At 43.3% G+C, this 144,179-nt stretch overlaps 1 protein-coding gene, 1 long non-coding RNA gene and 2 pseudogenes across 2 annotated transcripts; 2 read left to right on the top strand and 2 right to left on the bottom strand.

Annotated features, from left to right (window-relative positions):
* Nucleotides 1-34,137: 34,137 nt before the first annotated feature.
* On the bottom strand, nucleotides 34,138-39,256 carry LOC101019675. The gene is made up of 2 exons (XR_001892006.3): nucleotides 38,819-39,256; nucleotides 34,138-36,569 (listed from the first exon to the last, which is right to left on the bottom strand). It is a non-coding gene; the product is annotated as an uncharacterized LOC101019675 (long non-coding RNA).
* Nucleotides 39,257-61,688: 22,432 nt separating this feature from the next.
* On the top strand, nucleotides 61,689-62,190 carry LOC101020026 (annotated as a pseudogene).
* An 11,239-nt stretch (nucleotides 62,191-73,429) lies between these two features.
* GPCPD1 (glycerophosphocholine phosphodiesterase 1) lies at nucleotides 73,430-136,913 on the bottom strand. Its single transcript, XM_031656573.1, is given in 21 exon segments — nucleotides 73,430-76,824; nucleotides 86,223-86,383; nucleotides 86,938-87,073; nucleotides 88,185-88,321; nucleotides 89,733-89,798; nucleotides 93,325-93,386; nucleotides 95,334-95,373; nucleotides 96,077-96,154; nucleotides 98,703-98,795; nucleotides 102,589-102,643; nucleotides 104,088-104,220; nucleotides 104,508-104,670; nucleotides 107,447-107,644; nucleotides 107,647-107,692; nucleotides 108,004-108,127; nucleotides 112,459-112,500; nucleotides 114,364-114,439; nucleotides 121,212-121,296; nucleotides 127,201-127,297; nucleotides 131,009-131,085; nucleotides 136,798-136,913. Coding segments are annotated over 20 exon segments (2,031 nt in total). The 5' UTR covers nucleotides 131,058-131,085; nucleotides 136,798-136,913; the 3' UTR covers nucleotides 73,430-76,634.
* On the top strand, nucleotides 77,056-78,470 carry LOC103888091 (annotated as a pseudogene).
* Nucleotides 136,914-144,179: the final 7,266 nt, after the last annotated feature.

Genomic DNA, 144,179 nt, shown 5'->3' with positions numbered 1-144,179 from the left:
GCTTGTGATTTTTGCACATTGATTTTGTATCTTGAGACTTCGCTGAAGTTGGTTATCAGCTTAAGGAGTTTTTGAGCTGAGACGATGGGGTTTTCTAAATACACAAACATGTCATCTGCAAACAGAGACAATTTAACTTCCTCTCTTCCTATTTGAATACCCATTATTTCTTTCTCTTGCCTGACTGCCCTTGCCAGAACTTCCAATACTATGTTGAATAGGAGTGGTGAGAGAGGGCATCCTTATCTTGTGCCGGTTTTCAAACAGAATGCTTCCAGCTTTTGCCCATTCAGTATGATATTGACTATGGGTTTGCCATAAATAGCTCTTATTATTTTGAGGTATGTTCCATCAAAATCCTAGTTTATTGAGAGTTTTTAGCATGAAGGGATGATGAATTTTATTGAAGGTCTTTTCTGCATCTATTTAGATAATCACATGGTTTTTTGTCATTGGTTCTGTTTATATGATGAATTATGTTTATTGATTTGTGTGTGTTGAACCAGTCTTGCATCCCAGGGATGAAGCTGACTTGATCATGGTGGATAAGCTTTTTGATGTGCTGCTGGATTCAGTTTGCCAGTATTTTATTGAGGATTTTTGCATCGATGTTCATCAGGAATATTGGCCTAAAATTTTCTTTTTTTGTTGTGTCTCTGCCAGGTTTTGGTATAAGGATGATGCTGGCCTCATAAAGTGAGCTAGGGAGGAGTCCCTCTTTTTCTATTGTTTGGAATAGTTTCAGAAGGAATGGTACCAGCTCCTCTTTATACCTCTGGTAGAATTCAGCTGTGAATCCATCTGGTCCTGGGCTTTTTTTGGTTGGTAGGCTATTAATTACTGCCTCAATTTCAGAACTTGTTATTGGTCTATTCAGGGATTCGAATTCTTGCTGGTTTAGCATTGGGAGGGTGTATGTGTCCAGGAATTTATCCATGTCTTCTAGATTTTCTAGTTTACTGGCTTAGAGGTGTTTATAGTATTCTCTGATGGTAGTTTGTATTTCTGTGGGGTCAGTGGTGATATCCCCTTTATCAATTTTTATTGTGTCTATTTGATTTTCTCTCTTTTCTTCTTTATTAGTCTAGCTAGTGGTTCATCTATTTTGTTAATCTAAAAAAAACAGCTCCTGGATTCATTGATTTTTTGAAGAGTTTTTCGTGTCTCTCTCCTTCAGTTCTGCTCTGATCTGAGTTATTTCTTGTCTTCTGCTAGCTTTTGAATTTGTTTGCTCTTGCTTCTCTAGTTCTTTTAATTGTGATGTTAGGGTGTCAGTTCTAGATCTTTCCAGCTTTCTGATGTGGGCATTTAGGGCTATAATTTTCTCTCTTAACACTGCTTTAGCTATGTCCCAGAGATTCTGGTATGTTGTGTCTTCGTTCTCATTGGTTTCAAATAACTTCTTTATTTTTGCCTTCATTTTGTTATTTACCCAGTATTCATTCAGCAGCCGTTGTTCAATTTCCATGTAGTTGTGCAGTTTTGAATGTATTTCTTAATCCTGAGTTCTAATTTGATTGCACTGTGGTCTGAGAGACCGTTATGATTTCTGTTCTTTTGCATTTGCTGAGGAGTCTTTTACTTCCAATTATGTGGTTGATTTTAGAATAAATGCTATGTGGTGCTGAGAAGAATGTATATTCTGTTGATTTGGGGTGGAGAGAGTTCTGTAGATGTCTATTAGGTCCACTTGGTCCAGAGTTGAGTTCAAGTCCTGAATATCCTTGTCACTTTTCTGTCTTGTTGATCTGTCTAACATATTGGCAGTGGGATGTTAAAGTCTCCCACTATTATTGTGCGGAAGTCTAAGTTTCTTAGTAGGTCTCTGAAAACTTGTTTTATGAATCTGGATGCATATATATTTAGGATAGTTAGCTCTTGTTGCATTGATCCCTTTACCATTATGTAATGCCCTTCTTTGTCTTTTTTGAACTTTGTTGGTTTAAAGTCTGTTCTATCAGAGACTAGGATTGCAACTCCTGCTTTTTTTCTTTTTCTTTCCATTTGCTTGGTAAATATTCTCCATCCCCTTATTTTGAGCTTATGTGTGTCTTTGTATGTGAGACGGGTCTCCTAAATACAGCCCACCAATGGGTCTTGACACTTTATCCAATTTGACAGTCTGTGTCTTTTAATTGGGGCATTTAGCCCATTTACATTTAAGGTTAATATTGTTATGTGTGAATTTGATCCTGTCATCATGACACTAGTTGGTTATTTTGCACATTCGTTGATGCAGTTTCTTCATAGTGTCATTGGTCTTTATATTTTGGTATGTTTTTGCAGTGGCTGGCACTGGTTTTTTCTTTCCGTATTTAGTGCTTCATTCAGGAGCTCTTGTAAGGCAGGCTCCAGGCATGTAACTCTTCAGTACTCTGCTTGTCTGGAAAGGCTCTTTTTTTGAGTCTTGTTTCAGGGCTGGCTGGAGTGTGCAGTGGGGCTGATCTCTCAGCTCACTGCAAGCCTGGGCTCCCAGGCTTCATGCCATTCTCCTGCCTCAGCCCTCCTCCTGGAGTAGCTGGGACTACAGGCACCCACCACCTCAGCTAGTTTTTGTATTTTAGTGTGTGAGACGGGTTTCACCTGCGTTCGCCAGGATGGTCTCTGATCTCCTGACTTGATCCCATTCCCTCGGCCTCCCAAAGTGCTGGGACGGTGCCTTTGCCCGGCCTGGAAAGGGTTTTAGTTCTCCCTTCACTTATAAAGCTTAGTTTGGCTGGATATGAAATTCTGGGTTGAAATTTCTTTTCTTTAAGAATGTTGAATATTGCCTCCCGCCCACTTTCTTCTGGCTTGTAGGGTTTCTGCAGAGAGAACCACTGTTAGTCTGATGGGCTTCCCTTTGTAGGTAACCTGACCTTTCTCTCTGGCTGCCCTTAATATTTTTTCCTTCATTTTAACCTTGGAGAATCTGACGATTATGTGTCTTGGGGTTGCTCTTCTTGAGGAGTGTCTTAGTGGTATTCTTTGTATATCCTGAATTTGAATGCTGGCCTGTCTTGCTAAGTTGGGGAAGTTCTCCTGGATAATATCCTGAAGTGTGTTTTCCAATTTGGTTCCATTCTCCCTGTCACTTTCAGGAACTCCAATCAAGCGTAGGTTTGGTCTTTTCACATAGTCCCATATTTCTTGGAGGCTTTGTTTGTTCATTTTAGTTCCTTTTTCTCTAATCTTGTCTTCATGCCTTATTTGAGTAAGTTGATCTTTAATCTCTGATATCCTTTCTTCTGCTTGATTGATTCGGCTATTGATACTTGTGTATGCTTCACAAAGTTCTCGTGCAGTGTTTTTCAGCTCCATCAGTCATTAATGTTTATCTCTAAAGTAGTTATTACAGTTAGCAGTTCCTTTTACCAAGGTTCTTAGCTTCCTTGCATTGGGTTAGAACATGCTCCTTTAGCTCTGAGGAGTTTGTTATTACCCACCTTCTGAAGCCTGCTTCTGTCAATTTGTCAGTCTCATTCTCTGTCCAGTTTTGTGCCTTTGCTGGAGAGGAGTTGCAATCATTGGAAGGATAAGAGGCATTCTGGTTTTTGGAATTTTCAGCATTTTTCTGCTGGTTTTTCCTCATCTTCATAGATTTATTTACCTTTGATCTTTGAGACTGATGACCTTTTGATGGGGTTTTTGTGTGGGGGTCCTTTATGTTGATGTTGATGTTGATCTTGTAGCTTTCTGTTTGTTAGTTTCTCTTATAGTCAGGCCCCTCTGCTGCAGGTCTGCTGGAGTTTGCTAGAGGTCCACTCCAGACCCTGTTTGCCTGGGTATCACCAGTGGAGGCTGCAGAACAGCAAAGACAGCTGGCTTCTTCTTCTTCTGGAGGCTTTGTCCCAGAGGGGAACCAACCTGATACCAGCCGTAGCTCTTCTGTATGAGTTGTCTGTCAACCTCTGTTGGGAGGTCTCTCCAAGTCAGTAGGCACGGGGGTCAGGGACCCACTTGAGGAGGCAGTCTGTCCCCTAGCAGAGCTGGTGTGCTGTACTGGGAAAATCCCTCTCATCAGGTTCAGCTGCTCTCCTCAGAGCCAGCAGGCAGGAACGATTAAATCTGCTGAAGCTGCACCCACAGTCGCCCGTTCCCTCAGGTGCTGTGTCCCAGGGAGATGGGGGTTTTGTCTGTAACTCCTGGCTGGGGCTGTTACCTTTCCTCCTGAGATGCCCTACCTAGTGAGGAGGAATCTAGAGAAGCAGTCTGGCCACAGCTGCTTTGCTGCACCCAGCCCAGACCTCCCAGCCTCCTTAGCACTGTCAGGGGAAAACCGCCACTAAAGCCTCAGTAATGGCAGATGCCCCTCCCCCCAGCAAGCTCAATCATCCCAGGTCGACTTCAGACTGCTGTGCTGGAGCGAGAATTTCAAGCCAGTGGTTCTTAGCTTGCTGGGCTCCGTGGGAGTAGGACCCACTGAGCGAGACCAGGGGCTCCCTGGCTTCAGACCCCTTTTTAGAGCAGTGAGCAGTTCTGTCTTGCTGGGGTTCCAGGTGCCACTGGGATAGGAAAAAAAAAAAAAAAAAAAAAAAAAAACTCCTGCAGCTAGCTTAGTGTCTGCCCAAACAGCCACTTGGGTTTTCTGCTTGAAACCCAAGGCCCTGGTGGTGTGGGCATACGAAGGAATCTCCTGATATGCAGATTATAAAAACCATGGGAAAAGCATAGTAACTTGGCCGGGTAGCACAGTCCCTCATGGCTTCCCTTGGCTAGGGGAGGGAGGTCCCCCAGTTCCTTGCACTTCCTGGGTGAAGTGACACCCCACCCTGCTTCTGCTCGCCCTCTGTGGGTTGGACCCACTGCCTAACCAGTCCCAGTGAGATGAACTGGGTACCTCAGAGTTGGAAATGCAGAAATCACCCGCCTTCTGCATTGGTCTTTCTGGGAGCTGCAGACTAGAGCTGTTCCTATTGGGCCATCTTGGCCCCCTTCAGAAACTTGTATTTAATAATATTTGTCAGTCTTTTCCATTAATTTCCATATAGAAGCAAATTTTGGTCTATAGCTGGTTATGAACCTCTTTTTGAGAAGAATAAAAAAGTAAAACAATAATTGTCTGTGGATAGCAAAAGTCTTAGATCAGCCATGGTTAAAGAAAATTTGATTATTTCTGTAACACACAAAAATTTGACATAATAATTATAATTATTACTGATAACATGCATTAAGACATCAGAATTATATGTATTTCCTACAATTTTGTAAGACATATTAATAACACTCATAAAATATAATCCAAGGAAAGGTAAACACTGTTTCATATTTGACAAAGCTTTCTCTAGGATTTTAACATACCAAAGAAACCCAGTGTGTCTCTCTTGGACTTTCAGGCACATTGATATCTAAAAGGTTAGTTTAAGGTCAAAAAGACTAAATTTAGAATTTGAAGCTTTGATTTTGAAAAGTTTGTTGAATATCAAAAGTTTAAAACACTTGATATTATAAAATAGGATCACAGTGTAAACTAAGTCATTCACTTAGCCAAAGTGATAATTCACAAATTTATACTTCCCATTGCCCACCCCTCATGCCTTCCACCCTGAGATTTAACAATAGTGATGGTGGCAGGAGGCAGACAGGTTCCTAGGTGGGAAGGGGTGGGTCCCCGGTGAGGCCCAACCTTCAAACCAGGGACGGCCTGAAACCTGGAGGCCAGACTGCCAGTTCCAGGTGGAGTCCATGACCAGGAGTAAAAACTTCCTTGATGCCTTTCAGCCAGTTGATGGTGACTGGTTTTTTGGACCCACCCATGGAGCAATCAGCATGCACTTCCTCCCACTCATGGACCAATCACCTCCATTCTGTGCCTATAAAAACCCTTAGACTCAGCTGGACTCAGACACACATTGGGACTACCTTCCTGCAGGTAGGAGCTACCTACTTTGGGTCTCCTCTCTGCTGAGAGCTGTTCTGTTGCTCAGTAAAGCTCTTCTCCACCCTCACCCTCCAGTTACCTGAGTAACCTCATTCTTCCTGGACGTGGGACAAGAACTCAGGACCTGTGAACAGGGGGCACAAAAAGAGCTGTAACACTTTCCTGGCTGGCTCACTGAGCTGCAGATTGTGATATGCTTCCCTGTTCACCCAACTGGGAGTGAAGAGTGGGGACCCTTCTGGGGACCCAGACCTCAGGATTCCCAAGTCAGAACTGTAACACTATATCCCTCTCACCCTCCACCAGGGTTGGGCAACTGCCCCATGTGACAGGAAGCAGTGCTGGGGCAGGCCAGCCCAGGAGCTGTGGGCTGGAGTGGGGGTGATGGGACTGAATAAGCTGTAACACAAATGGGCTGAAACACATTGCCTCCCCCTGCCATTTGCCATGCTGCCATGCTGCAGGCAGTGGGAATGAGACAGCTGTAACATGCACCCCAAACCCATAGAGGATCTGCAGTTGCTGGCATCTCCAGGTTTTCAAGAGCCACCACATTCCCTTCATCCAGATGCTGGCAACTGCAGAAGCTGCTTGCAGTATGCCTGGTCCAGCCGCAGCCTTGCATGGAGCCAACGCCTGTGCTCGTGCCTGGAGCTGCCTGCCCTGCTGCAGCAGCTAGCATGCCTGGCTGTGCGAAGTGGCCACACCCCGCACTTGCTCACTCACACACCTTTCGCCTTTCTGCATCTGGCTTGCCCCCGGCAGGCATGGGATCTGGGCTGGTAGTGCAAGCTGAGCACAGCCTTCCAGGCTGAATGGGTGGAATGGGTGGAATGAACCCAGTGGGTGTGAGCAATATTCAAGTAGAGGCACTGCCGGCCATGAGGTTTCCAGCTGGTGATGCAACACCCAAAGGATCCCGTGACAATAGGATTTCTGAAATCTGCATTGGCTCATGTACAACTTGAGCACTGTATGAGTCAATTGGGGGAAACAGTTTTTAAACAGGAGCTGCAGGGAATTAGAAAAATCTCAGACAGACTGACAGAAAAGTCTTCAAAGGGAGACAAAAACCGGCTTTTCCTACTGATGCAATGGGACCTACTGTGGATGACTGCTACAGAGTTACTCTAGAATAATTCAGAGGAAGATGTGAGGAGTTCACTCTGGAGCCACAGTGGCCAGTAGAGGGTGGAAAGAAGACAGAATGGAACTTACCGTTGTTGCAATGGCAATGACAATAAGATCTAAGCAAGAAGGACAGTAGGGAGAAGCTGGGAACAAAGACAGGAGGGTTGGGGATGTGCTTAAAGGAGAGTACTTGGATTATTTTTCCTGGGTTGGAGGGCTTAGGAATATTTTTCTCTTATAAGGTCCACAGTTAGATTTTCTTAAGGCACAGGGGAGCCATTGAGGGTTAGGGAGCTGGAGAGTGGTGTGATGAAAGGTATATTTGCATAGCTTCTATAAGTAAATGTTTCTTTCCACTGGTTTCTGGGATAAGGCACCAGCTCTCCTGATACTGTGGTTCCTGCAGGAGTCCCCTATGCCTATGTAGGCACCAGCCACTGTGACAGGAGATGCCCTTCCTGCCCACACTGCCTGCCTGCATTTTGAGACTTTCTGCTTCCCCAGGGTGAGTGAGGAAGCTGGCAACAAGCCTCATTCAACAAGAGGAAACCTGAGGCCAGCTGGGCACTTGAGGGAAGGAGACCAGCAGTGGAACACAAGTCAGAGTCCCAGGACCCCTGGGCTTTACCTGACACTTCCACTTTCCAACTGTGGGGTCTATAAGCAAGCCTCTTGCACCTTCTTAGCCTCAAGAGTCACTGACAGCCATGCAACCCTCTCCCTGTCATCAAAGCAATTTGGCCTTCCAGCTGGCCTCCAGATGTGAAGGCAGAGTCTGATGGAGACTTGGTGTCCTGAGAACTCCAGAATGGGCTGTTAGTGCTCTAATTTTTCAGGTAGGTCTATTCCCATAATTTAAAAACAATGCTAACAATAATAATACCATCTGTGGAGCACCATCTCCATGCAAGGCACTCCACTAAGCCCTTTAAGTACGCTATTGCAATCCTTATGATACACCTATGGTATAGGAACCATGATCCCAGTTTCGTGGCTGAGGAAGCTGAGAGTAATCAAAGTTAACAAGTTCCTCAAACTCTAGAATTCAAACCCTCAATTCCTGTGACAGTCATTCTAAAGCGTCACCCACTGCATTTGCATGTCAGCCGCATCCTATGAAAGTACAGATTCCCTCAGTTTCCCTGCAGACAGACTGAATTGGGTTGTCTAGGGCTGGGGTCGGAGAGAGCCTGCACTTTTAGCTACCTTACCACCACTTTCCACCTCCCCTATACTCCCAGGACAGATCGTATTTTCCTAAGATGGACACATCTCTACATTTGTTCCATGCCACCTGCTCTTCTTGCAATGTGATTAACATTCCTCTTCCTGAAAGGTGGGGTCTAGTTTCCCTCCCCATCAATCTGGATGAAAACTTGTGGCTTCTCCAGGCAGTGAAGTGCGGTGGAAGTGATTCTAGGTGACTTCTAAGGTTAGCTCAAGAGGATACAGCTTCTGCCTGGTGTTTCCTCCCTCTTTCCCTCAATTTCTCCCTCCCTCACTCCCATTTCTTATTTTTTAATGTATTATTTTAACTTTTATTGAAGTATTATATATGTGTGTTATATGTAACAGTATTATACACACACACAGAAAATTGCAAATGTCATAAGCATCCATCTAGATAATTTTTCTTTTGTTTTATTTATTTATTTATTTGAGACAGAGTTTTGCTCTTGTTACCCAGGCCGGAGTGCACTGTTGCATTCTTGGCTCATTGCAACCTCTGCCTCCTGGGTTCAAGCGATTCTCTTGCCTCAGCCTCCCGAGTAACTGGGATTACAGGTGCCTGCCACCATGCCTGGCTAATTTTTTGTATTTTTAGTAGAGATGTGGTTTCTCCATGTTGGCCAGGCTGGTCTCAAACTCCTGACCTCAGGTAATCCACCCACTTTGGCCTCCCAAAGTGCTGGAATTACAGGCATGAGCCACTGCTCCTGGCCCTTGAAAAATTTTCACAACCTCAACTCACTTGTGTAACCAGCACCAAATCAAGAAATACACAAAAAAGCCAGCATTCCAAACTCAACAACAAAAAACCTGATTTGAAAATGAGCAAAGGACTTTTGTAGACGTTTCTCCAAAGAAGATATACAAATGACCAATATGCATTTGAAAAGATACTTTGTATCACTAATCATTAGGGAAATGCAAATCAAAACTGTAGCAAGATACCACTTCACACTCATTAGGATGGCTACTGTTTAAAAAAACACACACAGAAAATAACAAATCTTGTGAGGATGTGGAGAAATTGGAACATTTGTGCACTGTTTGTGGGAATGTGAAATGGCATCGCTGTGGAGGAAAGCAGTATGGTGGTTCCTTAAAACATTAAAAATAGAATTACCATATAATCTAGTAATTATACTTCTGGGTATCTACTCGAAAGAATTGAAAGCAGGGTTTCAAAGAGATATTTGTACACTTTTGTTCATAGCAGTAGCTAAAACATGGAAAAATCCAATTATCCATCAGTGGATGAATGGATAAGCAAAATGTGGTGTATCCATACAATGGGATATTACTCACCCTTAGAAATTCTGTAATATGCTATGCTAAAACTTGAAGATATTATGCTAAGTGAAATAAGCCAGTCACAAAAAGAAAAATATCATATGATTCCACTTATATGGAATCCACGTACTTAGTCAAAATAAAGACAAAAAATAGAATGCTGGTTGTTAGGGACTGAGGGAAGAAGGGAATGAAGAGTTAATGTGGTTGGCACAGAAGCCCGCCATCAGAAGCTCTGGGTTCTGGGACCTGCTCTGCTCAGAATGTTTGAGACTTCAAGACCCTTCTGCAATCTGGACCTAGTTCCCTCAGGGGAATGCAGCCTCCCTCTTGGCTATTCCTCCTCGGGGAACGCACAGGGCTGTATGTTTGACAGGCAGCTGGAAGACCCAGGGGGCAGTTCAATTGGTCACGGGAACACGCGGCTCAGCCAATTAGAATCTCGCGGCAGTTGATTCCTAGAGACGGAATCCATTAAACTGACAAAGCCCCAGTCCCAGAGTCCCCTGTCTCGGGGAGTTGGGACTTTTAGGTCGCCCTGGGTACTCAGGACTCCAGACTGAGCTGTCTTGGTCACTCGGGGGCAGTTGGTAGAGTATTCATGGTCAGGGAGGTGACCCGTGGTTCGCAGGATCAGGCCACCAAGGGATAAAGGGTGCTCCTGTGCTGGGCCCTGGAGGACAGACCGGTGGGGACTCGGGGTCAGCCGCGGAAGGGGAGTCACCACCTGTCGGGTAAGAGGGGACTCATCACAGGGGCCGGGGCAGGACGAGTGCCTCCTCCCAGCTCAGGCCGGGTCCCAGGCTGGACCCCTCCCTGTCCTCCAGGGCCGGCCTATTTCAGAGCTGGCTAGGGGCAAGCCTGGGATGGAAAGGGGAAGGAGGAGGAGCTCCGGGCACAGGGATTGGGGGCCATCCTGGGTTCTGAGCTGTGGGGTGAGGAGGGGATTGCCTGTCCCCTGGGGAATGAGGATGTCACCCAGCTGTGGCCGATGCTGGGGGTCATGATCTGAACCTTGACAGGTTACCCCAGGGCTGCCTTCCTGTTCTCCTGGGCTGTCAGGGAGACTCCCTGCTGTTTTGTTTTTAAGTGACCAGAGACAGACATGTAACATAGAAAACGCTATCACTTTGATCATTTGTTTCAAATGGAAGAAAAACCGATACAATTGGGTTTCTGGTGGGAAGTGCTTCTCTCCAACTCCAGGAATTCCATTAAGGAGTTAAGAAAGCAGAGTCCTGTCAGCAGACAGACACATGCTGGGCAGTGGTGACCTGGGAGCCACCCCAGGACATGGAGATCTCCAGCTCTACCCTCCGTGCAGAGAGATTCCTTTCAGAAAAAAATCTCAGGGCAGAGTGGGAGAGTGTAGGGACCAGTCACAAACAGGCTTGCTGCTAGGACCCCTTAGCCATGGGCAGGATGGGCACAGTGACCAGGAAACTTACAGGCCTACGAAAGAGTGTCAATTTCTTTCAAAGTCAAGAGAAAAAAAAGTTGAACTATATGATATTAATGTATTTATCATTATACCAGTAATTCAATAAAATCAAACATTTTAATGGAACAAGGACACACAGGCATTAATCCCCAGTGTCCATCAAGGTGGCAATGCAGCCCTAATGGCCTGGCATCCTTGAAAGGGACGTGCATTTGGTAATGAGATATGCTCAGCAGCGTAGTCAGCTGTGTGGTGCATTCTCAGCGGTGCCTCAGCAGCCCCGATGCAGACACCCAGAAGGAGCACAGCCGCTTTATCCAGAGGTGAAGTTTTGCGGCAAGACAGCATTCATAGAGACAGTTCTCAGCAAAGGTCAGTCCCCAAAAAGGGAACTGATTTTATTATGGTCATTAGGATATTCACTCATAGAGAACAGGACCTGACAGACAAGGCAAAGAGTAAATACTAAGATTAGACTAGATGTATTTGGCACATTTGGGATGAGAGGGAGGCACAATCGGAAAGTGTTGAGTTGAAATCAAACTTGGGTTAAATGTGCTGTTTTGCCCAGGATCATTCTTGGCCACAGGACAAAGTGATCCTGGGAAATTGGACCCCCCAAGGCAAAAAGAGAAGGCCATCTCCTGCACTTCCTCCAGGGCCGTACCTGATCAGAAGAATCACTTGGGCACTCAGTTACCTGGAGGTGTTTGCTGAGCAGGTACACAACACACAAGGATACAAGCAGCCATTGCACACAGGCGCACCCACATCAGACATGATCTGCTCTCTTCCCCTCCCTGCACCAAGAGGTGCGTGTGGCAGGGGTCCTGGTGGAGCACTTCCAGGAGGAGTGTTCTGGGACCCTCATGTGAAGGGAACTCCATGTCAAGGCACCCCCTTTCCTCAGCCACAATGAGCTCTTGGGAGCTGGGCAATGGTGTGGGAGAGGTTGTGGAGGATAGCAAAGCAGGGGAACCAGCCTGGAATTGTCTGAGAGAAAGACCAGGCCACTAAGAGTGCAATGGAGCCATGAGACATCCAAGGAGGGAGGAGAGAAGACCCCCTGGTGAAACTGGGGCTCACGTAAACCTGCATCAAGCGCTGTGGCTCTGTTCAGTCAGAAATGCTGCCCATTCCCAAGTGAGGCACATGCATGCTCAACACCTGAAAAATATCTGTTCTGACTTGGGCCTCAGGAGAAGAGTTAATGTCTCCTTCATCTTTCCCTCTAGCAATCAGCCATGACTGCCTTTGCATTGTCCGTGCTCTCAGCCTACCACCTCCTCCTCCTGCCATTGCAGTGGCTAACACTGGGGAAGAAGACCAAGACACCGCAGCCTTCCTCCAATCCCTCTCAAATCAGCACGGACAAGGACACAGGTCTCAATCCACAACTGCTGCAGATGGACCCTGGCCACATGGGATGGTCAGACACGCCCGCCCAGCTGTCTGCAGGCAAAGAGGCTCAGAAGAGGTTTGGGGGCCTGAAGGACATCTTGCTCCCACGTGCCTATGGGCGGGCTATTTCATGAGTCAATTTTGCCACATAAAGGACTTAATTTCAGCCATTCCAGGGTGCTACAGGATGCACAGCTTCCCATCAGCCCACCTGAACTCCAGCCATGCCATTTTGATACCAGGAATAACGTCACTTGCTTTCCTGCCCCTTAGGGGGTCAGAGCCATGGAAGCAAAATGGCACTTCTGTTTACCTGTTAGGTTATTTTTTTGTAATCCTCATATGTTTGAAAAATGCAATTATATGAAAAAGTTTAGTAATTACAGACATAACAGCAGAAAGACCTCGGAACCAAGCTTATTCTCATGGCCGATTCTGCTCCACCTGGGACTCTGGGCGCTGCAGGCATCCTGTGGTCAGAATCACAGAGGGACCATCAGGGAGGGCCTTCCCATAGGATGGACCTCACGTGACTGCTGCCTGAGCGAGTAGCACTGGCCACTCTGCCTGGAGAGAGGAGTGAATATAGGGCTGGCCAGGAGACCTGCACACTCTGCTACCAGCCTTGTCCATCTTTAGCTTCTAATTTGAAGATGAGGAACACACAGAGCAAGAGAACCAAAGGATGGTTAGTAGGGACCACAGAAATGCCCTGGGCCTTTCATTCTCTCCTTTAGCAAATTCCTAGGTGTGGAATTGCTGTTTGGATAATGAGGGAGCCTGAAGGAGGTAGACACAGGAGCAGCCCCAACAGGGCTGACTCCATCCTCTGAAAATGGGGACCTGTGCCCAGCATGTGGCCTTACTGGTTCAGTCTTCTGTGCTAAGGGAGGCTGTGAGTGCCCAGATGCCCAGTGCCTCCTACCTGGCACAGGACAGGACCGGGCTGACCCCTGGAAGAATCCCAGGGGTTCTTGGCTATTCAGGGAGTTCCCGCCCAGCCGAGCTTGCCTCTGGCTACCCTGGTCTTGCTGCTCATATCTGCCAGAAAAGGCCTGGACTTGGAAAGAAGCCTGGGATTTACACTCAGTGCTTCCCCACCTGGCTGGTTCCATTTCCTTGGCTCTCTGCTGGAAGTCTGTGCTCCTGAACATCAAGTAAGAGGGAGCATGTGAGCGCAGAGCAAGGAGCCTCAGATGGGAAGAAGTCAGAGGGACCAGAATGTGTCAGAGAATGTGGAGTGAGGTGCCCGAGCTCAAAGGCCAGCTGGGCCACAAGCTGGCTGTGTGATCTTGGGCAAGTTCAACCCGCTTCTTTGTACCTCTTTTCTTGCGTCAAGATGATAAGAGAAGCCACTTCACTAATACACTGAGGGCTGCTAATAAGTTCTATGTACAAAGACCCAGGGCAGGTTAGGCCCCTCGGTGAGCACTACTCCTTCTTACAATTTACTGCCAGGAACAACACTGGGCGAGAGAACTTCAGTGCAGCAGGGATTGGCTGAGCCTGAGCAAGGGTTGGGGGAAGTAAATAATGGGCTGTTGCCAGGGCCTGAGCCCAACAGAGAAAGGCTGTGTGCAGAGGGAGGGTCTCAGGTCCTGCTGCTCCTCCTGGTCTCTTTCATCCCAACCACTTCACACCCTCCTCTAACAACAACTCCCACCTCCTTCTTCAGCTCTCCTTAATCCTGCTTAGTGTGACGCCTGCTGTCCCTGGTCCTTTGGTCCCCACCTGCCTCAGTGCACCCCAGTCGCATCTGCTGTTTCTGCCATGGGTCAGTAGACAGGGTAGGGGTGACCGGTGGTGCAGAAGAAACCTCCTGAGAGGGGGACCCCAACACAGGCAGGGCACAGACAGGGCCTCCACCCATCTCAGTGGATGAAGACTCTGTCCCTCTGTCCCTCCCATCCCTGCATTCTCTCTCTGGTCTCAGAGGCCCTCCTGGCTCTCCAGTTGTCCTCTCTCCCTCCTCCACACTTTCTTGTTACAGTCCTGCTCTTGGATTTATTTAATAATTTTCCTACCTCCAAGGTCCCCTGATGATCAGTTTCCGCCTGGGGACACCAGGCAACTGGCCATGGTGGGGATGGTGACCTGAGACTCCTGGACCACAATGCAGGTGAGATATGCAACTTACAGAGTGAAAAGGAACAATGTCACTGCTGGGTCATTTTGAAGATGAGGCTTAGGTGATGGATTAAAGGCTTAAATGTTAGACCTAAAACCATAAAAACCCTAGAAGAAAACCTAGGCAATACCATTCAGGCCATAGGCATGGGCAAGGACTTCATGTCTAAAACACCAAAAGCAATGGCAACAAAAGCCAAAATTGACAAATGAGATCTAATTAAACTAAAGAGCTTCTGCACAGCAAAAGAAACTACCATCAGAGTGAACAGGCAACCTACAGAATGGCAGAAAATTTTTACAATGTACCCACCAGACAAAGGGCTAATATCCGAATCTACAAAGAACTCAAACAAATGTACAAGAAAAAATCAACCATATCAAAAAGTGGGCAAAAGATATGAACAGACAATTCTCAAAAGAAGACATTTATGCAGCCTACAGACACATGAAAAAAATGCTCATCATCACTGGCCATCAGAGAAATGCAAATCAAAACCACAATGAGATACCATCTCACGCTAGTAAGAATGGAGATCATTAAAAAGTCAGGAAACAACAGGTGCTGGAGAGGATGTGGAGAAATAGGAACACTTTTACACTGTTGGTGGACTGTAAACTAGTTCAACCATTGTAGAAGACAGTGTGGCGATTCCTCAAGGATTTAGAACTAGAAATACCATTTCACCTAGCGATCCCATTACTGGGTATACACCCAAATGATTATAAATCATGCTGCTATAAAGACACATGCACACGTATGTTTATTGTGTCTCTATTCACAATAGCCAAGACTTGGAACCAACCCAAATGCCCATCAATGATAGACTGGATTAAGAAAATGTGGCACATATACACCATGAAATACTATGCAGCCATAAAAAAGGGTAAGTTCATGTTCTTTGTAGGGACATGGATGAAGCTGGAAACCATCATTCTCAGAAAACTATCGCAAGGGCAGAAAACCAAACACCGCATATTCTCACTCATAGGTGGGAATTGAACAATGAGAATACTTGGACACAGGAAGTCACACACCAGGGCCTGTCGTGGGGTGGGGGGAGGTGGGAGGGATAGCATTAGGAGATATGCCTGATGTAAATGACGAGTTAACAGGTGCAGCACACCAACATGGCGCATGTACACATATGTAACAAACCTGCACGTTGTGCACATGTACCCTAGAACTTAAAGTATAATAATAATAAGAAGAAGAAGAAGATGAGGCTTAGGCAACACATATCCCTTAAATCCAGTCTATGAGGGAACCACAAAGTCCTTATCCTTTGCAAATTCTAGCAGAGAGGTTGTACTAGCTTTGGAGAGAGACCTCAAAACCAAGATCCTGTTTCTTGACACAGCTTATCCTGGTGAAGCTCCCTGGCCAAGCGCAAACTCCCAGGTTGAGCACAAACAGCCTTCACCAATGGTACCATCAGCCCTCAAAGAGGAGGTGACACTAACACTGTAAGTGGGCAGCTTCTCTATGGTCTGCTGCCTGGAGAACTTTGCCTCAATCACTGGTGACCACCTGGGGAATTCCCAGGAACTACTCTTCAAAGGTACACTCGGATGCCCCCTCTGCAAAGCCATTTTGTTCCCTTACTGTACCTCTGAAATAATTTGTTATCCAAGCATTTGCAAATCCACCTATCTTCTGTGTGTGGCTTTCTCTGTGGCATATCTATAGATATTGAGGGTGAAAAACAAGGGTAAGACTATTGCTTTTCCTAGGGAGCTCACAGTTCACTGGATGAGACAGAAGGAAGCCACTGACTCTGAAAGGGAACAGGATGTGGCAAAGGTGGGGCAGAGGGGTAAGCACAGAGGGGATCAAGAGAAGGGAGAGAAAGGCCATTGTCATGAGTGCAGCCTTTCTGGGGAGCAATGTGTGAGCTGAGCTTTGGAGAAGAAATGAGGGTTTTTATAAAGAGTGTGGGAGAAGAACCTTCCAAGATGTATGGGGAGACAAATGCCCCTCCTCCCTGCCGCTCACCCTCCTGCAGCTGTTCCCTTCTTCCCTCTGTCCTAGCGCAGCAGTCACAACAACTCTCCAAATCAGGACACTCAAAATGCCACTTCTGAAAAGAACATCATGGCTGGGCGCAGTGGCTCAAACCTGTAATCCCAGTACTTTAGGAGGCTAAGGTGGGTGGATCATCTGAGGTCAGGAGTTCGAGACCAGCTTGACCAACATAGCGAAACCCTGTCTCTACTAGATTAAAAAAAAAATTAGCTGGGCATGGTGGTGCATACCTGTAATCCCAGCTACTTGGGAGGCTGAGGCAGGAGAATCACTTGAACCTGGGGAAAGGAGCTTGCAGTGAGCCGAGATCGCACCAACGCACTCCGGCCTGGGTGACAGAGCAAGGCTCCATCAAAAAAAAAAAAAAAAAAAAAAAAGTCCGAGTTCCAGGTAGGTGCCTCTGCTTCTTCTGACTTGATCTCCCTCCCCTGCCCTCTTTGTGTCTCTCTCATATAGTTCTTTCCACTCACTCAACCTCCACACTCCCTCGACAGCAGATGAAAAAAATTTGCAGCTCTGAATCCCCATCTGCTTGTGTGTGATTTGTATCCTCTGTGAGTCAACAAGGTGAACATATTCCTCATTTGGTTATGGGATTTTCTAAAAAAAACGTCTCAAACAGGCTTTGCTCCATGAGAAAGTAAATCCATTCACCTACAAAGAGAAAGGAAAGGGACAGCCATCCACCATTTGACTCCTGAGTTTCCATCAGCACCCTTCAACACTTATTAGGACTTACATGAACTATGTGACAACTTTCTATTTCTATCAAACTACAGCCTTCTTCCTTGTATCTGAAGAAGTTGGCACCCTCTACACAGAATAGGAGAGCACAGTTCCAATAGTTATTGTATACATCACTGACCGTTCTTACTACTCCTCAAAATTCCTCGCAGGTCCACCAAATGTTCTGTTTCTTGAAGATTAAATTATAAAATTAAATTTCAATGATATGCATATATAATTAATGAACCCAGAGAAAAGATCATAGTGGTGAGCATATAATATAAATGTGTACATATAACAAAGAAAAAATATGGAAAGCTACTGTCATACTTGTTTCTCTAATCTCTCATGAGGTTATTTTATTTATTTTTTTTAGACAAGGTTTCACTCTGTCATCCAGACTAGAGTGGAGTGGCCCCGTCATGGCTCACTCCAGCCTGGGCTTCCTGGGCTCCACTGATCCTCCCACCTTAGTCTCCAGAGAAGCTAGGACTCACAGCATACATAAAAATTAATTTCAAAATGGATCAAAGACCTAAATATAACAACTAAACTATAAAACATTTTGAAAAAAAGCACATAAGGGTAAATGTTTGTAACTTTGGATCAGAAAAATAATTTTTTAAATATGACACCAAAAGTAAAAGTGGCCAAGCATGGTGGCTCACACCTGTAATCCCAGCACTTTGGGAGGCCAAAGTGGGAGGATCTCTTGATCCCAGGAATTTGAAATGAGTCTGGGCAACATAAAGAGACCCCATCTCTACAAAACAAAATAAAAAAAATTACTTGCGTATGGTGGCATGTGCTTGTAGTTCTACTCTAGCTACTCAGGAGGCCAAGGCAGGAAGGTCACTTAAGCCGAGGAGTTTGAGGCTGAAATAAGCCATGATTGTACCACCATGCTCCAGCCTGGGTGGCAGAGTGAGACCCTGTCTCAAAAAAAAAAAGTACAAGTGACAAAAACAAAATTGGAGTTCATCAAATTAAAAACTTATGACTTCAAAGTCCACCACCAAGAAACTAAAAAGACAACCCATAAGATGGGAGAAAAACTTGGCAACTTGTTTATGTGTTAAGGGACTTGTACCAGAATACATAGGGAACTCTTAACAACACAACAAAAGGCAAGTAACCCAGGTGAAAAAATGAGTAAAGGATTTGCACATTTCTCCAAGATGATACACAAATTGCCAATAATTACATAATTAGATGCTCAACACCATTAGTCACTAGGGAAAGGCAATCAAAAGCAGAATGAGATGCCACTTTATACCCCCTAGAATGGCTATGATAAAATCTACAGACAAGAACAAGTGTTGGCGAGGGTGGGGGAGAAATGAAACTCTCATACACTGCTATTGGGAATGGGAAATGGTACAGTCATTTTAGAAAACACATTGGTGACCAGGTGTGGTGGCTCACGCCTGTAATCCCAGCACTTTGGAAAGCCAAGGTGGACAGATTGCCTGAGCTCAGGAGTTTGAGACCAGCCTGGGCAATATAGTGACACCCCATCTCTACAAAAAAATAAAAAATAAAAAATTACCTGGGTGCGGTGGCATGCGCCTGTAGTCCTAGCTACTTGAGGGGCTGAGACTGAAGGACTGCTTGAGCCCAGGAGGTCAAGGCTGCAGTGAGTCGTGTTCGTGCCACTGCACTCCAGCCTGGGTGACAGAGCAAGACCTTGTCTTAGAACAACAACAAAACAAAACAAACCATAAAACAGGTTGGAAATTCCCCTAAACAATTAAACATAGAGTTACACTTTGATCCAAAAATTAGAGGCCGGGTGCGGTGGCTCATGCCTGTAATCCCAGCACTTTGGGAGACTGAGGCAGGTGGATCACCTGAGGTCAGGAGTTCGAGACCAGCCTGGCCAACATGGTGAAACCCCATCTCTACTAAAAATACAAAAAATTAGCCAGGTGCAGTGGTGTGCACCTGTAATCCCAGCTACTTGGGAGGCTGAGCAGGAGAATCACTTGAACACAGGAGGCGGAGGTTGCAGTGAGCTGAGATCATGCCATTGCACTCCAACCTGGGCAACAAGAGTGAAACTCTGTCTCAAAAAAGAAAAAAGAAAAATTTTACTCTTACATATGTACACAGAAATGAAAACATATGTCTATGTAAACCTTTACACAAGTGTTCATAGCAGCTTTATTCATAATAAACAAAAGTGGAAACAGTCCAAATGTCCACCGGCTGATGAATGGCTCAATGTAATAGATGCATACAAGGGAATAATTTTCAGCAAAAAAAGAATGAAGTTCCAGGCCAGGCAGGGCAGCTCACGCCCATAATACCAACATTTTAACAGGCTGAGGAAAGAGGATGATGTCACCCTGTTGCCGGAGAGGGTGTCCTAAATGTGAGTTGTCCAGCCAGGATGTGGCCTGTATGCTACACCCGCTATTCTTGGCATATTGGGCAAGGGATTGAACAAAATGCCAGAGTGGGCACAGATTTATTGAAGAAAATTCAGAGTGGGATTGGGCTTGAGCAAGCGGCTGCTCAAGAGCCCCCTCAATTATAGTTTTTATTAAAGAAAAAACCCGGCAACACCCCTTGGTGCCCTTCAGAGGCCTCCAGTTGACCACACCTCATAAAGGATTGGCCCGACACCAATCAGAGGCTGAAGTGGCTTGTTGTCATGGAAGCAAGGATGTGGCCTAGATGCTGCACCTGCTGTTCTTCTGCTCATTTGAACTGGCTGCACCTGCTGTTCTTCCACCCCTGCGGCACTGGCTGTGCCAGCTGAAACCCTGGTTACCCGAATTTCCTATTCTCCTGCCTCATTTCCCCCTGACAGATATGATCCCCATAAATCTTTATGGGAGGCAGAAGGACTGAAGATCAGCTTTCTGTAGCTACTTTCTGCTGGCCATGGGCATTGTCCCTGCCTATTGAGGATCGTGGCTCTCTGTCCCTAGGTAGTTAGGCGGGTATCCGTAGGTTGTGGCGAGCCTTGTACCTGGTTGTAAAAGATGGAGCTGGCTTGATCCAGTCATGACAGGTGGGTATTTTGGCCTGATTTTGGATTTTGTTCCAACATTGGCTGAAACCCTTATACAAGCATCTGTAAGTGAGAGAGCAAAAATCAGTTAACATTTTACACCAGGGAAAATCGTTAGGTATTTACTCATCTTCTGTCTTTTAAATAGGTAGTTCAGGTCTTCTATGGGTTCACAGGTATAGTAGCTGGTGGGAGCCTCTGGTTGCAGGTTCAGGACTTCAGATATTGCAGGCTTAAACCTGGAAAGAGGTATCCAACTATCTAATGCTAGTGCTTTGACCGTGGAAGGCATGGCCAACACCAGTGAAAACGGTCCCTTCCATTAGGGTTGTAGTTGTTGAGTGGGTGACTCCTCATTCCATGTTTTAACAAGTACCTTATCTCCTGGCCTGATCTTGGTTTGCTGGTTAGTTCCTGGTGCGGGGAGCCTTTGAGTTCCAAACTCTCACAAAACCTGCTGAAATCTTCCAAGGTTAACTAGGTATTTTATTAACCCAGCCATTTCTGGATCAGTAATTAGATCATTAGTTAAAATGACCTCACAGATAACATTTTATATGGGCTCATATTAATTTTTGTTCCTGGAGAATAATGGTTTCTTAAGAGGGCTATGGGCAGTAAGTTGATCCAAGTTTCTGATGTTTCCTGACATAGCTTAGCTAATGCCCATTTTGAAGTTTGATTAGCCCTTTCTACTTTCCCTGAGGATTAAGGCCTCCATGCTGAGTGTAAATAGTATTTGATTCTGAGAGCCTTAGCAATGCTTTGAGTTGTTTGCAAGGTGGAAGACGAGCGATTATTACTTTGGAGGCTTTGGGGCAACCCAAACCAGGGGATTATTTCCTTCAAGAGAACCTTGATAACCTCATTAGCCTTCTCCGTTCTGGTAGGGTAGGCTTCAACCCAGCCAGTAAAGTTGCTTCATTCTCTCCTTGATTCCAGCTGTCTTTCTGGAATCAGGTGCAGGTTGCTAACCGTGTCTTAGAGTAATTGTCTTCCCAAATCTCACCCTCCTTTGTGATGTATTCCTCCCAGTCTTTTTATTATTATTATTATTATTGGAATCTACTTCTTTGGCTGATGCCTGCTGGTGTTCTCAAAGGTTCCTTACTAGTTGTGTCCTTTATAAAATAATCCGATAATATTTTAGCTTCTTCCTGAATTTTGTAGCACATTTTTGAGCTTCTGCTAAACCCATTTTTGAGTCTCATGACATTTTACATGTATGGAATTGTGCCAATAGAAACAAAATGTGGTCATATAGCCTCTCCCAACGCTTCAACCAAATTGGTTTATGTCAGACCCTGGCAGCTTCTGCTATCATTGGATCTCAGTGAGGCCTTTGCACCCATTCCCTCCCTTTGTGATTCATCCACAGACATCTCCCTCCATTGATTTGAGAACCATCTCAGCAATATTCCTGGCCTTATTCTAGTCCTCACTCCATCTCACTGCCTGCTGTTTCCTGTGAAATAAAGAAATGCCCCACACTTTAGAGAGTAAAAACAAAAATTAGAGCTTAGAGAGGGTGGACTTGTCAAGAAGACACAGAGCTGGGAGTGTGGTAAGCCCTTAAAACGGGGGCTCAATGATACCACTGCCTCCCAGGGATCCCTAATATCTGAGAGTCCCAGTGAGCTGGGATGAACTCAGGGCCCAAGAAGGGCTGTCTGACCCTCCCACCTTCAAAACTACACCCAGTGCACATGGCGTGAGGGGCTTCCATGGTGATGGTAATGAAACCTCACCTGCCATCTCTCCCATTACTGCTGTGCCCCATTACTGCTGAGTCCCCTCTCATCCCATTCTGTGCTGAGTGTCCAGATGTGATCAATAGAATGAAGGGGAAATGTTCTGAGAGGAAAGGGGTTAGAGTCAGACGACGGGCTTTGAGCTGTGAACTCAGAGCCTTCAAACCTGGGGAACTCAACAGCAGTGCCAAGAAGAATGGGGGACATTGGGGTTTGAGTTTATGTTTGGAAGAATATACGCATGACTTGGAGACTGCTATGTTCTTGTGTCCCCAGCAAACAGAGCTAGGAGCCGCTGGAGGGAAGGTTGGTGCTAGAAGTTCATGTGAGAACAGGGCAGACACCTGCATAAATGTGTGTGGTGGGTCGGGGGGGAGGTCTCCCAGGCACTGCAGGTGTTTGAATCAAGGCCCAAACACTGTGGCAGGAGTACTCCCAGGGAACTCAATCATTTATTTTACTAGGGCTTTAACATAAAGTATCAGTTCTTAAGAAAATCGGCAACATATGAGTGAAAATCTCATTTAATTGGCATGAGATGTTGTGCAGGTGGAAATCTGGGTTAAGTGTGAAATCATTATCACCAAATTGTTGCAACAGATTACCAATGCAGCAATCATGCATAGCTGTGAGGGCTCAAGTAACGGAGGGGGTGGCCAGCACCCTGGCAGAGGGAGACAGCACAGGAAAAGGTCTTTGTGACTCAGGTCATAGAGAGGAAAATGGTTTTGTGGGCAGGCAACGAGGAAAGGGGGACAGAGTAGCTGTATCCTGAAATAAAGCCTCTTAGGGATTATTTGACCATTTGTTTCTCCATGTGAATGCATAACTTTGATTGTAAAAATAAATAGAAAAGCGCCTCTTTCCTGACAACACCCAGTCCCTGAGCCCCACAGATGGAGTTCTGGTTTCTTGCAGGAGTTTCTCATCCCACCTGCCTGCTCCCTTTTAGGACAAACCCACCAGCAAGGAGGTCTTCTAGCTCTTCCTGTGTGTGCTCTCCTTCTGGTCCTGGCTTTGGCCCCAGGGAGCTCTGGGTTCTCTCAGCTGCACTTCCATCCAACCTAGTCCCAGTGCCTAGGACTCTGTGCCTGACCTCCTCCAGGCAGGGCTGCTGCCCCCAGGTGTCTACCTGGTACAGGGCTCCCATGGCAGCCCTCCTCTGATGACCAAGTGTGCTGGGGATGCTAAGGCTGACTTGTTGCTGGTACAGCCAAACCTTCTTTGCTGGCTGTTTCCAAGACTCCCTAAAGGCTCCACGGATTTTCCTTAGAACACAGTCCTGAGCAGTCCCACCCATCCTCTTCCCCTCTCTCCCCCACACTGGGGGTCACACTTGCTTCATGGTCTAGTGGCTTACCCAGTTTTTTCTCGTTCTTTTCATGTATGTCTGTTCCCTCCTAAAACCCTTGCAATTTAGTCTTGGTGTCTGTTTCTCAGAGGAGCTCGGTAACAGACTCCACACTCTCTTCTCCCAGTCCCTGCTGCCCCTGTTGCAAGGTGGGGACCACAGAGCCAGCTTCCCTTGTCCAAACCATAAGCTAGCCCTTAGCAAAGTGGAGCCCTCCCCACTGAGGGTTGCGTTTCTCCTTGTTCCTGCTAGTCACATCCAGCACATCTGGGCTACCACCCTTGATGGCAACATTAGATTGGGGGTCACTGTGGTCATGACAGGGGTGGACCAGGTGGCAGAGTCTTCAGTCACCATGGTAACCCCAGCATCCAGTGCTAGCAGATGTTTTAGAATAGAGGCTCAGATGCTCACGGATGCAGCCCCAATCCTCCACCCCTCCCTGCAGCTGCTGGACAGGCCTCCTGGGCTCATCACTGCCTTCTGGCAGGGCCTCAGTGGCAGCCAGCTCTGGAAGGCATCCTCACTCTGGGTTCAGGAGCTTGCTGAGCTTCTACTTGAAAGTTTGAAGTTAGAATGTCCCTTTTCTGAGTTATATTTTTCTGCTGCAGATTTTGGACATTTCCTGAGGGATACTGAATACATGGGGGTCGATGGAGGGGAAGAAGGAGGGGCTAGAAGGAAGGAAAAGGCTATCACTGGGTGGGCCCTCTGGGACAGGGCATTGGGCAGGGACCGCTCTAGGGGACTTCACAGGGAGGAATGAGGAGTGGGATGCAGTGACATCACAAGGGTCCCATTGTGACCCCTCCACTATCAGCTAAGGGGGGATTGGCTGAGCTTGAACAGAGGGGGAGGGGAGTAAACAAGGGGCTGTTGCCAGAGCCTGAGCCCACCAGAGAAAGTCTGTGTGCAGAGGGAGGGCCTCAGGTCCTGCTGCTCCTTCATCCTGACCCCTTCACACCCTCCTCTAACAAGGACCTTGACCTCCCTTCTCCACTCTTCTGGATCCTGCTCAGTGTGGCGCCGGCCTTCTCTGGGGCCCTGGAGTTCGCACTGACCTTCAGCCCCGCCAGTTGCATCTGCTGTTCCCACTGCAGGTTAGTGGACAGAGTGGAGGTGGCTAATGGTGTAGAGGATACTTCGTGAGAGGGGGACCCCAACACAGGGACAGGGCACTGATGGAACCTTTACCAAAATGCTGGGAAAGGTCTCCCCACGATCCACATACTCTCTCCCAGGCCTCAAAGGGCCCTCCCTGGTCTCCAGCTGTCAGCTTTCCCACCCCCACCTTCTCTCCTCCTTTCAGTTCTGCTCCTGAATTTCTTTAAAAATGCTCCTGCATCAAGATTCCCCTGCTAGTCAGTTCCTGCCTGGGGTCACCAGGCTGCTTCAAAGTCAGGAAGAACATGGTAGGGATGGTGACTGGAGTTTCCCAGACCATAGTGCAGGTGAGAAGTGGACCCTACAGAGTGAAAAGGCACAGTGTCATCACAGGGTCATTTTAAAGTTGGAACTTAGACAACAGATGTCCCTTAAATCCAGTCTATGAGGACACCACAAAGACCATATCCTTTGCAAATTCTAGCAGAGAGGTTGTACTAGATTGGGAGAAAGTCCTAAAGAGCAAGATCCTGTTTCTTTACACGGTTTACCCTGGAGATGCTCACTGGCCTAGCACAAACTCCCAGGTCAAGCACAAATAGCCCTCAGAGAGGAGGTGGCACTAACACTCTAGGCCGTGGCTGCTCTATGGTCTGCTGCTGCCTGAAGAGCTTTGCCTTCATCACTGGCGACGACCTGGGGAATTCCTGAGTGTACACCTCAAAGGTACACTCGGATGCCCCCTCTGCAAAGCCATTTTGTTCCCTTGCTGTACCTCTGAAATCATCTGTTATCCAAGTATTTGCAAATCCACCTGTCTTCTGTGTGTGGCTTCCTATGTGGCATATCTATAGACATTGAGGATAAACGGCAAGAGTAAGACTCTGTTCCTTTTCTTAGGGAGCTCACAGTTCACTGGATGAGACAGAAGGAAGCCACTGACTCTGAAAGGGAGCAGGATGTGGCAAAGGTGGGGCAGAGGGGTAAGCACAGAGGAGATCAAGAGAAGGGGGAGAAAGACCATTGTCATGAGTGCAGCCTTTCTGGGGAGCAATGTGTGAGCTGAGCTTTGGAGAAGAAATGAGGTTCTAAAGAGTGTGGGAGAAGAGCCTTCCAAGATGTATGGGGAGACCAATGTCCCCTCTTCCCGCTGTTCCCTTCTTCCCTCTGTCCTTGCTCAGCACAGTCACAACAACTCTCCAAATCATGACACTCAAAATGCCACATCTAAAAAGAACATCCCAGTAGGTGCCTCTGCTTCTTCTGACTTGGCTCCCTTCCCTGCCCTCTTTGGGTCTCACACAGTTATTTTCCCTCATCCAACCTCCACAGTCCCTCGACAGCAGATGAAAAAATTTGCATTTCCAAATCCCCGTCTGCTTGTGTATGATTTGTATCCTCTGTGAGTCAACAAGGTGAACATATTCCTCAATTGGCTGTGATTTTTTTTATTTTTATTTTTTGAGATGGAGTCTTGCTGTGTCACCCAGGCTGGAGTGCAACAGCACAGTCTAGGCTCACTGCAACCTCCGCCTCCTGGGTTCAAGCAATTCTCCTGCCTCAGCCTCCTGAGTAGCTGGGACTACTGGCGCATGTCACTACACCCAGCTAATTTTTGTATTTTCAGTAGATACAGGGTTTCACCATGTTGGCCACGCTGGTCTCAAATTCTTGACCACATGATCCATCCGCCTCGGCCTCCCAAAGTGCTGGGATTACAGGCGTAAGCCACCGTGCCTAGCCAGTTGTGAAATTTTTAAAAATGTCTGCAACAGACTTTGCCCCTAAGAAAGTAAATTCATGCACCTACAAAGAGAAAGGAAAGGGACAGTCACCCACCATTTGACTAGTGAGTTTCCATCTGCACCCTTCAACATTTACTAGGACTTACATGAAACTCTGTGACAAAATACACCTTTCTTTTTATTTCTATCAAACAAAATACACCTTTCTTCCTTGTATCTGAAGAAGTTGGCACCCTCTGTACAGAATAGGAGATGCACAGTTCCAACAGTTATTGTATACATCACTGACCATATTAATGACTCCACAAAATCAATCATGGGTCCACCATATATTCTGTTACCTGAAGACTAACTTACAAAATTAAACTCCAACAGCATGAATATACAACAAATGAACAGAGAGAAAAGATCAAATTGGTGAGCATATAATATAAACATGTACATATTACAAAGAAAAATATAGAAAGCTACTACCATATCTGTTTCTGTAATTTGTCATGAGGCCATAATACCATTAAAATTTTTTTATTAATTAATTTTTCACCACACTTCTCTTGCTTTGTGGATTCAGGCCATCATGGATACAATGACTTCTTCCTTTCATTGTCCACTCCATATTTCTCCTGCCCTCACCAAGAACCTCAATTCGTCTCAGGTCGTTGTGTTTTAGAGTGACCTAAACTTCCATTCCCAAAGGACTAAGTCCTCAATCATCCTGCCGTCTTTTAGTCGGAGTGTATCCCACTCCTCATTCCTCCCTGTGAAGTCCCCTAGAGCTGTCCCTGCCCAATGCCCTGTCCCAGAGGGCCCACCCAGTGATAGCCCTTTCCTTCCTTCTAGCCCCTCCTTCCTCCCCTCCATCGACCCCCATGTATTCAGTGTCCCTCAGGAAATGTCCAAAATCTGCAGCAGAAAATGCAACTCAGAAAAGGTGACATCCTAACTTCAAACTTTCAAGTAGAAGCTCAGCAAGCTCCTGAACCCAGAGTGAGGATGCCTTCCAGAGCTGGCTGCCACTGAGGCCCTGCCAGAAGGCAGTGATGAGCCCAGGAGGCCTGCGTACCTTCATGATGAGTATGCTCCACTTGGTGCATAGCCTTCATTGTTAGTTACCTTTATGTGTTTCTCCTTAAGGGCAGCCCATTCCATCTTGTAATGGTTCCTGGCACCAGGGCAGTACAGGTCACCTGATCAGCTTGTGGATTTCAGTGATGTCCATTATTGAAGGGTCTGTTTTCTTGGCATCCACATGAGTCACAAACTGGGGGTTGAAATCTTGTGCAATGTGCACCACAACGTTTGTCCTCATAGAAGCTACAACTTGATCGTCCAGTCATCTCATCACCAGCACCACACCACACTGCCAATTCCACTGTTGATTGCCCACAAGTCAGTGAACTGTAACAAGGTGCATTCTGGGGGCAGGGGGGTGTTTCTAGGGCAAGTGTTGGCCTGCAACTCCACCCACTGAGCAGAGTTCCCTTTTCCATGCAGTTTTGAGCAATTTCCTTTGGGACCCCACAGCAGCAGCAGCCCAATATCCCCCACTGGCCTTGAACTTAGCTGACCCATCTGTGAACCAAGCCCAGGTATCCTCAAGAACTTCAGTGCCCTGAAGTCCCCAAGAAGCCCAAGGTGCTGGCACAGATCCTGTGTCTGAGACAGCCACAACTACAGGGTGACTAGGTACTATTTCATGTAACTGTGAGATGCCATTAATGTCTAGTTTACTTCTTTCCTGGATGTAACACTTCCATTAGTAATGGATGCTTGCTGGGCAATACCCACTTTGTTAGTGTTCTCCTTTCTGACCCACCCCAGGATAGGGATGCCGGCATGTAACAACATGTGCTGTTACTCCCGCTTATGTACTTGTGCCTCTCCATTGTTCTACTTGGTATTTTCTTACAGAGAATGTCCTTTACAGTTAAACATAGTATTACATACACACTCTACATCTATTCCCACAATACGTTCGGCATTATTAATTACAGTTACTCCAGTGTGTATTGGCACAAAAGGGCCCACCCACAAAGATATATCAGCCCACTATTCAGAGTTACTTCCAAATCCAGTTAAAGTAATTTTTCAAAATGGGCGTGGACATTTCTTGGCACCTCCATGACTTGTGCCCCTGTGTCCAGAAGAATTGACATGTTTGGCAACCTTGGTTGCTACCAAGTCCCTAACACACCGTGCAGGGCATAAGGCCTTGGATTTTATTATGGACAGAAGTTCCTCAGCCTCTGCCCTGATGCAGTTTATTCTTGAAGAGTTTGAAGTCAGGGTAGAAGGTGGAGTTAGATGCATTAGATATGCCCCTGTCCTCACGGCACAGACCTCAGCATGGAGATTCAGGTCTTTCTGGTCATCCTCCAGTTTCTTCACAGTCAGCACCAAAGCTGCTCAGGCATCTTCTCCAGATACTGCTCAGAGCTTTAAGTGTGTTTGCCCTCTCATGGTCTGATAACAAAAGAGAATTTCCTTCATGGGAAGTTCACCAGTATCTCCTCTTTGGGAATCACCTGGCATTATAGCCATGTCCATATGGTCCCATAGTTTGGATCTTTGGTTAGATTTTTCTTCCTCCTTATCCTGAAGGCATTTCCCTTGGTGCCTGGAAAGGGCTCACTCAGTGGGCCTCGGTTGCTCAAACCCTGCATATTCCCCAGAAAAGCCTGTCTTCAGGATTGGACTTTGGTGATTTAGGTCACTCATGTTAGACAAAGACCTGAGACAAACTGAGGTTTTCAGTGAGGACAGGGAAAATGTGGAATGGGTAGTGAAACAAGAAAACCAATGTACCATCATGGCCTGATTCCACAAAATAAAAATAAGCATAGTGAAAAGAATAAAATTTTTTAAATCAATTTTTATATTTAAAAATTTTTTAAATACATATTTTAAAAGGTGTCATGGCCTCATGATAAATTACAGAAACAAGTATGGTAGTAGCTTTGCATATTTTTCTTTGTAATATGTATACATTAATATTACATGCTCACCACTTTTTTCTCTCCATTCATTTGTTGCATATACATGTTGTTGGAGTTTAATCTTATAATGTAGTCTTCAGGTAACAGAATATTTGGTGGACCTGTGATAGATTTTGAGGAGTGACTAATATGGTCAGTGATGTATACAATAACTGTTGGAACTGTGCATCTCCTTATTCGGTGTAGAGGGTGCAAACTTCTTTACATACAAGGAAGAAAGTTCTACTTTGTTTGATAGGAATAAGAGTTGTCACATTGTTTCATGTAAGTTCTGATAAGTGTCGAAGGGTGCAGGTGGAAACTCAGTAGTCAAATGCTGGATGGCTGTCCTTTCCTTTCTCTTTGTAGGTGCATGAATTTACATTCTCAGCAGCAGTGTCTGTTTTAGACTTTTTAAATATTCCATAACAAAATATGAGGAATATGTTCACCTTGTTGACTCAAAAAGTATTTGGATCATACACAAGCAGATACAGGATTCAGAGATGCAAATTTTTCATCAGAATGTGATGACGTAAAATTCAAGGGAGTGTGGAGGCTGGATGGGTGGAAAGAACTACATCCAAAAGAGAAGGGAGGTCAAGTCAGAAGCAGCAGAGGCACCAACTCTGATGTTCTTTTTATAAGTGGCATTTTGAGTGTCATGATTTGGAGCGTCTCTGTGGCTGTTCCAAGCAAGGAGAGAGGGGAGAAGGAAACAGCTACAGGAGGAGGAGCAGCAGGGAGGAGGGGCATTGGCCATTCCATACTGCTGTAGAAGGCTCTTCTCTCGTATGTATGTATGTATGTATGTATGTATGTATGTATTTTTTGAGACAAGGTCTCACTCCAGTTGCCCAGGCTGGAGTGCACTGGTGTGATCTCAGCTCACTGCAGCCTTGACCTCCCAGGCTCAGGTGATTCTCCCACCTCAGCCTCCTGAGTAGCTGTAACCACACATACGTGCCACCACTCTTGGCTAATTTGTTGTATTTTCAGTACAGACAGGGTTTCACCTTGTTGCCCAGGCTAGTGTCAAACTCCTGTATTCAAGCTGTCCACCTGCCTTGGCCTCCCAAAGTGCTGAAATTACAGGAGTGAGCCACCACACTCAGCTTCCTCATTTCTTCTCCAAAGCTCAGCTCACACATTGCTCCCGAGAAAGGTTGCACTGATGACAATGGTTTGTCTCCCCTCTCTCTTGATCCTGTCTGTGCTCACTCCTCTGCCCCATCTTTGCCCCACTCTGTTTCCTTTCAGAGTCAGTGGCTTCCTTCTGTCTCATCCAGTGAACTGTGAGCTCATTAAGGAACAGAGTCTTACCCTTGTGTTTCACCTTCAATGTCTATAGTTATGCCACATAGAAAGCCACACACAGAAGACAGATGGATTTGCAAGTGCTTGGATAACAAACTGTTACGAGGTAAAAAGTCTTGACTCTGAGTTGTCCAGGCTCATGGGGCATTGAACAAATAATGAATAAAACACTCAAAGCAACAAAGGAGCAAAGCAATGAAAGAAGCAACAAAAGCACAGATTTATTGTGCACAAACAAAGCGATGAAAGAATGAAGCAATGAAAGCACAGATTTACTGAAGCAAAAGTACACTCCACAGAGTGGAAGCAGGCTCAAGTAAAGGGCTCAAGGATGCTGATTACAATGTTCTTTAGGGTTTGTATTAAGCTATTGATAAAATAATTTAGTAACACCTCTAGGTGCCCTTTAGAGGCCTCCAACTGGTTACACCCTATGAAGGACTTACTCCGGATGAAACAAGAGGCTGAAGTGGAAACTTCTGTCTTGTTGTAACAGGAGGGAGGATGTGACTTCCATGCTGTCTGGTGCTGGCTGCACCTGCTGTTTTTTTGCTTATGCTTTAACCGTTGGTTACCCTAATTCCCTATTCTCCTGTCTCAGAATTATTTCAGAGGTACAGTAAGGGAAAAAAATGGCCTTGCAGAGTGGGCATCTGAGTGTACCTTTGAAGAGTAGTTCCTGAGAATTCCCAAGGTGGGCACCTATGATGGAGGCAAAGCTCTCCAGGCAGCAGAAGACCATAAGGCAGCCACCCACTTAGGGCGTCAGTGCCACCTCCTCTCAATGCCATTGGTACCAATGATGGTGCCATTGTTGAATGCTGTTTTTACTCCACCTGGAAGTTTATGCTCAGATAGGGAGCTTCACCAGTGTAAAGTATGGCAGGAGACAGGGACTTAATTCTGAGGCCTCTCTCCCAACCTGGTAAAACCTTTCCACTAGAATTTGAAGGAAAAAAAAAAAAAAAAAAAAAGTGGTATTTGCGGTGCCCTCATAAACAGGATCCCAAAGATTCTCCCCTCCTCACCCATCAGATGCCCCAGGCTGGAGGGTGGCCCCAGGAGAACACCTTCTAGCCCCTGCCTCCTTCCCCATCTACCCCTATCTATTCAGCGCCCCTCAGAAAACATCCCAAGTTTGTAGCAGAAAACAAAAGTGTAAATCAGAAGAGGTGACATTCACACTTCACACCTTCATGTAGAAGCCCAGCAAGCTCTTGAACCCAGAGCCAGGATGCCTTCCAGAGCCAGCTGCTGCCAAGATCCTGAGAGAAGGCAGTAGAGGGAGGAGGCCTGCTCAGAAGCTCAAGCATCTGATCCTGCATTCTAAAACACCTGCTAGTGCTGCATAGCTGGGGTCTCCATGATGACTGAAGACGAGACTGACACCTGGTCCACTGCTGCCATGGCCACAGTGGTCCTCAGTGTAATGTTGCCATCCGAGTGGTAGCCCAGATGTGCTGGATGTGACTAGCAGGAATGTGTGCAAAACATAGCCCTTAGCAGGGCCCAGTCTTACTAAGAGGTCATGTATGCTCTAGGCAAGGCCAGGCTGGCTCTATGGTCTGCAACCGTCAACTTCACCACAGGGGCAGCAGGGACTGAGAGAAGAAGGGTTGGAGTCTCTGTTATTCAGCTCCTCTGAGCAGCAGATGCCAAGAGCACACTAAACTGCAAGGGTTTTAGGAAGGAACATAACATTGTGAAAATTATGAAGGACAGGGTGAGCCATCAGACTTTAAAGCAAGTATCAGCCCTAGTGGGAAATAGAGGGGAAGAGGATAGGTGGGACTGCTCAGAACTATATTCTAAGGAAAATCCATGGAGCCTTTAGGGAGTCTTTGAAACAGCCGGCAAATAAGTTCCAGGCGTGCCAGCAGCAAGTTGGCCTTAGCACCCCCACCACACTCGGTCATCAGAGGAGAGCTGCCAGGGGAGGCCCATACCAGGTGGACACCTGGAAGGAGCAGCCCCACCCGGAGGAGGTCAGGCACACAGAGTCCTAGGTACTGAGGTTGGGCGCCACGGATGGAAGTGCAGCTGAGAGAACCCAGAGGTTCCTGGGCTCCCTGGGGCCCAAGCCAGGACCAGCAGGCGAACACCCATAAGGAACTAGAAGACCTACTTGCTGGTGGGGTTGTCCTAGAAGGGGACAGGCGAGTGGGACCAAAACCTCCTGCAAGAAAGCAGAATACCATCTGTGGGGCTCAGAGATTGGTTGGTGTTAGGAAAGAGGCTCTTTTCTATTTATTTTAAAAATCAGTTATACATTCACAGGTAACAAATGGTCAAATAACACCTAAGAGGCTTTACTTCAGAAAACAGCAACTGTCCCCCTTCTTTGCCATTTGCTGTCTCATTTGCTGGTGCTATCTCCTTCTCCCAGAGTGATGGCCACCCACTCTGTTACCTGACCTTTGTATGATTGCTTCATTGGCAATTTTTTGCAACAATTTGGTAATAATTTGACAGTTAACCTATTCTTCCAGGTGTATAGCATCTCGTAACAGACTAAATTAGATTCTCATATGTTGCCGATTTTCTTAAGAATATTCCTTATGTTAAAGCCCTGATAAAATATGTTTGAGTTCCTTGGGAGTGTCCCTGCCACAGTGTTTGGGCCTTGATTCAAACAGGGAGATCCCACATTTATGCAGGGTCTGCCCTGTTTTCACATGAACTTCCAGCACCATTCTCTCTTCTGGTGACTCCTAGCTATGCTTGATGGGGACATATGAACATCAGGAGCCTCCAAATCATGCTTACATTCTTTGAACATAAACTTGGACCCAAATCCCCCCCATTCCCCTTGGCATTGCTGCCAAGCGCCCAACATTTGAAGGCCCTGGACTCATTGCTGAACAGCCCCTAGTCTGACTTCAATCCACTCTCTATGCCCAGAGTCTGGCCCCTCCCCTCAGGCCTCAATTTTCTCCTGATTCTATTGATCACATCTGGACATTTAGCACAGAATAGAATGAAAAGGGACACGGCAGTAATGGGAGAGATGGCAGGTGAGGTTTCTTTACCATCGCCATGGATGCCTCAGGCCATGTGCACTGGGTGGGGCTTCGGAGGTGACGAGGTCAGACAGTGCTTCTTAGGCCCTGGGTTCATCTCAGTTCACTGGAACCCTCAGACATTAGGAATCCCTGGGAGGTAGCTGTGTCACTGAGCCCCATTTCAAGGGCTTACCACACTCCCCGCTCTGTGTGATATTGACAAGTCCACCCTCTCTGAGCTCCAATTTTTGTTTTTACTCTTTAAAGTGTGGGACATTTCTTTATCCCCGAGTGAACAGCAGGAAATGAGATGGAGTGAGAGCCGAAAGAAGGCAAGGAATATTCCTGAGATTGTTCTCAAAGAGATGGAGATGTCCGTGGATGAATCACAAAGGGAGGAAATGGGTGCAAAGGTCTCACTGAGATCCAATGACAGCAGAACCTGTCAGAGTCTAAGATCTGGACCAGATTTGGCTGAAGTTTTCGGGAAGCCTATATGACAACATTTTGTTTCTATTGGCACCATGTCATACATGAACAATGTCATATATGAACAATGTCATACATGAACAATGTCATAGCACTCAAAAATGGGTTTAGCCGAAGCCTAAAAATATGCCACAAAATTCAAGAAGAAGCTAAAATATTATCGGATTATTTGTTAAAGACATAATCAGGAATCAGGAAACTTTAGAAAACACCAGCATACATCATCCAAAGTAGTAGATTCCAGTTCAAAAAAAAAAAAAAAAAGACAGCGAGAGAGAAAGAGGAATACAGCAGAAGCTCAGAGGTGGGTGAGATTTGGGAAGACAGTTACTTTGTAGGACCCTGTGAGCAACCTGCACCTGAGTCCAAAAAGACAGCTGGAGTTAAAGAGAGAATGAAGCAGAAGTTGCACCCCAGGAAAATAAATATTTGGTGAGAAACGCTTATAATATCATCTCCAGGAAGATCTGGTCATAAAATCCTTCCAGAGAGAGGTCCTCAAACCCAAATTCACTTCTTGAGGCCAAACACTGAAATGGGCTGAACCCCTGTCTACTGTCTACCCACACCATGTTCCACCTGCAAGGCTTGTCTCTCCTTTAAATGAGATGAGCTAAGAACGGAACCTGTGTTTGAGGATGGGTCTTCATCTTCACTTGACCATAACTTGCCTACAACTTTAGGGTAAATGTAATACTTTCAATACTTTTGTTCTCTATAATTAAAAACCAAAGCAAAACCCCACACCTTGTCAAGAGATTCTCACTTGGGCATTGGACCCATTGGCCATATCAAACTCTGATCTGTACACTCTTGGGGGATTAGAATATGCCCAGTTGGTAAAGCACCTGACCAGCTGGGAAAGCACTTGCCCTTCACCTCATTCCACCCTCAAAACAGAGGGTCCAGGAGGACAAGGACTGCCAAGGCTCTAAGAAGTTCTCTCACCCAATGTTACTCCTGACAGCAAATTGTAAGGAGGAGTAGCACTCACCAAGAGGCCTAGGGCCTGCCTTGGATCTTTGCATATAGAACTTAATGGCAGCCCTCAGTGTATTAGTGAAGACATTGATCTTACTAAGGAGAGAAAAGAGGCACAAAGAAGCTGGTCGAACTTGCCCAAGGTCACACAGCCAGCCTGTGGCCCAGCTTGCCTTTGAGTTCAGGCTCTCAACTCCACATTCTCTGACACCTTCTGGTTCCTCTGACTTCTTCCCATCTGAGGCTCCCTGCTCTGCGCTCAGATGCCCCCTCTGACTCGCTGCTCAGGAACATAGGCTTCCACAGATAGAGGTAAGGATATGAAACCAGCCAGGCCGGCAAGGACTGAATCCAAATCCCAGGTTTCTCTCCAAGTCCAGCCCTTTCCTGGCAGATATGAGCAGCAAGACCAGGGTAGCCACAGAGGTGAGCTTGGCTGGGCGGAAACTCCCTGAACAGCCAAGTGTGCATGGGATTCTTCCAGGGGTCAGCCCGGTCCTGTCCTGTTCCGGTTAGGAGGCACTGGGCATCTGGGCACTCACAACCTCCCACTGTGAAGAAGACTGAACCAGTAAGGCCACACGCCGGGCACGGGTCCCCATTTTCAGAGGATGGAGTCAGCCTTGTCAGGGTCGCTCATGTGTCCACCTCCTGCAGGCTCCCTCTATCCAAACGGCAATTCCATACCTGGGAATTTGCAAAAGGAGAGATTGAAAGGCCCAGGGCATTTCTGTGGTCCCGACTAACCCTCAAAGATACTCTTGGTCTGTGTGTTCCTCATTTTCAAATTAGAGGCTAAACATGGAAAAGGCTGGTAGCAGAGTGTGCAGGTCTCCTGGCCAGCCCTATATTCACTCCTCTCTCCAGGCAGAGTGGCCAGTGCCACTCGCTCAGGCAGCAGTCACGTGAGGTCCATCCTCTGGGAAGGCCCTCCCTGATGATCCCTCTGTGATTCTGACCACAGGATGCCTGCAGCGCCCAGAGTCCCAGGTGGAGCAGAATCGGCCATGAGAATAAGCTTGGTTCCGAGGTCTTTCTGCTGTTATGTCTGTAATTACTAAACTTTTGCATATAATTGCATTTTTCAAACATATGAGGATTACAAAAAAATAACCTAACAGGTAAACAGAAGTGCCATTTTGCTTCCATGGCTCTGACCCCCTAAGGGGCAGGAAAGCAAGTGACCTTATTCCTGGTATCAAAATGGCATGGCTGGAGTTCAGGTGGGCTGATGGGAAGCTGTGCATCCTGTAGCACCCTGGAATGGCTGAAATTAAGTCCTTTATGTGGCAAAATTGGCTCATGGAGCAGAAATAGCCCGCCCATAGGCACGTGGGAGCAAGATGTCCTTCAGGCCCCCAAACCTCTTCTGAGCCTCTTTGCCTGCAGACAGCTGGGCGGGCGTGTCTGACCATCCCATGTGGCCAGGGTCCATCTGCAGCAGTTGTGGATTGAGACCTGTGTCCTTGTCCGTGCTGATTTGAGAGGGATTGGAGGAAGGCTGCGGTGTCTTGGTCTTCTTCCCCAGTGTTAGCCACTGCAATGGCAGGGGGAGGAGGTGGTAGGCTGAGAGCACGGACAATGCAAAGGCAGTCATGGCTGATTGCTAGAGGGAAAGATGAAGGAGACATTAATTCTTCTCCTGAGGCCCAAGTCAGAACAGATATTTTTCAGGTGTTGAGCATGCATGTGCCTCACTTGGGTGTGGGCAGCATTTCTGATTGAACAGAGCCACAGCGCTTGATGCAGGTTTACGTGAGCCCCAGTTTCACCAGGGGGTCTTCTCTCCTCCCTCCTCGGATGTCTCATGGCTCCATCTGCACTCTCAGTGGCCTGGTCTTTCTCTGAGACAATTCCAGGCTGGTTCCCCTGCTTTGCTATCCCCCACAACCTCTCCCACACCATTGCCCAGCTCCCAAGAGCTCATTGTGGCTGAGGAAGGGGGTGCCTTGACATGGAGTTCCCTTCACATGAGGGTCCCAGAACACTCCTCCTGGAAGTGCTCCACCAGGACCCCTGCCACACGCGCCTCTTGGTGCAGGGAGGGGAAGAGAGCAGGTCGTGTCCGATGTGGGTGCGCCTGTGTGCAATGGCTGCTTGTATCCTTGTGTGTTGTGTACCTGCTCAGCAAACGCCTCCAGTTAACTGAGGGCCCAAGTGATCCTTCTGATCGGGTATGGCCCTGGAGGAAGTGCAGGAGATGGCCTTCTCTTTTTGCCTTGGGGGGTCCAATTTCCCAGGATCACTTTGTCCTGTGGCCAAGAATGATCCTGGGCAAAACAGCGCATTTAACCCAAGCTTGATTTCAACTCAACACTTTCCCATTGTGCCTCCCTCTCATCCCAAATGTGCCAAATACTTCTAATCTTAGTATTTATTCTTTACTTTGTCTGTCAGGTCCTGTTCTCTATGAGTGAATATCCTAATGACCATAATAAAATCAGTTCCCTTTTTGGGGACTGACCTTTGCTGAGAACTGTCTCTATGAATGCTGTCTTGCCGCAAAACTTCACCTCTGGATAAAGCGGCTGTGCTCCTTCTGGGTGTCTGCATCGGGGCTGCTGAGGCACCGCTGAGAATGCACCACACAGCTGACTACGCTGCTGAGCATATCTCATTACCAAATGCACGTCCCTTTCAAGGATGCCAGGCCATTAGGGCTGCATTGCCACCTTGATGGACACTGGGGATTAATGCCTGTGTGTCCTTGTTTCATTAAAAAGTTTGAAGTTTTCTGGGTGCGGTGGCTCACGCCTGTAATCCCAGCACTTTGGGAGGCCAAGGTGGGCAGATTACGAGGTCAGGAGATCGAGACCATCTCGACCAACATGGTGAAACCCCATTTCTACTAAAATACAGAAAAGTAGCCAGGCGTGGTGGTGGCGGCTGTCATCCCAGCTACTGGGGAGGCTGAGGCAGAAGAATGGCTTGAACCCGGGAGGAGGAGGTTGCAGTGAGCTGAAATGGTGCCACTGCACTCCAGTCTGGTGACAGAGCAAGACTCCGTCCCCCGCCCCCAAAAAGTTTGAAGTTTGATTTTATGAGTTACTGGTATAATGGTTAAGTATATTAATTTCATATAGTTAAATTTTTTTTTCTCCTGACTTTGAAAGAAATTGACACTCTTTCGTGGGCCTGTAAGTTTCCTGGCCCTGGTCACTGTACCCACCCTGCCCATGGCTTAGGGGTCCTAGCAGCAAGCCTGTTTGTGACTGGCCCCTACACTCTCCCACTCTGCCCTGAGATTTTTTCTGAAAGGAATCTCCCTGCACAGAGGGTAGAGCTGGAGATCTCCATGTCCTGGGGTGGCTCCCAGGTCACCACTGCCCAGCATGTCTCTGTCTGCTGACAGGACTCTGCTTTCTTAACTCCTTAATGGAGCTCCTGGAGTTGGAGGGAAGCGCTTCCCACCAGAAACCCAATTGTATCGGTTTTTCTTCCATTTGAAACAAATGATCAAAGTGATAGCGTTTTCTATGTTACATGTCTGTCTCTGGTCACTTAAAAACAAAACAGCAGGGAGTCTCCCTGACAGCCCAGGAGAACAGGAAGGCAGCCCTGGGGTAACCTGTCAAGGTTCAGATCATGACCTCCAGCATCGGCCACGGCTGGGTGACATCCTCATTCCCTAGGGGACAGGTGATCCTTTCCTCACCCCACAGCTCAGACCCCAGGATCGGCCCCAATCCCCGTGTTCTGAGTTCCTCCTACTTCCCCTTTCCATACTGGTCTGTCCCCAGTCAGCTCCGAAGGAGGCCAGCCCTGTGGGACAGGGAGGGGTCCAGCTTGAGACCCGGCCTGAGCCAGGAGGGAGCGCTTGTCCTGCTCTGGCCCCTGTGTCGAGTCCCCTCTTACCCGGCAGGTGGTGACTCCCCATCCGCGGAGGCTCCCCCACCAACACCGAGTCCGCACCGGTCTGTCCTCCAGGGCCCGGTGCAGGAGCACCCTTTGCCCCTGGGTGGCCTGACCCTGCTGACCACAGGTCACCTCCCTGACCACCAATACTCTGCCAACTGCCCCCTGAGTGACCAAGACAGCCCAGTCTAAATTCCCGACTACCCGGGGTGACCCAATAGTCCCGACTCCCCAAGACAGCGACCCTGAGACAAAGGCTTCGTCAGTTCCTCCGGGAACCAACTGCCGGGAGATTCTGATTGGCTGAGCCGCGTGTCCACGTGACCGACCGAAACCGGCCACCGGGGTCTCCCAACTGCCTGTCAAACGCACAGCCCTGTGGGGTCCCCAGAGAGGAAGAGCCGAGAAGGAGGCTGGGCCGGGGGCCAGGCGGCTTCCTCCATGGACCCTTTAATCCACCTCACTTTTTTATCTTTTTTTTTTCAGCAGCTTTACTAAATTATAATTAACACACTATGTAATTCGCCCATTTAAAATGTGCACTGGGCCCGGGGCGGTGGCTCACGCCTGTAATCCCAGCACTTTGGGAGGCCGAGGGGGTGGGGTGGGGGGTGCGGGTCACCTGAGGTCATGAGTTCAAGACCAGCCTGGCCAACATGGCGAAACTCTGTCTCTATTAAAGATACAAAAAATATCCAGGTAGTGGTGCGTGCTTGTAATCCCAGGTACTCGGGAGGCTGAGGCAGGAGAATCGCTTGAGCCTAGGAGATAGAAGTTGCCATGAACCAAAATTGCACCACTTCACTCCAGCCTGGGTGACAGAGTGAGACCCTGTCTCTAAAATAAAATGAAATAAAATAAAGAGAATATACACTGGTTCTTAGTATATTCACAGAATTGTGCAATCATCGGCACCGTCTAATATGAGAACATTTTCTATATATATATGTAGAGAAAGGGGTCTTGCTATGTTGTCCAGTCTGGCCTTGAACTCTTGAGGTGAAACCATCCTCCTCCTTCAGCCTGTGCAATACCTAAGCACAGGTGCAAGCATCCATATTACAGGCATGAGATGCCTCACCTGGCCCAGAACTTAGTTTTTTTACTGAAAAGTATTCCCTTGTATGCATATACGATATTTATCCAGTCATCAGCTGATGGACTTTTGAACGGTTTCCACTTTTGTTTATTATGAATAAAGCTGCTATGAGCATTTTTGTACAAGATTGTGTAGATTTATGTTTTCATTTCTGCTTATACATGTAGGAGTATAATTTCTCGGTCAAAGTATAACTCTGTTTAATTTTTGAGAGGAATTACCAACCTGTTTTCCCTCTTCTTTTTTTTTTTTTTTTCAGAGACAGGGTCTCACTCTGTCAACAAGGCTGGAGTGCAGTGGCACAAACACCACTCACTGCAGCATCGACCTCCTGGACTCAAGTGACCCTCCAGTCTCAGCTCCCTAAGTAGCTGAGACTACAGGAACACGCCACCATGCCTGCAGAACTTTTTGTTTGTTTGTTTTTTATTTGTTTTGTTTTTATAGAGACAGGGTTTCATCATGTTGCCCAGGCTGCTCTCGAACTCCTGACCTCAGGCAATCTGCCCATTTTGGCCTCCCAATTGCTGGGATTCCAGGCATGAGACACCGCACCTGGCCGCCAACCTGTTTTCTAAAGTGGCTGCACCATTTCACATTCCCACCACCAGTGATGAGGGTTTTTTCCTCCATCCTTGCCAACACTTGTTCTTGTCTGTAGATTTTATCACATAAGGATATAAGGTGGCATCTCATTGTGCGTTTGATTTGCCTTTCCCTAATGACTAATGGTATTGAGCATCATGTCATGTGATTATTAGCAATTTGTATATTATCTTTGGAGAAATGTCCATGCAAATTTTTCACTCATTTTTCACTTGGGTTATTTTCCTTTTGTTGAGTTGTAAGAGTTCCCTGTGTATTCTGATACAAGTCCCTTATGAGATAAACAAGTTGCCAGGTTTTTCTCCCATCCTATGGCTTGTCTTTTTACTTTCTGGGTGGTGTTCTTTGAAGTCAAATTTTTAAATTTTGGTGAAGTCCAATTTTGTTTTTGTCACTTGTACTTTTTTTCTTTTTTCTTTTCTTTTTTTCTTTTCTTTTTCTTTTTCTTTTTTTTTTTTTTGAGACAGGGTCTCATTCTGTCACACAGGCTGGAGTGCAGTGGTGCAATCATGGCTTACTGCAGCCTAGAACTCCTCAGCTTAAGTGATCCTCCCTCGTCAGCCTCCAGAGTAGCTGGAGTAGCTGGGACTGAAGGCACACGCCACCACACCTAAATTTTTTATTTTGTTTTGTAGACACAGGGTCCCCTTATGTTGCCCAGACTGGTCCAAACTCCTGGGATCCTCCCGCTTTGGCCTCCCAAATTGCTGGGATTACAGGTGTGACCCACCATGCTCGGCCACTTTTACTTTTGGTGTCATATTTAAGAAATCGTGGCTGGGCGCGGTGGCTCACGCCTGTAATCCTAGCACTTTGGGAGGCCAAGGTGGGCACATCACCTGAGGTCGGGAATTGGAGACCAGCCTGACCAACGTGGAGAAACCTCGTCTCTACTAAAAATACAAAATTAGCCAGGCATGGTAGCACATGCCTATAATCCCAGCTACTTGGGAGGCTGAGGCAGGAGAATTGCTTGAACCCATAAGGTAGAGCTTGTGGTGAGCCGAGATGGTGCCACTGCACTCCAGCCTGGGCAACAAGAGCAAAACTCCATCTAAAAAAAAAAAAAAAAAAAAAAAAAAAAAAATTGCTTCCTAATCCAAAGTCACAAAGACTTATCTACGTTTATCTATGTTTTCTTCAAAAAGCTTTATAGTTAGTTCTTATATTTAAGTCTTTGATGTATTTTGAATTAATTTTTGTGTACAGTGTGAGTAGTACCAGCTAGTCTGGAGACTAAGGTGGGAGGATCACTTGAGCCCAGGAAGTCCAGTCTAGAGTGAGCCATGATTGAGCCACTGCACTCCAGCCTGGATGACACAGTGGGACCCTGTCTCAAGGAAAAAAAAAAAAAAAAGCTGGGTCTGATGGCTCATTCTCCTGCAATCCCAGCACTTTGTTAGGCCGAGGCAGGTAGAGCACTTAAGGCCAGGAGTCAAGACCAGCCTGGCCAACATGGGGTTTAGTAGAAACCCCGTCTCTACTAAAAATACAAAAATTAACCAGGAATGGTGGCATGCACTTGTCCCAGCTATGCAGGAGGCTGAGGCAGGAGAATTGCTTGAACCCCAGAGGTGGAGACTGCAGTGAGCAGAGATCACACCACTGCACTCCAGCCTCAGCAAGCATGAGAAACAGAATAAATAAAAAGTTTTAAAATTTTTATATAGGTCCCATTTTGATCTTTTCCCTGGGTTTATTAACTGCGTATGCACGTTGCTGGAGTTCAATTTTATAATTTAATCTTCAACAGAATATTTGGTGGACCCGTGATTGATTTTGTGGAGTCATTAACATGGTCAGTGATGCATACAATAACTGTTGGAACTGTGCTCTCCTATTCTGCATAGAGGGTGCCAACTTCTTCAGATACAAGGAAGAAAGCTGTATTTTGTTTAATAGAAACAAAAAGTTGTCACATAGTTTCATATAAGTCCTAATAAGTGTTGAAGGGTGCAGATGGAAACTCAGGAGTCAAAAGGTGGATGACTGTCCCTTTCCTTTCTCTTTGTAGGTGCATGAATTTACTTTCTTAGGGGCAGAGCCTATTGGAGACGTTTTTTAAAAATCCCGCAACCAAATGAGGAATATGTTCACCTTGTTGACTCACAGAGGATACAAATCATACACAAGCAGATGGGGATTCAGAGACCAAATGTTTTCATCTGCTGTCGAGGGAGTGTGGAGATTGAGTGAATGGAAAGAACTATATGAGACCAAGAGGGCAGGGAAGGGAGGCCAAGTCAGAAGAAGCAGAGGCACCTACCCAGATGTTCTTTTTAGATGTGGCATTTTGAGCATCATGATTTGGAGAGTTGCTGTGACTGCTGAGCAGAGACAGAGGGAAGAAGGGAACAGTTGCAGGACGGGGAGAGGCAGGGAAGAGGGGCATTGGTCTCTCCATACATCTCAGGAGGGCTCTCCTCCCACACTTATTAAAACCTCATTTCTTTACAAAGCTCAGCTCACACATTGCTCCCCAGAAAGGCTGCACCAATGAGTGGTCTTTCTCCCTCTTCTCTTGATCCCCTCTGTGCTCACCCCTCTGCCCCATCTTTACCACACCCTGTTTCCTTTCAGAATCAGCTTCCTTCTGTCTCATCCAGTGAACTGTGAGCTCCCTAAGAAAAGGCGCAGTGGCTCACACCAGTAATTCCAGCACTTTGGGAGGCTGAAGAAGCTGGATCACCTGAGGTCAGGAGTTCGAGACCAGCCTGACCAATACGATGAAACCCCGTCTCTACTAAAAATACAAAAATTAGCCAGACATGGTGGCATGAGCCTGTAATCCCAGCTACTTGGGAGGCCGAAACAGGAGAACTGCTTGAACCCTGGAGGCGGAGGTTGCAGTGAGCCGAGATTGCACCATTGCACGCCAGCCTGGGCAACAAGAGCAAAACTCTGTCTCAAAAAAAAAAAAAAAAGAGAGAGAAAAAGAAAGAAAAGAAAAGAAAGAAAGCAAGAAAGCAAACGAGAAAGAAAAGGAATCGAGTCTTGCCCTTGTTTTTCACTCTGTCTATAGATATGCCACATACAGAAAACAGGTGGAATTACAAATGCTTTGTTAACAAATGATTTCAGAGGTACATTAAGGAAACAAAATGGCTTTGCAGAGTGGGCATCTGAGTGTACCTTTGAAGAGTAGTTACTGAGTATTCCTCAGGTGGGCACCAGTGATGGAGGCAACCTCTCCAGGCAGCAGAAGACCACAGAGCAGCCGCCCGCTTAGAGGGTTAGTGCCACCTCCTCTCTGACGGCTGAAGGCTGTTTGTGCTCAACCTGGCAGTTTGTGCTTGGCCTGGGAGCTTCACCAGGGTAAACGGTGGCAGGAGACAAGGTCTTGATTCTGAGGCCTCTCTCTCAACCCAGTACAACCTCTCTGCTAGAATTTGAAAAAAAATGTGGTATTTGTGGTACCCTCACGGACTGGATTTAAGGGACATGTGTTGCCTAAGTCCCATCTTCAAAATGACCCAGCAGTGACACTGTTCCTTTTCACTCTTAGGGTGCATTTCTCACCTGCATTATGGCCCAGGAATCTCAAGTCACCATCCCTACCACGGTCACCCCAATTTGAAGCAACCTGATGACCCCAGGCAGGAACTGATCATCAGGGGAGGCTGGAGGCAGGCGGATTTTTACAGAAATCTAACAGCAGGACCAAAACAAGGAAAAAGGTGGAAGCAGGAGGGTGGTCAACTGGAGACCCAGGAAAGGATTCCAGGATGGTGGGAAGTCCTCATCCAGCAAGATTGGTGGAGGCCGCATCTGTGCCCTGCCCCTTTCAAGAGGTTTCCTCTGCACCCCCACCCACCCCCACCCTGGCCACTGACCTGCAGGAACAGCAGATATAACTGTGGGGCCCCGAGGCCTGCAGGAACCCAGGGACTCAGGAAAGGCAGGTGTTGTGTTGAGCAGGATCCAAGTTAGCCAGGGAGGGATGTGGGAGTCCTTATTAGAGGAGGATGTGAAGGGATTGGGATGAAGGAGTCCAGGAGGAGCAGCAGGACCCGAGGCCCTCCCTCTGCACACAGCCTTTCTCTGCTGGGCTCAGGCCCTAGCAACAGTGCCTTATTTATTTCCCCCACCCTTGCTCAGGCTTAGACAGTCCTTGCTCCAATGATGGGGCAGGGGTCATAATGGGACTCTTGTGACATCACTACATCCCACCCCTCATTCTCTCCTGTGAAATTCTCCTGGAGCTGTCTCTGTCCTATGCCCTGTCCCAGAGAGCCCTCCTGCTACAATCCTTCCTTCCTTCTAGCCCCTGCCTCCCTTGCCCCACCCACCCCCAACTATTCAGTGTCCCTCAGTAAACGTCCCAAGTTTGCAGCAGAAAACGAAACCATAGCTCAGAAAAGGTGGCATTTGCATTGCATACCTTCATGTAGAAATCTAAGCAAAGCTGTTGAACCCACAATCAGGATGCCTTCCAGAGCCGGCTGTTTCAAGACGCTGCTAGAGGCAGTGAAGAGCACAGGAGGCCTTCCCAGCAGCTGCAGAGAGGGGCAGAGGATTGGGGTCGCCCTCTCAAGCATCTGACCCTGCATTCTAAAACACCTGCTAGCGTTGGATGCCGGGGTTTCCATGGTACTGAATACAAGACTCTGCTGCCTGGTCCACCACTGTTATGACCACAGAGGCCCCCCAATCTAATGTTGCCATCAAGACTGGTAGTTCAGGCTGGGTGTGGTGGCTCACATCTGTAATCTCAGCACTTTGGGGGGCCAAGGTGGGAGGACCGCTTGAGCTCAGGAGTTCCAGAACAGCCTGGGCAAAAGGGAAAACCTCTCTCTTCTTAAAAAAAAGAAAAAAAAAAAAAAAAAAAATGGGCCAGGCATGGTGGCTCATGCCTGTAATCCCAGCACTTTGGGAGGCTGAGGCGGGTGGATCACCTAAGGTCAGGAGTTTGAGACCAGCCTGACCAACATGGAGAAACACTGTCTCTACTAAAAATACAAAATTAGCCAGACATGGTGGCACATGACTGTAATTCCAACTACTCGGGAGACTGAGATAGGAGAATTGCTTGAACCTGGGAGGCAGAAGTTGCAGTGAGCCGAGATCACGCTATTGCACTCCAGCCTGGGCAACAAGAGCGAATCTCCATCTCAAAAAAAAAAAAAAAAAAAAAAGAAAAGAAAGAAAGAAAAAAGTAACCTAGATGCACTGGATATGACCAGCAGGAACATGGAGAAACACAGTTCTTAGTGGGGTCAGGCCTTGTGAAGCAGCAGCCTGTGGTTTGGACAAGGTCAGGCTGGTTCTGTGGTCACCCACAGTCAACCCCACCACAGGGGCTGCAGGGACCGGGAGAAGAAGGGTTGGAGTCTGTTTTCCAGCTCCTCTGAGAAGCAGACACCAAGGCAGGATTAAATTGCAAGGGTTTTAGCAGGGGACATACCTTTGTGAAAAGAGTTACAAAAGACTGGGAGAGCCACCAGACCATGAAGCAAGTCTCACTCCCAATGTGAGGGAGAGAGGGGAAGAGGAGAGGTGGGAGCGCTCCGGACCACAGTTCTGAGGAAAATCCACAGAGCCTTCGCTGAGTGTTTGAAACAGGCAAAAAAGAAGGTCCGGGCAACCAGCCTGGCCTTAGCATCCCCACCATACTCGGTCATTAGAGGAGAGCTGCCGCAGGAGACCTGGCCTGATGTACTACACAGTGGATACCTGTGAGGAGCCGCACTCCCTCCAGGAGGTCAGCCACAGCGTCCTGGGCACTGAGGTTGGGGACCATGGATGGAAGTGTAGCTGAGAGAACCCAGAGGTTCCTGGGCCCCAGGGGCCCAAGCCAGGACCAGCAACAGAACACTTACAGAAAGAACTAGACCTCCTTGCTGGTGGGGTTGTCTTAGAAGAGAGCAGGCGGGTGGGACCAGAACCTCCTGCAAGAAACCAGAACATCGTCTGTGGGGCTCAGAGATTGGGTGGTGTCAGGAAAGAGGCTCTTTTCTATTTATTTTTAAAATCGAAGTTATACATTCACAGGGAACAATCAAGTAGTCAAAAAACACCTAAGAGGCTTTATCTCAGGAAACAGCAACTCTGTCCCCCTTTCCTCATTGCCTCCCACAAAATCATTTTCCTGTCTTTGAGCTGAGTCACAGACCTTCTTCTGTGCTGTCTCCTTCTCCCAGGGTGATGGTGACCCCCTCTGTTCCCTGAGCCCTTATAGCTATGCAGGATTGCTGCACTGGTAATTTGTTGCAGCAATTTGGTGCAAACTAATTTGACGCTTCACTTAGTTTTCCACATGTATAGCATCTTACAGAAGATTACATGAGATTTTAACTCATGGTGCCAATTTTCTCCATAACTGATATTTATGTTAAAACCCTGATAAAATACATGCTGGAGTTCTTTGGCGCTGTCCCCACCACAGTGTTAGGGCCTCTACTAAAACACCTGCGGTGCCTGGGAGACCCCCACATGTATCCAAGGGTCTGCCCTGTTCCCACATGAACTTCTAGCACCAATCTTTCCTCCAGTGGCTCCCAGCTCTACTTTTGGGGGACGCATGAACATCAGGAGTCTCCAAATCATGCTTATATTCTTCCCAGCATAAACTTGGACCTCAATCCCCCCGATTCCATTTCACACTGCTGTCGAGCTCTTAAGGTTTGAAGCCCCTGCACTCAGAGCTGCAGAGCCCCCAGTTTGACTCCAACCCTTCTCCTCCAAGAGTCTGGCCCTCCCCTCAGGGCTCCATTTCCCTTTGATTCTATTGATCACATCTGCACATTGAGCATGAATAAGATGAGAGGGGACTCGGCAGGATTGGGAGAGGCAGCAGGGGAGGTTTCTTTAACATCACCATGGAAGCCTCAGGCCATGTGCACTGGGTGGGGCTTTGGAAGTGGTAGAGCCAGACAGCCATTCTTGGGCCCTGGGTTCAGCCCAGCTCATTGGGACTCTCAGACATTAGGAATCTCTGGAAGGGAGACTTGTTGTTGAGACCCATTTTCAAGGGTTTACCACACACTCAGCTCTGTGTGATCTTGACAAGTCCGCCCTCTCTGAGCTCCAATTTTTTTTAAATCTCTAAAGTGTGGGACATTTCTTTATTCCATAAGGAAGAACAACAGGCAGGTGGGATGGAGTGAGAGATCGGCTGGAGGTGGAAGAAGGCGAGGAATATTGCTGAGATAGTTTTCAAATCAATGGAGGGGATGTCCATGGATGAATCACAAGGGGAGGGAATGGGTGCAAAGGCCTCACTGAGATCCAGTGACAGCAGGAGTTGCCAGGGCCTGATCTGGACCAGATTTGACTGAAGTTTTAGGGGGGACCTATATGACAGCGTTTGTTTCTATTGGCACAACTCCATACATGGACAATGTCATGGGACTCAAAATGAGTTTGGCAGAAGTTCAAAATTATGCCACAAAACTCAAGAAGTAGCTAAAATATCAGATTCTTATTTTTATCTTTTTTTTTTTTTTTTTTTTTTTTGAGACAGAGTCTTGCTTTTTTGCTCAGGCTGAAGTGAAATGGTACAATCTTGGCTCACTGCAACCTCTGCCTCCCAGTTTCAAGCAATTTTCCTGCCTCAGCCTCCCGAGTAGCTGGAATTACAGGCACCCACCACCGCACCTGGCTAATTTTTGTATTTTTAGTAGAGATGCGCTTTCATGATGTTGGCCAGACTGGTCTTGAACTCCTGACCTCAGGTGATCCACCTGCCTTGGCCTCCCTAAGTGCTGGGATTACAGGTGTGAGCCATCATGCCCAGCCAATATCGAATTTTTTTGTTGTTGTTTTAAGACCGAGTTTCACTCTGTTGCCCAGGTTGGAGTGCAATGATGCAATCTCAGCTTACTGCAACCTCCGCCTCCCGGGTTCAAGTGATTCTCCTGCCTCAGCTTCCTGAGTAGCTGGGATTTTAGGTGCTCACCACCGCATCCAGCTAATATTTTGTATTTTTTTTTAGTAGAGACAGGGTTTCACCGTGCTGGCCAGGCTGGTCTCGAATTCCTGACCTTAGGTGATCCACCCACCTCGGCCTCCCAAAGTGCTGGGATGACAGGCATCAACCACTGCGCCCGGCCTCAAATTTTTAAAAGGACAAAACCAATGAGAAACCTTTTGAAAATATAATTCTAGAAAATAATGGATGGGAGGAGTAGTGTAGAAGCTCTGAGGAGAGGTGAACCCTGGGAAGACAGTTGAAGACTCTGTGAGCAACCAGCACCTGAGCCAAAAAAGACAGTATTGATTCTCCAGACCTGAGACAAGGCAGGAGGAAATCTGAGCATAGAGAGATAGTTCTCCAGGCCCTATGCTACTTCTGATCCCTTTCTGCCCCAAATCCTACAAATAGGACTCTAGAATTGAGTATACCCGGGGCCACCAGGGCACTGTGAGGCCTAGGGAGCCAGGGTAGAGCTGGCTGCTTCAAAAGATGAGAAACTGTGGGGATAAGGAAAGTGGAGGAATAATGCCTCAGTGTAAAGTCCAGAATCATGTACAAGCCCTGTTCCGCGATGTTAATGTCCACTGGCCGCTCCTTGGTCCTTTGATGATAATTACTTAGTGACTCAACATGACACCAAAAGGAATGTAAACATCAGTAACCAAAATGAGGCCCACTACCCTAGAGGCAAATATGAGAAAATCAGAAAACAAGCCTTCAAGTGGAAGTGCCTCAGTGAATTTACACTTGTTTGAGCCCACAGAGCTAATACCAAAGCTTCACTTAGAAAACCTCTTATGTCTTAAAGTTATAAGACAGGATAGAATTGGATTGGTATATGCTATACCACATGAGGGTCTAAGACCTGGACCAGGTTTCACTGAAGTTTTAGGGGAGCCTTTTATGGTAGCATTTTTTTCTTTTGGCACATTCCATAAATAGAAAATACCAAGTAGCTCAAAAATGGGTTTAACAGGCAGGCATGGTGGCTCACGCCTGCAATCCCACCACTTTGGGAGGTCAAGGCAGGCAGACCACCTGAGGTCGGGAGTTCAAGATCAGCCTGACCAACATGGAGAAACCCTGTCTCTACTAAAAATACAAAAATTAACCAGGTGTGGTGCCACATGCCTATAATCCCAGCGACCTGGGAGGCTGAAGCAGGAGAATTACTTGAACCCAGGAGGTGGAGGTTGCAGTGAGCCAAGATTATGCCATTGCACTCCAGACTGGGCAACAGGAGTGAAACTCCATCTCAAATAAATAAGTAAATAAATAAATAAAAGGTAGTTTTATAATCAGCTATAGGACTCTAACATGTGCTCTTAAATACAGGTTTCCAATAACTTTGGAGATTGTGACATTAGAATAGAAGAAAAAAACTTTCAGGACTCTCATGGAGAGCTGAAATGTTCATGAATATGAAGCAGAACAGGAGTTAACTACATGAACTGAACTAATGGAAGACTAAAACAATCCTTTTATGACTTTTTGCTTAAAGAATTGCTAACCCTTTGTTTTGTTTTTCAAAGCCAAAAACAAGTTTTTTGAGCTATTTACAGCTTTTAAAAATTGAGTATAGAATTCTCCTATAAACAAAATTTGGAGCATATTTCTCTCTACTGAATTTCTCCAAAATTTGGAAACCATTTGTAGAGTATTCTTAATTTATAGCAATATAGTTTTTTGCACAAGTGCAATATGAATCTGTTTTCTTTTCTAACAGGACACAATTGGAAACACTGGTTATTTTACCAAGGCTTTAACTGAAATGGCTTGCTTTGAGATACAGACTCCTTTAAGGAATCAAAGTTGACTTATAGAGACAATAAAATCCCCTTGAGAAAACTGGCCTCACACCTAGTCTATACAGTTCCTGTACAGGGTTCCTGACCTGTGGTAAGTAAAGAATATCAGTTCCTAGCAGGCCCAGGATCCCCAAGAGGAGAGAAATTTACTCAACTCATTCAGATATGGTTGGCAGAAAACCATGGCTGGGCTCAAGGCTTTAAAGTCTTATCTGAAATTCCTCATGGAACAATGTTCCATCAAAGCCAATATAAAAAGGAGCCTATATGGCAAATAATTATTCTTGCTGTGCTTTATGCAAATAATCAGGCCAAGTATATAATAAGACTAAAGTTTATTTTGAAAACAAATCAGTCCTATCATGGTCTGTTTTTAATAAAAATGAGGACTGGAGAGAGAAAAAGTATGTTTTAAGAACTATGAGGCTGGGTGCAGTGGCTCATGTCTGTAATCCCAGCACTTTGGGAGGCTAAGGCGGGCAGATCACCTGAGGTCGGGAGTTGGAGACTAGCCTGACCAACATGGAGAAACCCCGTCTCTACTAAAAATGCGAAAAATTAGCCAGGCATGGTGGCATGTGCCTGTAATCCCGGCTACTTGGGAGGCTGAGACAGGAGAATCACTTGAACCCGGGAGGCAGAGGTTCCAGTGAGCTGAGATCATGCCTTGTACTCCAGCCTGGGCAACAAGAGTGGAACTCCATCTCAAAACAAAACAAAACAAAACTATGACTATGGTATACCTGTTATTAGATTCTAGTCTCATCCATTGTTTTTGAGGTTTTTTTCTGCAATTTAGACTGATCCTGCTTATTTCTGTAAACCAACCAGTGATCTCTGGCTACAGCTCAGATGAAATAAGAGGCATGGGTAATGTAAAAATCTGGATCAATGTTCTATTTCTGGGCACATATTGGAATCAGCTAGCAACCCCATGCCCCCAAGTCTTACCAGGTATGACAATAGCCATGAGCTACCTGGGCATGATGGCAGCCTCAGGAGTTTTTGAAGCTGTCCTTACCCACTTATTTCATTTGACACCTCTACTTAAAACCCAAGGAGCCATCTATATTTGTGGCCAATCAGTTCACCAGTGCTTCCCCACTAACTGGAATGAAACTTGTACCATAGGCTATGTATCCCCAGACATCTTCATAGTCCCTGGCAATCTCTTTCTTCCAGCACCAATCTACAGGCATCCTATCTTGCCCAAGGTGAAGAGGGCTATCCAATTAATTCCACTTTTTGTGGAACATGGTATTATACTCTGTGTGGAAACCAGAATTGCTGGAATCACAAAAGTCTCCTTGATCTATAGCCAACTCTCAAAGGAAATAGCCAACAACATTGAGGCCCTGACTAAAATTTTAACAATGGTGTGAGAACAAATTGACTCTTTAGGAGCTGTAGTCCTCCAAAATCTCCAAGGACTAGATATGTTAATGGAAGCACAGGGAGGAATTTGCTTAGCCTTAGATAACAAATGTTGCTTTGGGGTAAATGGATTGGCAAAAGTACAAGACAACATTAGACAACTCCTAAATTGAGCCTCTAATTGATGGGAACAAGCTTCTCAGGGTTAGATTAGGAAGCAACATGGAAATGGTTCACTGGGTTTTTTCCTTTTTAGGTCCACTTTTACTCTCCTACTTTTGCTCCTTTTTGTCCATGTCTTCTAAATCTAATCACCTGATTTGTCTCCTCTCACTTTTGGGCTGACAAGCTCCAGGTGATCCTCAGTGAGGGATACCATCCTCTCAATGATCAAGAGTCACCCTTCTACAGGAGACCAGTAGACTGCCCAACAGTGGGACACAACAGAGGTGAATTCCCTGTCTCTGTTAGATCTGGCTGGATACCGTTTTCATTAACCTATGGAGCCACCCTGCCCTGACAGCTAGCAAGAGGCCAAAACCCACAGAACAGACACCACCACCCCTCTGTCAGCAGGAAGCAGCTACAGAAGACTGACCTTCATCCATTTTTTCCAGAATTGGGTCTAGAATCTTGAGGGGGGAAATGTTAGAGTAGGTAGTTAGACAGACATGAGCAGGGAAGGAGAGGCCCCCCCCACCACCAGGACAGTCAGACAACCATCTGGTGATGGTTAGGTGGTTGTTAAACTGTCTCTCTAAAATACTAATTGGTCACAGCTGGCACAAGGGAACGGCAGTCTCCCACTAGATACAAAACACCTGAAGCTGGTGATTAGCCGCTTTAGCAGCTTCCTGATGAGATTTTAGGACTTGGTGAATGAGCTCAAGCATGCCCACTAAGAGGCAAAATGGCAATTTAACTAGCATATGACCTTCCTCTAGGAACATTCCGCTGCTAAGTGAAAAACACTTCAAGTGAGCATACATACAACTTCAGTTAACACGCTGTGCATGCAGACCCTCCCAAGTGCTGGTAGGCCACTCTGCGAGGGGACAGCCCACCTCAAGGGAAGAATAAGGGGAAGAGAGACACAACCCTCCAGAATCATGCCAATGTAAAAAAAACTCAAGTCAAAGGGCAATCTCTCAAGTTTCCTGCTTGGCCCTTTTCCAAGTGTACTTTACTTCCTTTCATTCCCGCTCTAAAACTTTTTAATAAACTTTCACTCCTGCTCTAAAACTTGCCTTGGTTGCTCACTCCACCTTCTGCCACTCAGATGAATTCCTTCCATCAAGGAGGCAAGAATTGAGTTCCTGCAGACCCATATTTCACTGCTGGTAATAGTATCATGAAAGATAGTCATTTTGAAGGAGGAGGAATGAGAGATGTATTCCTATGAATAACCTTACAGTTACCTGTCACTGAGTAAAAAGTGAAGCGTTAATATTAATGCAAGCATCCAAAGTATTTGCAAGGAAGTAGAATAGGAGGAACCTGTTTTCACTGGGATGGGGGTGGGGGGCAAATCTCTAAATCAGTATGACCACTTTGGAAAACAGTTTGCCCTTATCCAATAAAGTTGAACATGCAACTCTGGCCCTGCAATTCCATTACTACACAGCACTTTGCACATGTGTCCTGGAAGACAGGTAAATATTGATCAAGGCAGCAAAACTGAAAACAATCCAAATGTACATTAACAGAAGAATGGAGAAATGATATGCGCTACAGCCATTACAGTGGAATACTGCACAGGTTTCGTGCTCCAACATGCAGGAAAGTCACAAACAAGGTGTGGAGATCCAGAAGAACAGTAGGGCATAAAAAGCTTGCAAAACTATTCCATGTAATCTATGCAAATACAAAGAATTGAGGCAGACTACAACGAAGGGCAATTGATTGAAAAACATAAAATTCTGAATAGTGGTTGCCAAGGTGGGTACAGAGAGTTCTGCAAAAATAATCATAGAAGTTCATTTCTGGAGCTGAGCAATGGCTACACTGGGATGAGTTCCGGAATTAGTTCTTTTTCTGCATAACATATATGTGTTTATATGTTCTTTCATGTTGACTACTGTATTTCTTTAAAATTTTTCTCTCCATCACCCAGGCTGGAGTGCAGTGGTGCTATCACAATTCACTGCAGCCTTGACCTTCCAGACCAAGTGATCCTCCCACCTCAACCTCCCAAGTAGCTGGTACCACAGGCATGCATACGCTACTCATTTCAATTTTTTTTTTTTTTTTTTGAATCAGAGTCTCACTCTGTTGCCCAGGCTGGAGTGCAATGGTGTGATCTTGGCTCACTGCAACCTCCACCTCCCAGGTTCAAGCGATTCTCCTGCCTCAGCCTCCTGAGTAGCTGGGATTATAGGCACGTGCCACCACGTCCGGCTAATTTTTGTATTTTTTAGTAGAGACGGGGTTTCACCATATTGGTCATGCTGGTCTTGAACTCCTGACCTCGTGATCTGCCCGCCTCAGCCTCCCAAAGTGCTGGGATTACAGGTGTGAGCCACCGCACCTGGCCACAATATTTTTTTTGAGACAGTCTTGCTATTTCACCCAGGCTGTAGTGCAGTGGCACAAACTCAGTTCACTGCAACCTCTGCCTCTCAGGTTCAAGCGATTCTCATGCAACATACTCGGTGAGCGTACTCGGTGGTGAATGTACTCCATAAACCTTGCTTTGCCTTTTCTTTTCAATTCTTCTTTTTGTATGATTTTTGTACTTCTCTCCAGGTCATTCTTTCATTCTAGGCAACATACTTGGAGGCTGAGGCAGGAGAATCTCTTGAACCTGGGAGGCGGAGGTTGCAATGATCTGAGATTGTGCCATCGCACTCCAGCCTGGGCAACAAGAGTGAAACTCTGTTTCAAAAAAAGAAAAGGAAAGGAAATAAAATGGCATCCTGAGGGGCAGGTACAGGGGATAGCCCAGGGAAGGAGGTTGCCGTTTCCTGAAATAGAACCTCTTAGAAACTGACTGTTCAATTCATGCAAAATTTGAACAAGAAATCAAAATGATGGAAAGTAACCTCTTTCCTGACCATCACCCAATGCCTGTCACACAGCGCCAGGGACTGAGAGACCCTCCTCCCCATTATCCTGCTCCCTTCTAGGACACCCCACCAGCACAAAGTTTTCCATTGACAGGAAACACGTGTGTCTTCCTGGGGTTGATCCTAGTGCTAGAATCAAGGATATAGGAATGTTCTCAGCTCCCTTAGCCATGACTCCACCTGCTGTCCTCCCAGTGTCCTATACTCCTCAGGTTCAGAGCCCCAGGCCTCAGCACCTCACCTTTCCTTGTTGAAGTCCCCAAGGCCTGACCGTTCACCTGGGGACTCTGCGCTCTCTGTTCCTGCTCATCACATCTGGGCTGTCAACCTGTGGCCGTGTTACCCAATCTGAGCCTCAGGTTTTTTTCTTGTGCAAACTTAGGACAGGGAATAGAATAGGCTTATGATGGACAGGCGGAGGTGAGATGGGGTGAGAGAAACGCAGGAGCTAGAAGGAGGAAAAGACTCAACGAAGGGGTTCCTCTGAGACTGAGAGGTAGGCAAAGGCAGGTTGAGAGTCAGTTTCCGGAATCAAGTACCTGAGGGAAGGGCAGTGATAGCGCCACTGCACTCCAGCCTGGGCGGAAAAAAAAAAGAAAAGCTAAACATGCAACTACCATGTGACCTAGTACTTACTGTTCTCGGAATTAGCCAACAGAAATGAGAACTTAGTTCACACAAAAGCCTGTGCACAAGTGTTTATAGCCGATTTATGCAGAGTAGCCCCAAACTGGACACAACCCCAATGCCCTTCAGTGTGTGAATGTCCAGAGCAGCCTGGGGACTGGCACTGCCACGCTCTTACTTGGAATGTGTGTAGCTTTCCAGAGAATGAGTTAAGGTGTGTGTTGAGGGGCTGGGGGCGAGCAGTGCTGGCACACCAGCAGAACTGAGTTGGGTACATCTTGAGCGGAATCTCTAAGGCCTTCAGTTTCCCAGATCTGCTTCCCTTGGAAGCACTTAGGAAACAGGGCCTCCCTCCACAGGACAGCCTCCTGGGCCTGCAAAGGGGCATGTGTTTCCTCCTTAGACATGGATGTGCCTTGTCCTCCCTTCTCCTACACTTAGAGCAACCTGTAAATAATTTGATGGGTGAAATAACCCATTGTCTGGAACACCATTTTTGGTGTGGATTTATGGGTGCCTATGTACCATGTGTATGTAACATGTAACATGTAATCCTGCTCAAAAACGTTAGAAGTCACCCAGTCAGCTAGCGACTCCAGAATAATCAGACACATGTTCCCCCAAGATACCACAAGATGGCAGCACACGCACACAGCATTTCAAGCTCCTGCCCACTGAGATGACAGCAATTAATCTGCTCTCTAGTAACGCCCCTGCCACCCTGGACAGCCCTACACTTAAAAGGTTATGATGCCTGTTTCTATGATAGTGTGTTGCAAACACACACAGCATTTCTGAGGTAGATGAAGAGATCCAAAGGGTAACAGGAAATTATGTAGTTCAGAATTCTTCACCTTTTTAAAAAAAACGTATGTATGTATGTATGTATGTATTTAGTTATAATAGAGACAGGGTCTCACTATGTTGCCCAGGCTATTCTTGAACTGCTGGGCTCAAGCGATCCTCCCACTTCAGCCTCCCAAAGGTCCGGGATTACAGGCATGAGCCACTGAGCGTGGCCAGAATTCTTCACCTTTTGGTAAAGAGTGTATATGTTGCACCTGAAGCCAGAAGTCAATGATACTCGATGAAAGGGTTTGTTCAGCGCAGATGACTGACTTGGGTTCATGGCTTGCATGTGTCATAATTGTTGCTGTTTATTTCCTGAAACTTTAGACGACATTGGGCACAATATCAATGCCTTACATGCATGGTCGCATTAAACTTTACTGTAGCCATCTGACATAGTGATTATTATCCTCATTTTACAGATGGGGAAAGAAAGGATTAGAACTTCAGGAATCTTGGCAATGGAACGCACAGTGAGTAGAGGCAGAGAGAACCCGCTTTCCTGGTGGCCCACACTCCTCCGGCACACAAGGCTCCCTCTAGCCCGCGCATGTGTCTCAGCTTTTACTGCTGAAGTCTCAGTTATATGATTATGTATATGCTCAATCCTACATCAATTGAGAATGGCCCTTAGCTTGGAATTAGTGAGAACAGTAATTAGAAATTTATTATCAGAAAAAAGGTCATAAGATTATCGGCCGCAGTCTCTTTGCTGTGCATCTTTCTCATCTAGACAGAACAGCCACAGGGAATCCAGATCCTCCCCACCACCCCAGGCTCCAGCAGTTCACACTTACCCACCCAGCCCAGGCACAGCAGTTCACGCTTACCCACCCAGCTTGGGCTCCAGCAGTTCACGCTTACCCACCACCCCGGGCTCAGCAGTTCACGCTTACCCACCCAGCCCGGGCTCAGCAGTACATGCTTACCCACCACCCCGGGCTCAGCAGTTCAAACACCCACCCAGCCGGGCTCGGCGGTTTCACGCTTGCCCGCAGCCGGGCACAGCGGTTCAGCGACACCCGCCAGCCAGACTCAGCAGTTCCACCTTTCCCTTCCAGCAATTCCTTCCCTGGCTGTTCCTCCACCACTGCAAGTTCCACCACCACCAGACTCCAGCAATTCCACCCAGCCGAACTCCTTGGTCCACCACCCAGGCTCCAGCAGTTCCACCCTTCCGGGCTCCATTCCATTCCACCTTCCCACCTTCCATTTCCAGTTCCACCTTCCATTTCCAGTTCCTTCCACCCAGCCGGGCTCAGCAGTTCCTTTACCACCTTCCGGGCTCCAGCAGTTCCAGCTGCAGCATGGGCACAGCAGTTCCTCACCCCACCCACCACCGGGCTCAGCAGTTCCGGCTCCACCCACCACCCTGGGCTCCATGGTTCCACCCGGGCTCCAGCAGTTCCATCCGGCTTTCCAGCAATTCCGCCCCACCGTCCATCAGGCTTGATTCCACCGCCCAGCCCCGGGCTCAGCAGTTCACGCTTACCCACCCAGCTCGGGCTCAGCAGTTCACGCTTACCCACCCAGCCCGGGCTCAGCAGTTCACGCTTACCCGCCCAGCTCCAGGCACAGCAGTTCACGCTTACCCACCCAGCTCAGGCACAGCTGTTCTTGCTTACCCAGCACCCCAGGCTCAGCAGTTCACGCTTACCCACCCAGCCCGGGCTCAGCAGTTCCAGCTTACCCGCACCCGGGCTCAGCAGTTCACGCTTACCCACCAGCCGGGCTCAGCAGTTCCGGCTTGCCCACCAGCCGGGCTCAGGATTCCAGCTTACCCACCGCAGAACAGCAGTTCCGGTTACCCACCCAGCCAGGCTCAGCAGTTCGGCTTACCGTAGCTCCGGGCACAGCAGTTCCGCGCCCCGCAGCGTTTTAGCAGTTCCGCTTACCCACCGGCGCTCAGGCACAGCTGTTCTTGCTTACCCAGCACCCCAGGCTCAGCAGTTCACACTTAACCACCCAGCTCAGTCTCAGCAGTTCACGCTTACCCGCCTAGCTCAGTCTCAGCAGTTCATGCTTATCCCGCACAGCCCGGGCTCAGCAGTTCACGCTTATCCGCCTAGCCAGGCTCAGCAGTTCACGCTTACCCGCCCAGCTCAGTCTCAGCAGTTCACACTTACCCGCCCAGCTCAGGCTCAGCAGTTCACGCTTATCCACCCCGGGCTCAGCAGTTCACGCTTACCCACCCACCTCAGTCTCAGCAGTTCACGCTTACCCGCCCACCTCAGGCTCAGCAGTTCATGCTTACCCACCCAGCCTGGGCTCAGCAGTTCACGCTTACCCACCCAGCTCAGGCACAGCAGTTCACGCTTACCCACCCAGCTCAGGCACAGCTGTTCATGCTTACCCAGCACCCCAGGCTCAGCAGTTTATGCTTACCTGCCCAGCTCAGGCTCAGCAGTTCATGCTTACCCACCCAGCTCAGGCTTAGCAGTTCGTGCTTACCCAGCACCCCAGGCTCAGCAGTTCAGGCTTACCCACCACCCCAGGCTCAGTAGTTCATGCTTACCCACCCAGCTCAGGCTCAGCAATTCACGTTTACCCAGCACCCCAGGCTCAGCAGTTCATGCTTACCCACCCAGCTCAGGCACAGCAGTTCATGCTTACCCTGCACCCCAGGCTCAACAGTTCATGCTTACCCACCCCGCTCAGGCTCAGCAGTTCATGCTTACCCACCGAGCTCAGGCACAGCAGTTCACGCTTACCCACCACCCCAGCTCAGCAGTTCACGCTTACCCACCCAGCTCAGGCACAGATGCAACACTCAGCTTAGCAACATGCAGCTTAGGATCAGGTAAACAGGCAGAGCTTTCTCTCTCTCCTTTTTTTTTTTTTTTTTTTTTTTTGAGACAGAGTCTCTCTCTTGTTGCCCAGGCTGGAGTGCAATGGTGCAATCTCGGCTCACCACAACCTCCACCTCCCGTGTTCAAGCGATTCTCCTGTCGCAGCCTCCCAGGCAGCTGTGATTACAGGTATGCACCACCACGCCTGGCTAATTTTGTATTTTTAGTAGAGATGGGGTTTCTCCATGGTCAGGCTGGTCTCGAACTCCAGACCTCAGGGGATCCGCCCTCCTTGGCCTCCCCAAGTGCTGGGATTACAAGCGTGAGCAACTGTGCCTGACCTTTTATTTTTTTTTCTTTTTCTTTTTGGTGGAAAAACCCAACTCCTATCAGAGCATATTCGGCATGTGATTTTTTTTTTTTTTTTTTTTTTTTGAAACAGGGTCTCTGTCGCCCAGGCAGGAATGTAGTGGCACAATCATGGATCACTGCAGTGTCAAACTTCCGGGCTCAAGCAATCCTTCCACCTCAGTAGCCTCTGCTGGGTACTTTCAAGTCAACAGGCAAGCACCTTCCTGCAGTTTAATTTTTTGGCTTAGAGACGGGAATCTAAACTGTTGCTTTAAAACTGGTCTTGAACTGCGGCTCAAGGTGACCCTCTGGGCCTCCCAAAAAGCACTGGGTTTTACAAAACGCGGGCCTTTCATGCTAGACCCTAAACGTCTAATTTTTTTACCAAATTGTTTTAAATTAATGAGACCCAGGACATATATTTACTGATTCATTCCTCAAACTCCCTAGGCTCGGCCAGATCCACCGTTGGCATAAAAGTCGCTGTCATCTTACAGGTGTGAGCCACCGTGCTCAGCCAGCATCTCTAATTTTTTGACAGACTTTTTGAAGTGAAGTGAGATTTGCCTAAAGTTATGTAAGTTATATTCAAGCATTTGTCTCTCTTTGGGAAATCAAAAGCAGGGGTATGGTTGCTCCCTGGTAGAGTATATTTGGGGAAAATGAATTTAGCAAAGTGGAGGTCTTTTGTGTCCTTTTACAGATAGTAAAATAGCATCTAGGAGAATGGGAGGTTGAAGGGAACTGTCAAAGATTTGGGGCCAACTGAGACCAGTTAGTGGCCATGACCAGGAGGGGACCTTAGGTGCTGCTTGCTCTCCCCAGCCAGGTTCGGCTGTGTGGGTGCAGACCCAGACTTGGAGGTGAGATGAAAATAATAAGAGGGAAGTGATGGAGCCAAGACAGGGCAAGGGCCTTGAGCACACACAAGGAAGAGATTCCAGCAGCTGACAGTCTCATTACAGCTGGCAGGGTAGTCAGTGAGAGCATGAGATGTGGTGGACCATGGGCAGAGAAGCTGGGAAGGATGCACTGGTGGTCTCAGCGCAGGGAGGGTGCCAGAGGGAGTGAACAGTGGAGTGGAACGTGATGCATGCCATTTCTGTTACGGAAAGGGTGTCGCTATTTGACAGGACAGCTCTGGGATATGACCATGGGAATGAAAGACTGGGGAGATGACAGGATCACTGGCAGGAAACTGAGAGGTCAGTATTTTGGAAATATTATTTACAAAGATACTGATATCACCAAGGACAGGAAAGTGTTAGAGAAAGTGACAATGATTCAGAAAGTGAAATCTCTAAGGAAGAATGTTTGTACCCAGGCTTTGGTAGATGAAGGTAACCACAGGGTGTGGGAGAAACCGTTTTTCACGGGAAGGAGGGAGAATGTTCCAGGAAAGCATCAACGACCGGCAGGAAAGACACTCACCCCACCCACCCCTCCTCAAGCCCATGGACATTCAAAAAGCACAGGGAAGAAAACATTCCCATCTTGAGAGAGCCGTAGGGGAAAGTGTGGTTTCACGCAGAGCTACAAAGTCCAATGTGGCAGCCACCAACCACATGTGGCTACCGAGCACTTGAAATGTGGCTCCTGGGATGAGGGACTGAATTTTTAATTGAATTTCATTCAAATTAACTAAAAACTGAGGCAGCAGAAAATATTTTTCTGTTAATCACAGCTTTATTGGTTTGGTAGGACTTCATTTCACTTTAACCATTGAAAAGCCAAACTGGCCAGGTGCAGTGGCTCACGCCTATAATCGCAACACTTTGGGAAGCCAGGGCAGGAGGATCACTTGAGGCCAGGAGTTCAAGACCAGCCTGGGCAGCCTGCTTAAACCCCAAACCAAAAAAAAAAAAAAAAAAAAATTAGGCCAGGCGCGGTGGCTCACACCTGTAATGCCAGCACTTGGGGAGGCCAATTCGGGCGGATCAGAGTTCAAGACCAGCCTGGCCAACATGGTGAAACCCCATCTCTACTAAAAATACAAAAATTAGCCAGGCGCAGTGGCACATGCCTGTAATCCCAGCTACCTGGGAGGTGGAGGTTGTGGTAAGCCAGGATGGTGCCACTGCAGTCCAGCCTGGGCTATAGAGTGAGACTCCATCTCAAAAATAAATAAATAAATAAAATAAAATAAAAAAATAAATAAAGAATTAGTTGGGCATGGTGGCATGCTTCTGTAGTCCCAGCTACTCAGGAGGCTGAGGCAGAAGGATCCCTTGAGCCCAGTAGATCGAGGCTACAGTGAGCTATGACCACGCTACTGCACTCTTGCCTTGGTGACAGAGCAGACGCTGTCTCTAACAAGAAAAAAAGAAGGGGTCATTTCCATTCTCTCTTCCACCAGAGACCTATACGCCACCACTTGTGCTGCCACCATGTCTCTAGTGATCCCTGAGAAGTCCGAGCATATTTTGTGAGTACTCAACACCAACACTGATGGGCGTCGGAAAACAGCCTTTGCCATCATTGCCATCAAGGGCGTGTATTGAAGATATGCTCCTGTGGTGTGGAGGAAAGCTGACATTGACCTCACTGAGAGGCCAGGAGAGCTCACTGAGGATAAGGTGGATGTGTGATCACCACTATGCAGAAAACATGCCAGCCCAAGATCCCAGACTGGTTCTCAAACAGACAGAAACATGTAAAGGATGGAAAATATAGCCAGGACCTGGTCAATGGTCTGGATAACAGCCTCTGTGAGAACCTGGAGCAACTGAAGAAGATTTGAGCCCATAGAGGGCTGTGCCACTTCTGGGGCCTTCATGTCCCAGGACAGCACAGCAATACCACTGGCCGCTGTGGCCATAACATGGGTGTATCCAAGAAGAAGTAAGTCTGTAGGCCTTGTCTGTTAATAGTTTATATGCCTAAACAAAATAAAATAAAAAATTTAAAATCATAAAAAAGAAAAGTCAAACTAACATGTGCTCTACACATAAAATACACACCAGATTTTAAAGACAGTATGGAAGAAAAAAGATGTAAAATATCTTCTAACATTTCTATACTTTTTGCATGTTGCAGTGTTTTGGGTTATACAAAATATGTTTTTCATGTTGGATTTATTGGGCTACATAAAATATATAGCTGAAATTAATTTCACCTGGTTCTTTTTACTTATTTTTAATAGGGCTACTAGAAAATTTAGCTGAGCAAGGTGGTTCACACCTGTAATCCCAGCACTTTGGGAGGCCAAGGTGAGTGGATTGCTTGAATGAATTGGAGTTTGGGAATGAAAGTAAAAGAATCAAGGGTGGGCCGGGCGCAGTGGCTCACACCTGTAATCCCAGCACTTTGGGAGGCCGAGGCAGGCAGATCACCTGAGGTCAGGAATTTGAGGCCAGCCTGGCCAACATGACGAAACTCCATCTTTACTAAAAATACACAAATTAGCCAGGCATGGTGGCACTCGCCTGTAATCCCAGGTACTTGGGAGGCTGAGGCAGGAGAATCGCTTGAATCCGGGAGGCATAGGTTGCCATGAGCCAAGATCATGCCACTGCACTCCAGACTGGGTGACAGAGCAAGACTCTGTCTCAAAAAAAAAAAAAAAAAAAAGAATCAAAGGTAACTAAAATTTGACCTGAGCAACTGGAAGGACGGAGCTGCCAACTGTTATTCAGAAGACAGCAAGTAGAATGTTTGAGAGGAAGGGGTTGCACGTGAGTTCATACTGGGATATGTTAAGTTTGAGAGACTTGCTAGACCACCTGCCAGATTTTGAGTGGGCAGTTGTCTAATAGGGATCTGCAGCTCACGGGAGAGATGAGGCTGCAGGTATAAATCTGAGGGTCTCTACCACATAGATGGTATTTAAAGCTCTGCAACTTGACTTCCGAATTTAAAAGAATTATAGATCAATCCACAGTCATCTCCCTGTGGCTTGCTGCATAACAATGGTATAACTAACTCCCAATTCATTCTTAAGGGTCCGTTTTTTTGCAGATGTGTATTCCTATAGACATTTGGCTCAATCTAGTATTACAGTCAATGTGTATGCCCTAGACAAATACTAGCTGACAGAGTATAAGAATTCAGACTGGGGTTTCTACATTTCATGATGTAGAAATCCTATAGATGCTCACCAAGAGCTTTCTACCCTCTGCTCACAAGATGCTCTTGCCTCATTGCAGACATTTCCCCACATACCTAGAATTTTGTTTACAGTGAACAAAATGTTGGGTAAGAGTCTCCTGAGCTGAAACAGTTACACCCCCGCAGCTGAGGAAAGCTGTTCCCTCTGCATTAGGCCAATGGGTGAGCAAGCAATTCTCCCATCTAGACCCACAGCATAGAGAACCCTGTACAGAAATTACCCAACAACATACGCTGAAAAACTAAAAAGGGGGTGGGGAGAAATTGCGTCAGATGAATCCTTCTTCCCCTTTGTAGTTCCTTGGTTAGCTAAGAAAACGCAAATAAACTCTTCATTGTCACCGTTTAACCCTGGACTGGTTCTGCATTCCACTTCCCTCAGGAAGCCCGCACCTCCTGATACAACCCACACCACGGTTGCCTTCCCCTCCTGGAGGTCACAGAGAAGGCATTTAAAAATGGCTCCCGGCCAGCATGGTGGCTCACGCTCAGCACATTGGGAGGCCTAGACGGGAAGATTGCTTGAGGGTAGCAGTTCAAGATAAGCCTGAGCAACACAGGGAGACCCTGTCCCTATTTTTTTTTTAATGTTAAAAAAATTAATTTAATTAAATAAAAATGGTTCCCAAGTCAAAGAGAATAAAGAACTACAGAAGTCAGGTGTTAGATGGTCATCACTGCATTACTGATTTTACTGATAAGGACATTGAGACCCAGAGAATTGAACTAACTTGCTCAAGCTCAAAACTGGTTAGGAGCAGATTCAGAACCAGTGCCCTGGTGCTCCCCTACCTTTTTTTTTTTTTTTGGCTGTCTCTTTTATCTTTTTGTTATTGAAAATTTCAAACACATACAAAGGTAGGCAGAATATATACTCATCACTCAGCTACAATGATAACAATTACCAACCAGTTGCCAGAATCGTTTTATCTGTCCTCTCGTATTTGTACCGGATTGTTTTAAAGCAAATCCAAGATACTTGAACTTCTGTTAAATGGGATGGAAACAAATAAAAGATAAAACATTTTTTTAAAATACAAGATACTATCATTTCTCTAGTAAATACTTTAGCATGCTTCTCGAACTGATAAGAAAATTTTAAAAAGAAAAACACATGCCACCAAACAATCAATAAAGCTGACACTCAATAAAGCTAACAACAATCCCTTTGATATCACCTACTATCTGCATATATATATATATATATATTTGAGACGGAGTCTCACTCTGTTGCTCAGGCTGGAGTGCCATGGTGCAATCGTGGCTAACTGCAACCTCTGCCTCCCAGGTTCAAGCGATTCTCCTGCCTCAGCCTCCCGGGTTCAAGCGATTCTCCTGCCTCAGCCTCCCAAGCAGCTGGGACTACAGGCGCGGGCCACCATGCCCGGCTAATTTTTGTATTTTTAGTAGAGATGGGGTTTCACCGTGTTAGCCAGGATGCATATTTATTTATCTGATTATCTCAAGGGCATCTTTTTACAACTGGCTTGTTTGAATCAGGATTAGAAAGGTTCATACATTGCATTTGGTTATTATTATCTCTTAAGTCTCTTTTATTCCATAGCACTCTTACATCTCTTTTTGTTTTAATGCCATTGGTTTTTTGGAGAGGATGAATCAATTGGCTTCTAGAATGTTCCGTGTTCTGAGTTTGGGTTTTTGCTCCCTATGGTGTCATCTGCATCCTGTAGTACTCTGTCCCCTGTATTCCCTGTACATTGGAAAGTCAGGTCTAAAGGCTTGTTCGGATTCAGCTTTTTAGGGAAGAAAACTTAATAAGAGATACTGTGTTTTTGCTATAGCTACCCATCTGGAGGGCTCCTTGCCGCGTTTGGTGATGCTAAGGCCAAATGCTCAGTAGGTTCAGGTGATGTGAGCCTGATCTCTTCATCATAAAGTTCCCTGTAAACCTTTCACGTCGTGGTTCTAGCATCTCCTGATGATCATTATCTACATTCACTGTTTCATTCATGCCTGCAAGATGATTTTAAAAAAATTCTATCATTCTTTTTGCTTCTCTTAATTAGAATTATTCTACAAAGGAAAACTTTTCCTTATCACTGACTTGGTGTTTTTGAAATACAGCTGATGCTGGGCACAGTGGCTCTTGCTTGTAATCCCAGTACTTTGGGATGTCAAAATGGGTGGATTGCTTTGAGCCCAGGAGTTCGAGATCAGCCTGGGCAACATGTCAAAACCTCATCTCTACAAAAAAAATACAAAAGGTAGCCAGGCCTGGTGGCACATGCCTGTAGTCCCAGTCAGTCAGGAGGCTGCAGTGGGAGGATCAACTGAGCCTGTGAAGAAGTCGAGGCTACAGTGAGCCATGATTGCACCACTGCACTCCAGGTTGGTCAACAGAGTGAGCCCCTGAAGAAAGGAAAGAAAGGGAAGCAAGATGAAAGATGAAAGAGGGGAAGGGAAGGGAGAAGGAAGGAAGGAAGGAAAAAAAGGAAGGAAGGGAGGGAGAGAGAGAGGAAAGAAGCAAGGGAACTAATATAGAGAGGTAGGATAAATGCTTGATTCTGTCCCTTTATTTCTCAATTGTCAAAGAACTGGCCTATTCCCTGGGAAATTCTAGTGGTGACAAATGCAGGGGGTCTTGTTTTTGTTTCATTTTGTAATTTGGTCATTATGATATGTTTCAGTCTATTGTAAACATCTGTTTTGGTGCTAAAACTTGTCCCATTTTAAGTGAGTCAGTTCTGGGTTCCTTTGACTTCATCTGTTAGTGTTTGATACCTTCCTTGCTTTCAACATGATAAGCGGTCCAGTGCTCACCTCATTCATGCTCTGCCCTAGACCTGTGAAAATCTGTTTTCCTGCTGGTCCGGAGTGACTCATGGGCCATTCCACAGCCTCCCTATTCCTTGGGCTTATTTGGGTCACTTTTGCTGGCTAAGAGCTGTGGTCATTAGAATTTGGTTTTATTTGGCCAGGCACAGTGACTCACACCTGTAATCCCAGCACTTTGGGAGCCCAAGGCAGGTGGATCACGAGGTCAGGAGTTTGAGATCAGCCTGGCCAACATGATGAAACCCCGTCTCTACCAAAAAATACAAATATTAGCCGGGCATGGTGGCATGCATCTATAATCCCAGCTACTCGGGAGGCTGAGGCAGGAGAACTGCTTGAACCCTAGAGGCGGAGGTTGCAGTAAGCCGAGATCGCGCCATTGCACTCCAGCCTGGGCAACAAGAGCAAGAGCAAGAGCAAGACTCCATTAAAAAAAAAAAAGTTGGTTTTATTGGCCGAGCACGGTGGTGCACACCTGTAATTCTAGCACTTTGGGAGGCTGAGGCAGGTGTATCGCTTGAGTCTAGGAATTTGAGACCAGCCTGGGCAATGTGGCAAAACCCCATCTCTACAGAAAAATATGAAAATTAGCCAGGCATGGTGGCATGTGCCTGTAGTCCCAGCTACTCGTGGGTTTGAGGTGGTAGGATTGCTTGAGTCCAGGAGGTCGAGGCTGCAGTGAGCCGTGATCATGCCACTGCACTCCAGTCTGGGTGACAAAGTGAGACCTGGTCTCTGAAAAAAAAAAAAAAGACAAACCCCAACTCTCCTGCAGTCTCTTCAGTGCTCTGGGGCAGGAACATAACTGACTTGGCAAGGATAGGCTGTGGTTCAGGAAAGGGCACTCAGAAACTAGGTGGTCAGAATCCTGAGTAGGGTACAGGGGTGGAAGGGGAGAGAGCTTTTGTTTGTAAGAGTCTGATCAAACTATAACACTGATCATTCTTGGCACCAGCTACATTTTCATCCGCATAGAAGGAATCAGGCTGAGCGAATAGGTTAGTTTGGCTCAAGGAAGAAACTGGTCTGGGTAATGTAAGGATGAGAGTAATTCAAGGCTATTGTAATTCAAGGCTGTTGTTCGTTTTTTTTGTTTCTTTTTTTGGCGGGGGGGGGGGGGGGGGGGGGGTAGGTGGTTGCGGGGGATGGAGTTTCACTCTTATTGCCCAGGCTGGAGTGCAGTGATGAGATCTTGGCTCACTGCAACCTCTGCCTCTCAGGTTCAAGCAATTCTCCTGCCTCAGCCTTCCGAGTAGCTGGGGGTAGCCTGCCACCACGCCTGGCTAATTTTCTTTATATATTTAGTAGAGATGGAGTTTCGCCATGTTGGCCAGGCTGGTCTTGAACTCCTGACCTCAAGTGATCCACCCGCCTCAGCCTCCCAAAGTGCTAGGATTACAGGTGTGAGCCACCGTGCCTGGCCTAAGGCTATTGTTCTTAGAGGTAAAGAAGGGGACCTCCCCTTTCTCTTGGGGTGTGCTGGCCCCAGGTATGGACCTGGCACCAGCAGAAACAGTGATTGGGGTTTGAGCAGCAACACGGCCTCATGCTTACTCCTGGGGTTCTCTATGGCAGGGTATCACCAGGGGTTCAAGAGAGTTTCCTAAGTATCAGTATCATACACTTCCAACCACTAAGTGACACAATGATGACCTCTAAAGACCAACCACCCATCTAGCATCAGGCTAGGTGCTATATACCCATCTCTAACCCACGCCATAACTCTGCCAATTTGAGACTATTACTGCATTTTCCAGAAAAAGAGACTTAGGCCAGGCATGGTGGTTCATGCCAGTAATCCCAGCACTTTGGGAGGCTAAGGCAGGAGGATCACTTGAGCCCAGGAGTTCCAGACCAGACTGGGTAACATGGCAAAACTCCATCACTACAAAAATTTTTCTAAAATTAGCTGGGCATGGTAGCATGCACCTGCAGTTGCAGCTACTTGGGAGGCTGAGGCAGGAGGATGGCTTGAGCCCCGGGCATCAAAGCTGCAATGAACTGTGATCATGCCACTGCAGTCCAGCCTGGGTGATAGAGTGAGATCCTGTCTCAGAGAGAGAGAGAGAGAGGGAGATTGAGAGACTGACGCTCAAACCGATAGAGTCATACAGGTGGAGGCAGGATTCCAATGTACTGCATGCTGCAGCCGTTGAGCATGGACCCACCTATCAATTCCCAGAAGAAACCAGCTGGGAATTTATGTGCCATGTGCATCTCTGGGATATTTCCTAAGAGAACAGAGGCTGAGGCAAGGTGCACAAATTCTGTATCTCTGGCAGAGCCCTCCACATGAAACTGCCTTTGCAAAATTAGACAGTCAGAGAAATCTGACATAGCTGACTTCATGTTTCCTCTAACCTCCAAGCTGTTCTTGGTCATCTCTGGGCATAAGCCAAACTAACTTTGGGAGACATTTAGTTTATAGTTTAACCTTAGCCTACCATAGCCCTTCCCAAAACTAAATCACCTTTGTAAAACTAATGGAAGTCCACAAGGTTAAGAGAATGAGAAGGGCCTGAATTCTGCTAAGATGTAGGCATAAAGGATAAACAGCCATTGTTCCAGAGGTCACAAGATTTGCAACTTCCCCAATTTCTCTTGTATATAACATTGCTATTGTAGAACCTAAGATTGGTCTTTTGAGACTTCTGCATTTCTGACAATTGGCTAATCCACCCAGACTCATGACTAATGACTAACCAGTCCTCTGGCACCCTCACCCAGAGGCAAACCATTTTCCATGCCCCTGTGATGGCATCCCCAACCAATCAGTAGCATTCCCTGGTCCCTTGTCCATTCCCTAGTTCCCTGCCCACCAAATTATCCTTGAAAACCCCTAAACTCAAAGCCTTCAGGGAGATCAGTTTGAGTAATAACTCCATCTCCTGTGTGGTGGTAGGTCTTGCATCAATTAAACTCTTCACTGCAATACCGCGGTCTCATTGAATTGATTTTGTCTGTGCAGTGGGGAGGACGAACCCATCAGGCAATTACAAAAATATACTGGGAGTCTGGGCACCTCTGCCTCCGCTATCCACATGGCCACTTCCTTCTAACATCAAGCCTGGGACATCATCACACTCATTCCTCAAATCTTGGCCCTTTCCTCAGAACAACCTTGCTGAAAGTCAATGGAGACAGACTCACACGCCTGTCTCAACTAGAGACACTTGTTGACACAAGAAACTGTGCTTCTAAAGATCACTTATAAAGTTGGTTCCTAGAAATGTGGAGACCATTTACCCATTGGGTTTTTTTGTTTTGTTTTCTTTTTTTTTTTCCTGAGATGGAGTCTCACTCTATTGCTCAGGACGGAGTGCAGTGGCATGATCTTGGCTCATTACAAACTCTGCCTCCCAGGTTCAAGAGACTCTCCTGCCTTAGCATCCCGAGTAACTGGGATTACAGGCATGTGCCACCACACCCAGCTAATTTTGTATTTTAGTAGAGACAGGGTTTCACCATGTTGACCAGGCTAGTCTCAAACTCTTGACCTCAAGTGATCCACCCACCTCGGCCTCCCGAAGTGCTGGGATTACAGGTGTGAGCCACCGTATGCAGCCCACATCATGCTTTTAATTTGCATTTCCTTAATGGCTAGTGATGTTGAATATCTTATGTGTTTATTGATATTCTTATATCATCTTCAATGTGATGTATCCTCCTACCTTTTGCTCATTTTTAAACTGAATTTTCTTTTTTTGTGGTTGTTGTTTTATGACAAGGTCTTGCTCTGCCACCCAGGCTGGAGTGCAGTGGCACAATCACAGCTCACTACAGCCTTAAATCCTGGGCTCAAGTGATCCTTCCACTTCAGCCTCAGCAGTAGTTGGAACCACAGGCATCGCTGTACCTGGCTATTAATGTCAAATTTTCAGAGTTCTTTGTCAGACATTTGTTTTACAAATATTGTATCCCACTTTGTAAACTTGTCTTATTTGAGACAGGGTGTTGCTCTGTTGCCCAGACTGGAGCACATGGGCACAATCTCAGCTCATTGTAGCCTCAGCCTCCAGGGCTCAAATGATCCTCCCACCTCAGCCTCCAGAGTAGCTGGGACTACAGGCGTGTGCCGTCACACCTAGCTAATTTTTGTATTTTTTTGTAGAGATGAAATTTCAACCTGTTGCCCAGACTGGTCTTGAACTCCTGGACTCAAACACTCTGCCCACCTCAGCCTCCCAAAGTGCTGGGATTACAGGCGTGAGCCACTATGTCTGGCCCTTTTTGTCCTTTTAACAGGTCTTTCATGGAGCAACAGTTTTACATTTTTACAAAGTCCGGTTTATTGATCTTTTAATTTTATGAATGGTACTTTTGCTGTCATGTCTGAGAATTCTTTACCAAGCCCTGGGTCCTGAAGATATTCTCCTGTGTTATCTTCTCTTGTTTTTGAGGACGGGGTCTTGCTCTGTTACCCAGGCTGGAGTGCAGTGGTACAATCATGGCTCACTGCAGCCTTGAGCACCTGGGTTCAAGCAATCCTCCTGCCTCAGCCTCCAGAGTAGCTGGGACCACAGGTGTATGCCACCACATTCGGCTAATTTTTAAAATTTTTGTAGCAACAGGATCTTGCTGTGTTGCTCAGGGTGGTCTTCATCTCAAAGTTCTGGGGATTAGAAGTGTGAGCCACCAAACCCAGCCTGTTATCTGCTAAGATTTGGGGTTTTATATTTTAATCTATGATTCGAGTTACGTCTTGCATAAGGTGTAAAATTTAGGCCAACGTTTGCTCTTGTGGCATTGGATGTCCCATTGCTCCAGCATACTTTTTTTTTTTTTTTTTTTTTTGAGACTGGGTCTCGCTCTGTCGTCCAGGCTGGAGTGCAGTGGCACAATCTTGGCTCACGACCTCCGCCTCCCAGGTTCAAGCGATTCTTGTGCCTCAGTCTCCTGAGTAGCTAGGACTACAGGTGCATGCCACCACACTCGGCTAACTTTTGTATTTAGTAGAGATGGGATTTCACTATGCTGGCCAGGCTGGTCTCGAACTCCTGACCTCAAGTGATCCACCCACCTTGGCCTCCCAAAGTACTAGGATTACAGGTGTGAGCCACCAGGCCTGGCCGCTCCAGCATAATTTCTTGAAAGAAAAGACCATCCTTCATTGAATTGCCTTTGCATGTTTGTCAGAAAGCAGTTGACTGTGCTTGTGTAGATTTTCCTGTTCTGGGCCACTGATCTATATATCTATCCTTCTGCCAGTACCAAAGTTTTGATTCCTATAGTTACATAAGTTTTAAAATCAGGTAGCGTGATTCCTCCCACTTGCTTCTTGTTCAAAACTGTTTTTAGCTATTCTAGTTCTTTTGCCTCTCCAAATAAATTTTAGTTTTTCCACCCAGGCTGGAGTGCAGTTGCATGATCTCAGCTCACTGCAACCTCCACCTCCCAGATTCAAGTGATTCTCCTGCCTCAACCTCCAGAGTAGCTGGGATTACAGACACCCACCACCACGCCCGGCTAATTTTGTATTTCTAGTAGAGACAGGGTTTCACCATGTTGGCCAGGCTGGTCTTGAACTCCTGACCTCAGCTGATCCGCCAGCCTTGGCCTCCCAAAGTGCTGGGATTATGGGTGTGAGCCACGGCGCCCAGCCCCTGCTATATTCTTAATATAGCAAATTAGTCCAACACTGATCAGACTCTCAAGCGTACTCTTCTGGCATTTGATAAAGTATCAAGTTATTTAAGAACATTTGGACAAATTTTTAAAAATTGAAGAAAACAATTGAGCAACTATCCTATCACACATAACATAAAGCTATACTAATCGCATGGATGACTCCCAGGTACCACACACTGAGACAGAACTTGGGAGGAGGTGGGATGGCAGCAGGTTTGGTAGAAGGAAGAAGGAAGTGCTTTGTTGAGATACATCAAGTGTGAGATGCTTATTAGACCTTAAACTGGAGATGGGGACACAGTGGGATGTATAAATCTAGAACTTATGGAAACGGTCTGGTCTCTTCCATAAGAGAGATACATGTAAAACCGTGGGATGCCACTGAACTTTTGCTGAGCTTTTATTGCTTTCTTCCTGTTAAATCAAATAGTTTGGCTTTGCAAGTAAGCTTCAGAAGTTCACCCATCCTATCCACATTTCTGTTTTCATGTTTAGGTAAATTTAGTAGAGGACTAAATAAACTCTAGTATTCCTCTTATTATTCCTATACTATTATTACTTTCCTCATTACTTTTGAACACTTGCCTTTCGCGTCATTTCCCTTCTTAATCATTTAACTTTGATCTCCTATACGATGCTAAGCTTCTCTCTGGCATTCATAATACATTCTCCATTGTCCAAATGGCTCCTTCATTCCCCCTGAACACACCACACGTATGACCCTGGCCTCTGACTTTATGTAGACTGTGACCCAAACTGGTTTCACAACTCCCTTGACCTGTACCTCTATCTGTAAGAGCTTGAGAGCTCTATGAAGTCTCCAACTGTTCCAGCCCATCATCTCCCCTCCTCATCTCCACACACATTTATATGGTAGTCTTCATCATATGGTCTCTTGCATTTTAAAAACCTCAAACCTACTTCTCAAATTGTACAAGCCCACTAAGAGGTCATATTGGAATGAGTTTCCAATCATGAATGCCAAAATCACGCAGTATTTCTAATACAAATACTTTGCTTTCTACCCCAAAAATACACAATCAAAACCAAAATGCAAAGGAATAAATCAATTGCATCCAAATCTAAATTAACAGGACTCCATTATCAACCAAGAGTACCAAGCCAGTAATAATGTGAAAGGCAGAATTTAGTCAGAGGTATAGAGAGTGAGCGTAGGCAGAAATGGCAATGAGTGTCCACCAGGACTAATGAGGCGATCTGCCCCCAGGCCACACAATTCCTATCCAAGGCAGCGCCTTTTTCACTACCAGCCCACCAACTGCAGGATTGAGGTATGCTGTCCCAGGAAGAGGCAACCAGGCCTGGGGGAAAAACTGTACCTTATTCTTCCACTTAAATGGAATAACCATCCCTGTATTTCTCCTCAGTCTGCATGGAGCAAAAAATTGGTTTTAGCATAATCCATCAAATACATGACTCCAAGTAACCAGGACAGAGAACTCCATGTGTAAACATACAAACACATGCAAACACACACACGCACATGTGAGCGCACACATACTCCAGACATTATGGCCAAGCATGCCATACAAAACTGTATGTTTATCGTGAAACAATCTGAGTTAGGAAACTAGGATTGTTGCCACCACCATTTATTTATCTAGTTCATAACTAAGAACACTATAGCAGTGCTGGAGATGCAAAGACGTCCCTGCCCTTAAGGGGCTTACAATCTTACTGGAGAATATAACAGGCACATAAGCAGCTGGACTACAAGGAAGCATGAGCTAACAAATGCCAGACTTTGGAAGGCAGCGTAGTTTGAGAACATGGGATTCAGAGTCACAAAACCCACATCCTAGTCCCAACCCAGTACATCAGTGAACCTCTCTGGGTTTTTTCCCAGCTACAACATTAAATAGTTAAGACTGAGAGGCTGTCTGCATGTTTCCATGGTGATTCAGATCAAAAGCTGAGATGAGCTTTATGGAGTAGGTGGCACCTGAGCGGGACACTGAAGGAAGGCAAAGGAGGTGTTTCAGACAAGGAAAGCAGTACTGAGGTAGCTGTAAGCTTGGAGTTTGGAGGGGAGATGACAGACAAGTGTCACAAGGAGTAATGGCAGAGAGGTGGGTGGGTGGCAGGAAGTACCACCATACTTCCCACACAGGGGTGAGCGGCGTGCCTCACATTTACATCCAATCATTTACAGTACATAATTCCAGAGAGTAGAAAATACCAGAGGACAATGGCGGCATTTTATCAAACATTTCACTTGATTTCCATAAAGTATAAAATAATTTAACATTATACCTCTACATTTCAAAATTCACATCAATAAACCATCCTGTCAAAATGTAAACCAATTCAAAGTTTACATTCTTAGTAAACATAACTAAATCTCTTAATTCAAAAGGACATTTGATACAAATTATATTACTCCAATAATTCCAACATTCATTTTCCACCATGTTCCAAGCACTGTGAAAATAAAAATGACTATGACAAGGTCCCTGCCTTTGAAGAGCCCGCAACCTGGCAGATGAGCAAAGATCAACTCTGCCTACCAGAATTACTGTGATGCACAGCCTGATCAAGGTGTGAGCCATGGAGCACAAAGATGGATTCATCCTTTCTGGAGTTTCCACAAGGGCTCAGGAGAGACATCTTGGGCACAAGAAGAAATGAGTTTGGCAGAGAGAAAGTGACTACGGGAGGAGAGGGCTCCCAGGCAGCGGACACACGGGCACAGAGAGGAAGTCCAGGGCCAATGACAGGGACAGTGTGGCTGAAGCAGGGTGTAAAAGGCAACAGCTAGTGATATGAAGGCCCAGACTTAGTCCTGTGAAAATAAGGAGCCATTGCTTGTCATGTTTTAATCATCAGCTAACACTGGTTCATAAGGTCAGGAACAGATAGGACAGAAAGTGAGCAGGAAGGTTCTGTCTGTATTGTAGACAGTGACTGTCTGCTCTCCCCAGCAACTAAACTGCTCAGAAGCCACACTCCCCATGACCTCCTTCCTTCATCCTTTCTTCTGTCTCCTTTTTCTCTTTATGATCTGCTTCCCCTCTGTCCTCGAGTCTTCAAAATGGAGCCAGCATTGGGAAGGCAAAGGAGAGGAACAAAGGAGCAGGACTAGAAACGAACACATACGGCTAGTCGAGTTACCATAAAGAAATGGTAACCGTATTGGACAAAGGTCTGCAGATGAAGGAAACTAATTCTTTTTCAGGAGTTTTCCAAAAGTGCCCAATTCACACCAAAATGTTGGAAAATCTCATACAATGTGGGAAAGGTATAGAGAACCCTTGCAGAAGACTCCATTTCCTAAACTATTTTCCATTAATATCAATGTTACAAATGCAATACCATAGGATTTCAGAGCCTATCTTCACACAAATAAGATCTGACCAAAATTGCATTGCTTAGCTTAAAAAATAATACACAATGTGTAATTTCAAGTCTTAGGTTCTCAGCTACTACCAAAATATGTCAATATATGAATAAACTGCCTCATGAAAAACATGCAGTAAAAGGTAGATGCAAATAAGCCATCCCTTTGGGGTAGACACTATATTAAAATTTCTTGTCATATTATAAAACCATTCTACAAAAGTAACACCTTCTTGAAATTTCATTTTGTAATGAAGAAAATAAATCTGTATCATTTTATTTAACATTCATTCTTTAAGTTACAGTTAACACAACCTGCTTCTAATCCAAGAAATCCTAGTATAATCTGAAACACATGCATATACATTTAGTAAGACCTTCTACATTTCTAAATAAATTACATGCATGATATACAATAAAGAATACTAATATGAGAATTCAGGACATTTATTTTTCTGCATTGAAATTTAACTACTGTACAACACACACATATACAAAACAAACCCACAAAGCAACAGTGTGTAATAGGTAGTGACAGACACACAAAATAAGCATATTTAAAATGCCTAACAGCCTTTTTTTTTTTTAGGCAACAAAATACGTCCAGTCCTTGACATCTTCTCATACTCACCTAGCACCACAGATGCAAGGACCTAACAGTAAACATGTACAATCTCATGCTTAACACCTAAAGCATGCACTGAATTGAATTTGTATGTTGTGATCTATTCTACTAAGTATGCAATACATACTTTTACTTACTAATATTTTATACATTAAATTACCCTGCAGCATTTTGAAATTTTAACATTGATGTAAAACAACTTTTGAAAGATTTATGAAACAAGTTTCAAGGTTTAACTTCAGGCTGGTTTGGTTAAGTGGAAAAATGGCAACAGCCTCAAGGTTCATACTGAATGAAAATGGTGTTGTGTGCATGTCAACCCATGTAAAAAATACCTATATACAAGATGGCACAAAAATTTGTGCAGTTGGAATCACCAGTGCAAATGCATGCATTTGAGGTACTTATTTTTTCCATGGTCAGGTATAATTATGCATAGTCATTTTCCTTAAGTGCTAAAGATTTCAGACCTGATCAAATGAAAAGCTGTAAGTGTAAATATGAGCTATTTATATAATTTCAAAGTGCTATGCTTTTAATGACCATTTGCTTAACATTATAGATTTATATATTTAGTTTAAAATATTTATATTACCAACCAATAAATTTTCTCACTATAAAGAGACTGACTGGCAATTATACCTGGCCAAGTAATTTAAAGAGCATACTTGCAAGAACTGTAGTGAAAGAGTTAAATACTTCATTATTGCTTCATTGAACTGAGAAGCCCAAAAGGCATAGATCAACAATGCTCAATGATGAAAAATGAATACCCAGAACAGCAGTGCATGCCCCCAAAATGACCTCTGTGCAATAAAAACTAAGCATTCTCCACGTTATCAATGCCGTTGGCATCCACGTGGATATCAGGATCCCCACACAAAGATGAGGGGACAAAGCGGCTAACAGTGGGACACAAACAGCTCTTAAGCTCTGGCAATTCTTGCTTCAGGCGTTCCAATTGCTCCACTTGGAATATATTTGGTTGTTCAGGCATCCAATCATATATCCTATGATGAAACAAATACAAAATACATAAAATACTGTAATTTTATGGTTTACCTAAGACCTGCCTGACTCAACCTTTTCATAAGATTTACAGAATGCCTGGAACATCCACATCAGAGTTTTTGTTTTGTCTTAAAGATGAAAGTATCCATTCTATTTTTTAAAATTTCTCTTCTTCCCAGTCTTTCCAATAATCCAGAATAGCAGCATTGCCCTTTTGTATCCCGGATGCAATGGAGCTCAACATAAAGCAACTGAATCAGAAAATGAAACGTCTAGTTTACTTGTGATCTAGCTTAAAGTATTTGCCCTCCAACTCGCTTTTTTTGTTTTTAAACAAATGGAAATCTAAAAAAAACTGACTGTTCTGACTTCAAAGTCACTAAAGATCAAGATAAGAAGACTGCTCACCAGCGTGGGAACTGCTCTAAAGCTGCTCCGTAACGCCAGATGCATCCAGAGTGGAGAACTCCGAAAGAGCCTCCGGTGATCTGACACTGGCACTGCCCATCCGCAGAGAAAGGATGGCCTCCTGTGCCTGAATGTGACAGCCAGGTCACTATGTAAGCCAGGCAACTATGTAGTATCAGAGAATCTTTATGACATCACAGTAGGAAAGAATTATTTAAACATGATAAAAAATATGATGACTCTATTAAATATCTGACTGTTTTAGAACAGAGTTTCTACTAATTAAAGACATATCTAAGAGAATGAAAAATGACCTCTGCATCAAGGTATCGAGACAGAACAGAAGCATCTAGCTTCGTTCTCTCCCTACATTCCATTGAAAATAAAACAAAGAGATTCTTTTTAATAAAATACGTAAGTATGAGAAAAATCCAAGAGACAAAGCTACAACATTTTGAAAGTTGGAAAACAGATGGATAAATAAGAACTAAAAGTTTGTCAGTGAGATAACTGAAAAGGCTGGCTCACAGGCCAGTGGTAGGAAACATGAAGAGCGGAGTTAAAAGCAGGAGCAGATCGATCTAAGACGGCGACTGTCAAACCAGAAACCACCCCTACTCCTAATCCCCCCGTGGAAGAGGAGAAAACAGAATCTAATCAGGAGGTTGCTAACCCAGAACACTACATCAAACATCCTCTACAGAACAGACGGGCACTCTGGTTTTTTAAAAAATGATAAAAGCAAAACTTGGCAAGCAAACCTGCTGCTGATCTCTAAGTTTGATCTTGTTGAAGACTTTTGGGCTCTATACAACCATATCTAGTTGTCTAGTAATTTAATGCCTGGCTGTGACTACTCACTTTTTAAGGATGGTATTGAGCCTACGTGGGAAGATAAGAAAAACAAACGGGGAGGATGATGGCTAATTTACATTGAACAAACAGCAGAGACAAAGGGACCTCAATCACTTTTGGCTAGAGACTCTACTGGGCCTTATTGGAGAATCTTTTAATGACTACAGTGATGATGTATGTAAAGCTGTTGTTAATGTTAGAGCTAAAGGTGATAAGATAGCAGTATGGACTACTGAATGTGAAAACAGAGAAGCTGTTACACATTTGGGAGGGTATACAAGGAAAGGTTAGGACTTCCTCCAAACATAGTGACTGGTTATCAGTCCCACGCAGACACAGCTACTAAAACAGTTCCACCACTAAAAATAGGTTTGTTGTTTAAGAAGACACCTTCTGAGTATTCTCATAAGAGACCAAGTCAAGCAATCGAGATTTTGGAGCTGAATCAAAGCCTCTTCAAAAACTACTAGGGTGGACTGGATTTAAATGTGATTTCCATCCAAATGTTGCTAAGATGTAAGAGAAGTCTCATTCACTGAGGTGGGAGGACTAGAACTCAGGAGGTCAAGGGAGCAGTGAGCTGAGATTGTGCCACTGCACTCCAACCTGGGCTGCAGAGCGAGAGACCCTGTCTCAAAAAAAAAAAAAAAAAAAAATCCTTAATGACTTCAGGGAAATAGCATGTTCATTAAATGAGAATAGGATGCTAAACATACGGAAAAAACTACATTCAGAGAAAAAAAGACAGTCATTGGAAATTAAACACACAATAGTAGACATGAAAAACTCAACAGAGGCCAGAGAGGGTGGCTCACTCCGGTAATCCCAGCACTTTGGGAGGACAAGGCAGGCAAATTGCCTGAGCTCAAGAGTTCAAGACTAGCCTGGGCAACATGGCGAAACCCTGTCTCTACTAAAATACGAAAAATTAGCCAGGCATGGTGGTGTGCGCCTGTAGGCCCAGCTACTCGGGAGGCTGAGGCATGAGAGTTTGCTTGAACCCAGGAGACAGAGGTTGCAGTGAGTTCAGATCGCATCACTGCACCCCAGCCTGAATGATAGAGACTGTCTCAAAACAACAAAACAAAACAAAACAAACAAAAAACAGAAAAGCTCAACAGAATGCGTAGAAAGAAAGAAAAAGAAAATCTTAAAAATAATTTAATCAAAAAAAAAAAATTTTAAAAAAGAAAAAAAAAAAAAAAATCCAGAAAATTGAAGGGGACAAGAATCAAAAGAAATATTTTTGAAAAAATCTTCCCATGTTTAAGAACATGTATTGACAGACTAAAAGGGTTACCAAGTGTCCAGCAAAGTGGGCAAAACCAGACCCACAAGAAAACGCCATCTCTATAGAATTTCAGAACACTGGTAATAAAAGGAAGACCCTCAAAGCTTCTAAACAGGAAACACAGATTACATGTGAGAACATAATCAAGATGGCTTCACACACAACAGCAACACTGGAATGGTAAAGATGATGGAGAATGTTTCTAAAATTCTAAAGTATTTCTAACACAGAGTTCTATACACAGCCACGACATTTCTGGACACATAAGACCTCAAAAACATTTACCTCCTGTGTCCACCTTTCTTAAGATGCTGAAAGACGTGTTCCGTAAAACTCATTGAACCAAGAGAGAAAAAGATATGAGCTACAGGAAACGGGAGATCTAACACAGAGAATGACAGCACTCAGGATGACAGCTGTGCACAACCAACCTACTGGAGCAGCCCAGTGGCAGGCAGATGTGTTGAGGGCTATTACTCCGAGAGAGACACTGTCACTCTAGCAGCTATGTTAACCTAAGAACAGAGTGCCCTCATGAGCCTGAACTGGCATATTACCTAAATATGGTCTAACCGTGTGCTGATTAAGTTTCCACGTTACCTGTAGGATTAAAATGCTTTGGCCTACTCCTGAGAACTGGTAACAGGCTACAATGAGTGAAGAACCAGGAAATACAGGATAGCCCACTCCTGCTATACTTCCAATGCCTGACCCACAGGCAGATGTGCTGAGCTAGAGACCTAGCAGGTCACACAATCAGTTCAGAAAGTTAAGACTGGCATTTAAGTGCACACATATAAAGAGGTACATGCATGTACAGGAAGTATCTAAAGGATACTTGGAATTGTTTCAGGTACATACTTGTAAATATACCTTATCTGTGTACTGGGTTGCCACATAAAATAGGTTGGGTGCAAAAAGGTTTAAAAGTCACTGTACTATCAATAATGTTCACAGCAACACTATAAAATAGCAATTACTTGGCAGCAACCTAAATGTTCCTAAAAGACAGTATAAGTTGTGGTAAAGACAACAATGGAATATTAATACGACCATGAAAAGCAGTAAGGTATAGCTACATGCAACAATATAGGTTAACTTTAAAAACATAATTACAAGTTTTATAAAGTATAATTAAAGCTTGAAACTATATAAAACTACAGCTGGGGCAGGAGAATCACTTGAACTCAGGTTGCAGTTAGCCAAGATAGTGCCACTGCACTCCAACCTGGGTGACAGAGCAAGACTCTGTCTCAAAAAAATGAAAAGAACGGCCTCTTACTCATCATCATAAGTGCAAATTTCCCAAACAAAATACCAGAAAATGATATGTAGCAGTTTAGTGTTTGACAACTGAAAATACACACTCACACACTCTCACCACACCTCTCTCCAATCCAAAATGCCTCAAAGGCTCCAAGTCACTAATCATTCAAAACCTTCTATATGACGTCTAAATTTGATAATGGAAAAAAAAGCATAAGCAGATTATTTAGAAATAGAGGTAAATGCCAGAAAAGCCAGATAATAAAGATACGAGGGGACAGGGTCTCAGCCAGAGACAATGGAAGAAATAGGTACAAGAAATTTTTTTTTTTTATTATAAGACTTATCAAACTATTTGAATTTTAAAACTATATACACATACTTTTTTGAATAAAATTTAAAAAAAAAACTTTTTGAGGGTAAAAACCAACTCAACACAACCCACCTTACCCCTCCTCAGACCCTATTAGGAATCCAGTGCCTGGCCACCTCCCTGAAACCCTCAACAGGGTCGTGCCCTGATTTACACTCTTGCCTCTGCCTAGAATACAAATGTTGTCAAAGTAAACATAACCACTCCCCAAATTCCAACTCAATTCTTCTTCTTTAAAGCTCCAAGCCAGGAAGAACTTTCTGGAGCACTTGTCATATCATATATCATCCTCTTCTCCATTACATGTCAACATTTGATTTCAACCAAGTAAAGCCCTTAAGATGAAGGATCTGCCTGAAATTTGTATACTCTACAAAACCATAAATGGTATAACCTCATAATACACTTCCTTGCCAGAAAATATTTGTAATCATTCCTTGTAACAAAAATACACATATAACCATATACATTCAAAAATTTGCTAAAGCCAGTACTTGTTCCAAATTATTAATTTAAAATTTTAATTAAATTAGCTGGAAACGTTGAAGAGCACTATGAGTCACACATGCTATTTCATGCAAAATTAACCAAATAGTTTAAAAGGCAGGTAGGTAGGATTTACTGGGACTACAATTTTAAAACCAAACTAATTGAGACAAAATACTGGAAGGAAAACAAGCTTTATTAAGAAAGTAATACAACTTTATGGGAAGAAGAGTAATATGAACCAAATCCAAGGAAAGTATTGTTTAGAGCAGGCCTAGTGAGATTTTATCACTTACTCTTTGTGTAACACTTCTCAAGCACAGGCAATCTTCATTTTACTGCACTTCGTCTTTTTTTTTTTTTAATTTCTTATAATTTAATTTTATTTTATATGAGATGGGGTCTCCTCCCAAAGTGCTGGGATTACAGGGATGAACCATCGTGCCCCACATGCGCTTTTCAGATACTGTGTTTCTTACGAATTGAAGCTTTGTGACCACCCTGCACTCAGCAAATCTGTTGGTGCCATTTTCCCAACAGCATGTGCTCACTTCATGTCTGGGTCACATTTTGATAATTCCCACAATATTTCAAAGTTCCTCATTATGATTCTATCTGATATGGTGATCTGTGATTAGTAATCTTCAATGTCACTATTGTAACTGTTTTGAGGTGCCACGAATCGTACCCATAAATCAGTGTGTTCTGACTGCTCCAATGACCAGCCTCTCCCCTATCTTTCTGCCTCTCCTCCGGCCTCCCTATGCCCAGAGACACATCCATATTGAAATCAGGCCAATTAACTCTACAATGGCGTCTAAGAGTTCAGGTGAAAGGAAGAGTCTTAAATCTCTCAATTTAAACCAAAAACTAGAAATGATTAAGATTAGTGAGGAAGGCATGTTAAAAACTAAGATAGGCTGAAAGCTGGGCCTCTTGCACCAAACTGTTAACCAAGTTATGAATGCAAAGGAAAAGTCCTTGAAGGAAATTGAAAGTGCTACTACAATGAACACAACAATGAAAAGCAAGCAAAGCAGCCTTACTGCTGATGAGGAGAAAGTTTTAATGGCCTGGACAGAAGATCAAACCAGCCAAAACATTCCCTTAAGCCAAACCTAATTCAAAGGGCTTAACTCTCTTCAGTTCTATTAAGGCTGAGAGAGGTAAAGAAGTTGCAGAAAAAAGTTGGAACCCAACAGTTAAATAACGCTGAAAATTGTAGGGCCCTTCAGAATTACGCTAAATCTACTCTGTGCTCCAGAAATGCAACAAAGTCTGGATGACAACACATCTGTACACAGCATGGTTTACTGAATATTTTAAGCCCATGGTTGAGACCTACAGCTCAGGAAGAAAAAAGATACTTTTCAAAATACTACTGTTCATTGACAATACACCTGGTCACCCAAGAGCTCTAACGAAGATTGTTGTTTTCACACTTGTTAACACAAAATCCATTCTGCAGCCCATGGATCAAGGAGTCACTTTGACTTTCAAGTATCATTACCCTAGAAATACATTTCAAAGACTGTAGGTGCCACAGACAGTGATTCTTCTGAAGGATCTTGGCAAGGTAAACTGAAAACTTCATCATTCCAGATACCATTAAGAACATTTCTGATTCATGGGGCAAGATCAAAATATCAACATTAACAGGCATTTGGTAGAAGCTGATGCCAATCCTCATACATGACAAAGGGTTTCAAGACTTCAGTGGAGGAAGTCATGGCAGATGTGGTGGAAACAGAAAGAGACTTAGAAATAGAAATGGAACCTAAAGATGCGACTGAATTGCTACAATCTCATGATAAAACTTTAACAGACGAGGAGTTGCTTCTTATGGATGAGGAAAGAAAATGGTTTTCTGAGATAAATCCACTTCCAACAAAGATGCTCTGAACATTGTTTCAATGACAAGATATTTAGAATATTACATAAACTCAGTTAATAAAGCAGCAGCAGGGTTTGAGAAGATGGACTCCAATTTAAAGATGTACTACTGTGGGGCCGGGAGTGGTGGCCACCTGTAATCCCAGCACTTTAGGAGGTAAAGGCAGGCAGATCACCTGAGGTCAGCAATTCGAGAACAGCCTGGCCAATATGGTGAAACCTGTCTCTACCAAAAATACAAAAATTAGCTGGATGTGGTTGTGCATGCCTGTAGTCCCAGCTACTCGGGAGGCTGAGGAAGGAGAATCACTTGAACCTGGGAGGCGGAGCTTGCAGTGAGCCAAGACTATGCCATTGCACTGCAGCCTGGGTGACAGAGCAAGACTCCATCTCGAAAAAAAAATAATAATAAAATAAAAATAAATAAAAATGTTTTGGCAGGGCACGGTGGCTCACGCCTGTAATTTCAGCACTTTGGGAGTCCAAGGTGGGTGGATCACTTGGGATCAGGAGTTCAAGATCAGCCTGGCCAACATGGTGAAACCCTGTCTCTACTAAAAATACAAAAATTAGCCGGGCATGGTGGCAGACGTGTGCCTGTAATCCCAACTACCAGGGAGGCTGAGGCAGAAGAATTGCTTGAACCCGGGAGGTGGGGGTTGCAGTGAGCTGAGATCATGCCACTGCACTCCAGCCGGGATGACAGAGTGAGACTCTGTCTCAAAAAAACAAAAACAAACAAACAAAAAAGATGTTTTATTGTGGGTGAAAAATGCTCTTAAACACCATCACGTGCAACAGAGAAATACTGTGTAAAAGAAAGAGTCCACTGGTGCAGCAAACTTCATTTCTGTCTTATTTTAAGAAATTGCCCAGCCACCTCAACCTTCAGCAACCACTACCCTAATCAGTCAGCAGCCATCGACCTCAAGGCAAGACCCCCCAGCAGCAACACGATTATGATTTGCTGAAGGCAGACTGTCAGCATTTCTTAGTAATAACATATTTTAAAATTAAGATACATACTGTGTTTTCTCAGATACAACGCTACTGTACACTTGGTAAACTACAATGTAGTATAAACATAACTTTTGTTTAGACAGAGTCTCACTCTGTCACCCAGACTGGAGTGCAGTGGCACGATCTCAGCTCACTGCAACCTCTGCCTCCTGGGTTCAAGCGATTCTCCTTCCTCCTGCCTCAGCCGCCTGAGTAGCTGGGATTACAGGCGCACACCACCACCATACCTGGCTAATTTTTGTGTTTTTAGTAGAGACAGGGTTTCACCATGTTGGTCAGGCTGGTCTCAAACTCCTGACCTCGTGATCTGCCCGCCTCAGCCTCTCAAAGTGCTGGGATTATAGGCGTGAGCCACAGCGCCTGGCCTAAACATAACATTTATATGCACTGGGAAACCAAAAGATTTGGGACTTGCTTTGCTGTGGTGGTCTGGATCCCAGCCTTCACTATCGCTGAGGTACACCTGTATGAGCAAGTCTGCTAATCCCTCAGCTGAGTAAATGACATCCCTTCTGACCCCACATGTCTTTATACTAAAGAAACCTTTTTGTCTCTCAGATGAGTGGCTGCCAAGGAAGCTGATGGAAAAAAAAAGGATTTGTTCAATAAATTATTTGAATCCCTACTGGGTGCCCCACATTGTTCTAACCTCAATAGCAATGAACAAATCAGGCAAACAGCCTTGCCCTCCTCATGGAGCCTATATTCTCATTTGCATGTGAGCATTAGTACCAAGGAGGATGGAGGAAAGGGGCTAGGGAGAAAAAACAAGTAAAATATAACACAGCATATGTGGTGTGTCAGATGATGATAAATGATATGGAGACAAGTCAGGAAGTGCACTGTGAATAGAGGCTGTTATTTGAAATCGGTGATTCAAGAAAGTCCTCACTGAGGTGACATTTAAATTGTTACAGAAGTCTTTCTCCGAAGAATGGGAAAACAGCAGATGGGGGAATTTTGTGGAAGGTCAGAGAGGGAAAGAGGGTTGGTGGGGTGGCAGATTGGCTCATATAAGGCCCTCAGACTTCAGCTTTTCCTTTAGGTGACACAGAAAACCATGGGAGACTTTTAAGTAGCAGCATGATCAGACATAGGTCTTAAAAGCTTCCCTCTGGCTGCTGTACTAAGAACAAACAGCCTGACCCTTAAGGGAAGAGGCAGTCACCAGGGGGCAGACTACCTCAACAATCCACACCAAAGATGAGCTGCTTTAGTTGAGTGACAACAGTTAACTTGGTGAGTAGACGATTCAGGACATATTTTGAAGACAGAACAAAAAGATTTTCTATCTGACTGGATTTGGGGTATGAAATAAAGAAGAGAGTCATGGAAGACTAAGAATGTGGTCTGAATTGTCACTTATACTGAAATCAGGAAGACTGTAAGAGGAACAGGTGTCAATACCTGGATATAAAAGTCTACAGAGGTCTAGGGAATGGTCTGAGTTGGAGGTACATAAGTTTGGGAACATATAAAGTTACGAAAAGCCACAGAATTGGATGACAGCACTGAAAAAGTTGGTACAGACAGAAAAGAGGTCTAAGGGCTGGAAGTCCACCCTCAGCCCCAGGATGATTTAGCATATATATCTGAGTTAGGGCCCAGTCATCTGAATCCTTAACAAGCTTCCCAAGTGATTCAGCTATCCTTCAAACTTTGAAAACACCCACAAGCAAATGTAAAGATAACCTCAGGCTGAACTGCAGAATTTTAACTTAACTAAGTTCAATTTTATTAATAATTTCATAAGATGAAATCTATACTTCTAAATTCCATGAAAATTGTTCATGAAAAACAAATACCTATCATAAATTAGACCATTAACTCCAAGTTCCTTCAATTTCCTTCTGTTTTCAGGATCATTGGTGTCATCACCCCAGCAGAATATGACTAGTCCCTTAGCTTTTGCCTCTTGAATATAGGACGGGTTTCTGAGCAAGTCTTCAGTATGTGCATTTATCCCCTAGAAGAAGAAAAATTAGTTGTGCATGAAAAAGAAACATTAACTGCAAAGCTAAATGCTCACACTCCAAAGTACAGTAGGTGGGAAAAGAAAATGTTTTTTCTTCCAATTATTTTATCTTATTCTTTTTAACGGACACTTCATATATAAATATATTCACAATATATTAATATATACATAATTTATAAACATACATATTGAATGTGCAGTCAAAAAATTTACTAATGGAATGCTCTATCAAAACAAGTTTACATTCATCTGTAAAATGGGAATAATATTTTTTAAAAGGCATACAGTCTAACCATTTTTAGATTATTCATAAAATCTATTCAGAAAGTTAAAAGAAAAAATGTAATGTATGCCTGTAACAAATTTTGCACTTAATTTGTTTTTCATTCTGAGATCTAATATCCTCGCTTTTAAGTAGAGCCACTTGTTTGCTACAGTTTAGTCAAAACGTTAACCATTAGATGTGTAAAGTAATATGAAATCTTTACTACTCCTCTACAATAAAAATAGAAAATTAAAAAGATAAAAATTCAAATATAACTTACCAGTAGATTTTCGAACTGTGCAAAGCTCATTGCAATGGGGGTTGTCCGAGATCTGAGGTCCATGAGTTCGGGATAAATCTCAGATTTTCCTTGAGTTAAAAATAGTATGGGATATTTGTTCTGCTTTTGCCGAACCCTGAAAAGAAACAATTTAAAAAATACCTTTCAATGGGGAGTAACTGTAATATTCCTTTTTGAAATTTTAGAAAACACTAAAAGTAAAAAGAAAACAAACGAGGTTGGGCGCGGTGGCTCACACCTGTAATCCCAACACTTTGCGAGGCCAAGGTGGGCAGAGCACTTGCGGTCAGGAGTTCAAGACCAGCCTGAACGACATGGCGAAACCCTGTCTCTACTAAAAATACAAAAATTAGCCAAGTATCATGCACAGGCCTGTAATCCCAGCTACTGAGGAGGCTGGGGCACAAGATCGCTTGAACCCTGAAGGCAGAAGTTGCAGTGAGCCAAGATCACGCCACTGCACTCCAACCTGGGCAACAGAACAAGATTCTGTCTCAAATAAATAGATTTTTTTTTTAAGAAAGAAAACAAAGGAGCATAGTCCCATTACTCAGATAAAACCACCATTAACATGTGTTGCCTTTCAGGCCAGGTACAGTGCAATGGCTCATGCCTATAATCCAAACACTTTGGAAAGCCAAGGCAGGAAGGTCACTTGAGCCTAAGAGTTTGACACTAGCCTGGGAAACATGAAGAGACCTCATTTCTACAAAAAATACAAAATTAGCCAGTCTTAATGGCATGCACATGCAGTCCAGCTACTCAAGAGGCCAAGGCAGGAGGACTGCTTGCGCGCAAGAGGTCAGGGCTGCAGTAAGTCATCGTTGCACCACTGCAGCCTCGGTGACAGAGTGAGATCCTATCTCAAAAACAATTTTTTTAAAAATAAAAGATAAATACAAATTTAAATTTTTTCTATACAAGAGCTAAATTATTCTCAGAAATTGTCAGTGATAAATCCCTTGGGAGCTTACAATATGGTAAGTAGTATATGACCTGCCTGTAAAATAAAAGGGTGTAAGGTTCTAGGACCCAGGAGGTGTGGACTTCACAGGAGTAGTAGGCACCCTAGCAAGCAGTCAGAAAACGACATGAGGACACACAACCTGACATGATTTGAGAGGACAGATCAGGGGAAAGCTGGACAACTACCCCAGCTCCAGACTGGTACCTTAAGTCCTAGACACATTCTAAGAGTATAGGAAAAAACACTGGGTATTACTCACATTGTGCAAATATCTGCATCAAATGAAGAAAACACTATTCTCCTCTTCCCAGAATTTTCTAAAACAGTTTTTAAAATTATATCCAAAAACAGATTCATGTCAAAATATGTTGATAAGTTACCATCCCACATTCCATCCTATGTGAAACAGAAAGCAAAATAAAAGTCACTGCACACCCTAAAACCACAGTGCTAGAAACTCTGTTTTTATTCTGGCAAGCTATGATAGAAAGAAGCCCTGACAGCATCTAGTCCAACTATTATTTTACAGATGATGAAACCTGAAAAGATTAAGTGACTGGCCCAAGATCACAAAGCTATTTAGTGATGACACAGGTCATAATTCAGATACAGAGACTCTCATACAAAAAGCAAGTAACTATTAACTATATCATCAATACACTTTTGCATTATTAAAGTTAAAATAAAAGCTAAAACTCTAGAATATTGCAGTTCGCTATGATTTTATTTCCATAAATTATAGGACACGTCATCTGCTAACAAATAAATAAAATGTCCCTATTAATTATTACCAGTTTAAAAGTCTCATTCTTTGGGTCTTGGGCATATCAAGTAACCAAAAATTAATTAAAATAATTCAATGAACATAGCCAAGACACCAAGCCAGCTCTATTGACATTCAAATGTTAAATGTTTTAAGTGTTAGTCACTGAAATAATTCTGGAAGCTCAGAAAACTAAAAATCACATTATTAGGGTAACCTTAGTTGAGCATCCACTACATTAATAAGGACCAGCTTGTCATAAACAGCATGATTTGAGGGCAATTACAGATTATTCTGACTGAAACAAATTCAAGGGTATTGCTCAAGGCCCAATCATGACATCTGAATTAACTACTTTCAACACCCCACACCCTACCCCAAGCCCCTTGACATGCATCCCATCAATTTGCACTATTAGCTAACAATTCTCTCTGATATATTCTCTCTGATATATTCAATAGTTAGCTAATTGTTTTCCACAACTGAAATATAAGTCCCAGGAAGCCAAGGCCTTATTCTCTTTTGTGCATTGCTTGTCCCAAGCACTTGGAAAATGCCTGGCCCATAGCAGCTTTTTGAAAAACATTTGTTGAACAAAAAATTGACTAAATTTGGAAGTGATTTAAAACACAACTGCAAAAAAAATTTTTTTCTGAGTAATTATTATTAGCTACTGTTAACAACAGAAAACTGCTTAGAAAATTATTTAAAACATGTTATTAGATGGGAAGTAGGAAAGTAAAAACTAAATCCAAGAGATGTGACCGTCCACTTTATAAGTATCTCCCCAAAACCATATTGTTCACACAAGACACATGTAAACTGAAATTTCTATAATAATCATCATTAATCTGAAGTACTCACATACTAGCATGAATGTAAGATATGTTTTATTTAAAGGATCCAAAAGCATTGTGCTTGATGGAGGAAGCCACAATGAGATTTCATTTTAGCTTATTCCATTAAAATACAAAGACAGGAATGAAAGAATTTTTTAGAAAGGGCATAGAGAGTACAGAATGTGCGGCACAGAGAATTACTTACCCTTTGTTGGCAGATCCATTTTATTTCAATGTTAAACCCTACATCTTCTGGCAAAGACTCTAAAACCTAGAGTTTTGTTTGTCGGTGGTAAATTTTGTTTTTGGTGAGATGGACAGCAGAATAAGAAAACAAAAAAAAAAGTAGAATTATTACTAAAAATAAGAATTTATCATTAGTAGCAATAAAATGTTTTGTGCATAATGTACAAACATATTTTGTCATACTCAAAGCGACAGCCTGTTAGATGATTACATTAAATAAGGTCAAAAGAAATTAAGCAGCAAAAGCGGGGGTCTCAGGCACTGTCTGTGATAACTGACCAACACCAAGATGGTTCTTAACCTTAAATCCTTTCCGCCATTACTAGTGAACATCCAAAGTGAACTCTAACACAATAGGCAACATCATGAATTCAAGACATTTGTCATGTATTCTACATTGCATTTGGGGATGTCAATCCACTTGCCTAAAATCTATGAAAAACCATGATTTTTAGATTGTTTTGAAGGTGATGATGCTAAACAAATACCATAACTCCCTGAAAAGATGTATCCCCAAATGAAAAGATTAGGCTGAAGCTCATAAATCAAAAAAGTTATAATTTATATAAATGACAAATGCTATCAGTGTATCTAAACTAAATTATCTAGACACCTTGCCATCAGATTATTTTGGCAGTTGTAACTAGAAAATGATGTTGAAAATATGAAACTTGGTTAGTAACCTCCAAAGAACAGACTTGTTCAGTCTTAAACAAACATGAAGGCCAGACATATACATAAATATGCTCAGGGCAAAATGAATTTGACAGAGATTATGTTTTATTATTATTACTACTATTTTTGAAGCATAGTCTCACTCTGTCACCCAGGATGGAGCAGAGTGGCACAATCTCAGTTCACTGCAACCTCTACCTCTGGGGTTCAAGCAATTCTCCTGCCTCAGCCTCCCGAGTAGCTGGGATTACAGGTGCCTGCCACCACACCTGGCTAATTTTTTGTATTTTAGTAGATGGGTTTCACCATGTTAACTAGGCCAGTCTGAAACTCCTGACCTCAGGTGATCCACCTGCCTTGGCCTCCTGAAGCGCTGGGATTACAGGTGTGATCATTATTATTTTAATGATCATTAAAATAATAGATTTTTAGATACTTCAAAATTTTAGATATCAAAGAACATGTGTAGCATATATGGTATTTAATTTTTTAACAGCAAATAAATGCCTACAAACAGAATAACATAGTGGTAAGAACATAGCCTGGGAGTCTGGTGACCTGGCATCTAGCTGTGGGTCTACTCTAACCAGCTGCATGTGAAGTACAGCATCTAAAACAGTTTATATTCAATTTTGTGTGGGACTTTTTTTATTTTCTCCTGTATCTAAAAGACTTATTTAACACATCTGTCATATTTTTGCTGGACTAATGCAAAATCAGAAAGATTAAGACAATACATTAGTGTTGAGATTGCTCAACAGCGAATTTGCCAGAAAAGTGTCTATATAATGAGATTATTTTTGGTGTTAAAATTTTTTTTTTTGAGACAGAGTCTCGCTCTGTTGTCTGGGCTGGAGTGCAGTGGCACAATCTCAGCTCACTGCAAGCTCCGCCACCCGGGTTCACACCATTCTCCTGCCTCAGCCTCCAGAGTAGCTAGGACTACAGATGCCCGCCACCATGCCCAGCTAATTTTTTGAATTTTTAGTAGAGACGGGGTTTCACATGTTAGCCAGGATGATCTCGATCTCCTGACCTCGTGATCCACCTGCCTCGGCCTCCTAAAGTGCTGGGATTACAGGCGTAAGCCACCATGCCTGGCCAAAATTTCTTTGTGATTGAATTATGATGGCAAAGTGAGTACATGAGTTTGCGTGTGTGTTCTAACTTATTTGACTAAAAGGTTGTCAAACCTGTATTACAATTTAAGATTTTTTTTTTCCGGGAATCATGAAATTTCTAAAAAACAAATGCTTTTAGCAAATCAAATTAGAAGAAATGATCTTACTTAGATGGGCTTCATAAACACTTTAAAAATCATACAAATTATATTTTATTTATTTATTTTTGAGACAGGATCTCTCCCTGTTGCCCAGGCTGGAGTGCAGTGGCACGATCACAGCTCACTGCAGCCTCAACCTCCTGGGCTCAAACTGTCTGCCTGCCCTGGCCTCCTAAAGTGCTGAGATTACAGGAATGAGCCACCATGCCCGGCTAAAAATGATGTTTTAAATGCATCAGGATAATGTTCATTGTAGGGGCTCTCTTTTAGCGTCCTTTTTGCAGAGTGAATAATCAATACTTAATTTACCTTTAACCACTGAGATTTTAATGATTTAGATTGTTTTATGAACCCCTCAAGAAATACATACCTAAATATTTTAACAAAATATTCATTGTAGTCACGTCTTTCCTTTCTAAATCATTTCTAAATCTTTCCTTTCTAAATCAAGTTTTAGCAAGTAGCTAATATACTAGATAAAAACCATTAAGCTAATAAGCTCCACTCCCCAAATAAGAATTTCCACATAATAGTTAACTAAAATTATCTATTTTTGCCTAAGAAATCTACTACACCTGACATGAACAGAAAGACCAGAATTTAGAAACTAGAGTCGACAGAACAAAAGCAGAGCCAGCATCTCTTTGGCATCTGTGTGGGCTTTCCTGATGCTGTCAAGGATATTCCTGTATTAAATTGTATCTAGTTTTTAAATCTTCATGCTAGTTTTTGCGTGAAGATCTATTTTTTCAGAGTGTATTTCTGAAATTTCAATATCATCTTAAGTAAGAGGGGCACTTATTTTCTTTGGTTGAAGAAACTCACTTCTCTCCCAAAACTAAGGAATAATTTAAAATATTGTTAAAAACAAACAAACAAACAAAAACCTGCCTCTCCCACCATCATCTTTCTCTCACCCCATACCTGTGCCCTCTCCTTTCCATTTATAAACAGAAATAAATGGATTTGCTACTCTTACCAAATTAACATACTGAGATGGGAATTTTTATTTATTTGAGTAGAAGTTACTCTTGGGGAAAGAAACAAAAGTAGCACAAGTATACCACACAAGAATGTATCTTGTTGGCTGGGTGTGTTGGCTCATGCCTGTATTCTCAACCCTTTGGGAGGCTGAGGCTGGGGGACAGCATAAGTCCAGGGGTTTGAATCCCCTTGAGACCAGCCTGGTCAACAAGGTGAGACCGTCTCTACAAAAAAATAAAAAAATTAGCCAGGCATGGTGGTGCACACCTGCCGTCCCAGCTACCTGAGAGACTGAGTGAGGTGGGAGGATCACTTGAGCCAAGGAAGTGGAGGCTGCAGTGAGCCCTGATCACACCACTGCACTCAGCCTGGATGACAAAGTGAGATTCTCTCTGTCTCTGTCTCTGTCTCTCTCTCTCTCTCTCTCTCTCTCACACACACACACACACACACACAAAAGTATCTTCTCTAAAGGCACCAATGATGATAAGTTCATATTAACATTGCTTTTAACACAGTCTTTTAAGGATCCTTTTAAGAAACAAAAGTAAATTATTCATACATAACAAAGTTAATGATAGCCTTGCCTTGGTTTTCCTCAATAACTTACCATCTTAAGAGAAGGAAATGGCTGATTTTCTGAAAAGGAATTTTCCTCCTGGACCACAGATTCTGAAATTTTAAAACAAAAAATCTCAGTAAATAAAATACCACTATATCATTAAGAGCTTTCTTAAATCCTTAGCGCCAAAAAAAGAGGGAAAGAAAGAGTGTGAGAATCGCGAGAGCATAAGTAACTCTGAGATCCCCCTCTTTTTAAATAGAGATAGGGTCTCATTCTGTCATCTAGGCTGGAACACAGTGGCATGATCATCGCTCAATGCAGCCTCAAACTCAGGCAGGCTCAAGTATTGATCCTCCAGCCTCAGACTCCCGAGTAGCTATGCCCACAGACGTGCACTACCACATCCAGCTCATTTTTAACTTTTTTTGTAGAAATGAGGTCTACGTTGCTCAGGCTAATCTTGAACTCCTGGCCTCAAGCAATTCTCCCAACTTGGCCTCCAAAAGTGCTGGGATTACAGGAGTGAGCCACCATGCCCGGCCCCTATATACAGTATTTTTAAAGGCTCTTGTATTTATTAACCATCAAAAACCCATTTTCTAAATAAGTAACCTTCATGAAAACCAGTTTGCAATGATTAATAAGACAACAGTCTGTAGACCCAAGAGTGATTACTTTCTTATAAAATTTGTACTAAAGTACTGCTCTTTTAAAAAGTACTCGCGGCCGGGCGCGGTGGCTCAAGCCTGTAATCCCAGCACTTTGGGAGGCCGAGACGGGCGGATCACGAGGTCAGGAGATCGAGACCATCCTGGCTAATACGGTGAAACCCCGTCTCTACTAAAAATACAAAAAACTAGCCGGGCGAGGTGGCGGGCGCCTGTAGTCCCAGCTACTCGGGAGGCTGAGGCAGGAGAATGGCGTAAACCCGGGAGGCGGAGCTTGCAGTGAGCTGAGATCCGGCCACTGCACTCCAGCCTGGGCGACAGAGCGAGACTCCGTCTCAAGAAAAAAATAAAAAAAATAAAAAAAAATAAAAAGTACTCGCAAGCTGTGATTTTGCTATTTTTCCAGAGAATTAAGAGTTGTGTGATTTTGCTAAGACTAAATTTGAAATACTAAAATCAGCTCAGAAATTACAAATTAAGAGAATATATAGCTACTATTGTGCTTTAGTTATCATTATCAATTAATACAGACTAAAAAAAATTATTTTCCAAAAGTGGAAAAAATTAAAATATCAAGTTTTTCTTTAAAATACACACACACAACTGTATTACAAATTCAAAGATAAAATCATGTAAAATTTTACAGTGGAATAAAGGTAGAATTCATTTTATTACTAAAAGTCATAAAATACCTATGAGCCTATATAGTTACATTTATGCTCTGGGTGGGGATAATCTTTAGTCTTAAGCACTTCACGATCTTTATAAAGATATTAAAACTGTATGGTTATCACAATGACAGATAAACACCTATATCTATAGTGCACCTACTATATGTACAGCACCATCAGTCTCTGGGAATAGAAAAACATTTTCCTACTCCTGAGGAGCTAACATTCTAGTTGAAAAGATGGGACATATATGAAAATAAAGGATTTAAAAAGAATACAATAAGCCTCATATGAATGGCACAGCCATTAATTTCTATGGGAGTAGAAAAGCAAAGTGAAATTATAAAGGGATGTGGTAGGCAGGACAAAGCTTACCCACGGTCATAACAGGTAAATGACAGAGCTGGTTCAAATTGACCCTGAAGCTGGATTCTATAGCTGATTTACTTTCCACTTTGTAATGGTTAAGAATATTTGGAAAGATTGATAGGTATTAATACTTTGATCATCAAGCTAAGAAAAGCAATGCAATGGTTACTATACACATGATACGTATTTAGTAGAAAACAAATGCAAATTTCCGAACTATAAAATTACATTTAGAAGGCCCAGTATTACATTCATAAAAATGACCAAGTATGTGCTAAAATGGATTTTAAAAATCCTATTAATGCTAACTACAAAAGGAAAACAGTGTTTCCATATTGGTACGTACCTTTCCGATCCTTAGATTTCAATGCAGTCACATGAGTGAGCTAGAAAGCACACAAACAAAATGAAATTGGAAAGGAAGCCTTAGCTTATGAAGAGATGGTTAACAGAACTATAACTTGAAAAACTAGCAAGATAAAAACGCCTATAAAATGTAGAACTATCAGTTTAATAAGAATAAGCACTAGCCACTGTATATATTTTATATGTGCATACATATATTTAAGATAATAATCAAATACTCAATTAGGGAAGAATATAAAAATTCTTCACTAGATAACTGTTAACAGGGAATCATGCATTTATTTAGGTTCCTAATAGGGATAGGAAGAGGAACCATGTAAAATGATATGATACAAAATATTCAAATGTATTGGAAATTAACATTTTTTACCAACTATTGCATAAAAGGCCTACTGTAAAATAATGACCATTATATGAAGAAGGGCTACTGCAGAACAGAAGCAACCTAAAGATTATGAACAGGCTAGCCACTATGGCCTACAAAAACTTATGTCTAGTTTGTTCCTTCATATACAAAAACCAGTGGGGTCCATGGAAATGGTTGGAGAAGATAGCTGGATCAATACAGAACCCTTCTCCCAAACAGAACAGAATACCAAAGCACACACTCTACACATTAAACATAACAGTCATCCCCATGTGCAAAGAAAACATAACCATATACAACCAAGTACAATAGTCCTAAACTAAGGGATAATTTACATTTTATGTTGTTATTACTACCTTTAACAACTGGAGTTGGTCAAATGTTAATTCTTTTACTGGAATTTCAAATAATTCAACTGGATCAGCATCAAATTTCTAAAAAAAAAAAAGAAAGAAAATTAAGAGAAAAGTGAGCCCTAAATTATCACTGAATGCTCACACTAGACAGGCCTAGCAACTCTATTTACTCAACCATGAGAATAACAGTGAGTAGCCATACTGAGCCCATGCGGGGGACCCCTTCTAATCTAACATCACCTCCCAGCCCTTATATTCTGGCTTTCGTTTTTACTGCAGTGTAGAATACCTGGAAGGAAAAAGGAGCTGGGAGAAAGCTGTAGCGCTGAAGACAACTGAGATAGAACCAGAAGTCAGTCATCTCCCCTACTTCTTGTTATGCTGTCTATACATTTTCTTTGATACTTATCCATACTACATGACTAGAAATCAATATGAAAGTACTATATAGAATTTATTTCTGTAAGTTTCTAATCTTTTCAAATACTTTTAAATATTTGATTAAAAACAGCAGACACATCAAATGTCATGAAAAAATTGTCTGATTAGCTATAAACCGTAATACTTAACAAGCACTCTGAGCTATCATGTTTCCCCCAGAAGCAAATCTGTTGTATTAGGTTTTAATGTCTATCAAATGATCAATGTCACTCTGTTGAAGGCACTTCTACAGGAAATGAATTAAGGTATCACCAATAAATCATCTGTCCAACAAATATACTAAAATCCACCACATATATATTCATTCATGTACATTGGTATGAACCTGTACATACATAAGGTTTTTCTGGAACACATAAGAAACTATTAAGAGTAAGGCAGTGAGAACAAGGAAAAACAGGAAAGATTTATTTTTCATTTCATAATCTTCTGAAATACTTACATTTTTTCTAATGAACATGAAATGTTTTTATAAGAAAAATACCAGCTTAAAAATAAAAATTCAATATAAAAGTTCATTGCTTTCATTTCTCAACTCATTCAGGTTCAACTTCAGATCAAGATATAGGGTGGTGAAAATGGGGCATTAGTAATATTTGAACTCTCATTGATTTTCAGAAGTAAATTGTAGCTCGGCCAGGTGCAGTGGCTCACGTCTGTAAATCCCGGCACTTTGGGAGGCTGAGGTGGGCGGATCACCTGAGGTCAAGAATTTGAGACCAGTCTGGCCAACATGGTGAAGCCCTGTCTCTACTAAAAAATACAAAAATTAGCTGGGCGTGGTCCAGCTACTTAGCAGTCTGCAGTCCTAGCTACTTAGGAGGCTGAGGCAGCAGAATTGCTTGAACCCAGGAGGTGGAGGCTGAGCCAAGATCATGCCACTGCACTCCAGCCTAGGTGACAGAGCAAGACTCAGTCTCAAATAAATAAATAAATTGCAGCTAGATCAATTAATCTCAATCTTGGCTAATAAGATCATTTATCACTTTACTCTTTCTCATTTATCTTTTCATTAATGTTCTTCCATGGCTAAAACCACCTGTTTCATGTGTTTGGTCACTCTACTCAGGTAATCTAAATAGATGCATCTCCTTCCTTCCCCCTCCCTTTCTCCCTCCCCTCCCTCCCTCCCTCCTCCCTCCCCCCCCCCTTCCTTCCTTCCTTCCTTCCTTCTAATACCATTTCGCAGAAACAAAAGGGTCCTTTCCTATACATCATAATAATCCAACCCCTAGGAACTCTGATTAAAATTCACCAGCAGGTGGTGCCAGGTTCCTTGTCACACTCTTTCATACAACAGGCAGTATCTGGTACAGTGATGTTAGCAAACTAGACTAACTTGAAATCAACTCAGTTGGAAATTAATACCCAACACAGTTTTAGCATTCACGTTCCTGAGAAATCACTTGGTAACATAGTATACTGATGTTTAGGGACTATATCATTGTCACGATTATGTTTGTACAAAAACAATTACAGTTTTTTTAAAGCTACATAAATTTTTAAATCTCATTCTGGAATCCCCCCCCCGCCCCCGCCGCCCCCATTATGCCCTCTTCTCCATTCTTCTGGTCCCCTACTCCAATTCAGGCTTACCTTTCCTGTAGCCCACATTGCTGCTCGCCCTGCCTGCAGTCTCTGTCCTCTGACATTCCTATTTCATCAGCTACCAAAACATTAGTCGTGAACATTTCCCTTTTCAGCTAAAAAGTATTCCCTACCTCCCTAGCTCTTGAGTCTAAACCTCTTCACTGAGGCCCTCCGCCATCTAACTCCAAACCACTTTTTGAATTTTTCACTGTGGCTCACTAGCTTTATTAATTGAAGAAGCTTGAAGCAGAAACAGCTGGAATCCCAGAAAACAAACACTATGGTATCTTCCTCTCTTGCCTCAATATAGTAGCACAGACAGTCACACCACCACAGAAATCACCTGGAATGTCCCTTTTCTATAACATAATAAAGTGTATTCAGCAACAGAGACCCTACTCTAGGAAGGCAGTATCCCACCTCATTACTGTCTCAATGTTGCAAGAGCATGAGAGGGAAGGACTGGCAGGAATACACCAAAAAAATGAATTAACCAATTCTATTAAATAAGTAATTAAAAATATTTTTAAAACTTCCTAGTTTTTAAACCTTTTAGCTAACATTAAGAGTCTGAAATGAAGAAATTTCAACGTACCTTTTTCATAGTCAAACAACAGGTCAGATCATGATATACCACGGGCACAAAGTCCTTTGAAAGGTGTACATCAAATTCCACAAAGGCTGCACCCTGATAGAAGGAAGCAAGTATTTGAAAAACATTGCCTGGTACACAGTACATCTCAAACTGCAAGAACATAAGAAATTTTTGTTCGCTATAAAATTATGGACCTGTACAAACTTTTTCTAAAAAGTAACGTATTCTCTTAAAACAATGGCTTTTCTCTTTTGCAAAAGCACAGCTACTTTTTCCTGGGCAAAAAAAAAAAAAAGGACACAGATTCACTTTAAAACATCCAGAGGCACCTCAGTGGCAGTGAGACAGCCTTCGGGCTGTCACTTCTACAACTACTGTCGGCAGAAACGGAACCCAACAGGTGCCTCGAGCTCAGGGATCCCTCACATTGCTGCCCACTGTCCCTGCAAACCTTAGCTGCACAGCTAACATGAAAGATTTGGTGAGGAAAGGAATAAGCTGCAAAGCGCCTTAGCTCTGCTCCTTAGTGCACCTGAGCAGTCCACTGTACAGCCTTTCTCAGCAAAATGTCAGTACTGAATGAAAGAGGAAGCCATAACTGCTGATGAACAGACAGAGAAAACAGAAACAGGAAAAAGATGATGCTCATGTCCAGTTTCCTAATGAGAGCCAAACAAATGAGGAAGACATGAATTATAGTTAAACCCAAATTTCTAAAAACCAGATCCATAAAGAAGGAGCAGGACTGAAATTAAAGAAAAAAAAAGAAAGAAAGAAAAAGGCAGATCCACTCACCCCCATGAATTAATTCAGTTAAAGTCTGTATGTCATAAACTGACATACAAATATGCACCTTTCCTGAAAGAAGGCCAGCTGCGATAGAAGGAAGGAAGGTTTGAAAATTCTGTAACACTACTTTGCTGTGACCCACAGAGGTGCTGTACTAGAAAAGGTGGGTGCATTTCTACCCCTTACACCGGCTCTAAGTTGTCAAGGGGTAGAACTCAACATGTGAATACACATGGATCACAGACTAGAGTCAAAGGAGTTCAAGAGTATGGCGAGGGAGCCTACTTCCTTGCAGACTTCTGATGCGGGAAACTTAGCACCTCTTGTTTGAAACAAGACAAAACCAAAAACCCATTCTACCAAAGAGGACAAACCCTACCATTCCCAAGTAGTTCTATGAAACATTTTAAGTTGTAGCTTTCTAATTTGTTTGGTTTTAGACAACCATAATCCTTATAGAAAACAATTTTAGTAGGAGACAAAACTTAATCCCAAAATTCATTGTAAGGTTTAAGTAATAAGCCAATAACAGACCAAAACATCTTCACAGATATGAATTTAACATTAAAATAATTCAATAACAATTAAAATAACACTTCTGAAAATGTGATCCCTGTGAGTTACAAAGGATTTCATTAGAATATGGAAGAAAAAGGCTTAATGAAATCCTCTCTCAAAAAGCACATATCTAAAAATTCTTGGCGGGGTGTGGTGGCTCATGCCTATAATGCTAGCACTTTGAGAGGCTAAGGCAGTCAGATCACTTGAGGTAGGAAGTTCAAGACCAGTCTGGCCAACACGGGGAAACCCCATCTCTACCAAAATTACAAAAATTAGCTGGGCACGGTGGCACACGCCTACAATCTCAGCTACTCAGGAGGCTGAAACAGGAGAATCGCTTGAACCTAGGAGGTGAGGTTGCAGTGAGCCGAGATCACGCCACTGTACTCCAGCCTGAGAGACAGAACAAAACTCCATCTCAAAAAAACAAAAAAACAAAACAAAACAAAAAAAACAAAAAAAACCTGGCTCATCACGCCAGGCAAGATGGCTCATGCCTATAATCCCAGTACTTAGGGAGGCCAAGTGAGGGGATAGCTTGAGCCCACAAGTTCAAAACCCACCTGAGCAACATAGTGAGATCCTGTCTCTACAAAAAATACAACAATTAGCCAGGTGTGATGACACATGCCTGTGGTCCCAGCTACTTGAGAAGCCAAAGCAGGAGGATCACTTGAGCCCAGGAGGTTGAGGCTGCAGTGAGCTATGATCCTGCCACTGCACTCCAGCCTGGGCGACCAGGCCATCATGTTTATAGCTAATGAAATGATGTTTAGACTAGCCATGACAGTAAAACTGGTTGCAAATCAATTATAAACTATAGCCCAATACTACTAATAAATATATTTTCAACAAAGATAAAACAATATACTACTATTTTAAATATTAAAATTATAATCAATTCAAGATGTCATGAATTTTAAAATGCATTATTTTACATACCACTAAGAGGGGGAAATATGCTGCCAATTAAATTACGACTCAAAGCTAAGTTGTAAACCCATTCCAATTTCAGAGAGGTTAAAATATTTTAAAAGTACACCTCAGAATAGATGTTAGTTCATGTAAGTAATGAGGTTAAACACTGACTAGCCAAGTTTACTTCCCGAACTATTTTTTACAAGGCAAAGTTGAGGGCATATGGAGTACATTGTGGAAAAAGTGGAAATTAAAAAATGAGATGTTCCTCCATTTTTCCCCTAGTTTCACTTTGGAATGTGAGGCGGTCCAGACAAGTACAGAGGAAGAGGGGAGAAAAATCTCAGGTTATTGATTAAAAATGTCCAAGTTGCAGTTGCTGAAAATCCTAAAAGCTAAAAAACAGACTCTAATCCTTTATAACTGGATTAAAAAAAAAAAAAACAAGGAGTTAAGGAAGACAATCAAATTGCTATGCAAGGGTAGAAACTGATACTTTTTTTTGTTGTTTTTTAAAGAGATAGAGTCTCATTCTGTCATCCAGGCTGGAGTGCACTGGCCATATCATAGCTCACTGCAGCCTCAAACTCCTGGGCTCCAGCAAAGCTCCTGCCTCAGACTCCCAAGTAGGTGAGACTACAGGCATGAGACACCACATCCAGCTGATACACTTTTTTCAAGTGTTACATAAAATCACCATCAAATCTTTCCTTCTTTTTTTTCTTTTTTGAGACTGAGTCTTACTCTGTCATCCAGGTTGGAAAACAGTGGCGTGATCTCAGCTCACAGCAACCTCCACCTCCCAGATTCAAGCAATTCTCCCACCTCAGTCTCGCAAGTAGCTGGGATTACAGGCGCAGGCTACCATGCCCGGTTAATTTTTTGTATTTTTAGTACAGACCGGGTTTCACCATGTTGGCCAGGCTGGTCTTGAACTCCCAACCTCAGGTGATCTGCCCATCTCGGCCTCCCAAAGTGCTGGGATTACAGGTGTGAGCCACCGTGCCTGTCCCATCAAATCTTTCTAAAGGCATTTTTTCCAAAGTGAGTATCTGAATAAGCACATTATTCAGGTGGTGAAAACCAATGCTTAGTGGGAACTTTTTTTTTTGTCTCAATTACTCAAAATTTATTATCTCAAAAAAGGATGCTGGCTGGACACAGTGGCTGATACCCATAATCCCAGTACTTAGGAAGGCTGAGGCGGGAGGATCGCTTGAGCCCAGGAGTTTGAAACCAGCCTGGGCAACATAGTGAGACCCTGTCTCCACAAAAGAAAAAAAAATTTAAAAATTAGCCAGACATGGCGGCACATGTCTCTATTCCCACTACTACGGAGGCTGAGGTGGGAGGACTGCCTGAGCCCAGGAGGTTGAGGCTGCAGTGAGCCATGTTCGCAGCACTGCATTCCATGCCTGGGTAACACAACGAGACCTTGTCTCAAAAAAAAAGAAAAGATGCTTATGGTTCTATTGTCTTTATCCCAATCTTCACCATGGACCTGAATATAAATGCCAAGAGATACTTCCCCTTTCTAACTATTAATAAAAACTGGAGGAGACTCCCTGATCCATATTTCTCTACCTCAGCAGTCTAAAGTTATTTAAAGGTTACTTACATGACTAGCAGCATTTCTTAAAGAAGCAATAGTATTTTCTTGAACTTTAGCCAGCCTGAAAAGAAGAAATACAGTTATCATAAACTATAGGGAAGATAAAGAAACAAATGTAATAAAGAGGCAAAGTGTATTTTCAACAATGGGAAACAGTACTTATTCTGTATTTTGAGGCCAATTTTGACATCCCCCAAATATGACTATGGCTGTCACTAGGAATTTATTCCTTAAATGCAAGCTCTAACAGTGATAGATATTTACAAGATGTATACCAACATAGCCAACACAACATACACTTGCCCTGTACTATGGACTTTTTTCTTGGAGCCATGCAAAGTGATCAGTAAAAATAATCCTTTTCAATGGCAGAAGAAATAGAGACATAGAAACCTGCTCCTTGCAATACAGCCTCCAAAGGACTTACTACTGGCAGACTGTGGGGGAATGAGAAACAACCGACACACACGCAGGATAGAAGTGTGGAAAATCTATTAATAATAAGAACAGAAAGGGGGAAAATGTATTGTTTAAGATGGGGCCTGAGAGGTTAGGTGCGGTGGCTCACGCCTGTAACCCCAGCACTTTGGGAGGCTGAGGCAGGCAGATCACTTGAGCTCAGGAGTTCGAGACTGGCCTGGGCAACAAGGTGAGACCTGGTATCTATAGAAAAATACCAAAAATATAGCTGGGCATGGTACCACGTGCCTGTGGTTCCAGCCACTGGGGAGACTGAGGTGGAAGAATGGCTTGAGCTCCGGAAATTGAGGCTGCAGTGAGACAAGAATGTGCTATTGCACTCCGGCCTGAACTACAGAGACCCTGTCTCAAAAACAAACAAACAAAAAAGGTGGGGGCGGGTGAGGGTCCTTCTTCCTTAAATGGTTTTTTATAGACCTTAAAATTAAAAAATCCTAATCGTCTCCACAGCATCACTTTAAAACAAAATGGAGAGGGATTAAAATTTACAGTAGAAAATCTGAGGCATGAGCTATAGCACTGGTAATTAAACAAACTTATAAAAGTAGAAAGGGAAGACAACTATTCCAGGCTACAATTTAATATCTGTTGAGGAGAGAGAGCATCTTTTGGTTGAGGTTCAAGTTAACTAATATTCCTTGAGTTTAATCACACTTTTCTAGACTTGGGATAATGCTGTCCAAACCCTTCCATTTTATAGATGCGGAAACTCAGACTGAGAGAGGGCAACACGTCAAAAGTAAGGACCACAATACAGACACACACACTGATGCTACCAAAGCTTTCTGCATCAAGCTTTCCTTCCTGTCTTTTAATTTTTAATGTCTTCCTCCTTATCAATTCAGTAGATATATTATAAAATTGACCAGAATTTTAAGGTTGGTCTCTAACTCCAATTACCAAATTACATTAAATTCCCTTGATAAAAAATAAAAACATCATTTCACCTTTGCTGAGAAAACCAGTATAACTCTATCAAACATGAGCTACACCAAATGCTAATCCTACTCAAATATTCAACTTACTGGGCAGTTGTTGTAGAGTTTCCTGCACCTCGATGGCCAACATCCAATGGTATTCTTGGCTTCCAATACTTGGAAAATGAAGATTTCATGTCACAAGTGTATCCTGGTAATGGCTTGATAATTATATAGTCAACTTTCATAGGAAAAAAGAGGGAGGAACAAAAACAAAAACGATTAAAAGGGCCATTATGAGCTGAATTATATTTAAATACCACTCAAGTCAGCTTTATCAGTTTCTATCAAACAACAACAAAAAAAATCAAGATTCAAAACTTTTAGAAAATGTAACAGACATGCTCCTTAAATTGATACCAAAGCAAATTATTAATTTCATCTTTATCATTATCAAATACTTAATTTGAAACTAATTAAAATTCCAACTTAACCCCTTGGGTTATTTGGCAGTGTCTTCAAACTTACCTCTCACTTTGCCTATTGTTTTCCTGGAATTTCTGCTCATGATGGGAAGAGTAAGAATTCCAGCACTCTTTCCACTCTCAGCAATGGTGGATGATAAGAGACAAGCTGTACCCACATGTCCAGGAAGGGCATCACCCTGAACTACGTGCTCACTGAGATCTTCCTGAAAAAATGAGATTTAAAATAATCTTAATTTTTAAACTTCTGTATTACATACATACATAACTTACACATACATATATATATATATCACCTATATATGAAATATATATATGTATTTTTTTCATAAAAACTTCAATATTTTCGGCCAGGTGCAGTGGCTCACATCTGTAATCCCAGCACTTTGGGATGCCAATGCAGGCGGATCACGAGGTCAGGAGTTCGAGACTAGCCTGGCTAACATAGTGAAACCCCATTTCTATTAAAAATACAAAAAATTAGCCAGGCATAGTGGCACATGCCAGCAGTACCAGCTACTCAGGAGGCTGATGCAGGAGAAATGCTTGAAACCGGGAGGTGGAGGCTGCAGTGAGCTGAGATCGTGCTACTGCACTCCAGCCTGGACAACAGAGCAAGACTCCATCTCAAAAAAAAAAGAAATTCAATATTTTCAATTTAAAGATCAAAAACCTCACTTAAAGTCAACTGAGAATCTCTGGGCAGAACTGATAAGAAAGAGATACAATCAAATTTATATTCAAGTGACTTGATGTCTTCTCTATAATTAAATACGTTTTCTTGTACAGTTTAAATATGCATGTATTTTTGAGACGGAGTCTCATTCAGTTTAAATTTAAAGCACTGCTCGAAAATTTCTAATCACTTTTATGTTGTTTTAGGACTAAGATATATTTGTAGTGAATTTTTAACATATTCTCTAAAAACGTGTCTACACGGCCAGGCATGGTGGCTCACGCCTGTAATCCCAGCACTCTGGGAGGCCGAGGTGGGCGGATCACAAGGTCAGGAGATCGAGACCATCTTGGCTAACACAGTGAAACCCCGTCTCTACTAAAAATACAAAAAAATTAGCTGGGCATAGTGGTGGGCGCCTGTAGTCCCAGCTACTCGGGAGGTTGACGCAGGAGAATGGCGTGAACCCAGGAGGAGGAGCTTACAGTGAGCTGAGATCACGCCACTACACTCCAGCCTTGGCGACAGAGTGAGACTCCATCTCAAAAAAAAAAAAAAAAATGTGTCTACACAAGATTCATATAGGGATAGCAACTCTCTAGGAAACCAAATACTATACTCACTTTGAGATTACACTGGATATTTTATCAGCCTAGTCTATGAATAAAACACTATTACAAAAAATGCTAACCAAATTAAAGGGAAGGTAGGACATTCAAGAGTTTATTAAAAGGCAGGTTTATTAAAAGGAAGCAACAAGAAAACGTTCAGGCCAGGAGCGGAGACTCACACCTGTAATCCCAGCACTTTGAGGGGCCAAGGCAGGAGGATCGCTTGAGCCCAGGAGTTCAAGACCAGCCTGGGCAAAAAAGACCCCGTCTCAACAAAAAAAAAAGTTTTGTTTTTTTTTTAAATTTCTGAGATGGAGTCTTGCTCTGTCGCTCAGGCTGGAGCGCAGTGGCGTGATCTTGGCTCACTGCAACCTCCGCCTCCTGGGTTTAAGCAATTCTCCTGCCTTAGCCTCTCGAGTAGCTGGGATTATAGGCAAGTGCCACCACACCTGGCTAATTTTTGTATTCTTACTCTTGACCTCATGATCCACCTGCCTTGGCCTCCCAAACTGCTGGGATTACAGGTGCGAGCCACCGCACCCAGCCAAAAAAGTTTTTTTTAAATTAGCTGGGTGTGGTGGTACACACCTGTATCCCAATTACTTGGGAGGCTGAGGCAGGAGGATCACTGGTGCCCAGGAGGTTGAGGCTGCAGTGAGCCATGATCATGTCACTGTACTCCAGCCTGGGCAACACAGCAAGACCCTCTCTCCAGGAAAAAAAGAAAAAAAAGAGAAAAAAGAAAAAGAAAGAAGTCATCAAAACTTCTTATTTTTATAATAGAGTCCCACAGATCTTACTGCTTAAGATTAGATTTTTTAAAATCCATCCTGAATTCTGTCCTTAAGAAATGGGCTGGGGGCTACTGGTGGTCAAGACATATTCCCTACCCTCCAAGATTTAAACTCTAATCTAGTATAAATGGGTGTGGAGGTGGAGCTAGAGGCTAAGAAAACCACTACATATCACTACTAAGCCAGGCCGACAGCAGTTAGGACCTTAGGGGATGTATCAAGTATTATGTGTTGGGGAAATATGAACAGCCAGTGATCTGCAAGCACTAGTGTAAGTATCACATGTAGCTCCAGAAAATTAGCAGCACAGATTGTCAATAACCTGGCACAAACTTTATAATATCATTACATATTTACAATATCAAGTTGCAAGTCAGTCCCATCAACAAATCCTAATAAAGTACCTCAATAAACGACACGCTTCATCATAATGAGAACTCGATCACACTTCTTACATTGGTATGCCCGCCAAGAGGTAAAAACCCTGCCCTGGTCTCTATTTACTGCTCATGGTTCCTTTGGATACAATTCATTCACATTTAGATTTAGCAGACAGGCATCAAAGACATCTGGTCTTGATGTGAAACAGCAATACTGCTGTTCTCTTAATTATATTTTTAATAGTACTTGAAGATGACAACTCTAAGTTTTTTAACCTTAACTGTACAGAGGAGCATACCTCTAAAAAGTTAGCTTTACACAAATTAGATTAAAATAAAAATCGAAACATACGTTAAAATAAGCTCATCCCCTAAGTCTTTTAAGCTTAACTGTACAGAGGAGCGTACCTCTAAAAAAATTAGCTTTACACAAATTAGATTAAAATAAAAATCAAAACATATGTTAAAATAAGCGTGTCCTTGCATTCTTTCTCAATCCCCTCACTGCAGTAACTACTCACTTCAAAAAAGTCAAAGATTAGTTCCAGGTTATCTGGTTCCATTGTCTGTATGCTGTACTCTGTCCAACGATCAGGCTGTAAGCCATAACCACACTCCGGCTGTGAATGCCTGCACTTGAACTCATTGTCGCTTATTAAGGATATCTCCAAGCTATTGGCCTCACATTTTGCTGGGAGTACAGGTGGGAGCCACTACGCCCGGTATCATCGTCATCTTCCTCTAGGCCTTCTAGTGTCAGCTTCACTCTATGTAATAAAAAAAAATAATAATGAGATGCAAGAAGTGGCAGAAACGAAAAACTCACACAAATGTTGCCTAAATTCTACATTTTAAAGTGCCCCCAAATATGCTAAATCTTCGAATAACAAAAATAACGCATGATGCAGAGACTACACATACTACAGGTTAAGGAATTAGGTGTGTTTTATAAAATATTGATGTTATTATCCACATATATTTTTGCAAAGTATTAAAATGGGATAAATGACCATTGTGCCTACTAAGGTTGTTGATTCTTTCATTAAAAAATAAATAAATCCAGGGCTGGGCCAATGGCTCACACCTAGATAATCCCAGTTAACTCTTGGTGATGGCTAGAGGCGGTTTTTGAGAATACTGCAAACTTGAGCTCATTGAAGTCTGACACGTCAGCCATCCAGAATCCAGAGTTTCAACACCATCTGACAGAATAAATATGAAGAACAGTAATTATTATACATTTTTTTAAACAACACAATAAGTACCTATATGCATTGATAATTCTAGTTCACACTCACTTTCTTTTTTTTTTTTTTTTACCTCCAAAGGAAATACATTTTTTAATGAGATCTATCTAATCCATGATTTGTTTCCTAGACCCCTGCCTAAACCGTTGTTCATAGGTTCCAAAGGTAAAAATCTGATGGAAAAGATCCTTTCAGCAAATAAGTATTTTTAGAATAACAACAAAAAAAGAATTAAATTCTTTCCTTTCTAAATATGAAAACAGGCCAGGCGTGGTGGCTCACGCCTGTAATCCCAGCACTTTGGGAGGTCAAGGCAGGCAGATTACGAAGTCAGGAGATCGAGACCATCCCAGCTAACACGGTGAAACCCTGTCTCTACTAAAAACACAAAAAAATTAGCCAGGCGTGGCGGCGGGCGCCTGTAGTACCAGCTGCTCGGGAGGCTGAGGCAGGAGAATGGCATGAACCCAGGAGGCGGAGCTTGCAGTGAGCCAAGATCACGCCACTGCACTCCAGCCTGGGCAACAGAGCGAGACTCCGTCTCACAAAAAAAAAAAAAAAAAAAAAAAGAAAGAAAAGAAAAGAATCCCAAAATAATGAATCATTGTGAACAGACAGATTTAGAATACATATTCCAAAGGCCTTCAGAAAAGATCCTGGTTCTATCAATACCATCTTTGAAAAAAATCTAAAAGGAATAAATTCATTTTTTTTTGAGACAGAGTCCTGCTCTGTTGCTTAGGCTAGAGTACAGTGGTGTGATCTCAACTCACTGAGGACTCCATCTCCCAGGTTCAAGTGATTCTCACGCCTCAGGCTCCAAAGTAGCTGGGATTATAGGCATACACCATGCCCAGCTAACTTTTGTATTTTTAGTAGAGACAGGGTGTCACCATGCTGGCCAAGCTGGTCTCAAACTCCTGAACTTCTGACGTCAAGTGATCCGCCTTCCTCAGGCCTACCAAAGTGCTGGTATTACAGGCATGAGCCACCTCACCCTGCCCACATTCACACTGTAATAATACACTGAGGTTACCTAACACTGGTACTCTTCTCCCCAAAGCAAATACACAGGTAGTCTTAAATTCTTCATTAAAATATAACTTTTATATAAAATAGGGAGGGAAATTAAATGAATATTAATAATTAGCTATGCTGTCACAGCACAAATAAATTAAAATATTCATATTGAATCCATGACTGAAATAATACAAATCTATTTCAGAAAGAGCACATGGTCCAAGATAGCATCTAACCTAGCAACTGTTCTACTAGGGATCACTGTTACACTTCCAAAGCGTCACTTTAGATATTTAGCTGCAACTAGTTATGCCACTAGTCCTGGGGATCTGAGATATCAGAAGGTAAGAACAGAACTGTGAGTCAATTCCATATTCTCAAATTTATATATTCTGCCATAAATAAACTGCATGATCGTGACAACACTGTTAGCATTAACTTGAAGCTACTCACCTACTTAATATAGGTAACAAAATTTTCATAAATACCAGAGAAACTGTCAGCTGTTTTGGACCTAAGCTTTTTTTTTTTTTTTTTTTGAGACGGAGTCTCGCTCTGTCGCCCAGGCTGGAGTACAGTGGCCGGATCTCAGCTCACTGCAAGCTCCACCTCCTGGGTTTACGCCATTCTCCTGCCTCAGCCTCCCGAGTAGCTGGGACTACAGGCGCCCGCCACCTCGCCCGGCTAAGTTTTTTTTTTTTGTATTTTTTAGTAGAGACGGGGTTTCACCGTGTCAGCCAGGATGGTCTCGATCTCCTGACCTCGTGATCCGCCCGTCTCGGCCTCCCAAAGTGCTGGGATTACAGGCTTGAGCCACCGCGCCCGGCCAAGCTTTTTCATAAACAGGGTTAAAATAAATAAATACCAAGAAACTTCTCTCCTTAGAAATTCTCTCCTAACTTAAGAATGCTTAATAACTGTGGGACTTTAACCTTTTCTTTTCCAGAAAAGACAAAGTGAGACCATGCATCACAGCTCAAGCAAAAACTACTACTCCATAAAGCACTCCAAAACATGTAGTGTAAATACTACTTACGAAAGTAATAAAGACTCTAAAACACTTAACACTAAAGCTATTCAAGTATTGTACACTATTTTCTGATGTAATATAAACAATCTCAAACAAAATCAAGGAAAAGATGTCAAATTCCTATTTAAATACTGCCAGAGCATGTTCATTTCTACCATACATAAACACATATACCTAATAAAAACCACAACCAAAACATTCAGGCCTGTTCTTTCCTGTGCTCAGCAGGAAAGCAAACTGGTTATCAGCAATTTATCTCTGATTCAGAGTCAGTACAAACACAATTCCGCCCACCCTCTTTCCACCTTTTGACTCCAGCATTCAAAATGAGGATGCAGGCCGGGCATGGTGGCTTACACCTGTAATCCCAACACTTTGGGAGGCCAAGGCAGGCAGATCACTTGAGGTCAGGAGTTTGAGACCAGTCTAACCAACACAGCAAAGCCCCATCTCTACTAAAAATACAAAAATTAGCCAGGTGTGATGGCACTCACCTGTAGTCCCAGCTACTCAGCAGACTGAGGCAGGAGAATTGCTTGAACCCAGCTGGTGGAGGCTGCAGTGAGTGGAGATTGCGCCACTGCATTCCAGCCTGGGTGACAGAGCAAGACTCCATCTCAAAAAAAAAAAAAAAAAAAAGAGAGAATGCAGTTTAATATAACAGCCCTGATACACTGTAAGAATTCCAGCTGGGTGCGGTGGCTCATGCCTGTAATCCCAGCACTTTGGGAGGCTGAGGCAGGAGGATCACCTCAGGTTGGCAGTTCAAGACCAGCCTGACCAACATGGAGAAACCCCGTCTCTACTAAAAATACAAAATTAGCTGGGCACGGTGGCACAAGCCTGTAATCTCAACTACTCAGGAGGCTGAGGCAGGAAAATCGCTTGAACCTGGGAGGCAGAGAGTGCGGTCAGCCAAGATTGTGCCATTGCACTCCAGCCTGGGCAACAAGGGCGAAAACTCCATCTCAAAAAAAAAAAAAAGAAGAAAAAGAAGAAGAAGAATTCCAGTCACCCAGCTGGGCATGGTGGCTCACACCTGTAATCCTAGCACTTTGGGAGGCTGAGGCGGGTGGATCACTTGAGGTCAGGAGTTTCAGACCAGTCTGGCCAACATGGCAAAACCTTGTCTCTATTAAAAAAAAAAATACAAAACTTAGCTGGGCATGGTGGCAGGAGCCTATAATCCCAGCTACTCAGGAGCCTGAGGCAAGAGAATCTCTTGAACCTCAGGGTCGGAGGCTGCAGTGAGCCAAGATTGCGCCACTGCACTCCAGCCTGGGTGGGCGGGGGTAAGAATTCCAGTCACTGAAGATAATTAGAATTCTTAGGATATGGTATTTGCTAAAACAGAAAATACACAAATAACACTTTCAACATATTCAGAAGTTAAAGCATTTTCTACTCTATCTCAAATTAACTTAAACATTCAGCCAGAATTACTAGAATACTCCGGTTAGTCTGAATTTTACAGTATATGCAGATATACAAACACACAAAATTCACAAACTTAGTCTTAAGTGTAACATTTCACACTTCAGATATTTAGAAACATTAATGTAATTTCAAATATAAAAGAGGTAAAAGGCTACATTAGCAGTTCAGTATACTACACACTTTAAATTATATAACATTATACACCTGAAATTGCTAGTCAAATGAAAACCAAAAGGATAACATTTTAAAGCGCAAGAATTATATTAGAAACTACTTACTATTTAACAGAAGGGATTTGTTTTTTGGATCTAGTCTCTATTTTCAAAATCATACACTACAGTCATGCATTGCTTAACAATGAAGGTAAGTTCTGAGAAATGCGTCATTAGACGATTTCATTGTTGTGGGAACATCAGGGAATGTACTTACACAAACCTAGATGGTGTGGCCTGTTGCTCCTAGATTCCAACACCGTACGGCATACTGAATGCTATAGGCAACTACATAACACAATGGTAAGCATTTGTGTATCTAAACACATCTACACATAGAAAACATAATGCGCTGTACTATGACGTGCGCTACGTTACGACGGCCATGTCACTGGGCGACAGGCATTTTTCAGCTCCATTATACTCGTATGAGACCACTGCCGTATGTGTGGTCTGTCTTTGACCAAAACATCGTTATGCAGCACATGACTGTATGTTCTATTTTCCTGTGCTATATACTTCCAATGAAATGTAAAGTAACATCTCAATCATTTCAGTAAACATTTAAATAAGTCAGTCTCACTTACTGTGGATTCCAAATTGTCCATCGTCAATAATAATTTCGCTTTCTAGAATTTAAGGAAAATAGAAAATTTAGTTAAAACTCTTGATGCATACTCAATGAACAAGAGAAATTACCCACCTTAAAGATCATTTATAATATTAAATCTACAGCTTAAAAGCAGCCCAAGGTGAATAAGCATATTTATTGTAGCCCTCAATAAAGAATTCCCTTTAAAGGAGGCTAGCAAACAGTAATAGTTCTTATACACTTTGTTGATTATCCATTATGTTAAAAGGAAGAAAAAGAAAACTCTTCAGAAAGGTGCTCTAGAGGCACTGGGATTAACTTCTACACTAACCAATGTACAAGACTCACAGGTTGCTGGACCATGATAACTCCTCGATTTTCAAACCAAAGGTCTTGGCACAATTAAAATGCTTATTCTTATGTAGTGCATATTCTGAACTTGTCTCAAATGTAATTCTCCTCATATCCCAACTATTCGCTACTGCCAGTTAAAAGCTTTACTTTACAAACAGCGTGAACTTACCTGTATGTACAGAGCTGTGAGGAACTACCAAAAGAATAAATGCTAGCACATCCCCTTCTCCTAACAGAAATTTCAACTCAATGAGAAAAGCTGTAAAGCCCCACCCCTCTGAGTAAAATACAATTTATCTTCCTTGCCTACTTCCCTTCCCAGTTTACTTTAAACATTAGTCTGAAATACTTGCAAAATGGATGTGACAATTCCTAATAATGATTCTCTGGTAACGTTCACACAGCTTTTAAGTTCAAAAGTTATATTTCTCAAAATATACATTCCTTTCTAAAAGACAAACAAAATCATCCCACTTCTCATAACAAAATATATTTAACTGCAAGATGCTTTAAAATACAATTTTTTAAAAACATTCAATACCTAGTAAGTTCCAACCTCAGTATGGGAATATTATAATTTTAAGTATACTGTCATAAAAATCCTAAATACAGTATCGAAAATGTATTAAAACATACAAAAAGAAAATCCAATAAAGAGGATGGAATGAGATACTGTTTAAACGAGATGTGTCCTTACTCCGGGGTAAAGCAGAAACTCCCACTGCTTTCTAATTTAAACCAGAAAACTAGCATCCAGTTATCTTTCAATTTTAACTTTACCTAGAAACTAAAAGATATGTTTCTCAGCACTGAGTCAATTTATAGATGAATACATGTGGGTAATTTAATGTATGTGAAATGAACTTCAAATTCTATTTTCAATATGGACAAGGAAATTCAAAAATACTTGTATGAAGAGAAATGCCATATTAAAGAATAAGAAAAGTGGATAATGTGTTTAAAAGAAAACAACTTTCAAAAAAAAGAAAACAACTTTCTGAGTAGCAATTCTAGCATAGCTAGCAGGGAATTTAAGAAATTCAAATTCATTCATACAAGTTTATTCAACTATTTACCAGTTTCTTAAAAAAAAAAAAAATTAAGAAGAAAAGAAAAAATAGAATAACTTACTCTATTAATATTCAAAGTTAAAAATTTAAGAATCTTTGTTTTGGATTAATTTTTTCTTCAAATGTTCTCTAAGCCTGAGCAAGTAAACAAATAGAGCCATGGATGCTCAGTCAAGAAGAATGCTATCTTATAAACTTTCTAACCATTCCAAATGAAAGTAAATATTTCATAAACTAATCTAACCCAAGAAAACAAAAATATCTAGATAAACATTTCTAATAAAGTTTATTTTAAAAGGCAATTAAAAACTGTTCAGTTTTGAAAGATCCATGAAATGCTCAGTGAAATTTGTAACACTGACAATGCATTGACCTTAAACTTTAGAATAAAAATTTATTAAATCCCACTAAGCCATTGTGCAGCATATTAGTAACTTTATGCATATGCCTCAAACAGATGCAGTTAATGCCCATACCTAAAGGGGTTATTGATCGTGGTTGTAGATGAGTCTCCCACTTGTGAACTATCACTTGACATGGACCACCGATAGTCTGCAATTTAAAAGTTAAACGTCTGCAATAATTTCTTATATCTTATTTTCTACCCATGACTCCATTAGATGTTTGTGGCCTAAATCTTATACTAAATATGAGACCAAAAGATTCATCTTATTATCAATATTATATGCCAAAAGTCAGGAATGTACCAGATCACAAAACACGATGAAATGCTGGAAGAAAATTAGAGGCAGTAAACGAAGAAAAATGAGATGAACTGGCACACGGAACTGTCTCAAACCCATTTCTAAATCTGCCTACAATATTCAATTGTTTCAAAGAAATTTTCATTTTTAACTGATATTAATTCTTAAGATAAATATCAAATATACTTTCTTTGGTATGTCAGACATCAGTGAGGTATTGCTAGATAAGTATGTACCTCCTGCTCTATGCATTTAGAAAAAGCCTACGATAGTAAAAATAGTAGGAACAAGTACTGCAAGAGCAACTATCACAGGCTACTCAAGGAACTAACAAGCATAATAAAGTTCTTTATTACATTTATTTAAGAATACTAAGTGAAAAACAGGAAGATTTCTCATATCATAGGAACTAGTGTTTCTAAAGAACACAGGAAATTCTAGAAGGGACACGTGGCCAGGTAACTTGAAGAGCAAGTGTGATAAAAGAGGAACTAACATCCAGTTCCATTCTTATGCCTTAGTCTAAAATCTCATACAGTGTGACAATTCCTCATACTGTTTTCCATTATCAAGTTCCCCTACTAAAAAAGAACATAAAGTTATGTGTTGATAACACATGCAATAGTGAATAACCATGCAAGGTTCCCTGAGTATACCTAAAAGACTAAAATTTAAGTGTTCTAATTTTCCTTTTATTTTTAAAAAGAAACTCACTAGTTGTAATTACATGCTGAAATAAAACTCTTAAATACAGATTTTGGAAGCACATTTTCAAACTATAATCTTACAAGGTATTTTATTCGTTATTTGTTCTGTAAAGAAATTTAATTAAATACAGAGAAGGAAAAAGAAAATACAAAACTCACCCATATCATACCATTTAGGGATAATCACCATCAACATTTTCACATATAATCTTTGAGCTTTTTTCTAGGCATTATATTACACACACTCTTTTTTTTTTTTTTTTTTTTTTTGAGACAGAGTCTTGCTCTGTGGCCCAGGCTGGTGTGCAATGGCATGATCTTGGCTCACTGCAACCTTGCCTCCTGAGTTCAAGTGATTCTCCTGCCTCGGCCTCCTGAGTAGCTGGGATTAAAGGCACGTGCCACCACACCCAGCTAATTTTTGTATTTTTAGTAGAGACAGGGCTTCACCATGTTGGCCAGGCTGGCCTGGAACTCCTAACCTCATGATCTGCCCACCTCCGCCTCCCAATGTGCTGGGATTACAGGTGTGAGCCACTGTGCCCAGCCTATACATACTCTTAAAAAGCCTAGACATAAAAGCTTCTCTATTATCTTTAGAAGGCATTAATAATGGACTAAAATATTCTCCTATACTTTCCATAGGATTTTAATATTGATTAAATTTGATAATATGCCAAACAATAGCAAATATGTAACAAATTAGGCAAATTATTAAGTATTAAATGCAAGAAATAGTCCTGTCACTTAAAATAACCAGGCTAAATTCTTTTCTGAAATCCTCAAATTTCTGAAGTTTAAAAACTAAAATAGTACTATATATTTCTTCAAATCATTAATTCTGGGATACTAAATAAAATTATCTTTTTCTCTAGCCAAATACTTCCCTGCTATAACAGTTCACCTTAAAAATGTAATGTGAAATTGCTCTTTTAAAAATATGGTGACTTTCATATCCATTATACTAAAAAGAAAATCAATTTAATTCTAGATGATGTTTACTATAACATTTTTCCTGAAACATTTTTTAAATGTGTTTTTTAGACATCAAACTTTCTAAACCTCAAAAGTTGCAAATATAGGCCAGGCGTGGTGGCTCATGCCTGTAATCCCAGCACTTTGGGAGGCCGAGGCAGGCAGATCACTTGAGGTCAGGAGTTCGAGACCAGCCTGGCCAACATGGTGAAACCCCATCTCTACTAAAAATATAAAAATTAGCCAGGCATGGTGGCACATGCCTGTAATCCTAGGTACTTGGGTGGCCAAGGCAGAAGAATCCCACGAATCTGGGAGGCGGAGGCTGCAGTGAGCTGAGATCGCGCCACTGCACTCCAGCCTGGGCGATAGAGCGAGACTGTGTCTCAAAAAAGAAAAAGAGAAAGAAAAAGAAAAGGGTGCTATGAATATAATATTAAATGTCAAAAAGAGATACAGTTGGCATAGCAGAGAGTTTGCTTTAATTCAGATGTCAGGGGAACTTTATAGACTGTTGACAGCAGTATCTTTAATCAGGTAAGAACAGTCCTTTGGATTAAATTTGATAGGGAACATATTTTAGTAGCAATTTTAACAACTCCACTCTCATCTACCCACTACCCGACTGCATAAAACTACCTAGACTTGAATAGAATAGCATATTTGAGGAACAGTCCAAAGGGCCAGGTAAACAGATGACAGAATTATGTCTATCATCATTCAGACTACAAACACACATTGGTTGGTAAACTGTTACAATATAGAAAAAAAAAGAACCTAGTTTTAAAATACACTGAATTTCCAAAGTTGTTAAACCTACTTTATTAAACTTTAGAAGGCAATCTTAAATTTTCAGCTTTACTTCCTTAAAAAAAAATTAACAGGCCGGGCGTGGTGGCTCATTCCTCTAATCCTAGCACTTTGGGAGGTCAAAGCGGGTGGCTCACCTGAGGTCTGGAGTTAAAGAACAGCCTGACCAATATGGAGAAACCCTGTCTCTACTAAAAATATAAAAATTAGCTGGGCACAGTGATGCCTGTAATCCCAGCTACTCGGAAGGCTGAGGCAGGAGACTCACTTGAACCCAGGAGGTAGTTTGCAATGAGCCGAGATCGCACCACTGTACCCTGGCCTGGGCAACAAGAGTAAAACTCCACTTCAAAAAAATAAATAAATAAAAACTAACAACTGAGCATTGGGAAATTCAGAATCTCAGCGATAACTCCAAAACATGCAATCCTTTTATTTATTTATTTTTTAATCCTGGTCTCATTGTACATGCAATACTTTCTAATATATTATCTGTAATAACTTATTCTTTAAGATCTACAAAAAGAAAACAGTTCTGAAAGAACACATTCTGACAAAGTCTGCCAAAATTTTAAGCTTTTTGGAGTAACATGGGAGATAGATCTTTGGAGAAAAAAGTAATGATGTCAATCTAAGACAATATTCCATTAACAATACTGGCAGAGTTATTCCACAATTTAGTATACATAATGTCAGACGACTGCAGAAATGTTTCCAAACATGCATATTAACAAAAATATTTTAAAAAATTTCTTCCTACAAGAATAAGTCTTCATGATTGTTTTCTTGAACAGTTACTGACATCACTCAGTTATACCAAGCACTGAGAGAAATAAATAAGACTATCCAATATGTAGATTGGAAGTTTGTTTTTTAACAAATCACCAAGCAAAATTATTAGTTAGCCATGTAATATCACTGCTTGCATATATCACAAATTTTTAAAACTTTTACTGATTGTTATCCTTCCACAATTTTGAAAACAAACTGAATGTAAAGGGGGGGGGTCTGAGGAATCAAGGCTGCGTGTGGTGGCTCCTGCCTGTAATCCCAGCACGCCGGGAGGCTGAAGCAGGTGGATCACCTGAGGTCAGGAGTTCGAGACCAGCCTGGCTAACATGGCGAAAGCCTGTCTCTACTAAAACAATACAAAAATTAGCCAGGCATGGTGGTTGCATGCCTGTAATCCCAGCTACAGATTGGGAGGCTGAGCCTCCCAAGATTGATTCTTCCAGAGGCTGAGCCAGAAGAATCACTTGAACCCAGAAGGCGGAGGTTGCAGTGAGCCGAGATCGCGCCATTGCACTTCGGCCTGGGCGACAGAGCAAGAGTCCATCTCAAAAAAAAAAGAAAAAAAAAAATTCTCTATTTTTAGTACAACCAGTAAAAGAAATAGTCATCTAGGCATGAGTAAAGCAAAGGAAGCTAGGCCAACAGACTCTCTGAGAATGTTCAAATCTCAAGTTAACAGCTGACAGTATTTACCATTCAGAAGAATTTTAGATACTAATAAACTATTGTACAAAATGACAAACTAGACTATTCTGAAAATAAACAATTATCTATCGCAGGTGACTGATTATCTTGTTAAAGGACTTAAAACTCAAGGGAGATAGAGGTCAAAATAAGACAGTTTGTAATGAATCTAAGTGAATGTTAGCAACTATGAAAGTCAGAAACATAGATATGTGCTGAAAAAGAAAGATGTATTTCTACAAAAATGAAAGAAAAATTTCAAAGGATATAATGAAAAACTGGCTAACATTTCACTATGAGGAAACATCCCTAATTCTACCCACAAGCAAAGAGGGGTTGACACGGAAAAAAAAAAAATGTTGAAATTACATGTTAATTCAAAAAGTATCTTTGGTGAAGATGTGACATCAGGACTATCTGCAGATTCCTACCAATGTTTTCATTCCAGGAATACTCACTACTTTTGTGTGCTATGTTCAAATAAGATAGTATTTTGTTTTGTCATCTGTGAAATTATTTTAAAATGTAACATATTAACACCTTATCCTAATTCACAAAGAGAATATGTAGCTGTGAAAAAGTGAGAAAAAGGATTTCAGGACTCTTCTAAACTAAAAGGAATATGCCAGAAAAAGCAATGCATGGGAGAAAAATATGAATGATAAAATTTCATTTACTCAATAAAATTTTGCAATGAAAGGATCTAAAAATCTATAGTTCAAATCTTTTGTTTTATAGATGAGGAGGCTAAAGCCTAAAGGTCAACTGGCTTGTCCATAATCGCAAAACTTTTAGCTTTAGTTCCAAAACTGCCTGGGTAGATTACCTCCTAAAACTTTCAACCCAGTAACATTAACCTTTCTCCCATTTCAGCTTTTTAATGCTTCCATTATTTATTTTCCTATCATTTTTTACATTCGTAACATTATGTATTCCAATAATTTACATCATTTCACAATTTAAACTGCCTTGCACATTACTTCTATTATTTGACAATGTACAACTAGACAAAGTTTCATAATACTTCTATTAAAAATGCTTTATTTAAAAAGCGCCACCGACTTTTTTAAAGTGTCACATTAAGCTGGCATGTGGAGAAAAAAACTGTAGCCATATGCATGGGATTTTATGTAGCTATTTACTCGATTCCATGAAAAACATACTTACCGTGGCAGCCCCTGCATCACACGGTACATGTGTACACGATACAGAGCACCTACTTAAAGAAACACACTCACCAACACATACTGTAAACTTTTGCAAGTATTACAAGGGGAAAAACTTGTTTTTACTGTTAAGCAGACTTCTTGCCAATTTTTTCAAAAGGTATTTTGGACTGATCTGCTGCTTTTGGTTACATTTTCAATGAAGAGGATAAATACTTAGGTTGGCTTAATTTGACCTGTGTTGACAATAGTCTTACTTTAGAAAACTATGCCCAAATAACTCATTATCATCTTTCTCGTCCATACTCCCCTTTCTAAGTAAAATTTAGTTGCTTTCACATATTACAAAGCTAAATTTCATACACCAGGATCCTCAGGTAAGCCTGCTGTGTCTATGACCTACGTATTTACACATAATTGCTTAAGTTATACTAAAGAACTTTACCATGATGCATAACCCCATGCCAAATCAATGAGATGCCCTTTTCTTAAGTTAAAGTGAAACCATTGTCAAGAAAAGCCAACACAATGATCAACCACAATGTAATTTAAGTTCAATTACTGGGTATTCACAAAATATTCTTGGAATAAGAAACGTAATAGGTGCAAAAGACAGCTAAAGTGGGTTTGTCATTTTTTTCTCTTTTCTTTGTATAATGGTGGCTAAGAGAACGAGGTAACAGTGGCTGCTTGCATTTTTCACATGTAACAAAAACACTTAATGACTCCCAAAGGAAATACATTTTTTAACAAGATCTAATCCATGATTTGTTTCCTAGACCCCTGCCTAAACCCTTGTTCATATGCAGCCCAAGGGTGTCAAAGGTAAAAATCTGAAGGAAAAGAATCCTTTCAGCAAGTAAGTATCTTTAGAATAAATGGAAAAGGATTAACTTTTTTTTCTTTTCTGAATATGAAAACAATCCCAAAATAATGAATTGTGAACAGGCAGATTTAGAATAGATAATCCCAAAGGCCTCCAGAAAAGATAGGGGTCTATCAATAACATCTTTGAAAAAATCTAAAAAGAATCAATTAAATTTTGATCAGAGTTAATACAGCCACTAAGAGATGGCTGCTGTGAAATAATTTTTTTAATTACTCACTTAAAACAGGCTATATACTTCTCTAAATGTATTTACACCACACAAGGATTAAAAAACAAAACCAAAAGTAAAACCTCTGCAAGTGGTCCCTAACTAGTTTACAAAAGTAACTGAAAATGTACACTTATAGAGAACACATTAAAACCAATTTCATAAGAATATTGCAGAACATACTTACTACGTCTTTTTAAAATTCCATGGCAGACATCATCTGCCTTTGAAGTGGCTACTTCCTTGGTTTTGGTAAATTTTATTAATCAAGAGTTCTATTCCTTATTTGACCAAAGCAAATGCATTTTAATTTGAACGTTTTCAAACTTAAGTGAGTTGCTTTTGAAGGAAGTGCTAAAGAAACTGGAAACTAGATAAAGAAAACATACCTTTGGTTCTAAAAAGTACCCTTTGAAGTAGCGATACTGAACTGATACTCCTCTACTGAGTACAATGGTTGCTTTCCATAACATGCTGTGAAGAAAGAAAATTAAAAGCAGCAGCATCAATATCAAACTACAGTGCATAAAGACTTCTTAATTCACAAAAACCCTCAAATAAAACATGTGACCAATATCACTCATTTATTCCTACACAAAATTTTACAGGCCTACTCTGTAGCAGGCAATGGGAACACAGGAGTATATATTGCAGAAACAGCCTCATCTTCAAAGAGCTTCCTTTGCTGTGTGGGTAGATAGAAAAATAACCAAAAAAGGTAGATACAAGGAAGTTTTGGAGGAGGCTTTTAAAAGGAAGGAAGGTTTTAATGAGGAAGCGCTGTCTGAGCTGAGATCTACATGATGAGAAGGAACCAGCCACATAAAGAGCCAGGATAAGTTTCCAAACAGAAAATTCAAGTCATACAAAAGTGGAAGCCACAGTCAGAATCTTCTCTGACTTCCCATTTAGTGAGGGATGTTACATGGCTGATAAGAGACTTTGGGTCACAGCTTTTGTGTTACAAATGAGAGATAAACATGAATTACACTCCTGTTCTTGACTATCCCTTATTCTAAACTGTTCTACCCAGGCTCTGGCTATTCCTTAGACAAGCAGTCAGAACCTGTACCTTGTTTCAGGCCAATGTCTTTCTCTGAACTATGTTATTCCAACAGAAACTAAACATTTGACTCAACAGCTGCCTTAAGGTCAAGAATTCACTACAATTCATTACTGTAACCCATTTTTAGCTTCAAATAATAAACCAGTGGTATCCAAAGCATGGTCCCAGATCATCATTAGCAGCTGGTAGCTTCTTAGAAATGCAAATTCTCAGGCCCCACTCAGACCTACTAAATTAGGAACTCTGGGGGGTGGGGGCCCAGTAATCTGTATTTTAACAAGCCTCCAGGTAACTTTATTTTTTTATTTTTATTTTTTGAGATGGAGTCTCGCTCTGTCTCCGAGACTGGAGTGCAGTGGCGTGATCTTGGTTCACTGCAAGCTCTGCCTCCCGGGTTCATGCTGTTCTCCTGCCTCAGCCTCCCCAGTAGCTGGGACTACGGGCACCCGCCACTATGCCTGGCTAATTTTGTTTTTGTATTTTTAGTAGAGATGGGGTTTCACTGCATTAGCCAGGATGGTTTCAATCTCCTGACCTCATGATCCGCCCGCCTCAGCCTCCCAAAGTGCCGGGATTACAGGCGTGAGCCACCATGCCCGGCCACCTCCAGGTAACTTTTATGAACACTTTGAGAATCCCTGTCATAGACCATTAACCAAACCTTAATTCAGTATGAGTAGTTTAACCCTACCTGGTTCTGCTAAGACAGGTTTTAGGGCATTGTCCTCACTCTGATACAATCTTAGCTCCTAAATTAAATACAGATATAGCTCACTGTATTGCACTTTATTATACTTCACAGATACTGTGTTTTTTACAAATTGAAGGTTTGTGGCAAACCTGAGTCCAGCAAGTCTATCAGTGCCATTTTCCCAACAACATGTGCTTACTTCGTGTCTATGTTACAGTTTGGCAAATCTCATGTTTCAAACTTTTTGTTATTATTATATCTGTTACGGTGATTACATGCTACAGAAAAATCTTTCAATGAAAGGAACGGTTAATCAATGTGGTAAACTTCATTTTTTTTCTTTTTTTTTTGAGATGCAGTCTCGTTCTGTCGCCCAGGCTGGAGTGCAGTGCCATAATCTCGGCTCACTGCAAGCTCCGCCTCCCGGGTTCACGCCATTCCCCTGCCTCAACCTCCTGAGTAGTTGGGACTACAGGCGCCCGCCACCATGCCCGGCTAATTTTTTGTATTTTTAGTAGAGACAGGGTTTCACCATGTTAGCCAGGATGGTCTCGATCTCCTGACCTCATGATGCGCCCGCCTGGGCCTCCCAAAGTGCCACCGCGCCCGGCCCATTGTCTTATTTGAAGAAATTGACACTGTCCTTCAACCTTCAGCAACCACGACTCTGATCAGTTAGCAGCCATCAACATCGAGACAAAACTCTCCACCAGCAAAAAGATTGCAATTCACTAAAGGCTCAAATGATTGTATCATTTTTTAGCAATAAAGTATTTTTTAATTAAGGTATGTACATTTTTAAAAATCACTGCTTTAAACAAACCAACATGGCACATGTATACATATGTAACAAACCTGCACATTGTGCACATGTACCCTAGAACTTAAAGTATAATAAAAAATAAATAAATAAATAAATAAATAAATAAATATCACTGCTTTAAAGCAAGAATAGCAAATGCTGCCAGGCATGGTGGCTCAAAACTGTAACCCAGCACTTTAGGAGGCTGAGGTGGGCGGATCACAAGGTCAGGAGTTCAAGACCAGCCTGACCAACATGATGAAACCACATCTCTACTAAAAACACAAAAATTAGCCAGGCGTGGTGGCATGCGTCTATAACCCCAGCTACTCAGGAGGCTGAGGCAGGAGAATCGCTTGAACCTGTGAGGCCGAGGTTGCAGTGAGCCCAGATCACACCACTGCACTCCAGCCTGGGTGACAGAGTGAGACTCCATCTCAAAACAAAAACAAAAAAAGAATAGCAAATGCTTGGCACATGTTCCCTAATTTTCCCCAACAAGCCTCAGAATTCTTTTCAACAGAGGTTTCCAGGCAGACTCTTCCAATTCAGAATAGAAAGTTGCCATTTCTGCTACCCCAAAAGGAAAAAAAAAAGGGGGGGGGGGGGGGGGGGCAAATTCCCAGTACTACCTCATCTATAAAACAGTTGGAGCATGTGAAACTAGCCCCAGATGTGCAGAGTAGAATTAGTAATAAGCTTTGAAAACTGTGCTGCAGCCACTCTCTCAGCCATTATTTCTCAATCTCCAGGATCTAGGTATGTGTATTTTTTTTCAAGTCCTCCCAAGTGATTCTAATGTGATCCCTGGTAAAGAACCACTAAATGAAAATAAGAGATAAAGAAGGCAAAGCAGCGAGTCTTTTTACTTCACTTGTCTAAGCAAACGTGGCAAATTTAAGAATGAACCAGAACCCAGGCTTACACCCAGAACGTTGGGAGGCCGAGGCAGGAGGGAAGCTTGAGCCCAGGAGTTCAGGAACAACCTGGGTCTCAACATAGTGAAACCTCATCTCTATAAAAAAAATTTTAATTAGCTGGGCATGATGGTGTGCATCTAGCTACTCGAGAGGCTGAGGCAGGAAGATCACTGGAGCCCAGGAGTTTGAGGTTAGAGTGAACTGAAATCACGCCACTGCACTCCAGCCTGTGTGACAGAGTGAGATCCTGTCTAAAAAAATTTTTAAAAGGCTGGGCACAGTGGCTCAAGCCTGTAATCCCAGCACTTTGGGAGGCCGAGGTGGGTAGATAACGAGGTCAGGAAATCGAGACCACCCTGGCTAACACGGTGAAACCCCGTCTCTATTAAAAAAATACAAAAAAAATTAGCCGGGCATGGTGGCGGGCGCCTGTAGTCCCAGCCACTCGGGAGGCTGAGGCAGGAGAATGGCGTGAACCCGGGAGCGGAGCTTGCAGTGAGCCAAGATCGCGCCACTGCACTCCAGCCTGGGCGACAGAGCAAGACTCTGTCTCAAAAAAAAACCAACAACAACAACAAAAAAAATTCAAAGAAAGAATCAGCACTGTTTGGTGAAGACAAAATTATCTGATGAAATTAAATCAAAACCAGGAAAGACAGATAGTCATGTAGTAGTTTAGTGCAACTGCCTAATTCTGAATTGCCCTTATATCCTTTCCCAAAATACCATAAAATCTACAAGGAGGGCAAATGAAACCACAAGTGACCCACATCTTCAGCGGTATTAGGAAATGATACCATGACCTTCAAGTTATCTCTAAGTGGAAAAAAATTCCAGGAAAGCTCTAGCTGCTATGAGCCTGTGGGTAGGGAGAGCTGGTAAGAGAAAGCTTAAGACGCTCCCTGAAAGAGAGGGGCACAGCAGACTTAGATGTAGAGTATATTAAAATTCCAAAGAAACACAATTCTAAAACTCATGAATATTGTCTAAAGGCACATGGATTCCTGTGTCATCTACTCCCTTCTCCCTGTAAAACACTGTTTATCTGCCACCTGTGAATCAGCTCTATTTCACTGTACATGCACAACATATGAACAACTGGTCCTCTTAAAGTTGTTAAGTGTCTTATCCTGTTCATAACTTTTTGACCAAGTTGGCTGAAACTGACTTAGGACAGGCAAGGGTGTGTTTTAGAGACAAGTTCAGAAAGATAAGAGGTTTCACTTCAGACCAGAGTGGCTGATCAGAAAATCAAAGAAAAAACAGCCACTTGAAGGAAATACTAGTCTTTGAAAGACTAGTAAAGAATATATACTACTGAAATAATACAATTTACCAATAGAACTCTTATAAGAAGAGCTGAGAATTGGCTGAGAAAATGTTTGATACTAGTGACAAACTAGAAAAAAGGGAGTTCTGTGTTTTTTTATTTTCTATCCCTTAGCTTCCATTACTGTTGTTTTACCTTCCTTTGTTATTTTCCTCTGCTTTACCACCGGTGCTCCTCAAACTATTTGCTGTCAATGACCAGCAGTTTTTGTTTCCTTTACTCAACCTGTTTGGTGACCAATATTCTCATCTACATACCCAGTTCAATGAGATGTGCCCACAGTGACATGCATGGAGTCAAACTGCTATACCCATTTCTAAATGCTTGCTCTCAATTTTTGTATTTCTCACATCATGGATTGACTTTTTAAAAAGTCTTTTGGACTGGTACTGGTGCACAGGCCACATTTTAAGTCATGCTGCTCTACAGGAAAATAGAGCCTTAGCAATCACCTAATCTGGCACTGGATATACTTGTATGCTATTTAGGAAAACCTATAACACTTCCAACTATCCACAGCGGGGTAAGTGCCACCTCTGCTGACATCCACTCATTTATGCTAACGCCTTTACTGTGTAGATGAGGTAACTGAGGCCTACAGACATCAGTTGCCTGAGCTCACACTTAACTGCAGAAGAGTGGCTGACACCTAGATTTACCTTTCTCCATCCGCTGGGCCCATACTAAGTTTACTGATGGATTCAATGCCACTAGTGAATACATTTCTTTATTTTAGCTAAGATATCTAAGTATGTGTTCCACTCTCAGCTCCTTTTAACACTAATACTTCAAGGAAATACTTTTATAAGCAAATACAAAAATTAGATCTCTTATCAAGAATATGTACTGACAATTAAAAAAATAAATCAGAAAAAATGAAAAAAAAAGAAAAGAATATATATTGACAAGACAAATGATAATGCCTTAAAATGTTTCTTTAAATAAGAAAGCAAGGTGGGAGGATCTCAGGTCCAGGAATTTCAGATCAGCCTGGGCAACATAGCCAGACACCACCTTTGTGCCAAAAAAAAAAAAAAACCCCAAAAAACAAACAAAAAATGCCATCTCCACACCAAAAATAAAACACACAAAAAAACCCCACAATTAACTAGGCATGGTGATGGGTGCCTACAGTCACAGCTACTCAGGAGGCTGAGGTGCAAGGATGGCTTCAGCCCAAGAGTTCAAGGCTGCACTGAACTAGGATCACACCACCCTACTCTAGCTTGGGTGACAGAGCGAGACCCTGTCTAACTAATTATGGTGGTAAGTACCTAAAGAACCAGTCAAGAAGTAAAAGTGTATTCAATTATCCTGAGTTGTAAAAATAAAAAATAAATTACAAAAAAAAAGAAATGAAAGTGGTTGAGAGGCGGGGATTACCGGTAAGAAAGGAACCTGTTTTTACCACACACATTTTGTAAAATTATTTCACTCATAAAACTATGCAACATGATAACGATGATAAAAATTAAAACTAAAAGAAAAAATACCAAGATATCTTAAAAGCCCCTAAAATCCTAAGGTTAATGTCACAGTTATTCTGTAACCTCACATTTCCATACTCACCTTTCACCTGTGTCATTCTCTGGAAGAAGAGCCACAGCATTTTGAGGATTCCAGTTTCCCAAAGCATCACAGCTTCCACATATTGCAAAAACTTCTCCTAAAGAAACAGAACAATCAGTCACAGAGAAACAGAACAATCAGTCATAGTGGGACAAGTAGGGAAGTTTGCATTAGTTCAACCAAATGTGCTGCCTCCTTTAGCAGAGATGAAGGAGCCTCACTAGATATAGGTTTGGGCCCAGGTACCTACCACTCACTAACACCTGCCTATTAACTCGACTCACCCTTCTAGAACCAAAGCCAGAGAAAAGGCAGAAGGCATACGGATGTTTTCTTCATCTGTTCAACTACTCATTGAGCCAGTAACAAGCATCCAAGAATACACATGGGATAAAACCACAGTCTGTGCTTTCAAGACAGCTTCCAATTTTAACAGGCAAACACTATATGTCTATCAGTACTCTAAAGGGTCATTAATATTTTCTAGAAAGTCAAACAGTAGCTATTAATAAGTTTCACATCAAGAACATTATCAAGGCCAGGCGTGGTGGCTCACACCTGTAATCCCAGCACTCTGGGAGGCTGAGGTGGGCGTGTGGGGGCAGGTGCCTGTAATCCCAGCTACTCGGGAGGCTGAGGCAGGAGAATTCACTTGAACCCAGGAGGCAGAGGTTGCAGTGAGCTGAGATCGCACCACTACACTCCACCCTGGGCAACAGAGCAAGACTCCATCTCAAAAACAACAAAAACAAAACTTCAATGAGAGAGCAGAAATGTAATTAAAAACCCATCAAAACAAAGACTTGCATAGTTGGAAAATCTAGTACTTCTTTTTTGGTTTTTGGAGATGGAGTTTTGCTCTGTTGCCCGGGCTGGAGTGCAGTGGCATGATCTGGGCTCACTGCAACCTCCACTTCCCGGGTCCAAGCAATTCTCCTGCCTCAGCCTCCCTAGTAGCTGGGATTACAGGTACACACCATCACGACTGTGTAATTTTTGTATTTTTAATAAAGATGGGATCACCATGTTAGCTAGGTTGGTCTTGAACTCCTGACCTCAGATGATCTGCCTGCCTTGGCCTTCCAAAGTGCTGGGATTACAGGCATGAGCCACCCCATCTGGCCAAAATCTAGTACTTCTTAACTAAAGTAATGACTATCATTTCTTTTGAACACTTATCAATAGACTTTAAAAGCCAACATATAGCTACCACCTCTTCTTGCTAAATTTTATATATTTTGCAGAACACACTTGGATAAAAGTAAGTAGAAGTCTCTGACTTAAATATCAACACATTCTGAATACAATTAAAATTCATAAAGAAAAAGATAATGAACTGAGTCCAACTGCCAATTTGGCTCAAGACAGACTCCTCCACATTCTGAGAACAGCTGGGATTCCAAGCTTGAGGCACCGCTCTAGTAAGACTAGAATTGTACTCAGCTTTAGCCACCTGCATGAGCATTTTGTTAGCTTGGACTGCCTAAAACTTAACTAAAATTCCAAGTGTGACAGTCATTCAGATTTCAGGGCTCTAAATACATGTGGGCCAGGCACAGTGGCCCATGCCTGTAATCCCAGCACTTTGGGAGGCCAAGGCAGGGAGATCACTTAAAGCCAGAAGTTCGAGAACAGCCTGGCCAACATAGCAAAACCCTGTCTCTACTAAAAATACAAAAACGCCAGGTGTGATTTGCTGATGCCTATAATGCCAGCACTTTGGGAGGCTAAGGTGGGCAGGTCACTTTAGGTCAGGAGTTCAAGATCAGCCTGGCCAACATGGCGAAACCTTGTCTCTACTGAAAATAAAAAATTAGCCGGGTACAGGCCGGGTGCGGTGGCTCACGCCTATAATCCCAGCACTTCGGGAGGCCAAAGCTGGCGGATCACTTTAGGTCAGGAGTTCAAGACCAGCCTGGCCAACATGGTAAAACCTTGTCTCTACTGAAAATAAAAAATTAGCAGGCACAGGCCGGGTGTGGTGGCTCATGCCTATAATCCCAGCACTTTGGGAGGCCAAAGTTGGCGGATCACTAGGTCAGGAGTTCAAGACCAGCCTGGCCAACATGGTGAAGCCCTATCTCTACTAAAAATACAAAAATTAGCTGGGTGTGGTGGCACGCACCTGTAATCCCAGCTACTCGGGAGGCTAAGGCAGAAGAATCGCTTGAACCCGGGAGGCCGAGGCTGCAGTGAGCTGAGATCCTGCCACTGCACTCCAGCCTGGGCAACAGAGCAAGACTCTGTCTAAAAAAAAAAAATTAGCTGGGTGTAGTGGTGGGTGCCTGTAATCGCAGCTACTCAGGAGTCTGAAGCAGGAGAATTGCTTGAACCTGGCAGGCCGAGGTTGCAGTGAGCCGAGATCACGTCACTGCACTCCAGCCTGGGCAACAAAGTGAGACTCCATCTCAAAAAAAAAAAAGGCTGGGCACAGTGGCTCCCACCTGTAATCCAGCACTTTGGGAGGCCCAGGCGGGTGGATCACGAGGTCAGGAGTTCCAGACCAGCCTGGACAAGACAGTGAAACCCTGTCTCTACTAAAAATACAAAAATTAGCCGGGCGCCATGATAGGCACCTGTAATCCCAGCTACTCAGGAGGCTAAGGCAGGAGAATTGCTTAAACACAGGAGGCGGAGGTTGCAGTGAGCTGAGATCGTGCCACTGCACTCTAGGCTGGGCGCAGAGCAAGACTCCGTCTCAAAAAAAAAAGTCACGTTTTCAACAGAGTTTACAATCTGTCACTCAAATAATTCTAGAAAATATCCAAGAGGTGCTATAAAATAGGGCCAGAACCTACTGGAATCAGGAGGCTGGCCCTAACCTAGTGGAATCTGGAGGCTAGCAGTGGGGACAGGGGAGAGAAGGAACAGGGGGAGTATGAGAGTGGGCAAAGATCTAGGCAGAGGAAACAGCATTTGAGAAAGTCCTAAAAGAGGATAGAAAGGAGGAAGGAATGCAGCACATTTAAGGAACTGAAAGGCCTGTATAGCCAGAGTACATAAAACTGAGAGGTACCTCAGTTTTATGAGAGCCCAGGTGTGATACGGCTTTGACATGCTATCTTACACTAAAATTATCTCACAGCACTTTAAGGGACTGCAAAAAATACAATGAGGCTAAAAACATATTCACACATAGGAACAAGGTTATCCCAGCCAATTGTTTCACCAACTTATTCTTTCTTTCTTTCTTTCTTTCTTTTTTTTTTTTGAGACAGAGTCTGGCTGTCACCCAGGCTGGAGTGCAATGGCATGATCTCAGGTCACTGCAACCTCTGCCTACTGGGTTCAAGCAATTCTCCTGCCTCAGCCTCCCAAGTAGCTGGGATTACAGGCACGTGCCACCACGCCCGGATGATTTTTGTATTTTTAGTAGAGACGGGGTTTCACCATGTTGGCCAGGCTGGTCTTGAATTCCTGACCTCAAGTGATCTGCCCACCTCGGCCTCCCAAAGTGCTGGGATTACAGGCATGAGCCATTGCGCCTGGCCTACCAACTTCTTGCACTAGCAAAGTTTCCTTCATTTTAATGCTGCCTAGAAACCACAGCCCAACCATCTCTGTCCTGTGCAAAGTTAAGTATAAATTCACAGCTTTTTTGGGAAAACATGAGAACAAGACAGTGTTTGAGGAGGTTTTTGGTGTGCTTACTATGCTCCAAGTACATTTCTGATATCAGGCAGGACCTACAGATATTTTCATCTAAAAAATCAGGTGCACTCTAATAGCAACTCCATATTTAAGGTAATCCAGATAAGAAACATGCTAATTTAATTTTAATTGTTTTAAAGTAAAACTTTAAAAATACCTGGTAAAAGAGTTCCTCTTATTTCAAAGGCAACCTGAGAAGGTGTCATTCTGATGGATTTCTTTTATGATGTTGTGCTAGAAAAAAAAAAAAGTAACTTACAGTATAAAAATATTAGCATTAGATAGCCACCATCAAGAAACAATTTCAACCATTTATATTTTTAAAAGCAATATTTAATGTCTTTGCAGTTTTATGGTGGGGTTTTGTTTGTTTGTTTGTTTTAAAGTAACTTTAGTGCGGGGTGGGGGTAGGGGAAAGAAACAAGTGAAAAAGCAAAAAATAAACCAGGCACAGTGCCTCATGCCTGTAATACAAACACTTAAGGAGGCTGAGGCAGGAGGATGACTTGAGCTCAGGAGTTTGAGACCAATCTGGGAAACACAGTGAGGTCCTATAGCTACAAAAAAAAAAAAAAAAAAAAATATATATATATATATATATATATATACACACACACACACACACACACACACACACACACACACACACATATACACACACACACACATTAGCCGGGCATGGGGAACATGCCTGTACTTCCAGCTACAGATTGACACTGAGGTGGCAGGATCACTTTAGCACAGGAGGTTGAGGCTGTAGTGAGCTGTGATTGTGCCACTGTACTCTAGTCTGAGTGACAGAGCAAGACCCTGTCTCAAAAAAACAAAACACAGTCTGAATAAAGCTTTTTTTTATTAAAGCAAAAAATGAAAATGAATCTCAATTATGAGCAAAAAAAAAAAAAAAAAGATTAATTTCAGAGTCCTTATATATACAGTGACTCAATTACTTGGGAAGTATCTAGCAAGTTTGAAGCCTAGTGCTACAAAGCTATTCTTTAAGAATGTATGCCCAAAAAGAAAACAAGACAGAATGCACGCCTGAAATACACATTGTAAAACAAAGTATCCAAACTTGTTATTTTTTAAGTTGTCAACATTCTCTTGCTACATACTTTCTCTTCTGATAAGCAGCTGTTCTGAATTCAACCCTATCTTTCCTGACCCGGGTAATACTGTGGTAGAGAAGAGAAACAACTATCGCTAATTTTTTCATTTCTTCCTTGTCAAAGGAATCTGTTTCCCATCCACTAACTTAAATACCTAAAGGAATATAAAAAATAGATTAATACACACATACATATAATATACTTTGAGATACTTACATAATTTAAGTGGACAGAAAACATACTCCATCCAAAGACACACCATATTCTACATAACTTCTCCAACACCCCCCAAAAAAACCTTTGCCCCCAACCCACCAATGTTCCTACAAGAATTCCAATCACATCTTTATTCTGCATCATGAACATTACCAGCTTAAATTTCATTTGCATTTATATATTACCTTACAAAACAATTCTAAAGTACCTTGCATAGCTACCTTTCATAGTCACTTTTCCAGTTCTGCTTCGCTCCCTCCCCCTCCCCCCGAGTCATTTAATGAACACTGCTACGCAAAATTCACCACACTTCCCAGTCAAGGTAGATAGATTTATACCAGCAGTTCTCACCAAAGGCAATTCTGCCCTCCAGGGGATTATCTGGTAATATCAGGAGGCATTTTTGGTTGTCACAACTGGGAGTGGCACTCCTAGCATCTAGCGGGTAAAGGCCAAAGAGTGCTGCTGAACACCATACAATACACAGAACAGCCCTCCACAAATAATTAATTGTCCAGCTCCAAACATCAATGGGCTCAGGTTGAGATGAGGGCCAAGAGTCCAGGCTCCATGTTAGCTATAAACTATGTATCATCACATTTACATCAATTATAAAATGTAACACTGATATATATATATATATTTATAAATGTACATTGTCAAATATTCATCTCACAGAGCGCAAGACCACTAGTGTGGAGTCATGTCATATTTGGATACGAAATTCCCTATTTGGCAACTCTACCATTTTGGTTAGAACACACAATACTACACTAGTGAAAACCTTCCCTTTGGTCAGGCACAGTGGCTCATGCCTGTAATCCCAGCACTTTGGGAAGCCAAGGCGGGTGGGTCACCTAAGGTCGACCAGCCTGGCCAACATGGTGAAACCCTGTCTCTACTAAAAATACAAAAATTAGCTGGGCATGGTCGTGGGCACCCATAATCCCAGCTACGCAGGACGTTGAGGTGGAAGAATCGCTTGAACCTGGGAGGCAGAGGTTGCGGTGAGCAAAATTCGTGCTACTGCACTCCAACCTGGGCAACACAGCGAGACTCTGTCTCAAAAAAAAAAGAAAGAAAGAAAGAAAAAAGGCCGGGCGTGGTGGCTTCATTCCTTATAATCTCAGCACTTTGGGAGGCCTGGGCGGGCGGATCATGAGGTCAGGAATTCAAGACCAGCCTGGCCAACACAGTGAAACCCCATCTCTACTAAAAATACAAAAATTAGCTGGGCATGGTAGCACGTGCCTACAGTCCCAGCTACTCGGTAAGCAGAGGCAGAAGAATCACTTGAACCCGGGAGGCAGAGGTTGTGGTGAACCGAGATCACGCCACTGCGCCACTGCACTCTGCAACAGAGGGAGATGCCATCTGAAAAAAAAAAAAGAAAAGAAAAGAAAAAAAAAGACTTCCCTTCATCAAAATAATTTCTTATACTATCTTCTGCATCTAAGAGTAAACATGGTGGCCAGGCATGGTGACTCACGCCTATAATCCCAGCACTTTGGGAGGCTGAGGCATGAGAATCACTTGAACCCAGAAGGCAGAGGTTGCAGTGAGCTGAGATTGTGCCACTGTACTCCTGCCCGGGTGATGGAGTGAGACTCTGTCTCGATTTAAAAAAAAAAAAAAAAAGGCCTGACATTTAAGTTACTGAATTAAATTTATGAGAGCAAATAGTCCATCACCCATCAAAACGGCTGAATGACCAACTTCAATCTTAACCTATAAGGTGCGCTTTCATTTGGTGTTTACTGTTGCGGTTCTCAACTAAGGACAACCTCATATACATGATTAAATAGTTGGTATTTTGCTATTTGTTGACTAATTTTAACTAACTATTTTAATCAACCGAACGGAAATCAGATATTGTTCCTATGCACCAAAATCAACAGCTAGTACAAAATTATCTCTAGATTTCTACTGCATTAAGGCAAATGGAAAACTTAAGTAAATTTAATAAAAGGGAAATGAACTGATTATAAAAACTGAGTCTTTTATTCTCAAAGTTGTTTAGAAGAGTGACTACAGTAACTTAGCAGTAAACAGCTGCAGTAAATGTACTATACAAAGCTATATACACAAGCACAAAAACACCTCCCAGAAAACCTCTCCAAAAGTCAACAAAGCATCATCTTCCACTTGATTTACCAAAGTCAAGCAATCTGGTTTGATTTCCACCCCGAATGCCCTCCCTCTCCAAATTTGATACCATACCATATAAAAGCCTTGGGAGCTGTTCCAAATGCAATTTACTTGATTATGGACAGAGGCCAAAAGTCTGGTGCTGTGTTGAAGTATACAATTTTGGCATCCAGTTACCACCAAAACAGCAGTGACCAAGTAAAAAGACGACTGTGTTGTGGAACAAAAAATGTATGCACCCACCCATACATCTTCTTCTAAACAAGGAAAAAAAAAATCCCAACTTGGAAAGGAAAGGTCAGTTCTGGATATACATAAAAACAAGAGTAAGATGAAAAATGTTAGTCATTGTATGCACATGAGCTGACCAGATAATGTAACCAACTCACCTATTACCTCACATATAGACTACACTTTCTGAGATAGGCCTCTGCTTTTTGGTTTTTGAAAACATAACATCTATTTTGTAATCTTTGAAGAGAAAGACTAAACAGCATTCTCATCTGAGATTCTGAGTAGTATTTAAATAACCCTTTTTAAAAGACTCAAGCAATTAGCAAAATATGACATGGTAATCTACATTTTTAAAAATTTCAGAGTTCACACTACCTGACAAAATAAATTTTACTCTCTTCTTTTCCTCAAACTTTCCCCACACGTGACACTACTGATTTACCAGCCTGGGAAACAAAAGGGGTATGAAGTAAACCAAGGTACAGGGACATTTACTTTAGAGCTAAATTGAAGTCAGATATTTTTAGCTGAAGTGTTTTGCTGGCTAAAAGGAACATCTCTGTTTTCCTTTGAATTTTTTCAAGGAAAAAAGCTGTTTCCAATTATCCTTGCCCTTTCCTAGGCCTTGGCAGCTTTGATCCTCCTAACTAGCTAAATAAAGTAATATATAAAATGCCTACCTTTCCCTGAGTTAATTTTTGCTCATCTTGGTGAAGGATCACTACAACCCTTGCTACATTTCTGATAAGTTGTGACTGTCATTCTGATTCCGGTATACTTGAAGCCAATATCTTAATCAAACATGTTAAGACATTAATGGGTCTTTATTAAGAAAGTGTTTCTGGAATAGGTTTAATTAAACCAAGTTAATTCCTTGATCAACTTTCTAAACAATGCAGTAACATTTCCCAAATGTTTTCCATTCATTTTATCGTGATATTATTCTCATGCGTATGTTTCATACGTTTTTTTCCTGTTTTAACTCATACATAAAGATTTGATTCATCGACGTACTTTATGTACGTATCAAATTTTACTCACTTTGCTACGATGAGTTTTCTTTTGTGGTCATTATTTCTCAGAGTCCAGCTTTCCCATGTCGTTATTATGCAGATTTAAATGTTGTCTAGAATACTGGTTTTCTCTAGCTCTCGGTTCTTCCTAGTTCTTAAAACAGGAATGGACTGCACCACGTGCAGTTTTCTTGTTTGCTTGGTGTTATTTGTATCCATGACATTAGGAATTTTGAAAAAAAAAAAAAAAAGACTAATACCTTGTGTTTATTTCTTAGTTAAGTCACAACTCGTCAGAAACGTAGCACGGGGAAGCATGACGGGGTAGAGTAGTGGGTGAGAGCTGTGCAGAAATGGGAGGAGGTGACAGAAGAGTGTGAAGAAAAAACATCGGGTCCAAACATCCTGCTCGGTTCCATCAGTTCCTCTATGCAGGTCTACATCAGACTAAGACTAACAGCTGCCTTAAGGTGGAAGATCCTCTACAATTCACGCCCGATTTCTTTTCCAGCGGGCCAGTGGAGTCTGGGTAGAGGGCTGATAAGACACTTAAGTGATTGAGGCTCTCTCTCCTACCTCACTCAGCAAGGCAGTCTGAAGAGCTTTGGGAAAAGTAGAGCTTTGGAGAGAAGGGGCAGCCGACCTAAAAAATTGTATCGAGGGCACTCATGACTATTCCTGGAATCTTTTCCTAGGAAAGGCACTTTGGTTTCTTGGAATAACTGAATTATACAAGCATGCCCTAGACTACGTGTCCAGGCAATTTCAGAAAATAAGCAGTTGTCAAAACACGATGAGTAACTTAGGGACAGAGACCGGCGGTGAGCCAGGGGGCCGCTGTGGGGCAGGGGATGTCCCCAGAGGACCTCACCTGCATTTTTGGTGTCTTTGTTCCCGGACTCAGTACTCTGCATATTTGCGGTGGTCCTATGCTCCACTTACCCTGCTACGCCTCAAATGCTCCACGTATTTTTTAGAAGGGAACTAAGCCCCAGGCAGCCTAGCGGAAGCGCGGCAGTGAACAATAAAAGTCGAGTGCGTCCCAGCCACCGGTTTAGCGCAGCGAACGCCCGGCCGCCGTTCCCCCGCTGGCAGTGCCCGGCCCGAAGACCCCGCCTGCGCCTTGGCCCCGACGCCCCCAGCCCCGCCGCGTCCCGGGCCGCCCTGACAGCTCGGCCCGCCACGTGAGCGGCCGCCCGGCCCCCGCACCCGGCTCGCCGCCTCACCTGCCGGGTTCGCTAGTCCGCAGGTCCGCGTCGCCGCCGCCCCGCCCGAGAGCGAGGACCACAGGCAGAGGTACCGTGCGCCCGCCGTCCGCGCCTCGCCAGCGCTCCCCCAGGCGGCCTGCCGCGGCGCCGAGCGGCAGGAAGCGGCTACGCTCAAACCGGTTTCAGCTGCTCCAGACCAAACTGCCAGGCCACCCCAAGGGGCGGGGCCGGAGGGCGGTGGGGCGGGCCCTGACGTCACGCCCGGCGCCATCCCAGCCAATCGGCAGCCGCGCGCGGGGGGTGCGGGCCCGCGCGTTCCTGGAAAGGGCTGACGTCTGCGGCCGAGGGCCGCCGGGCATCCCCCATGTCCCCGCAGCCCTTCTTAGCCGACCCCAGCGCCAGCACCTTGACACCTGCCCTGGGGTCATAGGTGTGTACTGTGGTCCATCAAAGCCGCCTCAGAAATAACCCACGTGGGCCGGGCACGATGGCGCACGCCTGTAATCCCAGCACTTCGGGAGGCCGAGGCGGGCGGATCACGTAAGGTCAGAGTTGGAGACCAGCCTGGCCAACATGGTGAAACCCTGTCTCTACTAAAAATACAAAATTAGCCGGGCGTGGTGGCGCGTGCCTGTAATCCCAGCTATTCGGGAGGCTGAGGCAGGAGAATCGCTTGAACCCGGGAGGCGGAGGTTGCAGTGAGCCGAGATTGCACTCCAACCTGGGCAACAAGAGCAAAACTCCATCGGAAAGAAAGAAGGGAGGGAGGGAAGGAAGGAAAGAACTGACTGTGGAGCCTGGAGCTACAATTCAGAGTTGAGTTGTATTTTTTTCACGTGTTTGGAAACGGGGGAAATTACCAGTACTGATGTTTTCTGGAAACTGTCTTTCGTTGCAAAACAACAGTCACACTTAGATCAAATCATTAATTGAAAACGATTAAGTCACCTAAGCTGGATGAGAGTTTATACCCTTTGTACGCAAAGTGTGGTCGACAAGCCAGTAGCACCTGCCAGAACTCAGAATTGCAGACTCCCAGGACCATCCCAGACCTGCCCTATCAAATCTGCCTCTAGCAACATCCCCAGGTTAACAAGTATGCAAATTAAAGTTTGAAGGAACTTTTTTGAAAGCAGACTCTCCCTGCCAGAGTCGTAGTTTATTTTCTAAAAAAATGAGCCCTAACAAAAAAAATTTTATTTTTTTCCTCTCCTTTGGTGGTCTCCAGAAAGTTAATCAGCATTTGCCACTTGAAGTTCTCTTACGAAACTTTACAACTTGCCGGGCGCGGTAGCTCACGCCTGTAATCCCAGCACTTTGAAAGGCTGAGGAGAGGGGATCAGGAGGTCAAGAGATTGAGACCATCCTGGCAAACACGGCGAAACCCCGTCTCTACTAAAAATATAAAAATTAGTCGGTTGTGGTGGCACACGCCTGTAGTCCCAGCTACTTGGGAGGCTGAGGCAGGAGAGTTGCTTGAACCCAGAAGGTGGAGGTTGCAGTGAACCGAGATAGCGCCACTGCACTCCAGCCTGGCAACAGAGCGAGACTCCGTCTCAAAAAAAAAAAAAAAAAAAAAAAAAAGACTTTGCAACTCACCTAACTTACAGTGTTACCTTACCAGTATCAAAGTTACTCTCTGGTTAGTGTCCAATATAAACTTATATTAGCAGCTTTTACTTAAATAAAGTGAGATATTGAAAAGTAAAAAGAGGTCTGGTGCGGTGGCTCACGCCAGTAATCCCAGCACTTTGGGAGCCCAAGGCGGGCAAATCGCCTGAAGTCAGGAGTTTGAGACCAGCTTGGGCATCATGGAGAAACCCCATTTCTACTAAAAATACAAAAATTAGGTGGGTGTGGTCGCACGACTGTAATTCCAGCTACTTGGGAGGCGGGAGGCGGAGGAACTAGAATAACTTAAGCCTGGGAGGTGGAGGTTGCTGTGAGCCGAGATTGCACCACTGCTCTCCCACTTGAGTGACAGCTAGACTCTGGCAAAAACAACAACAAAACAAAACAGAAAACCAACTAAAAAGAACCACCTTTTGGGAGATGTTGAAGTTCTCTTACAACAAGACATAGAGAAATAGCTCGAGTTGCACGCTGGTTCAAAATGGGCCTACTAAAAATGTGTTTGGATTGGATGAGCTCTAGCTTTAGGTAGAATTTCTGGTTTTATAAATCGGAATGTTCTCTACCACATTTGATATTTAGCTTGGATTCAATCCCAGAAAATTTCTGACAATGTCATCCATTCAGTTAAATAATTAAGTGCCTGCTTTATGCTAGGCTCAGGATGCAATAGTTTTTTGATAGTACTCATTTTAATCCCAGATTTCTTAAAGAATTAAAATTCCTTCTGGTTATGTGCCATTACCCATTAAACTCTGCTGTTCTACATTTCCTACGTAGCTTGGAGTGAATTTCCTCTGTCATACTTCAGTGATGAATTTTTTCAGAAGAGCTTGTTTCCTTAAAATGTTTATAGATCTGTATTTTTCTTTTCTTTTTTTTTTTTTTTGAAATGGTTTTTTTTTTTTTTTTTTTTTTTTTGAGAAGGAGTTTAGCTCTTGTTCCCAGGGTGGAGTGCAGTGGGTGATCTCGGCTCACTGCAACCTCTACCTCCCAGGTTCAAGCAACTCTCCTGCCTCAGTCTCCCGAGTAGCTGGGATTACAGGCGCCTGCCACCATGCCCAGCTAATTTTTTTCTTTTTAGTAGAGATGGGGCTTCAGCATGTTGGCCAGGCCGGTCTCGAACTCCTGACCTCAGGTGATCCACCCACCTCAGCTTCCCAAAGTGCTGGGATTACAGGCGTGAGCCACCACACCCAGCCAGATCTTTATTTTTTTCTATAACCACCATTGAGTCAAGCTATTTGTCTAATGTTTATAGTGCCAGTTAATAGACCTAATCCAAGGTCTAATGTTTATAGTTCCGTTTAATAGACCTGCTCCTTCCCTAAATCCTTTTGAAATGACAGAAGAATTATACATGTTCAAAAGATGCCATCAATGGCCAGAAACAGGAATGTCTAGAACAGGGGTTCTTTTGGCTCCCCTGGGTCACGTTGGAAGAAGAAGAATTGTCTTGTGCCACACATAAAATACACTAACACTTTAGATAGCTGATGACCTTTTTAAAAATCACAAAAAAATTTATAAAGTTTTAAGAAAGTTTACAAATTTGTGTTGGGCTGCATTCAAAGCCATCCTGGCCCACATGTAGCCCCTGGGCCATGGGTTGGACAAGCTCATTCTAAAAGATATGGAATAAACCAGTAGCATTAGAAGACGGGCAGAGAGGCTGGGAGTGGTGCCTTACGCCTGTAATCCCAACACTTTGGGAGGTCGAAGAGGGCGGATCACGAGGTCAGGAGATTGAGACCATCCTGGCTAGCACAGTGAAATCCCATCTCTACTAAAAATACAAAACATTAGCCGGGCGTGGTGGCACACACCTGTAGTCCTAGCTACTTCGGAGGCTGAAGCAAGAGAATTGCTTGAACCTGGAAGACAGAGGTTGCAGTGAGCCGAGATCGCGCCACTGCACTCCAGCCTGGGCGACAGAGCCAGACTCCATCTCAAAATAAATAAATAAATAAAAAGACTGACTGAGAAGCATATACCATCCAAGAGAAGAAGGAATTCCTGCAGATGCCGTTTTACACAGCCTTGCTTAGAAATTCTTTGATAATGCAACGTATTTTAGATTACTCCAAAATCACGCTGCTCTGATTGGGATATTTAAGTAGAATATAGATAATTAGAATATAGGTAATGCATTCCCATATTCCTTTCTCCCAACACTCTGTGAAATGTTAACTTTTCTTTCCTTTATTTTCTTTTTTTTTTTTTTTTTGAGGCGGGGTCTTGCTCTGTTGCTGAGGCTGGAGTGCATGATCACAGCTCACTGCACCCCTGACCTCCTGAGCTCAAACGATCCTCCCACCTCCACCTCCCTAGTAGCTGGGATCACAGGTGTGTGCCACCATGCCATTACACCTGGCTAATTGTTTTTTACTTTTTGTATAGGTGGGGTCTCATCATGTTGCCCAGGCTGAACTTGAACTCTTAGTCTGAAGAGACTCTCCCACCTCAGCCTCCCAAAGTGTTGGAGTTACAGGCATGAGCCATGGCTCCCAGCCATAACTTTTCAAGCACATGGTTAATGAGATCAATTTAGGTCTTACCTGATTACTTCCAGAAAAGCGCCATATGTTTTGAATTATATAAAATATTTAACATTCATTCTTGTACTTGATTAAATAATGAAATACGTTACCTCATTTGTCTGAAATCAGGACCACAGGATCTCACCTTATGCCATCATTTTTTGAAAAACTGTAGTAAGGAGTCTGAGCCTACTCTGGCTCAGGAGGCTACCTGATTTAAAAAAAGAAAGAAAACAGTAACATTTCAGCCTGGGCAACAAAAAAGTGATTGTAGCTAAAATATGTATATATATATCTCCACGTCAGATATATGGCAAAATATGGTGGCACCAGGCAGTAGTACTAGCTACTCTAGAGGCTTAGAGGGGAGAATCTCTTGAGTCTGGGAGGTCCAGGCTGCAATGAACCATGATTGTACCTCTGCACTCCAGCCTGGGTGACAAAGGGAGGCTATGTCTCTTAAAAAAAAAAAAAAAAAAATCAGCAGTATTGATGCAAAAAACTCTAGACATAGAAGCCAGACATGGGCTTGAATCCTACCATTCACAAGTGGACGTTTTTTTTTTTGGACACAGAGACTCACTCTGTGACCCAGTCTGGAGTACAGTCTTATAATCTTGGCCCACTGCAGCCTCCACCTCCCAGGTTCAAGTGATTCTCCTGCCTCAGCCACCCAAGTAGCTGGGATTTCAGGTGTGTGCTACTACGCCCAGCTAATTTTTGTATTTTTAGTAGAGACAGAGTTTCACCATGTTGGCCAGGCTGGTCTTGAACTCCTGACTTTAAGTTATCCTCCAACCTTGGCCTCCCAAAGTATTGAGATCACAGGCATGAGCCACCGCACCCAGCCTGTGACATTGTAGACATTAATCTTTGGTAAAAGTTTTGCTGCTACTGGTTTATTTATTGATGTATGTTTTGACACAGAGTCTTGCTCTGTCCTCCAGGCTGAAGTCCGATGGTGCTATCTTGGGTCACTGCAGGCTTCATCTCCTGGGTTCAAGTGATTCTCCTTCCTCAACGTCCCAAGTAGCTGGGATTACAGGTGTGCACTATTACGCCCAGCTAATTTTTGTATTTTCAGTTTTGAATTGTTGGCCCAGCTGGTCTCAAGCTCCTGACCTCAGGTGATCTGCTGCTTCGGCCTCCCGAAGTGTTGGGATTACAGGAGTGAGCCACTGGTTCTGGCCAAGACAGGATCTTGTTCTGTTCTGAGACTATGGGTGCACATCACCATGCCTGGCTAATTTGGGGTGTGTGTGTGTGTGTGTGTGTGTGTGTGTGTGTGTGTAGAGATGCAGTCTCACTATGTTGCTCAGGATGATCCAGTGATTTTTTTTTTTTTTTTTTTTGAGATGAGATCTCACTCTGTCACCCAGGCTGCAGTGCAAGTGGTGCAATCTCAGCTCACAGAAGCATCCGCCTCCCAGGCTCAAGCAATTCTCCCACCTCAGCCTCCCAAGTAGCTGAGACCACAGGTGCGTGCCACCATTTTTGGTAGAGGGGAGCTTTTCCATGTTGCCGAGGCTGGTCCCAAACTCCTGAGCTCAAGTGATCCTCCCACATCCACTTCCCAAAGTGCTGGGATTACAGGCGTGGGTCACTGTGCCCGGCCAATACACGGATTTTTTAAACCAACCACCAACTATAGCTTCTACCATTATGAATTTCCTTTTGTGGTCATTATTTCATGAGTCCAATTTTGCAAGTCTATATTTTGTTGCAAAGTATTGATTCTTCCAACAATGTTTACGTAATAGCACAGCTTACCTTGGCAGTTTTAGCTATTACCAGCTTCATTTTGCACTGATTCTTCTCCCAGAAATATTAATTATGATTTGGATAAAAGAATAATCACATATTTATCTCTTGGCCAATTCATGAAAATATTTTTATTATTCTCAGATATTCCACAATTGCTCTACTGTGAGAATCTTTTTTTTTTTTTTTTTGAGACAGAGTCTCGCCCTGTTACCCAGGCTGGAGTGCAATGGCATAATCTCAGCTCACTGCAACCTCCGCCTTCTGGGTTCAAACAATTCTCCTGTCTCAGCCTCCCAAGTATCTAGAATTACAGGTGCCCGCCACAATGCCCAGCTAAGTTTTGTATTTTTAGGAGAGACAGGGTTTCACCATGTTGGGAGGCTGGTCTTGAACTCCTGACCTTGTGATCCACCTGCCTCAGCCTCCCAAAGTGCTGGGATTACAGGTGTGAACCACCGCATCTGGCCAATACGGTGAGTTTTTAAACCAACTGCCAACTATAGCTTCTACCATTGTGCTTTTCCTTTTGTAGCCACATTATTTCATGAGTCCAATTTTGTAAGTCTATATTTTGTTACAAAGTATTGATTCTTCCAGCAATGTTTGGGTAATAGTACAGCTTACCTTGGCAGTTTTAGCTATTATCAGCTTCGTTTTGCACTGATTCTTCTCCCAGAAATATTCATTATGAGTTGGGTAAAAGAGTAATCACTTATACTTATCTCTTGGCCAATTCATGAAAATATTTTGACTATTCTCCTCAGATATTCACAATTGCTCTAATGTGAGAATCTTTTACCAGACTCAAACACTATCAATTTTATGTGTTTTATGCACCTCATTGGTGGCCCTGCTACTCGAATGAACTGTCCACGCCTTTTATTCCCTTGGCTTGAGTCCATGGGCAATTTCCCAAATTATAGTATGCACTACTTAGATTTCATGTAGGTGACAAAATTGTTAGTGTTTGCTATTGATTGTTCTTTTAGATAAAGATCAATCCTAAAGGCCGGGTGCAGTGGCTCACACCTGTAATCCCAGCACTTTGGGAGGTCGAGGTGGGCAGATCACCTGAGGTCGGGAGTTCGAGACCAGCCTGGCCAACATGGAGAAACTCTGCCTCTACTAAAAATACAAAATTAGCTGGGCGTTGTGGCACATGCCTGTAATCCCAGCTACTTGGGAGGCCACGGCAAGAGAATCACTTGAATCCGGGAGGCGGAGGTTGCAGAGAGCTGAGATTGTGCCATTGCACCCCAGCCTGGGCAACAAGAGTGAAACTCCATCTCAAAAAAAAAAAGAAAGAAAGAAAGAAACGAAACAAAACAAAGATAAAGATTAATCCTATATTAAGAAGACCAAGGAAGTGCCTCAAATGTGAGCCTTTAAACCAATTTTAAATTGGCTGCAATTTTTTGGGTGTATTACTTTCCAACTTCTTGAATCCATCATAAGATCCAAATG

This window comes from Papio anubis, chromosome 16 (genome assembly GCF_008728515.1).
Source record: "Papio anubis isolate 15944 chromosome 16, Panubis1.0, whole genome shotgun sequence".
Classification (NCBI taxonomy): domain Eukaryota; kingdom Metazoa; phylum Chordata; class Mammalia; order Primates; family Cercopithecidae; genus Papio; species Papio anubis.
This window is presented reverse-complemented; position numbering and strand designations above follow the sequence as displayed.